At 34.1% G+C, this 144,179-nt stretch overlaps 17 protein-coding genes across 17 annotated transcripts; 4 read left to right on the top strand and 13 right to left on the bottom strand.

Moving 5' to 3' along the window:
• Positions 1-10,922: 10,922 nt before the first annotated feature.
• On the bottom strand, positions 10,923-12,929 carry TRIADDRAFT_61435 (uncharacterized protein; the record flags this gene model as incomplete). The annotated part of the gene is made up of 1 exon (XM_002117367.1): positions 10,923-12,929. One exon carries the CDS (start codon positions 12,927-12,929, stop codon positions 10,923-10,925), a length of 2,007 nt encoding a protein of 668 aa, XP_002117403.1.
• Positions 12,930-16,089: 3,160 nt separating this feature from the next.
• TRIADDRAFT_61434 (uncharacterized protein) lies at positions 16,090-18,678 on the bottom strand (the record flags this gene model as incomplete). Its single annotated transcript, XM_002117366.1, has 1 exon — positions 16,090-18,678. One exon carries the CDS (start codon positions 18,676-18,678, stop codon positions 16,090-16,092), a length of 2,589 nt encoding a protein of 862 aa, XP_002117402.1.
• Positions 18,679-20,210: 1,532 nt separating this feature from the next.
• On the bottom strand, positions 20,211-29,375 carry TRIADDRAFT_61433 (uncharacterized protein; the record flags this gene model as incomplete). Its single annotated transcript, XM_002117365.1, has 16 exons — positions 20,211-20,273; positions 20,368-20,488; positions 20,581-20,687; positions 20,787-20,879; positions 20,982-21,105; positions 21,450-21,580; positions 21,853-21,918; positions 22,062-22,323; positions 22,427-22,460; positions 22,578-22,650; positions 22,756-22,805; positions 22,959-23,573; positions 24,676-24,911; positions 25,414-25,457; positions 26,349-26,450; positions 29,307-29,375. The coding sequence occupies 16 exons, from the start codon at positions 29,373-29,375 to the stop codon at positions 20,211-20,213; spliced, it is 2,190 nt and encodes a 729-aa protein (XP_002117401.1).
• A 3,924-nt stretch (positions 29,376-33,299) lies between these two features.
• On the top strand, positions 33,300-35,047 carry TRIADDRAFT_51055 (uncharacterized protein; the record flags this gene model as incomplete). Its single annotated transcript, XM_002117420.1, has 6 exons — positions 33,300-33,542; positions 33,822-33,932; positions 34,209-34,286; positions 34,371-34,497; positions 34,581-34,772; positions 34,941-35,047. 6 exons carry the CDS (start codon positions 33,300-33,302, stop codon positions 35,045-35,047), a joined length of 858 nt encoding a protein of 285 aa, XP_002117456.1.
• Positions 35,048-37,955: 2,908 nt separating this feature from the next.
• TRIADDRAFT_61431 (uncharacterized protein) lies at positions 37,956-38,987 on the bottom strand (the record flags this gene model as incomplete). The annotated part of the gene is made up of 3 exons (XM_002117364.1): positions 37,956-38,004; positions 38,229-38,352; positions 38,783-38,987. 3 exons carry the CDS (start codon positions 38,985-38,987, stop codon positions 37,956-37,958), a joined length of 378 nt encoding a protein of 125 aa, XP_002117400.1.
• A 1,563-nt stretch (positions 38,988-40,550) lies between these two features.
• Positions 40,551-43,831, top strand: TRIADDRAFT_61430 (uncharacterized protein; the record flags this gene model as incomplete). Its single annotated transcript, XM_002117419.1, has 8 exons — positions 40,551-40,647; positions 41,403-41,483; positions 41,704-41,834; positions 42,172-42,299; positions 42,514-42,613; positions 43,456-43,501; positions 43,609-43,694; positions 43,778-43,831. The coding sequence occupies 8 exons, from the start codon at positions 40,551-40,553 to the stop codon at positions 43,829-43,831; spliced, it is 723 nt and encodes a 240-aa protein (XP_002117455.1).
• A 451-nt stretch (positions 43,832-44,282) lies between these two features.
• On the bottom strand, positions 44,283-47,235 carry TRIADDRAFT_32552 (uncharacterized protein; the record flags this gene model as incomplete). Its single annotated transcript, XM_002117363.1, has 13 exons — positions 44,283-44,442; positions 44,553-44,638; positions 44,709-44,824; positions 44,976-45,066; positions 45,266-45,331; positions 45,423-45,479; positions 45,570-45,623; positions 45,753-45,778; positions 45,912-45,966; positions 46,135-46,161; positions 46,303-46,380; positions 46,662-46,730; positions 47,182-47,235. The coding sequence occupies 13 exons, from the start codon at positions 47,233-47,235 to the stop codon at positions 44,283-44,285; spliced, it is 939 nt and encodes a 312-aa protein (XP_002117399.1).
• A 2,216-nt stretch (positions 47,236-49,451) lies between these two features.
• Positions 49,452-53,851, bottom strand: TRIADDRAFT_61428 (uncharacterized protein; the record flags this gene model as incomplete). The annotated part of the gene is made up of 5 exons (XM_002117362.1): positions 49,452-50,719; positions 51,029-51,094; positions 51,180-53,186; positions 53,297-53,433; positions 53,826-53,851. 5 exons carry the CDS (start codon positions 53,849-53,851, stop codon positions 49,452-49,454), a joined length of 3,504 nt encoding a protein of 1,167 aa, XP_002117398.1.
• A 15,434-nt stretch (positions 53,852-69,285) lies between these two features.
• TRIADDRAFT_49524 (not homeobox transcription factor) lies at positions 69,286-74,450 on the bottom strand. Its single transcript, XM_002117361.1, has 2 exons — positions 73,690-74,450; positions 69,286-70,254 (listed from the first exon to the last, which is right to left on the bottom strand). Exons 1-2 carry the CDS (start codon positions 74,039-74,041, stop codon positions 69,821-69,823), a joined length of 786 nt encoding a protein of 261 aa, XP_002117397.1. The 5' UTR covers positions 74,042-74,450; the 3' UTR covers positions 69,286-69,820.
• A 6,993-nt stretch (positions 74,451-81,443) lies between these two features.
• On the bottom strand, positions 81,444-83,469 carry TRIADDRAFT_61425 (uncharacterized protein; the record flags this gene model as incomplete). Its single annotated transcript, XM_002117360.1, has 4 exons — positions 81,444-81,701; positions 81,866-81,977; positions 82,233-82,265; positions 83,444-83,469. The coding sequence occupies 4 exons, from the start codon at positions 83,467-83,469 to the stop codon at positions 81,444-81,446; spliced, it is 429 nt and encodes a 142-aa protein (XP_002117396.1).
• A 12,868-nt stretch (positions 83,470-96,337) lies between these two features.
• Positions 96,338-98,087, bottom strand: TRIADDRAFT_61424 (uncharacterized protein; the record flags this gene model as incomplete). Its single annotated transcript, XM_002117359.1, has 3 exons — positions 96,338-96,464; positions 96,712-97,450; positions 97,892-98,087. The coding sequence occupies 3 exons, from the start codon at positions 98,085-98,087 to the stop codon at positions 96,338-96,340; spliced, it is 1,062 nt and encodes a 353-aa protein (XP_002117395.1).
• Positions 98,088-99,965: 1,878 nt separating this feature from the next.
• On the top strand, positions 99,966-103,801 carry TRIADDRAFT_32492 (uncharacterized protein; the record flags this gene model as incomplete). The annotated part of the gene is made up of 15 exons (XM_002117418.1): positions 99,966-100,038; positions 100,252-100,307; positions 101,048-101,146; positions 101,491-101,584; positions 101,686-101,845; positions 101,919-101,976; positions 102,062-102,163; positions 102,322-102,419; positions 102,519-102,642; positions 102,715-102,795; positions 102,866-102,935; positions 103,046-103,128; positions 103,208-103,312; positions 103,431-103,569; positions 103,653-103,801. The coding sequence occupies 15 exons, from the start codon at positions 99,966-99,968 to the stop codon at positions 103,799-103,801; spliced, it is 1,491 nt and encodes a 496-aa protein (XP_002117454.1).
• A 1,764-nt stretch (positions 103,802-105,565) lies between these two features.
• TRIADDRAFT_61422 (uncharacterized protein) lies at positions 105,566-113,448 on the bottom strand (the record flags this gene model as incomplete). The annotated part of the gene is made up of 14 exons (XM_002117358.1): positions 105,566-105,945; positions 106,029-106,105; positions 106,627-106,744; positions 106,854-106,959; positions 107,074-107,146; positions 107,244-107,353; positions 107,557-107,619; positions 107,733-107,858; positions 107,944-108,048; positions 108,291-108,371; positions 109,258-109,311; positions 110,204-110,320; positions 111,979-112,033; positions 113,303-113,448. The coding sequence occupies 14 exons, from the start codon at positions 113,446-113,448 to the stop codon at positions 105,566-105,568; spliced, it is 1,611 nt and encodes a 536-aa protein (XP_002117394.1).
• Positions 113,449-118,891: 5,443 nt separating this feature from the next.
• On the bottom strand, positions 118,892-120,491 carry TRIADDRAFT_61421 (uncharacterized protein; the record flags this gene model as incomplete). Its single annotated transcript, XM_002117357.1, has 3 exons — positions 118,892-119,314; positions 119,522-119,617; positions 119,757-120,491. The coding sequence occupies 3 exons, from the start codon at positions 120,489-120,491 to the stop codon at positions 118,892-118,894; spliced, it is 1,254 nt and encodes a 417-aa protein (XP_002117393.1).
• Positions 120,492-121,937: 1,446 nt separating this feature from the next.
• Positions 121,938-124,082, top strand: TRIADDRAFT_61420 (uncharacterized protein; the record flags this gene model as incomplete). The annotated part of the gene is made up of 3 exons (XM_002117417.1): positions 121,938-122,633; positions 122,769-122,864; positions 123,639-124,082. The coding sequence occupies 3 exons, from the start codon at positions 121,938-121,940 to the stop codon at positions 124,080-124,082; spliced, it is 1,236 nt and encodes a 411-aa protein (XP_002117453.1).
• A 3,875-nt stretch (positions 124,083-127,957) lies between these two features.
• On the bottom strand, positions 127,958-128,650 carry TRIADDRAFT_61419 (uncharacterized protein; the record flags this gene model as incomplete). The annotated part of the gene is made up of 1 exon (XM_002117356.1): positions 127,958-128,650. The coding sequence occupies one exon, from the start codon at positions 128,648-128,650 to the stop codon at positions 127,958-127,960; it is 693 nt and encodes a 230-aa protein (XP_002117392.1).
• Positions 128,651-137,322: 8,672 nt separating this feature from the next.
• Positions 137,323-140,853, bottom strand: TRIADDRAFT_61417 (uncharacterized protein; the record flags this gene model as incomplete). Its single annotated transcript, XM_002117355.1, has 6 exons — positions 137,323-137,573; positions 137,669-137,728; positions 138,497-138,529; positions 139,037-139,146; positions 139,304-139,490; positions 140,481-140,853. 6 exons carry the CDS (start codon positions 140,851-140,853, stop codon positions 137,323-137,325), a joined length of 1,014 nt encoding a protein of 337 aa, XP_002117391.1.
• Positions 140,854-144,179: the final 3,326 nt, after the last annotated feature.

Here is a 144,179-nt window from a genome sequence, read left to right as displayed (position 1 = left end):
AAAATTTTCTCCAGGAAATCATTATTATCATTAAAGATTAAACACATCAATTTTTCAGTTTTTTGTTCAGTTGGATTCGATACTACCCTATCTGTGGTAGCAAGTGCTTGAGTAATAATATGCTGCTAATATAGAATCTGGATATTATTTACTGTTTACTGTGCGATTGATTGTAAACTTAACGATCACGAAGAACATGGGGAAAGTATTACCAATCATGATCTACTCTTCCTAAAATAAATATAGCGATAGGAGCATGAGAATGTTAAAAAGTTACATGCTGTAGCTTATCAACCGAATTGTTCGCCAACTGAATATGCAGTAAGACAAATTTGATGCTATACTTGCCTACGACATTACTCAAAGAAAAACTCAAAAGTTTGCCGTTGCAAGGCAATGCTAACTTACCAGTTTGGTTTCCTTTCATAGTAGTAGCGATCGTAGATGAGTTACTGATTGACATGGCTAAATGATCATAAAAAGGCAAAAAAATGAAATGTTATGATCGGACTAGACGCCATAAGAATTTATAATTTTGTCTACATATAATACAAATCAATTAGTAATAGTCAATCAGTGTAAACAAATGTGTGGCTATCCAATTATAATTGATCAAAGGTGATCAACGCTTGGAATGTATTATAAATTTTAACATTAAGATAACAATTATTGCGTTTCCAGAGTTACGCCAATTTTGTTCCATTAAATTAATTATTTAAATTTGTACGCATGAATGATTAGGACCGAAATCGAAGAATTTAAAAGCCAGCACCAAAAGTAACAAAATTTTAGCTATCGTACTTTAACGGCTTTTATAATTTATAACCTAAAATAGAGCTATCCATCAGACTAGAGAAAAGATAAAAGAAATAATATCGAAAATAAACTTAACAGATTGATAATGATAAAAATAAACATTAAGGATATCATTGACTAGACAAAGGTTGTCGACAAGATGAAAGAGATTTTACTTAAGGTTTATCAGACTTTGATTAAATACGAATGATACGTAAATCATATTCTCGACGGTTACAGAATAAATTGCTGTAATTTAATCGGTTGGATTAATTCAGTCGCATTGCGAGTCGATAATTGCTCCGACACTGTCCTTCAATAATCATTAGCAGGGAATCAATTAATGGCTTCACAGTATTAGTCATTAATTGCTAGACATTTCTATGCTGTTTTTGTTTCATGAATCAATGCTGCAAATAAATGGTTATTGCCAATTGCATTAATTAGTGGTGCTCAATCGCATTATTTGTGGCGTAATATTATTAATAAATCGTAAATAATGAGTACGATGTAGTCTCGTTAATCTCGTGAAGTAGCAATTCTTAAATCATACGTTGATAAGGTATTGGATCATTGAATAGTAATTTTCGTCAAAAATATTTTATTGTAAAGGCTATTACATCGAAGAGACGTAGTTTTCTTCAATCAAATTTTGAATATATTTACATTAGCCATCGCCAGACAAATCATAATACAAAATTTAAAAAATCGATTTATTAATAATAATGGATGAATATACAATAGCGATCCATAAAACAAATACTAACCTATAGGCAATCTATACGGATATCAAGGCTATTACATAATAAGAAATATCTAACCAATGCTGCTAGGACGATTTAAATTTACATCTGCTTCTCAAAATGAATTAGATCAGATAAATCATGAATATGTCCAGTAATCCTTTTAGCCTGGACTTTCGCAATTATCTCATCATGAATAGGCCAAAATATGACCTTGCCCTGATAATTTATAGCACTACGAGATGAAAGATAATATTATGTCGGCAATTTAATAAAGAATTAATCTAGCGGAAAGTATTTTGTTATTAAACAGGCTATTAGCCATCGTCAATTCTTTCAAGTTTAGCGGCAGGAATCATTTACCTTTTATCACCCATCAACATTACCCGTCAAAAGCTTCTAATTATGTTAGAGTGGAAGATATACCCTTCCCTAGTTTTATTAATAAAATGATCTGTTACTGTCTACAGCCATTTTCGATAGACATCTTTTCTTAACTACAGGCTACAGTTTAGTTGAAAATGCGTCTAAAATCATATATTAATTCACAGCCTGAAAATAGTTCAGAATTATAATTTCTAAATATAAAATGAATGCTTAGCAAAATTATGATAAAATTTAACCTTTGGGGCGAGAAAAAATAAAGTTAAGAATCTCCTTTACTGAGTCTAAAGACTGAATTAAATCTAATATCGGGTTGTTAACACCTAGGGAGCAGAATTAAGAGAAAGGTGTTCTTGATTGATTTACCATCATTAAAGTGAACGTAACCCACCATAATTTACCAATGTTGTTCAGTGACCAATTTTATTTCTACATAATAACCATGTCTACTTTTCTATAGCCAATTAAGGCTTCTAGAATAAATAGTTAATAGTAATTCATGATAGTTATTTAAATTTATTTTAATTCATCGATCAGGCACCCCTCCGATCTTACACACTTACTTACTATTGTCTAAATTTGACTTTCTCGGAAGAAAATCGACGTGGAAAGCTACAGCTATACATGTTTTTCCATTAATTGAAAAGAATACTTTCTTTAGGAATAAATAAGTCGATATATTCATTTCAATCACGCAAATTAACAAAATATAAATCATAGAACATGAACTCATTACGTCAAATGCCATAGTGAAAGAGGAAAATAACTGATTAACAAAGTGATCATGCACAATATTACAATTTTTATGTTTTCTTATCCTTCTTAAACTGGTGACAGGTGTCACAAATAATGCTAGTTAGGATATTATCATGCCTAGATTTCGAGGTCGATAAATAAATGATGGCCTAATAATTTACACATTAGAAGTAGTTTCGATTGTTACTATGAAAGTGAAGATTATTTATACATCAAAGTGAATAATTCGACAGTAAGTGGACAGGTAGCTATTCGTAGATGATTTTTCAGTAAGGGAAATCTAGCAATGCTTTGGTAAGGGATAAAGTCAAATACAAGAATATCATGAGCATAAATGCACCGGCCGATCGGAAAAGAGATGCAATTATGGTATAAAGTGAGTCTAGCAGTCCTATTAGGCTACGGTAATGCAGCTATGGTTAGTCCTTTTTAGCTACCGTAATAAGAACATTGACCAGTTTTAATATGATTAGGGGAATAAAAATACTATACTAACGTTATTTTCAAGAATCTTAACCAAATTATTGCAAGAACTTCTCGTGCTTAACCATTGTTACATAATCATTCAATGTTATTCAAAATAGAGAAAAGATTAGCCATTACTAATCTGATAAAGTACTTCTTATTCACAAATGCTTCTAGATCAATATCGAGTTAAAATTTAAGATTTTAGTAATCTCCTAAATTCTAAACCAGGTTGTCTGTTCTCAAGATTTGTTGGCTACAAGGTACAGAGGTTTTTAGAAGTAGCTTCAACTTTGGTATAAAAGACCATTTCTGATCTTCTATTCCTTTAAAGCTATTTCATTATAGCTACTTTTCATTATCTATAGCAGAATCAGGCGTAATATTAACAGCTTTTCCATTCTATCCTCTGGCAGAGTATTGCTTATGGAGCTGTAAATTACAATTAAGAAGTAGGAAGCATTTACGATCATAATAAGCGGCGAAATACTAATTAAACCATGGCTATGTTGGCACAAATCTTTTACATGGTTAAAGCACAGAAAAGAAATATTGACAGTAAGCAGAAGTTTTCTTTGTTTGCCGATGGATTTTACTATTATAAACGGTCTGTAATGCTTTGTTATATTAATGTTTCAAATTCTATTCTCTATCGACATATTGCAGCAAAGTTCCGTTTAGAAATGCCATCAAAATCTAAAGATAGCATAAACTAACTTCATAAAAGTGAGATATCTGACATTCAGTTAATGTCCTAATGGACATGAATCTGTCTTATTCTTCATGTCATGAAATCTAGTCTATTCTTGATAGTGCAGTAGATATTACTGTCGATGCATACCGATAGATGATGTAGAGTTTTTGGGCAGTAGCTTCCCAAGATATAACTTTGCTTAATTTTCTGATCCCTTGCGTTGGTTAATAATAATGTTGAATAAGGAATCAATAGATAATTTGACCGTCTAATTTACTAATAAAAGATACATAAAAAAGAACAACAAGGTCAGTCATCAGTTCAGGTTATCTACCACATACATTATAGATTATAGTGATGAAACGGTAAAATTTAAAGTTGATTTCAGGCAAGTCTAAATCAATTCATCTTTGTAACTCTATCACAAATAGGTTAAGATCGATAATTTAAATCGTTCCTGTAGCATGCTTAGCCATTATGGATATGACGCAAAGAATTATAGCAAAGAAACGATCAATGTTGAGACAAAAATGATTACTGATGATACTGGATAATAAAACTATTCCTCCAATGTATTCCTTTAACTGTTATAGGCATAGGGATATAACAGTGAGCACTTGTCTTATATTACTATTAAGGAGAAAGAAGTTATTCAGAATCAATCGTCTAAGAGATCTTATAGATTCAAGAAGCTTTATAGGATTTAACGGAATTCAATTCCAGGGGAATAAGGTTACGACCTTATTGATATTGTAATTTTGTACCCATGAAAATCGAGAAAACGTCTTTACTTTAACATTTGCCAAATTTTAGTGTTGACGAATATACTATCAATTCATCAAATATTATCAGATTATTAACATGAATATGACTTATGTAGAAGTAGTTAGTATTACATTGGATATTTTTCCGATGCATTTTAAAATTGCTTGAATAAAGTATTATTTTAAATTGGTGAAAATTTCTGTTGATCCTGAATAAAAGATTGTCTACATGAGCAAAGAAGATTATTCTACTTCATTGCGAACGATAAGTTGCTATAATTTTCATTCACAGTTTGAATGATTAAATGTAAATTAATCGTTTCTAGATGCAGTTATTGAAATTCTGTTACGTCAGGTACTATTAAAGATTAATTTTTTATGGAATGCATAAGCTATTTTCTGCACATGGTAGCAGCAAAATAGTTTAAAAAATAAATGTTATCTCCAAAAGAAAGTTTGACAAGTATACTATTAGCAATACTGAAATTTAGTACATTATTGCACCTAGAACAGCTTTTTTTATTTGCTAGTTGGTAATTGAATTCAAGATTTACAAGCAATGGGGGGGGAGAGGAATTCATAAAAGGATGGCGCTAGTCCTACATATTAAATCATGCCTTTTCTACTCCAAATTGGTGGTGATCACTACACTGCATTACATTATCATCTGATACATTATATCAACTAATCATTTTTAAACGACTAAGCTTTTACTACAGTTAAGATGATTAGTACTTTTATCTTTCGATCAATCCATTTATAAGGCTAATTTCACGTTTAATAATATTCATAGATATATTACTATTTGCAGCATAAGATGATAGCCAGACTAAAAAATAGGACAATTTAGGTTGGCAATTTATACGAATCGTTTAAGAATTATTAATGTTGACCAAGCTCAAGAGTTGTAGAATGTAACAGTAGAACATACTCACATATTGTTCACACTAATAAAAGTATTTTAAACGTATATTTACTTCTTATCATGACATTTATTATAAATTTCTAGTTCTTATTCGTTTGTTTCTTATCAGATTAAATAAAATCTTGCGATTTTCTACTCATCTAAAACATCGTTTAGCCAATAGAATAGCAAAAGCTTTAGAAAAATTTATATCTGATCAGAATTAGGATATAAATTCAACGGTTACAAGAGGCTTATCCACCGTAAAAAATTTTCTGAGAGAAATATCGCATACAATACATCTCGTGTAAAAGAACCGGTGTCAAACTGTAACATTTCTCAATTTGGCTATAGGCGAAAAATCATATGGCTGGACATCATATATTTTCACATTAGAAGAAATTTCAAGGTTATAAGACAAGAATTCCTTGATTTTCTTACCGGCGAAGGTGTGTTCAATGTAGTAAGAAATGATTCAGAGACCTCTCTCGTAGAAAAAATTCAAGGCCTTTCCTAGCAAGATTGTTCTACACACGAGTTTTGAGGCTATATGATAAATAGGTTTATACTAATACGTGTACATAAAATATACAAGGAGTAACTGAAATTTGAAGTTAATTAGCAAACATGATAATGAACTTTTTATTATCCAAACTTGCTGATAATAGCAAACTGATATTTGTTATCTTGCTTATGTGGAATATTTAATGATGATCAATCTGACAATATCAATCCATTAAACTATTTAATGAATTCTATTCATTTAATAAACAGCCTATTCTCATTACAATTAGGAGTACAATTGACGAAATAAACTAGAATCTGTCAATAGATTGAACACCTTACAGGCTTCGATAAAGACTGGGAGTGACAAATTGAATTAAATCTTATTGTATGTTATGTTAATGCCCTCATTATCTATTTAAATTGGTTAAAAATAGAATTCTAAAATTGCAATAATATCATAATATACAATTTATTGTAAAAATATGACAATCTTGAACGTAATCAGATTGTCTCAATTACTACTTGTATGCTATGATCGTCATTGATAATGACGTATATGCAGACATTATGATTGACGCAAAGGGCAATATAAACAAATTGAATAATTTTATCTGTCAAAATTGATATTCTAGAGTTTGATCAATTACATATATTGTATTACTACATTACGTTAGCTTTACTGCTGGCTCAGGTCATCTACAACTAGTCAAAGAAGGTTTCCTTTCTTGTACTAGATTGTCTACGTTCTCGTAAATTGATAATTAGCCTCTGTTATAATAATGTTAATTTCACATTGGATAGATAGTATTCCACTAGAGAAAATAAAATTAATTTAGAACATATGAGATCCAGACTACCGTCTAATTAAAGTTAAATATTGCGAACTGCAAGTGATCTTATTAACATTGCTATAGGCAACAGTAGAAATCGCGACCTATTAATAGTTAATTATGAATATCATTATTTTAAGCTTGTGAGGATAAATTAGTCTAAACACACGGCACTAATCTGAGCAAATAGGATAAAACAGACGTGAAACTAATCAAGAATTAGAACTAAAGCAAATCATCTCCTGTAATGTAATCGGGTAAATAAATATACATAATTAGCTATCAGTTATAACTATCATTACGTTAAGGATACAGAGCAAAATTAACCTGGGCCTAATCGCATGAAATAGATGTCATTTCATCAATATTGCTCTGAGCAAGAAAAAGATATTAGTTATTATAGGATATAAATATATAAGTTTTCCCGTAAAAAACTGTCAGTCATATCCATCACATTAAAGTAGTGCAGATAGTAAATTATCCTGAAATTAAGGTGCAAATAATCAATATCGCTTAGATTTTTACCGATACAGTCAGGTTACGGTGATCAATTAACCTAAGCATATGATATTCATCTCTTCTTAATCTCGCTAAGTCGACTTAACTGAAGTCATATTGGTTACAACTGGACATGAATCATACCTGTTAATTGCGGGCTAATTCAGACCCAATAGCATAAAAATAGATGCTATTTAATCAATATTGCTTACTTTGGGTGCTGAAGATGCATATTCAGTCCTTAAGTTTCTTTTAAAAGTCCCAGACTTGAAATTAGAGTATATCCTCGTATATAGACATTATGTACGATCAGTAAAGAAGTAGATACCAGTACTACAATCAGTATACTATTTATTAATCAAAATCAATCACACTAGTTTCAGGTCTAATTGCTTAAAATAGCTGTTATTTAATGAATATTTACTAATAATTAGAAAAATTCTCATGTATTATTATTTTAATAGGTGTGATTTAATTTAGTTGACTTAGAACTTTAGGAACATTATTATCTTAATTTATAAGGAATATCTATTTAGCACCAGTAGCTATCAGCAGCATGCTAAGGTATAAAAGACACATTAAATAGCAATAGGAGCACCTCACATAGAATTAATTTATAGAGGTATGGACCCAAAGCCTGTCAAATAGATATATGATTTAGCTAAATTAGTTTGATTTGATTGAAATCAATACCTGAAATTATTAAAAAATTATTTATCTAATATGGGTAACTATTGCTATGATATGCTAATAGTACATAATTAATTTAATATGGACGTATGATACATAATCCATAACATCTGCAGATAATTTTGCCAAATAGGCCTGATTTGCTTTACTTTACCTAGATCTGGTGTAGAATCATTACAAAACCATGGCAGAACTATCTAGCAGTTGCGACCATCACGATGCTTAGCTTACAAAAATAAAACTAATCCCAACGCATAATAAGCAAACTATACTAAGCTAGACTTTATCGGACAAAGTAGATGGACTTTAAGCAGCATTATTGAGAACTAGACCCGTAATATTACTCTTAACTAGAGAGTTATTTATTTCCAAATCATTCTTAGGATCAAAATGGACCGTTTATTTAAAGCTTTCTCATCCTATCTGGAGTAATAATTGTCAAACACACGAGCAATTATATCGTGCCAAAAGATGGCTTAGAAAATAAGCCTACCAGTAATCATTATCTTTTTATCACCATTAGCGGCCTATGTTCATTTTTAGTGCGCAAAATTGACTATACACGCCTGAATTTTCATCTGTATGTTTAAATAATTGCAAAAACAGGTCATGCAAAAGTTAGAATAGTGCTTAACAACCTTACAGGTATTTATAAATCGAATTGTGGCTTGAATATTGGCATCTATTAGTCTATTTTTGATAATGCACACCTATTCTAGAGAAATCAGCTTCATTGCTAAACTTGAACAAGATGTAAAAGCATACAAATAATAATAAACAACGCTATATTATTTGCATCCAAATATAGCCTTAAAGGCTATTCAATTACGGATATAATTTTTGTGTTCAGCTTTCATTTATAGCAAGGTTTATCTCAAATTGCTAACAATCAGATTCGCTTAATAAGTCAGAAAATGGAAGGAGATAAAAGGAATGATAGATAGATTGAAGGTGTGCTACATGGGGAGCAAGAATAAAATAATTTTCACCATCGATATCATAGGATCGATTCTTTAACGTGCTATAGTTCGCCGATGCTAATCACCGATATAATCTCTATATTTAGGTTTCATTTACAGCAAGGATTTTATCGTATTGGTAACCATTCGTTTTGGATTCACAATAAATATCATAGGATCAATTTTTTAAGATGCTATAGTTCACCGATAATAATTATCGTGTGATTTCTATGTTTAAGTTTCATTTATAACAAGGATTTTATCCTATTGGTAACCATACGCTTTAGATTCACTATAAATATATTAGAATTGATTCTGTAACAAGCTGTAGTTCACGTTAATTACAGATATAATTTCTATGTTTAGGTTTCATTTATAGCAAGGACACTATCGTACTAGTAACCATTCGTTTTTGATTCACTATAAACACTATAAAATCGATTTTTACATGCTTTAGTTTATCGATGATAATCATGAATATAATTTCTAATGTTTAGCTTTCATTTATAGCAAAGATTTAATCATATTGGTAGCCATTAGTTTTGGATTCAGCATAAATATCTTTGGATCAATTTTTTTATGTACTATAGTTCATTAATGATTGTGACAATTTATTAATTCTTAATTTCCGCCTTTATTTACCTGTAGTACAAAACTAATGCATGTCTAGATTGAGAAATTGGAGACACATTGACCAAATCAAGATAATCTCATCGTTTATACCACGTTCATTTGTAAGCTGAACGAGGATGGAAGAGTTTCTAAGTAATCATGTTTTATCTTGTGTTTCTAGCATGCGAATATAGTCTACAGAGCCCTAATATTGATATTATTGTAGGGATATCAGTTAATGACAGTAGAAATATGAAGCTCTATAGGATGTGGAATAGTCTGTTATGCTTATTAAAGTAACTATGAAAGATGGCGATCTGATGAAACGATATACTTGTACTATTCGTACTATGGACATGAAAGGCCTCAGCCGACAGCCAAATTAAATTCTGTTTTTGATTAATAGGCTAATGAGGTTCTTAACTCCCAAGTAGAATATTGTCAAGAAGTCTTTGATTCGGTTTTGAATGAGTGGTATAGAATTGTTGTAGAGTTAAAGTCGATGACTGGGTTCCTCTTAGACGTTTCAACTGTTGTTATGAGGGAGGAAAAAGCGGATTCATCTTCTACCAACCCTATCATCATGAACAACACCATTTTTAAGGTTGAAAGCGGTATTGACCTATTTGTGCTACGTGAGAGCTTTGCTCTGTTATATTTCCAATTTTGAGATGGTGAATGCTGAATCCAATGGGGCTAAAAACCGATTCGTTCTTACACGGTAACGAATATGATTCCCTAATTCATTTAGATTTCATTTATATTTGGTAACGATTGAATTTATGAAATCAAGGAAGAAAATGACTGGAAAGAATAAAATGTAAGAAAGTAAAGTCCTCACGATTGAAATTCTAGGTTGATTTTGAGAGCTCTTGATCTTCGTATCGTTATAATGATCATTAGTCCACTGTCTAACAATTTCTATGTTATACTTTACCTAGATTAGGCAAACTATCGCCAATTTTAAATGAGCAAGTTGAATTTATTCACAGAATCAAAAATCATCCCACTCAAAGCTATAATAGAATGCAATGGACAAATCCGAAATTATGATAATTCTATCACCAATTTACTATATTTATTCTAAATTGCCTCATTTTATCATTACGAGCGTTAGAGACTGGTCTACTGCCGATAGCATACGCGTGCATATCAGATAAACTATGAACATCTTTTTTTATCCTTTTAATCTACCTTGTAGAACGCTACTTTAAGACATAAATTAAACAGAATGAAATAGGAAATTGTCGAATTCACGGTATTTCTAACTTGGACGATAACCCGAATACTATATCCCATCGTATTGTTGGTCATCGATATTTTAAAGCAAAATGTTGGATAGGACAACGGCTATCATCGTCGTCAGTAAATGGGTTATGGTAAAGATTCCAGCTGTACCACTACCTGGTGGCTTAAATTGAGAACATTGACTGGCATCAATACATATTTTTTGACTAGTGATAGCAGGTATTGAAGGATGGGCTGCAATATCCAATGTATTATTATTATAAGCTCCACCAACGCCAAAGAAAAAATAATGGCAACCATGCAAACTGATATCATTTTGCGTATCGGTAGTATTAATTTGACGAATAAAATTCAAGATTGTTACGCCGTTAATAAGGGAACCATTGACAACTTGAACATTGCTAATGGCGTCGATAGCGGGTAAAGAATACGTCTTGAGAAAGCGATCTATTAATACAACAGCTCCATTGGATACCCAACCCACAATAGCATCGGAATTGGGCATTTTAGCGTCGTTGGAAATACCCAATGCAAGCCATTTATCGGTCTTTGCAGACATCGTGAAATGCACTGTTCCATCATTATACACATTCCACGCTAAAGTTTGGCTACACGTATTGCCTGCACAATTGGAAGTCCAACTACCGCCACAGGTAGCGGCATTCAATCGATTATCTGAGAAAAAATTGAGCGAACGACGACCTCGATGTTCAAAACCATGATATTTTAATTCATCATCGCCATAAAATGTCGTTTCGCGAGTGGTATTAATAATACCCGAAGGCTTCTCGTGGGTAAATGGCACTTTTTGACCATAAGCATAAATAATATCCAAGGGTGCATCGATGATAGTGTGATCGGTAGGTCCATCGGCCGCTAACTTTTTCCGCCATCTTAACGTTGTAACACCGTTGACTTCTGAACCTACTGCTGATGTAATGCTATCTATTCCGCCATAATAAGAATCTTTTCTAGGTGTACCGCGATCACGAGAGTAGTAATCGAAAATTCGAACAGTATTTCCGCGAACACTACCAATCACCATGTCTGTACAAGCCATAGAATGCTTTACTGGCGTTTTCTTAGCATCTGATTCTGCTTGATTGCTCTCTCCAGGAGAACCTGGTGGACCAAAAGCTAAACCTGGTGCTGCTCCGGCCGGATAAAACTGACAAGACTCCATCAAACCTTGTGGTCGCCAGCCTAATCCTACCCAAGTAATCGATCGCGTTTTATGGATTACTTCAATTTCATTGCTAGCAGATAACATTTTATACCACATTTCACTATTTTTATCCAGTCGAAAATAGAAATATGACGTTAAATCGCTAGGCATAGCGACAGTAAGACTCGAAGTTTGGGAACATCGATAGCCATAATAGCCAGGAGAACAGTAACATTGCTTTAAAGGGTAATAATAATCTTGGTTAATAGTCAGACATTGGCCATTGCCATTACAGTCTGAAGTTGTTTCACACTCGTTGACAAATTCGCATCGATTGCCCGAGACAAGACCAGTAGCACAACTACATGTTGGCGATGCTGAATTACAATTAGATGCTATCGTTCCGCCATTGTAACAATTTAATTGTGTACAAGGAAAATTGCCAATTTCAACATCAGCACAACTCCAATATTGGAACGGTTTAGTAGGGGTTGATCTTTCGGCGACATCGCGTATAAGGCGTATAATGCAATGATCGCAAGTAAAGCCTTGAGGAAGGGTAACAAGATAATTTTGAATAGTAGCATTATCCGAGGAGAACCATGGCACCGAGTCATTGGTCGGTGTTAATTCATGGCTTACAACTCCATTACGTTGTAAAATTTGAATTCGAAATCCACCTTGATGAGCAAATGCTAAATGCCATGTCATATCAAAGGTTGAACCAGCAACTAATTTCGTTTTAAAGATACCTTGGCCGGTTGCATTTTCCGGCATTCCACAAGGACTTCGTGATCTAAAATTGACGATAAAATCGAAATCATACATTCTAGATATTGGGAAGAGGATGCGAATGTGTCCATTGACCATCGTTATGGCCAACACCCCAATTAAAATAAAGCACAACTTATTCATCTTGAATACATGGATTGATCACCACTATTCGTTCTCTCAACGCCTTTCTTGTTGATATAGATTAAAATTGGATCTAAAGTTCAAATCAGCACAAAGAAAGTATGTAAATGGATGATTAAATAGTCATTTTTTGGCCTTTGTTCGCTTCCTGCTATTTTTGTATAGGTCTGCTCAGGGATTATAATTATACTGGCGAGAGTTTCTTCCGTAAAGTCATGACCTTATTCTCTATTTTTCACCTATAGCATTATTACGATAATCTCCTTACGAACCAATCATCTGGTTTAATCCTTGACAATAACATAGCATGGTAGAGGATCAATAATTAATTATATAATTAGAATTGTTACAATTTCCTATTTAATGCAGGAGCTCCAATTGGTTATCGGAGTGAATTTATTGACATAATAGACTGCTGTCAATAAACGATGGCAACAATATACAATAAGCTTCCAATGATCAGTTGGATTAAGACATTATACAAATGGCTTCTTTAAGAGCAAGTACAAAAATATCGATGATAGCTAGAAATTTAATCCCGATTAAAGTCGAAGGTATAATGTGTTGAGGGATTAAATTATCATTTATATCGATAGAGTTGAAGGTTGCAGTTACTTCGTATCGACGATGTAATATATCATCAAGTTTCATTTAACTGCTCGTTACTGTATTATCCTCGGCCATTTCTGCCTTGAAATGCCTCTATCGAATTTAATTGTCTGCGTTAGGAAACAAGTGTGAAAAGATGGTGTTTACTTACACTTTAATACCACTTTGATCATTCATAGCAAGTGAGTCTGTATGACTTTCCAATTAGACGGCCAGGATACATTTCTAATGATTTAAAGCTATAAACTACAGGAAAGAATCCATTTAGTTCAGTGCGTGCATAATTTCGCCGCTTTTTTTTGCTTGCTTCCTTTATGTTTTGAAGCAATAAGCTGCAGGAAGGAATCCATTTGGGTGCTTTCCTAATAATCTAAGCATGATATCGCAGGAGGGAATCACTTTGATTAGGTATTTTCATAATTTCAAGCTATAAGCTACAGGAGAGAATTAATTAGGCTGAATGTTTTTATAATTCGGCTACGTTTTTATGACGTAACTAGGGTACTTACCAAGTGGTTTAAAGCAAATAAACTGCGGGAAGGAAATTATTTAGTTATTGAATTAAGCTGCTAGGATACTTTTCTGAGGACTTCAAGCAATACGCTACAGGAGTCCATTTCTTGTGATGATTTCCATAATTGGGGAAAAGGGAGGGCATCAAGAAGCATCGGCAGCTGTTATTGATGTATCATGCTGTACTATGAATTAACTAGTTTAAGTCACAATTCAGCGATATCCCTTTACCCTTTCTCGGATAGGTTAATAGAACGAAGCAGAGAAAATTAATATGTAAAGTAGTATACAGGGAGAGATTATACTCTGAAAGTCAGTAGAAAACGCTTAATTAAAACTATAGTGATTACTCTGTTTATTGTAAAAATTTTACTGGAATAGAAAATTGATTTGATAATCTTTCGAAACATATCTAGCTAATTTCCAACATATTTCTATTTTAATATGTATTCTAGTATTCTATCCTTAATTAATAATGTCTAGAAGCGACAGACATGCTCAATAATCTGTGCAGAATGGGATAATAAAATTTGACTAATGCTAAAATTCTCAAGCATATATAATTTTGAATTTATTTGTTAAAAAAGTGATGAGCTCACGATCTGTCTGTAATAAGACCATAAAATACTTGACGGTTAATCTATATCATATGGTTCATCTACATATCTATATGGATGTAATCCAAAGATCGAATCGAGCTATAGCAATTATTATTATTGTAGATGATATACAACAGCCTAATATTCGTGTCAATTAAGTTTTATTCCACTATGAAAGTACTTGACGGATAAATCTATATTGCATGGTATGTCTGCATGTTTATATAGGTATAACCAAAAGATCGAATCGAGCTATAGCAATTAGAAATCTTGTACATGATATACAACCGCCAAACCCTTGTATCAATTAGGTTTTACTTTACTTTATGAAAATACTTAACGGATAAATCTACATTACAAGTTATATCTATATAGCTATAATCAAAGGATAGAATCGAGTTATAGTAAATGATCAAAGCAGATGATATACAACAGCTTAATTCGTACATCTGTTAGGTTCTACTATATCATGCGAATACCTTACATTTAAATCTATACAGTATTGCATGGTATGTCTACATGTCTATATAGGTTTATATAGGTATTACCATAAGATAGAATTGAGCTATAGCAATTATCATTGTAGGTGATATAAAACAGACCCATAGACTCAATCGATTCTACTCTATGAAATTACTTGACGGACAATTCTGTACACTTACTTACTATTGGATTGAATAGAAAATTTTAGACTACTACTTAATCTTGTTCTTCAGGCGTACATTTATTGAAATATTGTCATTTACGCATATTTACGAAATGCGTTCATAATGCTATGTCGAAAGAAAACTTTACTAAACATTTCCAAATGGACTTTCTTAATGCCTCAATGGTTGAAATTTTATCCTTGAAGCAAATTCATGTATGCGTCAAAAAAGTCCTATTCAGAGATAAATTTTATTAAACTTTAACATTTCTAAATTTTAATGCTTACTTTATTTGATACAACGGGTTAGATAGGTTGTTCAGAAATACACTTTACTGAACAACTCGACTTTTCAATTTAATTAAAATTAAGCATAATATTTTATCTTCTGAAAGTACAGTGTTGTTGAGAAATAAACATTGCTATAAGATACCTTTTCTTTTTGAATTTTATTTTCACCATAATCTACTCTACTTTAAGAAATTAATACATATAAATTCTTAATTCCTTTGAATCGGTATCATTCATTATATGATATATTTGTTAACGAAAAAAAAGAAGCAGAATTGAGATTAATATGATCACTTACTGAATTTTTTAACAACAGCTTGTGGCTTGCATATAATCTAAAATTAATGGCCCATCTAGCAGTGGCAATTGATTACAAATCAATCCTTACTCTACTAAATTGCAATGAATCAGCTATACGATATTCTATTTCAAATAGACCCGAATAATGAATCAATATTAGCATGAGCAGTAATCCCATTAATCATGCTGCACGTAGAACCAGTTAGAAAATACTACTAATCAAGACGCTTAAGACAGCAATGACCAAATGAATTAGAGTAAAAATAGTGCCAGCTGCGCCAGTTCCTGGTGGACTAAATTGTGTACATCGACTAGCATAAAGACACATTGGAATTTTAGCGACAGCTGGTGTTTGAGGATGGACACCAATATCAAGGTTATTATCATCATAACTACCACCAGTGCCCAAGAAAAAGTAGTGGCAACCATGCAAACTAACATCATTTTGTGAATCCGAGGTGTTCATAGCACGCTTAAAGTTTAGCGTCGTTATACCATTGATGAGAGAACCATTAATTAAATCGACATTAGTAATTGCATCGACTGCAGGTATAAAATAACCTTTAAGAAAGCGATCTCTTAACTTTGCAGTACCCTGGGATATCCAGCCTACGATAGCATCTGAAGATGGCATTTTCTTATCCACAGAAATACCCATTGCAAGCCATTTATCAGTATCAGCCGACATCTGGAAATGCACCGTTCCGTCGTTATAGACATTCCAGCGTAGATTGCTAGCGCATTGGCCATTCAGGCATCGTGTACCCCAGCTTCCACTACAAGGAGTAGAAGTCATGATGTCAATACCTAACGGTGAATAAGACTTTGAACACTGATTAACATCGATACAAATTTTTCGACTTGTAATAAATGGAGTCGAGGCATGCTTGGAAATGGCAAAATTAGAATCAGTATATTGACCACCAATCGCAAATATAAAGTAATGGCAGCCATGTAAACTGATATCTTGTGAGTCACTCGTATTAATTGGACGATAGAATTTTAATGTAGTGGTACCATTCAATTTCGATCCTTCAAGTAAGTTAACATTGGATACAGCATCAACTGGTGGAGGAGCATAGCTAGATATGTAGCGATCGGTAATGACAGGGGCAACTTTCCCTACCCAACCAACGATGGCGTCGGTCTTGGCCATCTTATGATCATTTGAAATACCTAAACCAATCCATTTATCCGTTACTGCTGACATTGTAAAATGGACTGTTCCATCATTGTAAATATTCCATTGTAAGTTATTAGAACAAGAATTGCCGGTACATCCAGTTTTCCAGCTACCACTACAAGTATTAGTAACTAACTTGGAATCACCAAAAAAATTGAGACTTTTACGTCCACGATTTTGATAACCGTGATATTTGAGCTCATCATCATTATAGTAATTGGTTAAGCGATGCGAATTATGCAGACCGGATGGAAATTGATGAGAGTAAGGATACTTTTGACCATAAGCATAAATAACATCCAATACTTCATCCTGAATAGTATGATCGGTGGTTCCTTCTGCAGTTAACTGCTTACGCCATCTTAATGTGGTATAGCCGTTGCTTTCGGAGCCCACCGCTGCAGTAATACTGTCTTCTCCACCAAAATAGGAATCCATTCGAGGTGTACTACGATCACGCGAATAGTAATCAAATAATCGAAACATATTCCCTCGAGCACTACCAATCACCATATCGGTACAATCCATGGCATGGGTTACAAGATTGCCAGCAGCGCCGCCACTTTCTGAACTTCCACCTTCCCCTTCGGGTTTAGCAGTGCTTTCAGCGTTGCCTTCGGGTTGAGCGGTACTTCCAGCGTTGCCTTCAGGTTGAGCAGTACTTTCTGCACCCCCTTCTGGTTTACTTGTACTTTCAGAATTGCCCTCTGGTTGATTTCCTCCTTCACCTACAGCGCTTTCAGGTCCACTAATAAGACATGGTGCCGCTCCAGGAGGGAAAAATTGGCAAGATGCTTTTAATCCTTGTGGCCTCCAGCCTAAACCTACCCAACTAGTAGATAATGTTTTATGAATAACCTCCACTTCATTAGTAGCAGATAGAATTTTATACCAGATTTCACTGCTATTGTCTAATTTCGTGTAGGAATAAGAGGAAACATCATTAGGCATAACCACCGTTAAATTGGAAGTTTTAGAGCACTTATAGCCATAGAAACCAGCCGAGCAGAAGCACTGCTTTAACGGATAATAATAATCTTGATTAATGGTTACACATAGACCATTATTATTACAGTCTGCGTAAGTTTCACATTCATTCATATATTGGCAGCGATCGCCCGAGAATTGATTATTGGGGCATGAACAAACTGCTGAAGCAGAATTACAATTCGATGCTATGCTCCCTCCATGATAGCAATTTAACTGATTGCATTGGAAATTATTGACTTCTACATCAGCACAACTCCAAAATATATAGGGTCCACTAGGAGTGGACCATTCCTTGGCATTACGTGTTAGTCGAATAATGCAATGATCACAAGTAAAACCACTAGGTAAAGTAGCCAAATAGCTCTGAATAGTGGAATTACTGATAGAATACCATGGATTGGTATTATTTGTCGGGGTTAATTCATGTAAAATTGTTCCGTTACCATGTAAAATTTGGATACGAAAACCACCACCATGAGGAAATGCCATGTGCCAAGTAATACTAATCTTAGAGCCTGTGATCAATTTAGTTTTAAAGATACCTGTGCCAGTAGCATTTTCTGGCATACCACAAGGGCTGCGAGTTCGAACATTATCCAAAAAGTCAAAATCATACATTCTTGCCTTCGGATAGTTTAAACGGATATGGCCATCAACAACCGTCAAGGCTAAAACAGCCAGTAAAATAGTTATACAGATATTCATCATTAAATTAAAGGATCGCCACGATATGCTGATCGATAGAATACACTATAATGGTAAGTTTCCCGCTGACTAGAAAAGTCCAATCCCAGGAACCTTTCCGATAGGACTAGAAAAACCTTCCTCTCTAAACGGTAGATAGAAAAATGTGATACTATACCTTTACGGAAAAAGTTTTCGATAGGAACTATTTTTTATTCTATTTTGCTATGACTACCATAGGCTCACCAAGGTACATATTGATATAAATAATAATTTGATGCCGTACAACCAGCCAATAAGAATGAGGCAACAATAGAAAATATTTTGAATAATTTAATTCTCAATTGCAAATTTGTTTAAATCCTTTTTATAAAATTTAATTAAAGCATTCAAAAGCATCAAGCGAACATTCAATCAGTACTAGGAAGAAAGGTACCGATGGAATTATCCTTTAATTAATTATACGATTTCATAAATCAATACCTTCTACCACAGTCTTGTTCCTCATAAATTAGCAACATTTTGATCTTGATGAGTAAGTACGTATCTCAGCAAGGGATGCTTTTTAAACATTCCTTTATCAAGGGTATGAACAGCCGAATAGGTGGAAGTGTAAACTACAATTATGTAATTATCATTGATCAGCTAACTCGAGTTTTATTAACTTTGGCTTAAAAATATGAATAGCTAATTTAATGGATCTGCAAGTTTTAAATACTACTTTGAGCAATAATGACCTGATTTTTAGCTCTATAATACTGCCAACATTAAGTGTATAGCATATTCCCAAGTAAATGATGTTTCTTGCCCGATGCAAGTGCGTTCAAATACTGGACGTTTGAGCACAAAAATGCACTCTGTACGATTATCAGGTAGTCATTAAATCCATTACAGCTATCGCAGCAATAATTGTAAGGTGCATAATATAATGACGTAAAAGTTTTGAAAAATTTTTTGAACAGCATGCTTCGTACTGTACGGCTTGCATAACAGGTGAAATAAAATACAAATAGCGACTTTATCAAACAATCATAACTTTTAAATGCCATTTATTTCATCTCAATGTCGTTTAATTTAATTATTAAAGCGAAGCAATTATTGTAATCTCCAAATTCAGCTTCTTTATGAAGAATTAGCTTCAACAACAATTTATTATGAAAAGATCAATAAAGTATGGTGATAAATTTGAAATAGAAACATTCCAACTTCATAGAATTCATACATTACAAATTATGCCTTAAAAAGAACGCAAGTTCAGTAGGAAGTTCTACAACAGAGCGTTGGCCATATGACTAAATAAATGTTTTCTTAATGATCATTGTAAAATGAATTATATTGATTATTAACTGTACAGTGACTAGCAGGTCATAAAATTTAACTTTGCTTCCACTGGATTCCTTGGAACGAATGAATAACCAAAATTTGTTCTCGCCTCCGACTTTATATATATATACAAGTTATTTCGATTACTTTCCTATCTTTCCAATTAGCTCATCACATATCGATGTTAATTCTGCGTTCTCTTGTGCCTGCAAAATGCAACCAACATGTTACTAAAGCGCTAACAGAATGACGGCAAATAGTACAATTCTCGATATCCTAGCAAGAATGAGCTTAAAGTACCTTCTGTTTTAAGCTACTTTCCAATCCAGCATTTTTCGCCTGCTCCCTACGTAAAGCGGCTTGCAAAGCTGCCAATTCAGCCTGCTGTCCTTTTCGGACGTTTATTATTTCTTTGTTAGCGCTATATTGATAAAACAGAAATGTTTATGCTTACTTTTCTAGAAAAAAAGGGTAATTTTATGATTACTGCCAACACTGCTGCTAATAGAAAACCTATCAATTTTCTCTTCAGCATGATTCTTTAAAGTTTGATAACGTTTTTCGCTTTTTTTCAATTTTTGTTGATATTCTACGATGCAAGCCTTTAAAGTTTCCTCGTTCTTGATAATAGCATTTATTTTGGTTAGTGAAAACAATATAAATAGTTTTACATAACTGTTTACGAATTTTAAACATCAAGTCGTTGTCTTTCAGAATACCTTTCTGTAGCCTTCAACGAAACCCTTAAGTTTTTCATATCTCTTGTGAAGATCGGAAAATGCTGTTTCTACAGAATTAATATCAGCTTGTGCCTGTTATGTATATTTGTTATAGACATGAGTCATATCAAACGGTACAAGACGACTTTGTAAACCTATTCAATTTCGGAAATATGACATCATATGGGTATTTACCTGGTCTCTTTCACGACAGATTTCTTCAATTTCTCGGTTATGCTCAGCCTTTTGGGTTTCTGTTGTTTCTATATAATAACATCCATCAATTTCACATTTGAGTATGGCTTTGATAGATAAGAAGCTAAAATACCAGTAAGACTAGTAATTGTGTCAGAAACAGCCTCGAATTGTCAACATTTAATTCCCGAATAACGAGAACTAATATTTGAACGAATAGATTTATTTACATCACACACGTCTAGTACACCAAGGATTAGTATATCATAACTGTTCTTTACATTGTAAGAACATTTTTCATTGAGTGAATACTAAAACATTAGTTAATAGTAAAATTCCATACCAATCATTTCGCTCATGGTCCTTTCATATTCGTTCATAACATATCTAGATTTATTTGGATGCGATATTAGTACTAATAGTTAGTTTTCATTATTCAGTTATAATTTAATGGTCATCTAAACGCACTTTAACTCTTCATTTTCCTTCCGATCCATTTCACGTCCCTTCCTTAGGGCATTGATTTCCTTTCGTAAACTTTGATTTTCCTTTTGTAACTGTTGACTTACAATTTCAGTCTCCATTAGAGTAGGGCCAGTCTAAGATTGCAATATCAAATATCAAGGTTGCAATTGTTAAGAGACAGAGTAATAAACAAATCCACATCTTTAACAGGCAATTTTTTATTCAATGACAAGTAATTACCACTGAGTTTTCAATTTCTTCTGAAGTATTTGCCGTTGCATTTGACTTATTTTCAATCTAAGTGGTTTAGGTACAAAATAATAAGAAATTCTTCCATTGATTAATTCTATATTATCATCCAAATGCATCGATAAAAAGCAATTTTAAGGAATCAATCTGTAAAAACCTGTGGCTTCTGGTCAGATACTGTTTTTTCAGTATTTTGACTTTTACTTTTTGGAGTCTCTTGTAGCTGCAAGTTTAAAATAATTTGAATTGCTTTTTAGTATCTTACAAGGCTGGAAATGTTAATGTATAACATGTGCAAAATTTATAGTATATAGTATTACGTATTGCGTAACAAGTGCTACCGGTATATTATTAAATTTACATTACTTGTATTGACACTGGCTGATTGATGGCCACAGAGGGTTGGGTATCAATGAAAATTTCTTGTTCGCCTGGTTCAGTAGGTACCGTAGCAGTTGTTGTAGTATTACTTTGCTCTGCTTGAGGACTGAAAGATAAAAGTTTGTCTACATCGGATCGCTGAACAGCGGTATCCTGCGGTAAGGAGACATCCTGCTCAGTTGGACTTGGTTGCGTTTCATCATTGGTCATGTAAGAGTTTGGACTTTCTAATAGTAATAGATTTTCACTGCAAGATTCGATACAAAAAATAACCATTAGTCATATCTCGAAATCGTACAGTGACATTCCATGTACTAAACATTGACAAACAATCTATGCAAATAACATACTTGGAAGGTGGCATAGGCTTAAACTTATTTCGATCTGGAAATAGGAACAAGATAAAAATATTATATATAACATTATCACGATATCATGACGTCAACAATGATCATCGTTAGTAGATAACAACATCAGCTCTATCTGGAACTTGAAACATACTTTTCATGGAAGGTTTTACATATGGATCGAACTTAACATATAAAGACTGCCGAGCAAGCGCAGATTCTTGCACCTATAATAGTATATAGTTAACATAAAAGTTGTTTACACGATCGATATCACCGTTATTCAACGTAATAAACTTGTACAGCTGCATAAAACCTTATCAATAACATACCGTTGCACCAGTACCAATTTTCTCTAGATAATCTAATTCTTGAGTAAATGCTGCAAGCAACATATATAGCACATATTAGAAGTGACTCTTTTCGACCAATGTAGTCAGGCACAGTATCAGAAGCAACAGCCTAGTTCACCCGGTATAGTTACAGCATGATATTACTAGTGTAACCTATAGTAGAAGAAATTTATACTGCTAACCTTGACTTGATTTAAAGCCTTCTTCAATTGCCATAACAAATTCATCTTCATCGATTTGTTGTTGTGATGCTGGGGTATGATTAACTGGTTCTTTTGGTTTCTTTATCATTGTTGCACTACTATAATTTCTTCCTTGACCTGAATCCATCATGGGAGCAGCTACTAAATTATCTTCTGCATTATCAGTTGTGGGAGCGATAGGCAAAGCAAAATTCGCACCATCGTTATTCGGTACGAATAAACTATTGCCGGCAACCGTAGGTGAAGCAATAGGACTTTCAATGTTGGGAATAATTGTAGGGCGATTGTCGGTCTTTTTCTTACGAAACGTTCCAACCCGTACAAAATTACCTTGTTGGTTGACGGTTGCTTCGCTAAAATCAAACGCTTGTGCTATTTTTTCTGGATTAAAGCTAACATTGCTATAATCTATATCTCCATCAGCGTCTTGGTCACTAACTGTTACAGCAACTGCTGGTCCTTTGAAATCATTGCTTGTTTTGGTACTATCCATTGACTGGTCCGATATATCAGAGGATAGATTGGCAGGGGCATCTATTGGTAAAATTGAATTGACGTCATAAACATGGTGTTTCGTAGCGGCATAATCATTTACTATGAGAAAATTGAATCATTCTAGTAAGAGGTACTGATTTAGGTAAATCATGTAAATTATATCACCCGATATTAGTTACGAAGCGGTCGACCATATTTTGATGATACAGAAGTCATGTAAAACATATGACGGGGTTATTTTAGAATTCTACTATTTAATTTCATTAGCCGTTTGAAATCCCTTGATGAATACATTAATTACTATTTATAGATTAATTTAATATTTCCTGTACCTGTGTTTTAGTGTTCAACAGAATATTGCCTGATTTGAACTAAATTTAATCAATATTATAGCATCAGTTGTAGCTGCATCGTTTGTGAATACTGAAAATGTGCAACACCAGCAACTACTATAGCAACACTACCGTTGATTGTTAGACAAGAATATTATACTTGTAATATCGACTCTCTTTTGCGTCCATTGCAATACATTTTACAGCCACTATGAATTAAATTAACAAGGTGTTGCTGGTTGCATGCATGACTGTACGAAACAACTTTTATAGCACCTTTAATCAGTTGTAGACCCCAGTGCAACCGATTGATCAACATGCTGATTGGTATGCACAGATTGCATTTGGGTTGGCATCCGATGTTTTAATGTGTATAACGGAGCCGCTTCATAAAGAGTCTTCAATGGCATAGCAACGAAAATCAATTTAGATTCATGTAAATTTATAATTTTATACTACTATTGTACGCGTACATATCAAAATTTGACTGTTGAAATTTGGTAGGTATTCAATGTTAATGTTGATCAATTTTGACTGACTGTGTGCATTTACTGATTGCAAGCAACATCCAAGTAATATTATACTGTATGTAATTGGCGTGATATGACGTGCGGGGCAATCGAATAGTATAGTCATATTTACTTGGTGTTAGGCTATCGAAAGGATAGCTCCATGGAGTACATGAGCATAAAATGATATCATTGAATTTTATGCATTAACTTCAGTTGAACTTTGGCACCCGATCTCTAACAAGTGCACAGTATCATAGAAATGATGTACGTGAACGATGCCTATGGCATGTTATTATGAGGAAAAAGCAATCAATGTACTATGTATTCCGTTCAATCAAACTATTCTAATCACCATACCTTCAGGCGTTGTTGGAGTGTAAGCTTTAATTGGGCTTTTATTCCGGTTACGCAATCGTTGTCTGGCCTTTATAGCACTATTTTTTGATTCACTGGGTGTACCAGTTGGGCTTGATATACTCTGGCCCAAAATCTTTTCTATATCAGAAGTTAAGTTAGCAATCCTTTCCGAGAAATCATCTACGGAGGATTTTTTCGGTGACGATACATTGCCAGTGGACATGTCACCTTCCTCACTATAATAAAATAGAAGAAGATCTTTGTCTAAATGATATACTCAATTATTATTGATACGACAATTTATTAAAATACTGCTCTATTGCTGACATGTGTGTAAAGATAGATTCCTAGGCAGGAAATGGTTTCAATGTAAGACTAAACTATGTTTTGGTATAGCAAGTTATATCAAGGCAATGAATGATCGATCGATCATCCTTTACAGTAGGTTAAAATGAAGTGGATGTCAAAGCAAGTTGGTAGAGTGAGCTAGTCGTCTATAGAGTATTTGTTGTAATTTCAATACAAAGTCTAACTATGAGGTTATCATGTAGAAAGCTATCGTTACCAGTTTTGACCAAGGTAAAAGATTGGTTGATAAATAAATTATTTGTATAAATCATTAAATAGGTGGATGATTTGAGATTAGTCTCAACTCAATCTTCAATCCATTGATCAATCGATTGTAAATCTATTAGAATATGCGTTTATAAATTACTCTACATTCAGCGAATAATTTACCTTGAGGGACGTAAATCAAGGCAATTGACGTTTTGAAGTGATTCCTATTGAATAAAATACAATCAAGATTATCCAACTTTGATCAACGTATTTGACAATTGACACAATCGTGTTGAAAAATGGCAGCACGACGTAAACAAGTAGTAGTTCATTTTCAATGTCAATGTTGAACAAAACTGCTTTGTATTGAAAAGCATTTCAAGGGCCAGCCAATTTTTATTTTAAAGTCATCACGGCTTGCCATAGTGTGCTATATAAAATGATATGATCCAATATCATTGGACTGAACGATGAAAAATAGTTGAGCCATCCCCCAATTAATGGCATTGTGCTGGAAAATGTTATTATTATCAAGACTACTACAGTACTACTCTGTCTACCTTGAGTCTGACTCAAAACTACTTGACAAGAAAGACTTGCGACGTTATTCAACATGAAACCGAAGCATCAACTAGTCTAATTTCATCACCGCCCTCTTCCTCGTAGTGGAATGTGTTGACGATGAAGTTGAGCATGTTGCCAATGACCAATTTCTCCACTTTGATCCTTTCATTTTTTTTTATCCTCGGTCAGTCATGTTTGACCGCTCTCCATGGCGTTATGAGAATCATGAGTTATCTCTACAAGTATTAAGTCCATGATTGGCTAAAGACTACTACCACTATCTCGTGCTCTCCGATATTATTTTTCCCATGCTCTAACATGCTAGCAAATAGTAGACGATTTGAAAGGTATGGATAGAGAATTGTGTTGCAATTTTGTTGAAACAGCCAGCCATCATGGACAGGCCATTTTGCTTGATGAAGAAAGAATCCTCTTTCCAACATGGTCCCCCAATTGGGAACTATTGTGCTATCCTTATTTCTACTGCATAACGACGACAATCTATCCTCTCTATTGGTAGTAAAGTCGATTGACTACGTTGGCTAACTTACCTGCGATTGATTCTCAATTTGCGATTGTGCAGGAATTGCCACTGGCTGGCTACAATTGGAAAGCGAGATGTTACCAACCTCCACTTCTTCTTTAAAGTAGACCTAAATCATTGAATACATCACGTTTAAATCAAGATAGTCAACGTCTTTTGTAATCCTGGATGGATTTGCAGTTAATAAATGGCCAATAAACACAATTTCATCAATATGCAAGAGGAATCGATAGAAGAGAAGAGCAAAAGAGGCAATGGAGTCCAGTCGCAATTCCGTTAAATCATTTCAAATGTACGCCGAGGCTGATCAACACGCCGAAGAGTGTTGTCTTGGCGTTGGCGTACGTCTCTACTGACTTCTCTTCTCTCTGCTGTTGTATCGAACAGACGATAGCCGCATTGACTCGACTCAGGGTGCATATGCGACAACGGCGACAGTGTGCGTCACTCGTTGCAAGGCAGAGTGGATTACAGTACATTCTATCCTCATGTACAGTACAATACTGTACATACGCTACTGTACACTGTGGACCAGACACGCTGTCCCGCGTACAGTACGATATACTGTACAGTGGACAGGTTTCACTGTACACTGTACAAGATTACATCTACTGTACTGTACCTCTCCAGTATAGCACATGTAATATACGAGCGATAGTATGCCTCTGTATGGATTAATTCCTGTGAATGGGTGACTAACTTGTACAGTACTGAGTGTGATGCCGAATCGAATGGAATCTTGCGCCTGCAACATTGGATACAGGTACAGACCGGAATGGACCGGGCCGGGCATACTGTACAGTACCGCGACGGTACAGCATGCTTCTGTATGGATTCATTGTTGTGAATGGGTGACTGACTTGTAGTACAGTACTGTACTAGAAACATACAGTACTGAGTACTCCATGGTTGTACTGTACATTGTACTGGACAGTGACTGTTGTGCTACAGTACTACCACTCCACTTTACAGTGTACAGTACTTCAACGTACTGTACAGTATACTCAATCGAATAAAGTCTTGTGGCTGCCACACTGGATACAGGTAAAGACCGGAAAGGACCGAGCCGGGTATACAGTACTGTACTGTACCTCGACAGTACAGCATGCTTCTGTATGGATTAATTGTTGTGAATGGGTGACTGACTAGTACTGTACAGTACTGTACTAGAAACATACAGTACTGAGTACTCCATGGTTGTACAGTACTGTACAATGTACTGTACATTGTACTGGACAGTGATTGACTAATTGTTGTACTGTACTGTACAGTACAGTACTTCCACTCCACTTTACAGTGTACAGTACTACAACGTACTGTATGATACCCAATCGAATAAAGTCTTGTGGCTGCCACACTGGAATACTGGATACAGGTAAAGACCGGAATGGACCGGGCCCGGCGTACCGTGTCAAAGTGGTGCAGGTATTATAGACCTTTTAGGCTAGGAGCAAAAACGAGCTTGGCTTGCAATCAGACTGCTCGAAATAATATCCAAATGGGAGGCAGAAAATTGCCAAGATGAGTTGAGCAGTCGACGATTGTACTGATGAAGGCCAGAGTCACAGTATGCTGCTCACGAAAACAAAATAAAGCACTACTCTATACGTACAGTCATTATAAAATGGTAAATAATATCATACACGCCATTCAGTACTTACAAAGATACTGTTGTAGACAATTTGTTGTACTGTAAATACGCGTACTAAGGAGTTACCCCCTCCCGTTCCTTAATGAGGGAAAACTTGGACGATAGAATTGGAGATATATACAGTAGATTGGCCAAGTACAGTGCTATAGTTGGAGATTGAGTCATGGTTTTAGTATCGAAGGTCATAAAGAGTCGAGCAATCGTACTTGATAACTGTGGATGGTATATGTAGAATGAATTGTTGGCTGACGATTGCACTAACGCCATATCCGCCGCCCTGTTGGAGTACCCACGCGTGATTTGGACCCCATGCAATGCAGATGTTTGGACTTTTTTACCTGGACCATGGACAGTGCAAAGTATCTTTACTGGTCATAATGACTCACCTATATGCAGTCATTACAATGCAATGGTCGACTGCGAAGATGGAGCGACCATCCAACTAAAACTCTGCCTGCTACGGTATTCGATAGTCAACAACCAAACAGCTTATATCAGTAGAATGGACTCGCCTACAAGGTGACGCAAAGAAGCAACGAGTAGACTGTAAAAAAATGCTGCAATTCGACTTTCACGGCAGTAACTGCACCATTTGATTCTTACTCATAAAATTACAATGACGGTATTATTATTGGCTCCATCTGTACATCGATGTATTCTTTCAGGAGGAAATGCACGTCATTGAGCAGACTTTAATTCACATGCCGCCATATAGTACAGTACTGTATATTACTCGATCGGCTATCAGCCACTGATAAAGTCTGGAAAACCATGTTAGTAGTCATTGAATGGACCACTAATATATATGCAGTATATAACCGATCGTACAGTATCCATTGCATGGTAGAGAAGGGACGGAATTGCCTTGGAATACCGTAGACTTAAACTCAGTATTGTCATGCAGAATAGGCCCAGCAGACGTATTATCGAGTAAAGGAAAACTTTGACGACAATCGTCCCATGGACAACCAAGGGATAGTAATGTACTTATTTCAGGAAAGAGAAGGAAATCATAGGTACAAGTGTACAATAGAGACTCTCAATATCCCTACTATGCACTATGTAGTATCTGAGTAATGTGACCCAAGTGATGGAGGTAAAATAACCCAGAGGATTTATTATACTGTACAATTCGTATACGCATATACTCGACAGATAGAGTAGAGGAAAATTGACAAGTAGATGATGTAATCCGATCATTCAATCATGAATCGAAAGTACGGTCGGTATTTATTCACCATGGTGAAAAGAACCAGCATGACAGATGTGTTGTACTCTAGTGTACAGTACTGCATGAAAGGATGCTGTCTATACCTGCAGACGGAGTAGAGGAATACTTCGATGACAATCAGCAAGTTGACATCGAATCGATAGCATTGACATACTGTACAGTGTACAGTAATGGTAGAGACAGGAATCAGCATGACAAATGATACAGCTACAGTATGCACGCATAGGTTCGGCCAAGGATTGGATTTCACCACCGATCATTTATATACTGTACTGCTTATCCATCATATATGGATTTTATCCCTTTAATCTAACCACTGAATTAAATAATAATATTCTTAAAAATCGAAAAACTGCCAGGAATAAGTAGCAGCGATAAATACTGCTACGGTAATCTCACTTGGTAAATTACCTCCAAGAATTTATTATTTTACAATCTCATGACTATTAATGTCCACTACTGACTGTACTGTAAATACTTGTATACTATTCATTCGCGGTAGACGATTAGATCAATAGGACTAAAAATGAACTTTCAATCTTACTTTTTTTTTTTACGTGTTTAGCATTCTAGTAGCTGCCTACTGGTAGCCTTGAAAATAAAAAATAGAATATCGATATGTCCTACAGTAATGCATTACACTAAGGCAGAGAACTGTTTCACTTTCACACATTGCTTCCATCAAGTACATAACTGTATTGTATTCTCCTACTTCTGCTGCAAATTACCAAGATAATCAAAATTATTGCAATCATTGTATCATACCAGTATAATGACTAGTTCATAAGCCTATTATACTTTCTACCGGTCTTGTTAAGTAAAATATACATTTCCTACTAATGGCTTATTAAATAAATTGCAACTTGAAATTAGATAATTTTTTTAATATAATTTACACATGGAAAGCTCTTGTAAATTATCAACTATCATTCTCATGAATAAAAATAAATTCAAGGCGTGTAATCAAATGATAGTGGCATAGCATAGACCACTGAAATTTACTTCCAGTCAATAAAATACAGTAACCCTGTTTGCCAAGTTGAAATGTTTTATCTGCTCATGTGGTTATATCAATAAACAAAATACATGTACTATGTGAAAGATACTGAATATTGGGTTGTATACTAAAAATTGCTTACAATTTCATGTCATGGCGATCCATTTGTATACATATGTGCATATAAAATGTGACAATCAGAATATTGATTACAACTTTTTTCATTATCATAGAGTCTTTATCAATAGTGTATAGCCAACTCGTATTATAAATATAGATGAGAAAAGACAACACTCATAGCAAGTACATTTTACCTTCCAATGGGTGAATGCTGATCGTTTAAAATTGAATTCAATCAAAGAGAACATTTTGCTAACTGTTAATAATTACATAAGTAAAGAATGCGCACCCGTTTTATGTAGTAAATAATTAATTTATAATAATTCTACTGTGTACAAGTATAGTACTCGTCCCGATGGGCATACTTTAATTTGTACATTGAAAAGGAAAATTTTAGACTCTATTCGAGCGTTTAGTCTACTGTATAAGTTGGTATGGTCTAGGTATGAACTATCCAATGATATTGGTATCTCGTGCCCACTGCCACATGGAGTTTTCAAGGGTTTCTTCTGAATCTTTTCAATTCTATTTGCATATAGTACCGTAGACATTTTTGCGCTTAGAAAAGGTTGATCATAATTATAACGTACATCATGGCACTTTAAATGTGCCGTCCTTGATAGACTCCTTTTGAAATCAACTGTAGAGTATTATTGCCAAAAGCGTTACTATTGCTGTATGATACTGACCAACGGTGATCTGGTATCATCTTTCGCTTTTAACAGGATAGTAGCAGTAGTGCGTTTTAAACTGGTTAATGCACCCATGTGATTGGGGTACTTTTAAAATTGAAATAATAATAATAATTATAACAAATATTGACTATCTAATGGTATTACCTGCTACTAGTACAGTACGTTGATGTGTTGTACTTGTAAAAAGTAGGGCACAATGTCAATCTGAAGATTACACTATTTTCTTACAGTAACTAGAAGTGAAATGTTAAATACACTGCAATTTCAACTACTATCTATATTACGCTAAATAAGATACTTTTAAGATTAATGGAATACCTTTTTACTTGGTTGTAGATTGATGTTGTTACTTGGCTTCAAGATAGATTTGTTAGCCGAAGAGTCGTTATGAAAGCCATTCATGCTGTTACCATTGGGCGAATAGACCGTGTCGGTGACGGACTTGATGGGCATGAAAGTATTTTCATTTTCACCACTCTGTTGAAAAGCTTGATTCATATTTACTTCCTTGCGTTACGTCTGTACTGTAGAAGGGAAAAAACAAGATACCAATGTTAACGATTAAAAAGAACGACAGCAGATATCCTTCGTCAAGTCGAAATACTCACTGATCCAATTTACATACCACTAATTTAATTGGTTACGTATTATTGCACTAGTAAAAATCGATAATTCTATTACTGTATTGCATAACATCGTACAACAAGCATGAACAACATGCCCAATTCATCATTGAAGCACACTTACAACGACGTTTGGCTTGGTTCGATGAAAAAGGATAAGAATCGCAGTACAAGCAAAAAAAACAAGAAACACACCAACTATCTATCGATCGTCTTGAATAAGGCGTAGTGCTACTGATTGAATTTCTAGCTGGATATCTCCCGATCAAAATAACAAGTTTCGACTCTGTAGCAGTCACTGTCTTGAAGATCTAGTCAATAAGAATACGCTATACCACTTTCAAATGCGATAATGGACAGTTACTGTCGATTTCATGTTCACATTGCAGTTTTTAATGCACGAGCGCATGCATTCAAATTCGATTGTATATATACATTTGGTTAATTAATCAATGAAAAATTTTTGAAATTTAAATCGGAACAATAGAATGTAACGGCTATATTGGAATACAATAGGAGGTGGGTGGAGCAATGCTGCGCAGGTGTAGTCATCTATTGGATACTGTACTGGCTGTACTGACCATACGGACGGTAGAACTGATATAACTTCTATAGAAGAAAAAATAGTGTCTTACAAAGTGATGCTATCGGCTCAAAGAATACATTACTGCCTATTAAGGAAGAATCGATCAAGGTGACGTGAATAATGCTCATAGCTAAAGCACTGGTTAATCATGATGGTCATAGACTACTCAATGCACCAAATTCACTCCGATGTAAATTTAGTAGTCTTATGCACTGGTGCATGGCTGTACAGTATAAGTAAGAATCGTAAATGGCCTCATCCTTCTTCTGGTCATTCTAGTAAAAGACGCTACCCCGGAAACCGTCTATCTTACTAAAGAAAATCAAAGCAAGCAGTTCATGATGATTGCAGAGAGTAGTCTCTTGAAACGACCGTCCTCTGTCCGTCTCTTTCTTGTTTCGGATATCAGCAACCTGCATGGTGGTCTATATGATGTTCGGTTTCCGCTCTGCGCCATAGTAGAATGACCAGAACAAGAAGAGGCCTCCCGATACAAATGAAGCAGTAAAAGAGCCATGCCTTTACTCTTCACTTACTCGTTGCTAGAAATGGAAAACACTCCCTCTCATGAGTGATACGAGTATATCCAAAAATAAACGAATAACACCTAGGAATAGCTGTGTAGAGGCAGATAAACAGCAACAGCGCTGATTCATTCCCTCTATCACGAGTAAGCAAACAAGAAGTCCCACCACGGTAGCGGCTAGGACTAGCGAGGACTGCTGATTCTCGCTAAAGTTATGCCTGTCCAGTGTCCAAATGTCCATGCTTGCTTTCCAACACCCTATCAATACACTCATACAGTAGTCAATGTGACGCTCTATGAAGAGCGTATCGCCTAGTCAGCGTTGACCTGACAACCGAGCAATGAGTGCAGTGTTTGAAAATTAAATCATCAGCAACGCGGACATCTCTCCATACTGAGGTGTACTTCACGATCAGAAATCTGCGATCTTATTCAATCTAGGATCCATTTAGATAGACGTCTTGCGATCATTGCAGCAGTACAAGTCTCCAATTGATTGAGTCGTTACACAAGGAAATTGTTGTTGAAAATGGTAGCGTTTACATGCAATGCATGTGGGGAAAGCGTCAAGAAGAACAAGGTAGAAAAGCATCTAATGCAATGTTCAGGATGCTCTTCCCTTTCCTGCATGGACTGTGGTCAGAGTTTTTACGGTGATAGCTATACTAATCATACCAAATGTATATCTGAAGCTGAAAAATATCAAGGGAAACTCTTTCAAGCCAAGGATAAAGTGAATAAAGGTGAAAAGAAACAGCTGGATTGGACTAAGGTAAGAGTATTTTGCAATGTGGGATACGAACTACGTCAGCTCTAGAATGAATGAATGCATGCATGGGCTTACAATATATATCGAGGATGAGAACTGGATACACGGATGGCATACTAAATCATGCCTAGATGTAATGATACTACACCAAAATGACTTGTTTGCAACATACTTACTGTGTGTATCATGGCGATGCTCTTGCTATCACTGACTTGGATTCCTAACTGTATGTGCAAAGATGCATCTCATTCTAACATGGGACAACTATGTTGTTTTATGTAGAACCTTCAATCGATGACTGCCTCTAAGAATTCTACCAATCCTCGTATCAATTCAATCATACAAAAAATTGCCAACTTTGATAATGTACCGAGAAAGAAGAAGAAATTTATTGTAAGTGCAAATTGCTAAAAGGATGTGTTTTGAGCTATTTGAACTATACTCTAGTCTATTGCATCCATTCATAAAAAAGACGCTATTGCCTAGCGAATAAAGAAAGTAATAAATGGTAGCTCCATTCTGGCAATTGCATTTATACTGCATCATAGAAAGCAACAGCATACCACACTTGTCTACATGGCTCTTAATAATTATTCGACAACGATACGATTCTCTCAGATCACGCTAAAATTAACCTACGCCCAATTTTGATATTCTCTGTTAAAGTAGAATTTCATGAAGAATAGTGTCAAAGTTTATAATGAAGCTTTACTGAACCAAGTCTGGGAATTATTTGCTGCATCGATGGTATGCAAGAATTCATGTCTATTGCCAAGCTTGTCATCCTGTAATGATTCAATATCTTTTGCTAATTTAACGTTTATCTATTAGAATGGTACTCCAGATTCTGCAGAACCACAAGAAAAAGGTCAAGTGACCACTCCAGCAAGACAAGAAGCTGTAGACTTACCCAAAGAACTACCTGTTAATGCTATAAGTGAAGAAAAAAAGACTAAAAGTATGTCGTTATCATTCGTGGGGATTACTGTATCTCTAACTGTAAATACTGTGCCTAATGCTGTCATTATTGATACTTGATAGAGGTCAAAAAGGAAAAATCTTCAAGCAATGTTGAGACCTCATCCCACGTTCCCAACACATCTGCCGAGCCTGATAAAGAAAATAGAAAGGCGAAAAAAAGAAAACTAAAAGAGAACGGTGAAGATAGCTCTAAGCATGGGAAGAAAAAGAAAGTTTCGCCTGTCTCCGATGATACCTATTCAGCTGAGAAACGTAAGAAATTAAAGACTGAAAGTAAAAATATTTCATCTAGCAGTATTGATACACTGACGACAAACAAAAATGGAGATTCTTCAAATGGTAAGAATCTCATCCTTTATACCTTCACCTAGGCTGATTTCACCTCATTACTTCACTCTAACTATTTATTAATAATAATAGCTCACACAGAGAAATTTAACTGGAAAAAGACTATATCGCGAATTGTAAAAAGTACCGAAAAGGGCTCTATTTCCATGAAACATTTAAAGAAAAAGGTTACAAGTTAATTTAAATTGTAAACTTCTTTTAAGAAAATGTGTATTGCAATTTCCCTATTTGGTTATTTTTACAATCGATAAGTAAATAAAACAAATATTATATTGTGGTACAGGTATTTGCCATTTTAGATGAAAGTGGTGATCATTCCCGAACTAGTGGTGCCCTAGATCGTGATGAATTGTTTAAAAAGTGGATTAAAAAATGTAAAAAAATTAAGATAGAGGGTAATCGCGTTTCTGTATTCAAACATACTGCATAGAATGTCATTAATCAATTCTATCGATTGCAAACTCTGAAAAATTACAAGCAAATGCAACTTTCTGTTTTATAGAAAACTTACATAAAAATTCGATTTTGTTATCAATGCATACTTTCCGTACATGTGATAACAATTAAAAAGTAATAAAATGTTCGTTACCAAGGTTTAATATTTGTACAATATGCTAACTGGTAAGTACTATGTTGATACACGTATACGAGAAGATCGTAATGCAGGAATATTAAAAGACATTCCGCAACCTGAAATATGCCTGATGAAATAGTAGCTATATCGCTTATATTATATTTTTTAATCAAGTGACATCTCCTACTATGATATTAATCTAAATCCGGAAATATAAAGGTTCCCTCATTCAAAGTTAAGTTACTCGTAGTTTCCAAAACAATTTTAACTGCAGAGTCTGTTTTTGCATTTGCTACTCTACAATCAATACATAGCTGCATTAAGTGTATTCAAACAAAATTAAAGCTTATGGGCAATCAAGTATCTCGAGTGTGAAGTTACAGATTGCACAATCATCGCAACTGTACACATGTCAATGTATGATTGCAACGATTACCATGGCTCATACCCTTTGTATTTACTCATTCCTATGAACAGCGCCACGTAGGCCATTCAAAGTTAAAAAAATTCCGTATTGGTAAGTTTTCAAGTAAAATGGCGTCTGGTACAGATTCAGAATAAATAATATTTCGAAATCCGTTAACCTTATAAATAAAGCTTGTCTATCGGCAAACAGACATGCAGCTTTATTCATAAGATTTCATCATTGTATCATACGTATTCAGATACCCATAAGCTTGAACGGATTTCATCAGTAGGTATGTCGGTTTCTATTGGGCGATCCTATAAAATTCTGGTATTTCCTCGATTTTATGCTCATAATCCAAAAATTTTCATTACTTTCTACAGATTTGACTAGATCTTGATCAATATCGGCGATAATGGCCACGTATCAACACAAATTTTAAGTACTTTCGGCCACGATTACAAGTTATCATAGAATTGGAAACTAAATCAGCTTATCTTCAAATGAAAAGACATTACCAAACAACTTGGTCAGCTTATGGATTTGCTCATATTAGCATGAAGAGTAATGTCATGAGTCCGCGCACAATTTTCAACCAGAACTGAGTGATGGTACTATCAATGACTTTTGACTTCGTATTGGCAATTTACCGAACGCGATATTGTTATATTGTTCAAAATAGAAGTCTTGCATAAAAGTAGAATCAAGCTTTTATTAAAATTCACCATATTTAATTTATAGTATGACTAATATCATTAACCATAGATTGACTTAGATTTGATACGGTACGCACTAGCAGAGAATAGAGAATAATTATTCTCATTTATCACCCTTGATAGTTATTAAGCTACCACTGTCAATGGGCATAATCTGGTAATCCCTTAATATGGTAAAAGAGCTGTTATTATACGCTGAGATGTATAGTAAACTAACTTAAAGCCTTCATAGTACTGGATTAGTACTTTAAACGCTTCAGAATTGTATACAGTAATAATAGAGTTTAGTTACAGCTTTCGTTTAAGTGATAATTACACTATTTAACCACGATTTATTACGATGACGAAATTTTAATACCTGTAAAGTGATCTATAAAGAATGATATTACATTGTAATAATTTACGAGCATGTGAAAGATGATATCTGATAGTATCTAACTAACATTTAATGCCATACAATGGCATGTGTGCGTATCGGTATTATATGGATTTAAAATTATTTATGTGACAAATTTATAGAGTAATTATTGAAAGAAGTTATCATTGCATTACCGCATTATTATTATTACTTTACTACGAATGATGTCAGTTAGTTATCTTGGATTGCGTTTTATCATAGACCATAACTTAAAAACAAACACTTTCTAAATCAGTTGCAGTAGTTTAAAGTAATTTGTTGCGGTTAATAGCGGAATGAACTAGTTAGCAGGCCTTGACATCGTTACCTTCGTGAATATAATAGTGAAGGAGGAAAGATAAGAAGATTAATATTAATAGAGCTCAATTTGCAAAATTGCTGTATTTTAATAACACAAAGTAATGCATTACGCTTTATTATATCATTTTTAAGTCTATTTCAAGTGATACTATTTAGACTTAATTTATTCTCGGAAAGAATTGTGGAACAGAACAATCAGTAAATTTCGCATTTACTCAAATCAACAATATCGATATATCCACATAGTATACAATTAATTGAAATATTATTCTCATTAGAGTATGCATTTATGATGGTAAAACTTATCCATTATAAAAGGTGATCCAATGTGACACAATCACATGATCGTATTAAGTTAAATGTATCTAATTTACCCATTGCACAAGCCTAATAATTTTACTCTTCATAGAAGGACTACAACATTGTACGATGCAAAAGTACGCTATCTATCACTAATTAATAGTGTCGACAAATGACATTCGCTATTACAGACTACAAATTAAAACTTGCTGAATAATTCATGATTCGATCAAAATTTTTTACATTATCATTACTGATAAATACATCGCCATTGCGATTCTCTCCCAGTTATTACAGGAGAAAATAGTATGTGGCATGTGGATTATCCAATAGTTTAAAACATTACTGAATTTGATAGATATTGCTAGTCATTTTAGTATAAGGAAAAGTCTCTGTTTGTTAGAGCCATTGATTTTACAAACCTAAAATGAGAATCAACATTGTGTATATTAAGAAAATGTCCAATTAATGACTCTTAATTTGGTTTTGTAAAAGATAATAGTAAAGTGCATAAGCATAAATCTAAACTTAATGAGAAAGTATAACTGACAGCATCAAAAAAATATTTTAACTCAACAAAGAGTTCAATGTACGTCTTGCTAATGTATTTGGGAAAGTTTGAAATCTGATGATATAAATTGCTTACTTTGTCATTTCACTGTTTACGTGAACGTGGCGCTTCGATTGCATCCAAGGTTCCTTTTCATTATTATCATGCCATCCATATTCCTGCGATGTCGTCATTGGGGTTTGATAAACTTCTTTCGGTCCTATGTATAATGAATTTACGAATAGACTTGTAATTACTTGTTTGTACTCTAACATGGGAATCGCTAAGAGTTGTGAACCTATTTGATTAGCGCAATAAAGCAGTGCTTGACCGCTCAAGTTTGTATTTGTGACTGTATTGCCAACTGAGAGGGTTTACTAGCAAGTGGACATAGCAGTATCGACAGTATTGACGCAATATTTTACAATTATTTAAAAAATAGAACGCAACATTATTTATTTAATGGAAATAAGTAATCCATAATGTTTAATTGTATTTCCATTTTAATAATGTTTTACTTCAATTCTGTTATTATTTTATTCGTTTCTCGTGACCGATGACCGATAGACTAGAGTACTAAAGAAGCTACATTTATTACAGCGCTGTTACTATTCAATCTATGAGTAGGATTACACAAATTTCTTTATTACCGAGAAGAGATCTTTCATGACGCCTTCTTTTATCTTTATAAATTTCGGAGGAATCCAATTTTATGGCCGTTTTTCTTTCTGTACTAACATCGACCTTGAGGGTTTTCTTTTTAGTATCATAGATATCTTGGGTTTCCTTCTCGTCTCTTAACGAAGCTTTAACTGGATCCTGAACACCGAGTCGTGTTACGTTAAAAAATGCCATCGTTGTATTTCTTGGAATCTCGTGGAATATATCGGAAAATCTTCTTCGCCTCTTTACTCCTTAAAGATCGTATATTAATAGGTAAGATCAGCACTGTTCCTGGCAAGGCCAATTTTTTGCTTTTGAAATTGAAATAACAGTCTAGAACGCTGGTATGGTATCCTTGTTTATGCTTCCATCAGTCTGTGTGTGTAGTTCTAAACACAGGCTCCATTTCGAGTATTGATCCACGATTTGACTTAGCAATTAGACGATTTAGTACACGAAAATAGCGTCGTTGCTAAAGCCGGCCTTGCTGTTGCTGTTGCCTGGCAACTCGACTAGCACTCTTCATCAGACAGTCAGATGGATGCCCAGTTTCATCGTACGGCACTGCACAGTGCACAGTGTACAGTGTGCAGTACAGTACAGTGTACAGTACTGTACTGTACTAGTGTGTGTGTGCTGGCCCTAAATAAACTCAATAACAAGAATATCATTGAGGCCATATGGGACTACTAAAATCACGATTTAAGATTAGGGGTGTTGAAGACCTCTACAGTTTCAGTTCTATACTATGGACTACTAGAAGAAGAACTTCTCTCCAGAATTCCATGTTTGTATGAAACATTGTTTGTTTTACCTCCACAGTTTCAGTGAGAGACCGTAGTGAAAGAGGCTGTTTTCCCCCGTAGCTAGGTATGCAGTGACTACCGTTCTGGACTGGACTACTAGATGAAGACCTGGACAGACAGATCACTCCCTCGGACAGACGGACTTTTCTTTACCAAATTAGGCTGTCACAAATAACTTTATGGGCTGTCAATATTGAAAAAGGGTTAAGTGTTTGTTTTCTCAATTTCTAGTGCTCATTTCAATAACATCTACCATGTTATATAACTGTTTCTTAGCAGAACTTCAGCAGAACTTAGTAACAACGAATAAGATGCAATGTAATATTACGATCGTCACCATACTAAAGTAGTGTCATAACCAGGCGTTTGGCACATTATTTTGACGAGATGAAGCAAACAATGTCTGTCCGTCCAAGAGTGCTCCACAGTCCACAGTATTGTATGGTACTGTAAACCACTGTACATTGTACTATATTCTACAGTACCTTATACTGTAAGTGGCGAAATTTGCTGTCCCTAACATCGGTACGGGACTAGGCCATAGACTGGAGAAGCTACAAGGTAGTCAGTCGACTGCTGGACCTGAGACTTTTTCCCTCTTTTCCTGCATGCTGATTATACCCAGCAAATCCAATATTATTGCTGAGAACCGAAAGAGTATCTCCAATTTTGCTTTTACTACAGCTTAGGAAACGGAAAGAGTATCTCCAATTTTGCTTTTACTGCAGCTAAGGGTGACTGTCCACAATCCAAAGGTAGTTGTTTAGTCTTTGATGCTGAAGAGTTGCAGTGAGTTGCAAGAGTGAAAGGTAGAGAGAGTTGCTGAGTGGTACGCAGGCAAAAGTAAACCACCCGCTAATACGAAGGGAGGTGTGAGAAATAGCAAAGGTGCATCGTGAACATTCCCATCGACTGGTAGTGGCGTCTTAAAGGCCTCATTGCAAGGACCATGAGTGAATCGAGTGTAAAGCAAAACGATTCCATCGAAGATGAACAATATCGACGGTTAAGACAGGAATATCGTAGTATGATCGAACATGTTGAACGTAAGTAGAATATGATTGGACTGCACTTTTGCCAATGTTGTTGCCAGGGATAGGATGAGCTCGTCGAGGCAATCCATGGCAAGAGTTAAGAGTGTTTGCCTTTTCTTCATGAATTGATCAAGGATCAATCACTTACTGAACCACTTGCAAAAGCAGTCATGATATTGCATCCTTGTAGCTGCAGTGACTAAAGCTTAGTCCAATATTACTTGCTATTTGGCAGTTTAGTAAGCACTACTTGCTGTCAATTGAACTGTTCGAACTTTATTAATTTAAATTAAATAGTGTAGCCGCCCTCGGTGAAAGAGATTCTACAAAGTCCTGTGTTCCTTTCACCTGTAAACTGCGATAGTATTTAATTTCGTGATATCGTCAAAGGTCTATAGTAATTCTGTTGACAATATAATATGAAAAACGACTTGCTGATACATCCGGTATAGGACTGTAGACCAGCGACTACCGAATAGGTCGCCCTTGGACTCTAATCCATCCGTTCTCGTTGTCTCGATAATGATCAACGTCAGAAAACACTCTCTACTTTAGATTGTACAGTTTGATAGTTAAAATCTTGGATAGTGTACTCCCTCTCGTACTCTATTTTGTAAATTAATTAAGTGCAGCATGAATGGAAGCTGCATAAAATGACATTTGCGACAGTGACCTACTGTAAATGGCCCATTTTCTGTAATATGCGAAATGATATTAATGCAGAAATGGACTCATAATATTGTATTATACGCGTATATTCTACATAGAAAATATGGAACAGTATGCCCAGCCAGGTTCGTCTGGTATTAAGGAGACATTAGAAAAAGCTGCCAATTTAATCCGTGGAGGTAAGCTTACCCTATAGCTATTCTAGTCAAGCTATTAATGCCTAAACAACCATTTGTTACCTCTGAATGTAAAAGCAGATGCAATTTTGTTGATACTGATGTTGATGAAAAGTACAGTACCTTCAATATAAAAATATACAAATTTTAAATTTACAAAGTAGTATCAATATCTGTGACCATAGTAGTTTAAATTAAATTCTGATTGTTATTTCAATATTAGTGAATCGGACGCGAGAGGCAGTGCTGGATTCTCAGCTATTAGTTGCCGCTAGCAAAATAGCCAGGAAACAAGCCCAGAATGTCAGTAATGAAGGCAACGTATTCGATACTGATGCCTTCATTAACACCCTGGTAAGGTCTAGATCGATCAGGAATGCTTGAATCATTGTACTCTCGCCTTTGTTTCTGTTCCAATAAAAATAGTCAAATTTGTAATTTAATGATGGGCGATGTATCGGAGGATACTCGTAATTGCAGATAGTGTATGAATTACATGCAGCTTATCACTGTGTTACTATTAAATGAATTTGAGCGAATCTAAATTTATATTATCGTTATTAAATGCCGTTTCGCTTTCAAACGAAGCAAGTTTACTCTAGATGATTTTCTGTTACTATGGCACTAAAACAGAGGGTTTCAGTTCTATGATCCTCCATATTAAAACTGGCTCATGATCTGTTTCATTTAGAAAACCTACTTGTCCCCTCATAACTTTAACCATAGTGTCAGTGACAGTCAGGAAATGCCCTTAGATTGGGCGAAACTTGGTAGAAGATGTCTTCGATGTTTTCGAAGTGTACCCGCTGTCAATACGATGTAGGTCGAAATGCTAGTTACTGTATGTACAGTAGTTGAAGAAATGTAGGTGTAATAACAAGTCATTTTATGCATTTGTTACTGTGGCAGGCCATAAGTCAACGTACAGAATTAAATATATTGCAATTTACTTTTGTGCTATGCTAAAAGATTACCGTATTTCACGTGGTAATATGTAAATTTACAGTACTCGATATCTTCTTTATAATAAAAGGTATGGTCCTGCCAAAATACAGCCTCGGGTTAAAAAGCAAAGCAATCGTTCATCACGTAAAGAAGCCGTTATTCCGAATGCAGTAGTGCGACCGAAGGAGGTATTGCAATTTTAAATCATACCAAACATGCTAGATTACTGCATTGACCTGGCTCAATCTATTAATGATACTGTAAAAATATGGATAATCTGCAAATGTTAGCACTATTTCGCAAAATATATCCTAATCTGTATTTGTTTATTTAGAATGCATTATTTACTACGTGCAGTTTCCGATACTTTTTAAAATATTATTACAGTATTACACACAATAATTGATGTAATGGCTGTAAACTTAAATATATAGCTCACAACTTGACAATTTTTTCAGCGTCAATACAATTTTTTGGCTTGAAATTTATCGACATTATTATTTGTGGTTCACTTAAATTGATTAGGTTGATCCAAATGCAACTGAGAAAGAATCTACTACTCTAGAAGTTCATAGAATATACAACATACTATCTCATCTTTATCGCCAGGGTGAAAATACTTCATTAATGTATCATTATAACAACTTTCTAGTATAATTTTGCTACCTTGATGCCGTAGATATGATATGCTATAGTTCATGTTCCTGTGAATATCAAATAGTACTTTAGAATCAATCCTTATTCATTACACTTTGATTTCAACCATCAGGCAATAAACCGCAACCGATCAATTTCTTCAACTTTGCTATTGATCCGACATCCTTCGGACGGACTGTTGAAAATTTATTTCACATTTCATTTTTAATCAGAGTAAGCTGGCAATTTTCTTCTTCAACTACATTGTTACATTAAATCTGATTTAGCCAGTAACTTGAATAGTTATTACGGATCATCATTAAGTAAATAAAAAACGATAAAAGAGTTTTTACTAGCATGATTAATACGTTAAATCTATTACATTAAACCCTAGGATGGAAAGGTCAAGATAACTGTAGAAAACAATATTCCTAAGATTGGTATTTCGGCAACTTACAAATTTTGCCTTCTTTTAAGGCTTATTAAACACAATCTATTATTCAATGGTCATCACTAATAATTAACGTTAAATTGTTGTTAATCTTAGTTCCGTTGCAAACAGTAGATAGGAGCGAAAGTGAAAATTGTAACAAGAAACAAACTGTAATTTCGCTTGATCACAACACTTGGCAGGTTAGTCATTGCACCAGTTTTAATTTTGCTCTCAACAGACTCTACGTTCCTGACTTTAATCGATTTTCTGTATTTACTTATAGGAGTTGATTTCATCGTTCAAGATCGATCGTTGTTTAATCACACCTAGAGAATAACGCTACTGTTTTCTTGCATTGTAAAATAATGATTTTTTTTGTTTCTGTACGTTACCACCTACTTATTCTGATCAATTAGCCCAAATATTTCATGATTAAAGTGGCCGTAATCTATTCAGTTTTATTCTTAATACGATTAGTAAGTCAATGTAACTATATTTTTACCAATTAAAACGATTAATAAAAAGAGTTATTTTATTCCTTTGCTGTGTTCCTGCATATTGATGTAAAGCTGAATTAAAGTGCTTCACATGCGATATGTATCGGGCGCAATATCGTTTTTTCTTGCCTATCATCTGCTCAAAAATTTACAATCCTTTGTTGTAATATAAAAACTTTTCTCCTTTTACCTGATTTCGAACGTTCTCTTCAAGTTTTTCAGTTTCAATCTATTCATAGTACAATGTATCACACCACTTAAAATGCATTCTAGTGATTATCTACTAAATATTTAAGGACCTATTGAAATACATGTCGGAAATGCTATCCTTACCGAAGACATTTGAGGAAATAGGCTAATGGCTAGCGGTAAAGCTAGTCCAAACGATATGGTGCAAAAGATTGCATTCAGGGGCAAATGAAAACGTGGATTGGCCTTTAAAAATCTGGTTCTGTTATGATAAACCGTTGCAAACTTATTAATATCAACAGTCTTGAAAATCAACGTATACTAGGATCAAACTAATGCAACGAAAATACGAGGACTAGAATGCGTTATTACTTCTCCATAAGTTGCATTGCAATTGTAGGTAGTAATAAAATAGGAGCAGGCAAGAACGCACGTGTGCAGGCCATTTCAACTAAAGCCTAATTAGGATTTTTAAAGGATCATTCTATTAATGGTTCGTTTGATAAGCGCAACAAATTCACAAGAAACCTTTTTAGCAGCAATTTTGGAAGTTCCAACTGTATTGCCATCTTTATCTACTACTTCAATTCCACGAGATAATTCATTTCTTCTCATGAATAGAACATTGCAAACGCTAGCAGATGCTATAGTCAAATTAAGAGATAGTCGATCAGAAACGATATACGCACCCTGCATTACTGTAGTTGAAGGGTTTAAAGGTTTTTTCGAATTAATCTCCACTGGTAGATCATATCACTTCAAGTCTGTTTATAAGTGTATAAATATCAACATTACCCACAGCTGGGAATGGCACAAAACGCTGGATAGCATTGCGAGTAGCAGGACTAAAACGATCAGCTCTTTTAATTACTGCCGTTAAACCGAGCTGTAATTGTAAAGATGATAATGAAAGGAAGATATAAGCGCATTTTTTTGAGTGTAAAAGTTAGATAGCAATAAAATGTATTAGACGTATAGCATCTATCTTACGATCCAATAGCAAAATAAGATACTTGCAGTCACAAAACAGTGACGATAAGCTAGCCGATTAATAAATCCTTTAAATAATCACTAACTCCACTTACCGCTATGGTTATCGCACTCGTAATTGCTGCAAAATAACCGGCAACAAATTCACTTGTTGGAGTTGGCTAGCAATCAACATACGAATTAGAACATTTGTTAGCAGCTAGACTGATACAGCGTTGATTCCACTACGCAAAAATATGTGATATCACTTACTTTACTAGCGTTACGATTTGCATAATTAACGCAAGCATTATGACTTTGATTTAACCACTACAGAATGAAACAAAGCAAATCATAAATTGTCAATTTTTATATACACTGAGTGTTCAAATGAAAGCAAAAGCAATTATTTATACCAACCTGCCAAAAAATGATTGATTTCATACTGGGATTTGGAAGTAATAATCCGACTACCTAATGCAGCAGCAGTATCAATTAGGAGTAATGTTTTATATTTAAAGAAAGATTACATCAAGAGTAATAAATGTATACAGACACTTTATCAACAAGATTAAAAGCAGTAGAATTAATTTGAAGTCTTACAATCGGAGTACCAAATGGGACAAATCCTGCGCAGAAGAGCAAATCAAGAAAGCAGTTTTGTTCATTATCGTCGATGATATGACCATAATATTAATTATCTATTTTTTCCTATATAGCATAAATAGTCTATTATTTCAATAAGTAATAATAATAATTTACCCGACATTCTAAATGGCATGAATATTTTTTCATTGGTATCTGGGTGAATTATAGCCTGTAAAGCAAGGAATTATAAATAGTAAAGGTCAAGGCTGCGATGTAAAGATGTTAGATGCCATCTATCATCCTACTACATCTTATAACTTTTAGCAACATCATAATCATAGAATACACTAGATATTTACTTCCATAAATTTGATAATTATCTAAAAACCTTGAGTACCTGTTTAATTTTTTGAGCCTTCCATAGCTAATAATTCATTAAAAATGATATTGATTAATGTCAAACCAAATATCGTTGGCAATTAAGTAGATTTATCGACAAAGTCAACGATAAATGTGAAGAATCTCTCTAGATTATTATTATGTTAATAATAAGTTGTTATCCTACTTGCTCATTTGTAACCCCATCAGGAAGCTTGCCTATCTTGTATTCATTTAATAGTTTAATAGAGTCCTGAAGTTGCTTCTGCATCATGAGGTTGAGTGTGTGAAGGCATAAAAGTAAAATTATTAGCATTCTATATACATCAGCTAAATACTTTGCTTCGTTTAAATTATCGTACTCATATCCAGTACGTTGATAATTATATCTTAAATTATAGAAGCATAAATCGAAGCAAAAATCGAATCCAAATAATGTAGTAGATGCAGTCGTTTACACTATGAATCTATTATAACACATTGATTTTTATTAATTATATATATACCTAAAAGACTGATTTTAGTTCATTTTCAATCTTATCTTACCTCACTCACGAATAATGTTCTTGGATCGGTTACATCTAAGAAATGGCGCAGTCTACCTAAAAATGTCGACTAATAGAGCCAATGAAGTCAGTCATTTTATACATTGCTTTAAAAGCTAAGTGTGGAATAAGTTCAAATTTTAATCGTCCTCTGTAAATGCTCTAATATCAGTTGGAAAAATAAGGCATCTATAGTTTACAAATTTAACGACGTAATCTGTCCTTGATTAAGCCGTAAATTAAGAGTGAACTCGATCGAAAAGTAGTAGAAATCAAAGTAGAAACGGTCTCACATGCCCAAAATGTTCTACTAGTGCTAAATAAAGGCACAATATGACTCTAGCGTTCAACTTTTTAATAGAAATCCGTTTATTAGACATCCACTGATACTGCAAGTACTGTAGATGATGTTGCAGTAGAAATGTACAGTATATGGCGTGTACTCTACTATGATGAATCGTTTGGGAGTCGTAATTTATTAGCAATAGCGATAAGTTTATTCTATCATTTCCAGTTCTTACCTGATCAAATCTACTTTTACCGAGAGTAAATGGAGGATAAGCAGTTTTGTCCATTATAATTATGTATTTCAGGACGATAGTTGATTGATTTAATCACTTGCTCCTTCTTGTGCGATAATAATAACGTGCAAATCTTTCCTTGTCTCAAGTTCCAATCAAATGCAGACGATAGAGATCAATTGGAAAGTATATACTGTAGTATTGTCTATCCTCAACTAATATTTGAGTAAATAAACAGGATCGGAGATGGCTATTCAGTAATACTGCTCGATCTTGCTGACTTCTACTTTAAGAGATTGCAGCCACAGCCACACCAGTCAACACCCACTTCAAACCTAGTGTAAGCAAGTAGTACCTCGTACTCTTGATTCTTGACTTTACCACTACGGTTAAACTTGGTAGAACAACACTATTCTGGCTTAATCAGATCAACTGGTCCTGCTATGGGTGTCTGATTTCTTCCGATGCAATCGATTTTACTCGTGAATGATGGCCACAGTGAGCGCCAGTTGATGGGATTTTAACTGGAAATTGAAGAGATCTACCCACCCGACGATGGTAGCAACGAGAGATTCCCATAAATTCTTAGTAGAGTTGTACTACTCAAACATGATTCTCTGTCAGTGGTTTTAACCAACTAGGCCAGGATTAAGCGGGTGCAAATTGCTAGCAGAAATAATGTCACCCTAGTAGCGATCGTAACACCAGCTTACACTAGCTAGCCCATCGTTATTGGTAACATTATTTTTGCAGGCAAGCTACAACAGTGGACGACTACTTCCTTCTTACTGTTTATGTTAGCCATTTTGGAGATTCTACTGCATAAAGCTTAGCAGGGGCTGCAAGTTGCAAAAATAATATCACCAATAAGGATGGACTAGTTAGGCTAAGCTTATATTACGAAACATTGCGTTGAAACTGCTCCTCCAGTAGCTGGTGAACACTAATTTCTAAGTTCATAGCAAACGTTGACCATGATCGAATTTCTTCGTCGATCTGAGTACATATCAATATTATTAAAAGCGATAGACTAGCAATGATAAGTAAGGTCCTGCTTACGATATTTGACATGAGTTGTTATCTTCCGATTGGACTGCTAGTTCTAACCTCTTTTACTGTTGTGTAACTTTAAACGAATACAAAAGTTCTGTTGGTTCATGTAGTGATTTCAGCTAATGACAGCAATTTTGCGTAGTGCAATAACAAAGTGTTGACTAACATGTCCACAAAAGTGGTAGAAATTTATTGAGACCCTCGCGTTAATTTAACTTTCACGTTACAAATTTCGATTTGGAACACTTGAAAATCGCATACAGAAGTAGTAGCAATGATGTCCTCCGTGTCAATAGGATTACTATAAATATATAAGTGAAACTGATAAATAATCCATGTTTTATGCATCTACCAACGTAGAATCGATGAATTTTCAACTGGCAATTTGCTAGTCGAGGAGTAGTTGGATGTCCTATTTTAAGCTAAACTGGATATCAGGTAGGAACACATCTCTATCTTATGGATCAGTCAGTTTACTATATCGATTCATGACTAATGGATATGTGTATAAACATCAGTGTCAATCTTTCCGAGCATCATCATGTTATTCTGCGGTTATATCTACCTACTAGTCATGAATACTCGCGTATCATGAATCCATTCAAGTTAATCACAATCTAACAGATCAAAGGTAATATCATAGCTCATTTTATTATCCTTATTCCATGTCAATTTGAGTTGAATAGAAATGTTCTTTCCATTCATAAGATTAAATTGTTATCAGTTATTACCTGAAAATAGAACTATTCGTCCAATAATTATGGGTGATATATGATACAGGGAGAATAGATAATAATCTTAGGCTTAACATGATAGCTTTATCAATATTAATATAAACTACGGCTGCAGAAAAGGAAATAATATTAAATTGATTTTTTCATCAAAAAATTTTAGAATTCTTTCGTCAAGTTGTCATTGTACTATACAGTTGTTTAAACAATCTTTGTATTAACATAAAATAATGTGTCAAAATTATTCCAATAGACATAGTCATATTCATTTGCAAGCATCATCTTAAATAGGTAAAATGCTGATCATAGATAAGATTACAATTATCCACAGGACATACTACACTTATAGTATGTTTTTTAACGCTCATAATTGCATAATTTTCGTACAATAAATCCAGCTTGGATTAAGGTTGGATACGCGTGTATATATACTCTATTCAAAAAATATTAAAGTTAATTAATTGCGGCTATTTTTGCCGTCATGGTCTACCCTTCGACCGCTGCTGTCGATCGTAATTCAGCTAGTTTCTGTTGTAAGAGATCTTGTGATTGCGAATTATATAATCCCTGGTTAGAACTGGCGTTATCCCTTAAGGAATCTAATTGATTCTGAATATCTCCACCATTATCGAACAAACTAGCTCGCCTACTGCCGATGTTACTGCCAGTGTAGGGACGCGAAGACGATTGAAATAATCCTTTATCATCATTTAAACTACTACGTAGATCATTCAATCTCTTAGCAACATCCTCCTCTTCATCGAACAAACTAGTGCGTCTACTACCAATACGACTGCCACTACTAGGTTTGTAATTATTATATCCAGGAGTATCGTTTAGATTATTCTTGAGTATTTCTAACTTTTTCTGTACTCCGCCATCCGTATCAAATAAACTGCTGCGTCTGCTGCCTGCACTATGATTGTCAGCGTTCGATTTTAATTTTTGTAATAAATCAAACGAGCTAATTGGCGAATTTGACGTATCACCATGGTCATCATCATTATTATTGGAATTTGCTATACCAGATTGAACTTGATCTACTTGGGATTCAGCTCTAAAACTCGTTGGTGTTGCAGTCGAATCTTGCTGGGCACTGCTATTAGCCAGAGCCAACTGTTTTAAGCTGCTATTACGACTAAGAGGCTTGTATGGCCTTCCAGCTCTGTTCTTATCCAGATTGGATCGAAGTCGAGCTAATCTAGATTGTAAACTGCTTTTAACTGCTCCACTTACATTATTTATTTTGTCACTATCATTACCCAGAGTTGGTAAAACACGGATTGGATCAGTAGCTGTGGACGGCAAATGTGAAATTCCTTCGCTAGCGTAACCACTACTAGCAGAGCCTAATGCACCTGGCCTTTGGTTTGTCCTTAGTGATCCTAAACTATATACACTGCTATTGCGCCTACTATCGCCTTGATCGATATCCGATGAATTATCTCCAGGATTATCCAATCGATTCTTTAATTTAAGCTCCTTTAACTTTTGCTGTATGATATCTGGTACTTCGGTTAAGCTGCCCTTGCTGCTATCGGCATCTGCATCGTCATCTATCAATTTATTATCCTTTAGCCTCTGCTCAAGACCATTTTGCGAGCTCAATAAATCATGGCTACTTTCACCACTTCCGATTTTGGATCCTTTCCTCAATGCTGCTAATCGCTTAGCTATCGCATCATCACCGTTGCTCGATAGTTTCCGACCTTCATCAGATGGCGCTGAGCTTCTTGGTCCATGTGGACTATTATCTGTAATTAAGATAATCCACCAATTAAAACAAAAAAGACGAAATAACGAAACAGTAGTAACTTATTTTTCATCTATATGAAGATAAAATAATTTATTTTCATCTATTTTAGACTAGCAATCAAGATCTAGTAATTTATTCTTCACCTCTATTTTAAACTAGCAATAAATATCTACTAATTTATTGTCATCTATATCTATCACTGGTCAGCATATGTATGAATATTTCAATAATTTTTAAAGGGATTATAAATGGAGCACATCTGCAAAACTTCCAATGAATACTAGTAGGAATCGTAGTCTAGACATACCTCGTGATGAGATTTTAGGCAACACAACAGAATTATTAGGTATCGGGCTATTGCCTCTCGAACTTCCTGTTGAATAAGTTATCAAAACATTATAAGCACTGTAAGCTACGAGGCCCATAATCATCATTTCGGCCATACTACACTATTTTACCTGAAAGGATAGGAGACTGCGGGTTCGAGTAGCCTGCTGTCGTTCCTACGACAGGATTATCGTCCATGTCACTAAATTTGACATGTTTGTCATTGTCACTCTTAGCAATTTGGTCGTCATCATCGTCATCGAGATGTAATGTTTGTCTATCGAGAAAATCAGGCGTTTTAGGCAATTCAATCTCTCTTTGCAGGGTATCAAGCGATTTTGAAAAATCTGGAGGAGTTTTTAGTCGTGGTAAGATCGACTCATCATCCTCTGCTCTTAGATTAAACATAGACTTGGGGCTATTTCGATTGCTGAGATTATAGCTCAACGGTTGCTGCGTTTCATGCTTCACATCCAAGGCTGGTAAAAATTTATGTCCCTCCTCCGCAGGAAGAGCGATCGAATTTCTGGAACTTGCAACAGAACTAGCCTTATCTTGATCACTTTTAGGCTTTTTAATCGATGTGGTTGTGTACAATGGTTGCGATTTTTTAGAATCATCCACTCGCGGCATCCATCCTTGCTTTAGTTTCATACCGGCAATAACAGCAATAGATAATGCTTTCATCGACATATGTGTATTGGCATAGCGCTTTTGTAAATCCTTATTATGTTTTTCTTTAATGTTACGGATATCTTCCTCCCTTTCCTTCTTTTTTATATTCGATAAGCGCCTTTCATTCTTGGATTGTATTTTTTCACGGAGTTTCTGTTCTTCTTGTGCATGGCGCACCTTTTCAGCTATTTTTCCACGCAATAAGTTCTGTTTTACTGATTTACCATAGATTCGATTGAGCCCTTTAATTAGTTCCTGATTGGCTGGGCTAATGGCTAGATTTTGATTTTCAGATGATAATTTACGGCGTTCATCGCGTGGAGAAGGAATTTTGCCACCATTCGATGTAGATTCAGGGTTGACTTTAAGATTTAACTTGTAGGGAGATTTACGAATCTTTTCATCAGAAGCCCATTTCTTCATACCCAATGATTTTGGTTCAGTAACACCATAATCTTTGTAATAAGACAGATTGATTGGTAAGAAGTTCAAATGTAAATCGGATTTATATTTGGGCTTGGATGGTTTAGTCGGCTTTTTGTTGGTTTTACTAAGGTCGGAATCACTTGCAGCACCACATGCACGACGATTTTTTGCAAAGGAGGGTAGAGGCTTTGAAGATTTCTTTGCATTTTGGGAGAATTTATTGTCCTTTTTCGGTTGTGATTCAAGTTTATTGGCATCATTATCATCAGGATTAGATTGACCGAATTTGTTACTACCAACGACCATGGATGAAAATACGGATTTAGGTAAGCGAGACTTTAATGTTGGAATAGGTTGTTTCGGCTTATCTTCTTTTTTAACCGATTTATTGGCATCATAACGATCATTATCAGGCCTAGAATGACGTTCTGATAAATGACCATTATTGGATTTCATTGCTGTTGGCCCATTAAATGGCGTGCTTAATGAATAAACACGAGTAATTTCACTTGTTGTACGTCGACTATGTGGCTTTTGCTTAATAGTTTCAGCAATAGGCTGCAATCTTGGCCTACGACTATCGTGAACTCTAGACTGTAACTTTGAATACATTGGAATTCCTGTGGCATCGTTTGACTTTTTCGATGGTCTGACTTGGCTATATCTTGATGATTGATTACTTTTCATTCCATCAGTGCCACGACTAACAGCAGTTGTATTTCTATTGCTATCTTTGCCAGTACTGTAACGATCTTGACGAGAAGCGTTCGATTTTGATGAAGCATGACCACTTTTAATGGCAGACTTAGTGGTTTTTGTAGAATGAGCACTTGAAACGGCTGTCATAAATCGTCTCAAAGGAGGAACTAGAGCAACCGATGACTTGGTAGTGGATGGTTTATTTTTGGTTGTGGGTCGTTGGCTGCCATAGCTTTGAACAAAGTTGCCCTTGCTCTGGCTGCCAAAGTTAGCTATAATATTGGAAAATCCCTGCATTGAATTCTTTCCTTTCTTTACTGGACGATTTTTACCAAAGCCTAAAGTAAACCGTGAAAAATAGATCGTTAATATCTAGAGAGCGAATCTGGAATTGACAAAGGATGAAATGGTAGCATATTTATATTTACATAATTAATTATTCGCTTACCTGATATTGTAGACAGAGCGCTCCTTCTATTAATCTCGGACGATAAAGTAAAAGGAGCTGGCACTTGCCTACTGAAGACGACGCGTTGATTTTTCGAGTGACTATATATGACTTTATTCTTGGGAAATTGGCTACTCCTATAAATATTGAGAATATGGCTGTTAGGCAAGATTGAGAGATACTGATAAGAAGCCTACAAAGGCTAGTAAACTCCTATTATATTACACCTTCATATCGAAAGTCTACAACTACGATAAGAATATATTCGGATATTGAAAAGTATAAGTTAATCCTGTAAGATTTGTTTGATTCAAAATTTTATCATTATTTAGTATGAGATGAACAAAAGTAATGGCAATCAGAGAAAACTTTTTTGGCTCTACTAAGGTATGATTTAGAACCAAGACCTAATGGCAATAACTGTGTTGGTTAAACGACCATTTTTTATTAATAAAATCATTAATATGTCATGTCAATAGTTCCAACGGCTGTAGGTGTAGCAATAAAGAGCACATATTAATTAACTTACATATGAACCCGCTGTTTCGTCGCCATTTTCAGGTTTATACTGTACTGTACTTTAGTAACTACGGTATAGTCAATTTTTTAATTCTAACTTGTTTTCTAGTAAAAGATTCCATTACAGACGCACGCTAATATTATCCTACTATTTTTCTATTTTTATCTTCTTCATTTACCAACTACTATTTCTACACTACTGCCTATCCATTTACGGCAATACTAAAATTTTCTTAAATCTTTTGATGGATCTACTTAATTAATGCTACGCTTTCCGACGTAATGCACGAATTATCGATAGTCAATAGTGTCTTACTTCTGTTTTAATGAGAAAAAAATGCATAAATAAAGCAAACTATTGTAATCTAAGCTGTCTCTACATGGGATCTTCCCAAGCAATGTCTACAAGTGGTTGCATTCCGCGGAAACAACCAAAACGCAAAATGGTCTCCATGGTTACGTAACCTCAAATTCCAAGTTTGGTAAAATTTGGAATGTCCACAACTAGGGATCACGTGATATTTGCATCATCATGTCGCTGTAAACAAATAGCGCTGGCTATGGCCACTAGACAATTTATTAATGTTGCTAATCGATCGTCATTAACGGTAGTAAATAAATGTGATGGCTGCATTGTTAAGCTGCAGATTCAATATATTTGAGATACTGGCAAAGTAAGAAGTTAATAGTGTATGATCATTACGTGAAGATAACCTTATTTTATCTATAACAGATAATGAACTATTTCCGCCAATTTTTTATGTGGGTAATATACTGTATTCAAGCGATGATTATATGAATAATAATTATATATTAATGATATCTGATATACGCATACTGATAGCAGAGGAAACAATGGATGTACCTTCATGTAGGAGAAGATAATCTTGTTTAATCTACATCAAATAGTGAATCATTTCCGCTAATTTTTATGCAGCAATATATGTATTCAAGCGATGACCGCATTAAATTACAATTACGTATTAACGATATCTGATATGTTGACAAAATAGGAAACTAATAATATTCAGTAATGAGAAGATAAAAATTGTTTTATGGATATCGGATAATACACTGTTGCTACTAATTTTTATGCGGCGATATATTCAAGCGATGATTGTATTAAATTGCAAATTAATAATGTCTGATATATTGGCAAAATGAACCTGTTAATACACGTACGTTTACGTTCACTTATGCGATGATAGCCATGTTTATCGACGTAATATAAGACAGAGTACCATTCTCGCTAAGTTTTTTAACCGGCAATTATATTCAAGTGATCATCGTATTCAATTAAAGATTATTGAGTTTTGATGTATGGGCAAAATAAGTATTATTACTGCATCTTTATTTATGATATGATAGCCTTGCTTTATCTGTGTAAGAATAGGTAGTCGACAACACATCAGTTATCGTAAATTAAAACTATTCAGCAATGTTCATGGCAGTCTATTCTATGTATAACATGGATTATTCCTATTTATTTTTCGGCGACGATAGAGTAAATTAATAATCACATTAACTGCATGTTAGCAATCTACAACATACTGATAAAATGAAATAAATTATTAATCTATGATGATTTATTAGATTACAACCATACTTATCAACGTCAACGTATATAGGATATGTTGGATATTAACGTGATAATTTGTCGGTGAAGAATTAGTATAAAATTTTCGGTTCATTCATGACATCAACAACATTATTCATTAACGAGATCTTAACCTTCACGAAAAGGTATTGACTGTTTCTGGTCAAATAACTAATAATTGTTTCTGTCATTTTCCATAGAGAATGAAAGATAGCTTCAAATTTGAATAATAAATGCTTACTACTTCAGTTTCTGACGAGGATAACTAAACAGAGTTCAATAATGGCAATTTAGATTTAAAAATTGATTATTCCCTCTAGAATGCCAACAATCAACTATGGTACTCAGTCTTAGTCGTAATAGGTTAATACAATTTCTTATTTAAATGGAATATCCTATATTCGTTAATTTTACGTCTCAACTTGATCATTATTGCTAGTGACTCTGTATAGCAATTGCTATGGATTCAGCGCCATAGCTGGATTAAGAAATATTTTCAAAATGAATAAACTGAAATTCTTTAGAAAAAATAGCAAATATCATCATCAACGACCGTTGCATTCTCAAAGAGAATGACTTATGTTTTATATAGCGATACTGAAGGAGAAATTGCTAGATACAATCACGTTGATTAAGACATTCTTTACGATTCTTAGTTATTCAGGCAAAATTTGCATATCTATATTGAAAAGCGCTAAGATAATAGATTAGTAGAGAAATAACTGACTGATTTGTCTATTTGTCGATCTATGATATTATTATAAACTATTATTCCAATGGGAAAGGGTTAGGGGGTCATCTTTAGTTTAGATTAACTTTTTTTAATTTCTTCCAATATTAAGGCCTGACGAAAGTTTAAAAATTTTTCCTACCACTTATAGGAAAGAATTTTAATAGTTATGGAAAGAATACAACGTTAGAATAAGGTCAAATGCTTGAAAGAGGGCATAATTAGCTCGTCAGTAAAACCCTTAAACATGACATAAATTCTAAAGGTGATTATTCTTCTATTACCGCATTCTACCTTTCATTATCTGTACATAGGCCATCGCCAGGTGCTACATTGTTTTGTATTCAATTACATTTTATGATTATTGTTATTAATGAGCATTAGAGAAATAGCTGCAAAATGGCTTCAGAGCTACATGAAATTATTTCTATACCAATGTCATATTACAGTTAATAAAGAAGAAAAAATCTACTAATTCATGCTACCGGTAAGACAATATACAACCCTTATATGTTAAAGTCATTTTTTCCGTGTGAAGTAATGATTACTAAATTATTTTAACGCTGTCATATATTATTTATCCAACTTGAATTTATCGAGAGAATGATACTAAGGAAGTTAAAACTACCTATTTATAGGGCTCCACAGGTTAAATTGGCGACGTTTTTCAGTAACTTCAATTAAATATGTGTAACGAAATCGTGTTAATAACGGATTTCATTTGAGCTTTCATTCCCTTTTCGCAAGTCTAATCGTTTGGCATTTTCGCACGTTGCTTAGCATTTCTACGCCTATAAAGCTATTTTAAGTAAATCTAATTCGACTAGTATTAACTATTTACATGCCATCGTGTTATTTCATGTATCCAATTAAGAAATTCGGTCGTAATTAGTCGTGAACAAAATATTCCGTTAACGTAGTAGGTCTCCCCATTAAGAGATAGAGATATGGCTTTACATGAAATTTCTCTAGAGAAATTTAATATAGTTATTGACTGCAGAGGTTGGTAAAATGTTATAAGATAATTTAGAATCAGTAACAGAGGCCCTAGCGATAAAATTTAAATGTACTATATTCCCAATCACGTTAAATAATATTAGATGGTACTTATATTGATCATTCCCAATTCGAATTTATTCTCTACATGTATAAATAGTCTTGTCAATTTAAAACAAGGAACAAATCAAATTAAACTATTATAATTTAGGTGCAGAAAGATTTAAAAATTAATAAATGTAGTACAATTTAGATTCAGTAACATAAGATTGACTATAAAATTAATCATAATAAATCTCCATTCCAATAGAAATGATATCCTATACGGCTATTATGACAATGTATCATTGGTGGCTCCGATGTATTCTAACTTTCTAAAAGCAGTCTCGTCTGCTTTATTAATTAAAGCAAGGTGATGATGATTCCATGAGTCAATATAATGAGCCTCAGAGCGATCAAATGCTAAATTGAAATTATAACTGATGTATGAAATAAGATCGCTCTTATATTACTAGCAATAAATGACGATAGCAAAGTAAAAGGCAAACGATTATACACAGCATGACGGCTATTAAAGAAAAATTAAGGATTTTATTCATAAAAGAAAATTAATTACTGTTATGATTTCAGTATATTATCCCAAAGCGGTTGTAAACACTGTAATTAACATCGTCTTTAATATCATCTGTAAATGATAGTGCGACAAGAGATCTCGTCAAGAAATGCCACAGCGCAAGAGAGGTAAGTTCATAAGATGCATTTCACAGCATACAACAGGCTATGTAGTATTGATTTTTTTGTCGTCTTAAATACGAAAATATCATTCTGTCTTACTCTAAATACTCTCAGTGACCAAAAGCTAAATGCAACAGGTTATCCTGTCATCTTGATGGTCCATTATTCTAAGTATACTCGATTAGTTTAGCGAAAACTTACCTTGTGAGAAAGTAGCAATAATCACAATGGCTGTTTGTGGATAAAAATTGTTAATTCTTCTTAATCAATCTTGGTTTAGATCAAATTTTGCACTAGTCCTTTTATAAGAGAAAACAAAATCAGGTTTATAAGATTACGCTATTTAAGTGTAAAGCAAACGAAATGGGAAATTTTCAAAGCTTTTAACTTACTAAGTTAAAAATGATCTTTCCTTCACCAAAAACTTGTAACCTTCTCTGTCAGTAATTTTAATAGTACAAATTACCGGTACTGCACAATTTAGAATTAATATTTAAGCATAAAAATAAGCTTTTCTCGTAACATGGCTATATTATATATACAGGGAGAGTCAAATAAAGACAAACCATGTTGGCAATGTCATGGTGCACAATTGAGCAATTGTTAAACTAGGTGTTGTGATTTTGGTTGCTAAGTGTTATAGTATCATCCACTCCTTAATTAACTATCTTCATCTCGTAGCTTTACGTGCTAAAATTAATGAATTCAGATCTTATCCAATGACGAAAGGGCTACTGGATATCGATTCTTATGCAAATAAAATGGATTATTGAAACTGTCATTGAACCGACATGATGTTAATAGCAACAACCATATCAACATATAGCTTTCTGTCAACCACTAAGGTAAGCAATTCTTGGCTATTATCACCGTTTAAATAGTATGATTACTATACAATGTTAATTCTATGCTTTTACATGTATCCATGTTTAACTTCTTTTGTTATCATGATGGTCGTAAATTAATTTAACGTTCGAACGCTGTAATAATATTGACAGCAAGTTTTACGTTATTTAAAAATTCGACGTCAATGGTCAAAATTTGAATATTGATGAATGGTCATATTTGAAATTGATTCTATGGGTTGTCAGAGCAACTTCATTCACGACGAGATAATTTTTCTACTTGTTTCTAGCCTTAGTATGGAATAATATTGACTGGCTATTGCCGATTATAGTGATACAATAGTTGCCCAGCAAAATTCGTAAAATATTCTAATATTTGAAATGTATAGTATAACGTATAATAGTCTATCAAGACCATCATTGTATTTTCTTTCAACGCCAATCGATAATATTGCGAACTTGCTTTGGAGACAATATTTAAAAATAACTTTAGATCTGTTCTGATCACTTAATTACTCTAATATGTAAAATTAATGTGTGATATATAAAGTTTATCCTTTTACTAAGTCTTTATCCGACAATAAATTCAAAGCTCTTTATAGCTTTAGCTTGTGAAGATAACACCTTAGTTACCATCAATGATTTAAAAGTAGTTTTGATATGTCCACAGAGATAAAAAATAATTAATCTCTTATGTCCATACAATACAGTTAATAAAATTTTTTTCCTTTCCTACAACTGAATTGCTCTAATAGGAGAATTGGCTAATTAAATATTCAAAACATAAAGCTCATCCTTTCATCTAGTCTGTATCTGTCAACAAATTCAGAACTATTTGTAGCTTTATCCTATAAAGATATCACCCTAGTTACCATCAATGATTTGAAATAGCTCCAAGATGTCCATGTGGATGGGAAAATAATAAACAGTCTCTTATCTCTAAGCGATATATTTGAAAAAAATATTTTTGCTTCCCTCCCAGTGAATGGCTCTGTATTGCTTAATTACTCTAGTGCATAAATTAAACATACAAAATATAAAGGTTCTCTGTCTATTTGGTCTATATCACTCAACCAACCACAAGCTTGTTCTAGCTTTAACAGTAAAATTAGTTCCCTAGTTACTATCAATGATTTGAAATCGCTGCAATATGTCCGTGGAGATGAAAAGTAAACAACCTCTTATCTCAATGCAATATGTTTAACAAAAATCTTTGCTTTCCTACAAGCAAATTGCTCTGACAGGTAAATTAAACAAGTAAAATATAAAGTTTATGCTTCCATTTGGTTTGTGCCACTCAATAAATTTCCAGCTCGTTACAGCTTTCGCTCTTGAAGATAGCACCCAAGTTACTATGAATGATTTGAAATACTCCAATATGTTCATAGAGATAGAAAAATAAGCAGTCCCCTATCTCTATGTAAAATATTTAACGTAAATATCTTTGCTTTTTCACAACTTAATTGCTCTAATGTATATTTGCATGTGCAAAATATCAAGTTCATCCTTTTATAAGACGTTGATAGAATCAAAAATTTTTTCTTTATTTGATATATTAAGATGACATTTAGTTGCTTTCAAAGCTGTGAATTTGTTCGGATATACGTGATGGATGAGTACCTTATCAATTTTAAATATCATGAATCGATCTACAAAAAATTAAAGGATATTACTTAGAAAATCTATTTTAGAGCATTGGGTATGCTAATAATCGAATGCATTATTCGCCGTCTATAGTCCGATATCAAAGAATTTTACTAGCAGCAAATTTTCTGTTTCCTTTCCAGAAAACAAGGTCCTTTGGTTACGATCGAGAGCATCTTGAGAAAATTTGTTTATAGCACATACATTTTTCAATAAATGGTCCTCATATCTACTATTAATTAGCTGGCAAGGTACTAGAGCTAAAGATAATCATGCGTATTAACAAACTTAAGACGATCAGTTAAGATAAAAAAGATAGGAATAAACCAATCAGATTTCATCAACTATGGAGTTTAAATAAGAATACTATCGATCAATCTCAAAGCACTAAATTTCTATTCGTGCATTACTAGATTTAACCAGTAGGGCTAAGATTGCATGAAATTTTTATCTACCATCGTAAATAATCGTGATTTAAAAAAGTTTGATGTTATGTCGCATCAAGTTTGTGAATCATTAAAAGGGATATCAAATGATCCTCTTTACTATTACGAGATTAAGGTGAATATCATAATTAGGTTACTGCATACCGATAGTTTGATTAGCGGGTTGAAGCAATTAAGACTGAAATTGTCGGTAAATTACACTATTAGTCTTGGAACTTAAAACCAAAAGAAATTGAGAAATTTCTGCTACAATTCTATAAACTAATTCTTTTACTTCTTTATCATTAATAACCTTTTGTCTAATAGACATGGATCCCTTCGAAGATAGGTATCATCATTGTTGTAATACCTCACTTGATTGATTAGCGAATTAAAGCAATTGCGACTAAATCTGCAAACAGCTTATACTTATCAATCTCTGACTTAATACCGGAAGGAATTGAAAAACCCTGCGTCAAGTCTAATTATTAATCCTCTTATTTCTTCATAATTAATGATATCTTTGTCTAAAAGATATCGATCTTTTCAGTGACAGTTATTGTCATTTACACAATCTATTTTTATAATTAAAGAATTTTCTATTTATGTACTCATACGATTACATATCTACAATAAATTTCAAACTGTAATTATTCAGTTAGTAAAAGAATTTAATAAATTTCTTGCAGAAAACAAAGAACTTTATTCATGTAAAATGTTGTTTTTGCAATCTAAACTTAGACATAAATATTTACGCTAATGGAATTTCTGAAAAGAAAATAGTTTCTGTAATAAATATTTCGGCGTAGTGAAACCTTTTCGATCGGATAACTTATAGAAGCAATATTTTATATCATCTAGGATTACAGTGAGGATTCTCATCACATTTAGATTTAATTATGGTTTATTCTTAGAACAAATATTTGATTTGCTTGCCTTATTATTATAAAAAATAATTACATTAATGGAATGAAGCATAACCCGGAGCAAATCGCAAATGTTTATAATTGATAAAGGCGATATGATACCAATAATTAGCTAGAACAATTTTCAATATATTGCTCTATTTTTTATCCTAGCTGTTACATTCATGTTATAGTATTTATTACTAATACAATAACTAACGGTAGTATTAATTATCAAGATTTGGAATCGATTCTTTATGGAATGTAATCGTCTTAAAATTAGTAATTAGTAATTTGAACTTTAATAGCACTGTTTAAATTAGATAGTACTTAAGGATATGCATGGTAAGCTAGATGGGTAAGAACTACAAAGATCCGATAGTTTTGATCTTAGGTTTGACGTTAGATTTGATCTTCTTACTCATTGATAACTATCGGTTTTGGTTTAGTGTTGTGTTCAGCTACTTATTAGTAATTTCTAATTTTAACTAAATAAATTGGATGTATTGATGGATATACAAGTCTGGTGATTATCATTTATAATTACTATATCTCAACATCAGCCAACTCGGTTATTATGGAAATAAATATGCTATAAATAATATTATGGTCAACTTAATCGAATGGAATAGGGATAATATCCATAAAGTTATAACCATAAAATTTATACTTGAGGAAATCATAGAAGGAAATAAGGCTATAAATGATATTATAATCACCTAAATCGTACGAGAGGGAAATAACAACTCTATAGTTATAAAGTAATGCATAAGTTACGGTCTTGCATTCTCTTCTTGTTTATGTTCTAATACCCTAACTACTGTACTTCGTATGCCATAATATCCTACCAATCCAATATAATTAAATCCAGTTAAGGTTCTGAATGCCGATGCAAGGCAAAACTAACACTTAGCGCTTCATCCTGTACTCTATAATAGTTTAAGTCGTTTATTAGATAAGACTGGATATCACAAATGATCGTCAGTTTTATCACCACAGTCTTAAAATGGATTGGTCAGTTTAAGAGAAAACTTGAGTCTATGATGTTGTATTTAATTAAGCATATTAAACAACCATATTGATGGTTACAATATGTCTTAACAAAGTTAATCAAAATCACGCCTCAAAGCTATGGAAATACAAAATATTTGTTACATCGTAGATTAATTATTAGGAATGGGATATCGACAGCAATTCATTATACAATACATTCTATAATATCGCAATTTTGGTGCAATATATCATCTTACTCTTTAAATGAATGCAATGTTACAAATCACTTATCCAAGTCGTGCGATTACTTCCATAAATGGTGACTAAATTTACGCATAATCATGCCATACAATGCATTAGCGGATGTACATTAATTCGATGTAAGAGCATTAGTATTCTACCGGATTGAATCTGCCTATTAAGTATTTATATTAAGCTTTCTCAGCTAATAATAGTTTGATTCATTCACTTTCAGATGTAAATCGATAAAGTTCATAACAATACCTATTACTATTTCATACAGAAGCGAAATTTTAGATTCCTTTTAAAGATGATCTGTAGCTATGCAAAATGAAATCGATATTAGCTGAGAAACATCATTACTAGTTAATTATAGATGAAGTGGACAGATAGATGAATATTCCATATTTAAAAAGCAGTTATTAGCTTGCTCTTAGAGCTCAATTTACCCGTATAGAAAACAAATATCGAATTGAAATGTTTGACTAACCTATCATGTTATAAGTTCTACGGATACCTATACCGTAGCTGTAACTTACTGCTCAAACGAAAGGCACTCCTTTTCAATGTCTATTAAACCTATTAATTTTATGATTACTTAAACTGTTCATCATGCTATTTTCAGTTCCCTGACACAAGGCTGAGTAAGGTATCCAAAGTAACGTCTCTTCTGTTAGTATCTCTGCATGGAAATTACGGTTAAATATATATGCTCTTAATGACTAATTAGCCTTGATTGGATATTTATGAGATCAAATCTTTATTTGATCTCACTATTAACATGTTGTTAATTGTCTGCTGATTGAGGGTTATCGATTTATCCGTCATACCATTACCAAGCTGATTATATTTAAAGTCAGTAGCAGTACAGTAGGCAGGTATTGCCAAGATTGACCTGGCAACCTGGCTTAAAATTGGATAACGAGTACGATGATTTTGCCACCACTTTAGGATGTCAAGATTTTTACCTTGACCGCGAGTTTCTTTCGTTAAACGCGTTTCCATATATAATTGTATTTCGGTAATGGAGATTTTGCCTTCATCGGATGCATCTTCCGATTCACTGGAAAATATAAAGAAATTATCAACTTCTTTATCACTGAAATGATTGCGGCTGGGTTGGGACTCAGCTTTGCAAGCAGAATTTCTTGTTTGTGCTAGGTAGAGATCTTGCAACATCTTATTAGCAAGTGAAATTTGTGATGTAGGCACATCTAACCTAGCTAAATTTTTTTGACGAGGATCAAGCATTGTCGCCACAAGTTGATAACCATCTACCAGCCAGTGATCCAAGATGAGATCTTGAACGATATTTTTTAGTGATTTAATAAGTAATGAATCTTTGGCAACGGAAACAGTACTGCCACTTTCCTGTTCTACGTTGTAGTCCTCCAAGACATGACGACAGTGTTTTAATAAACGGTATCGCCATATGGTGACAAGATGTAATGTAGGCTGCCAACAAGTCTTTAATTCGATCGTAGCTTGGCTAAATAATTGTACAAAAGTGGCTATTTCTTTTAATAAATGACGATTAATTTTTTGAATCATATGGGATGCTTCTAACGAATTCAAGACTTCTACTAAAGCATCGTAATTTTGTTCAAGAGTAAGAAAATAGTCGTAGACTGAGATCCAATCACTATTTTCATCAGGTATTTTGAATGCTAGTCCTAACTGATCAGTGATACCGAATTTGATGCAATAATCTGCTAATTTATGGCATAATTCGATTGTATCAAACACCATGGGACAATCATCGTAATATTTATAGGCTAATTGCTCGATTCCTGCGCCTTCTACTTTAACGATTTGGTGTTCAAATAAGTGGGTCATCACTGCAGTAATTCTGTGGCAGGCACATGGAAGACTTTGAAAGAGGCCATTAAGGCCATTTTCACCTATCAGTAAAGTATTATTGTTATTCATTACGATTAAATGAGAAATTCCACCTTGGGTTAAATTAAAGGATTGAATGATGGCAGTAAATTCGTTTTTAATTCCTTTAGCATTCCAGTTATCTTCGGTAACGCTTCTACCAGCTAATACACGATTATGCAGTCTGAAATTTTTATCCGTATAATGCAAAGTTACACAAATCATGCAATCATTAACTTCGTTGGCCTGCCACAAGTCTATGGTGAAGGATACCAAAGTATGTTCGTTTAGGCTCTTGGACAAGAAAGTGGCTAAATAATTTCGAATTTCTTCGGCTTGATTATTGACAACCTGTTCTAATGTTGCTGAATCAGGTAAAAAATCTTTGGCTATTAAGCCATGCTTTGCCCAGCTATGGCAATCGAGTAAGATTTGACAGAATTTTCGGAAGCCATCACCATTAACGATGGTAAATGGATGAAGATCTTGGCAGCACATTTCGACGAGAGCAGTCATGACATATTTCTTCACTTCATAAGGCAGCCCTTGCTTGCTTGAACGTGAAGAGCTAGCATAGGTAGCTGTAGCTGTACTGCCACTTCCAGAATCGGAATGCTTAGCTTGTTCTTGGCAATTATGTTTTATTAAGGCGGATGTTCCATTGGCAGTTCGATAGCAATAAACCTAAAAAAGCGTCAGTTGTAAGTGTAATTCGTTCCTTTCCAGTATATCATTCAAAACAATTAAAATTATAGTTTAAACCTAGTAAGTATAAGATAATTGTCATCATGGGAATGGTGCCTAATTTGTTAAACGCTATCAAGAGTAAAGATTAATGATAGAAATACACAAGCTAGCAGTGTATTTCTATTATTAGTCGTTTACTTATTTGCTTAGGCCTCGTAATCCTCAGTATGTTATTATAAGTCAAATTTTCTATCAGCTAACTCACTAGAAATATCTGTAGTATAGAATAATGCTTTTGCATTCAATGTAGCTTTGATGTTAATGTAGAAAAGCCCAAAATTGCTCTATTTCATGGATCAGTTAACAATAAATCATTTTGATCGTATCTGAAGATTTGAGCTTTAGGATAATCAACTTGGAAAATGCATAATGCTTAACAGGTTTTAACGCAAGGCCTAGAATATGTTTTTAAAGCATCTTGTCATCATTAAAGAATTTGAAAAGAAATCCGATAAATACCAAGATTTTAACGTAATGTATAAACTACCGATTTAAAGTATGTTATAAGTAAACGTTGATGAGCTTTGAAATGAGATTAAGTTGATATCATGTTATCGCGGCTTTGATGATATTTGGGCCGCATTTATGCATATTTTAATACAATATCTAAAACGTAGATTTAAGGTATGTTATAATCATGAATGAACTTGAAACGAGATCAAGTTCATACCATGTTATAACACTTATAATGAAATTAAGGCGGCATTGATACAGATTTTAATGCTATATCTAAAATATGGGTTTAAAGTACGTCGTAATCATTAATGAATTTGAAACGAGATTAGGTAAATACCAGGCCAATACATTAATGATAAAATTAGGGCTGCATCGATACTCTTAACAATTGCTGCCCTTTCCTAGTATAACCTATCTAAATGAATTAAACGTGGATTTTCAGTCATAACTGTATTTGAATAAAAGTTCATGTTTATACCATACTTACGATAGATGATCAGTGAATAATGCGCAAAATAAATCAATATATCCAACAAGAGTGAGAATTTGATAACTTGTCAATTCATCACCAAAGTCGTTGTTATCGTAAGCTATCATAATATATTGCTAATTAAGTAGTGTCTGATATTGTGTCATTGCCATGATTAGCAAAGATTAGTGGAAATAGTTAGTGTAGTTTTGATTATATTAATGCAAGGAGCGCAATTATCAGAGTTTTCTGATGCTTGCAGTTCTTGTGCTAAGTTGATAACTGAAGTATTTTTACTTCAAGTAAGATATTGCCATTTCTTGAGCCTTGAAATAATACGAACTATGCAGACATCCCTATTACAAATTTTTAAATATAGGACATTAACTTTTGCTTATACTCTGTAAAATATACCTGATAGCAGAACCTACAGGCCGCATAATCCAATGCTCCATGTTCGTCATAAATAATAGCAAAACGCTTCCATACTTCTGAAGGACGACCTTTACTGCGGGGAACTGAATCTCGAAGCCAGTATATTCCACTTCTTTTTCTCAGCTCTTTTTCTAACTTACTTTTCATCCCTTCCGGATCCAGATTCATAGCTGCTCTGCAGAAATGTTTCAGCAAGCTGAACGATTTAATGAAACGAATGGACGATTGTTAAAATTATCGAACGAAAGCTATGGTAGAAGATTTCTCTACTATGGCTGACTTATCCGGAAAGCCTTCCGATGTTATTTATAGCACAAATAAATCTATACTACTAAGTAAATGAAATTGGAGCTATTCAGTAAAGTCGCATTACTGAGGAAATTCAATGGTATATCTTTTTCAAATGCTTTGCAGTAGAGGCATATTACATATCCTTTCGCAAGGTTTCAGTTTATTCTAGGTCTGGTCGACGAAAAGACGGCTCGGTGGAGTTGCTCCGTAATTTCTTAATCTCAAATAATGCTCCGTAATTAAATTGAAGAGGTATTATTATCATCAAGGATCGACCAGGAACATTAACTGATATTCAAGAATTGAACCGGGTTAGGGTTTAAATACTAACCCGTAAGTCTTTTGGGGCAACACCAGTTGAGTTAATGTATCCATTAACAGTGGTCTCTTCAATGCAAATTATGCAAGTATCAATACTAATAATTAATGCCACGAATTTTCGAATAAAGTTAATTAGAAATTATCTTTATCTGATCATAACTAAATAACTGGGCCGTTTCTCAATCTAATATTATCTACGTAAAAACGAATTAGTAAACATCCAATACCATTAAGATATATACGAAATTACCTTTGGATGTAAAACGATTTCCACTTCAACGTTTTTATACCATCGCAATCAACTCTTTTCAAATTGGCGCATTACTAATTCAGGGTTTGATCTTGAAACTATTTTGGTGCAATCATTATACCCGTCTCCACCAGCAATAAAGATTTGAAACTAAATTACCCATATTAAAGTAATTTTTAATATTATCTGGCTGGTTAGCACCAAAGGATATTCTCTATCGTCATCCTCAGGTAAAGATGAGTAAACAGTAGTTGTAAGCAATCAATCAATTTTTTGTTACTCTTCGGCAGTAGCAAGTGTATTAATCTATCAATAAGGAAAAATAAACTACCTTCTTTTCAGACCACTTACCATATTCTCACATGAAGCTCTTTCATCTTAGAAATTCATGCATATTGTATCATATTATGAGTGAGCATTGAGCTAACTGTTGTAGATGTCTGAAATTATTTTACATGAATACATTTTCGATTGTATTAGGAGCTAATCCATACAGAAACATAGAAATGATCTCTTGACCATATTGATATGAAGACTATCGCGGTATTTCTATCGATTTCATATACTAATATGATATTAAATAAGGTGTTTTATTTTGTTCAAACTACAACCCGCACGAAAATCGATAGCATGATTCTTTAGCTGTTGTCAAGATTTATAGAATCAATTTAGGCCATTAAATCTAGTAAATTATGATTAGGATTTGCAATTATGCGTAAAAGTTTATATAAAGCACCAGAAGCAATCACTTCGATTGACTTACGGTATGAGATTTCGGTTAGATTACACAAAAAATCAAAGCAGAAAACGATATAGAAATTCAGATTTATTCGTTGAATTATGTTTCAGAACGAGATTGAACAATATTTTGTTGTCCTAAATAGCTTTCCAATATTTTTCGGATTAGGGGTAATAATGAAGGATGAGTTCAAATTAAAATTGAAGTACGCCTAGATCGAGCTTTTCGGTGATTTTAACAAGTTTTAATTCTAGAATTCTACAGCGCGTGCCGTGCATGAAATTGGCCGCCATTTATATATCCCCAGTAAGATATAGCGATCTTACAATTTAATTAATAGTGCAACAGAGACCAGTGACAATCATACATATTTAATTCATATTTCTTGCAATAATGAATATTGTAATATTAAAGTTGAATTTCCAATATAAATTAGGAGGAGAAAAGTCGACAGAACAAATGTTTATGACTACAGTAACTTTTTCATTAAATTAAAAGAATAACCCTGAATCGAACAAGGATTAACAAACATCATATTTCATTATGACAATATAATGCACGAAATATATCTCGGTTTTAATTAGCCGGTATAAATTGGTCAACAATCGTAGGTTATAATATTAAAATTGGTCTCTTATGGCAAATCCTTTTTTAGATTTTTAACAATTTCTTCTACTGTAGAAGCTAATATTTGCAGTCCTCAATTTTGCATGAAAGGAAATCTGTTATAGCTGAAAATCAAACAATGTTTTGAGGTGCGTAGGATATGTGCGATGAAGCGTTTATTTGCCTCGTTTTGTAAGCATAAAGCCGCTCTACACATAAAATAGTTATATTGCGTTTTTATGATTATACATCATTAAATCGGAGTATCAAATAATAAAACGCACGAATTAAGTTTCGCTTAGTAATACCATGCAACTGATCCAAATTAAAAATGATCATTTCCTACGATTTATTAGGAACCGACATGACTCAATGTTGTAATCAAAATTTATATTCTTACTTTAATGGACAATATTTTAATTAAAGTCAGTGAGTTCAAGAATATCAATATATTATATAATGAATTAGCTGCAACAAAATGCTAATATTCATGTTCGATTTATGTAAAATATCGCACAACATGAATCAACTGTAGATTTGAATCGCTCTAAGTTATGCAATTTAAGGACGAAAGTATGAGTCGATGATATTATTTTTCAAGCACAGGATATCATCCATGATAGCTTTTTCAAGGCTTCTACTCTATGGTAATGAATGATAGATTGACGATGTCCATCATCAACCGTGATAGAATATTTTACATTTATGAATTACTACTGGTACTACTACGACTGCTGCTTTGAGGATTACTACTGCCATTGCTACTTGTAGATTGAGCATCAACAGAAGCAGATACAGAGGTTAAAGAAGTATTCTGATGATTAGCATTACTTGCTGTTGTATGTCTACGCTTAATTTGATCTTTTCGCCATTTAATTCGACGATTTTGAAACCATACCTTAACTTGTGCCTCACTCAGTTTCAATGTATTCGCTAAGTATAAACGTTGAGCACCCACCATATACTGTTGCTGATCAAATTCTTTCTCTAACTTGGTCAGTTGATCGGGCGTAAAGATAGTTCGAACACGTTTATTCTTGCCTGATTTCCAATGTTGTTGATTAGATGCTGATGATCTTAACTTTTCAACATGCTGGTGATGGCCACTGCTAATTGCTGTAGAGTTACTTTTGCTTTCTAAAATGAAATAAAGAAGATCGTAATATTAATTATGATCCTAGCAATTCTTGCATTATTAGTAAATTAAATAACACTAGCAAATTTTTATAATATTTTTTAAATTCAATGCTATTGGAATCTGGCTCTTATAATATTCATCAGGTCTGTATTTGACGTCCTTGATGTATTACAAAAGACCTCTGATATTCGTACACGTAGGAATATCATTAACATTATTTACATCCTTCAATTCTAAAAATTATTTTATATTTGTACTACTGAAGAATTTAGAAGGTTAGCTCCAGTACTATTTCATAATCTGAATCTGTTATTGAAAAAAGTTTGCATTTATAATGCTCATACGAGCCTCCACCAGTATGCTTTGATATACATAGAGGCGCAAAACCTGTAGTTTTTGCGCGTATGCTATATGAACTTATATTGTTATTTAATATCCATTGATGTGCATTAATACTTAAGAACATGGCCTAATCAATTAAGCTTCCTATTTACTGCAATACAACTACCATTAATATCCTCTAAACACTAAATTTTCAATCACATACTGTACATTACCCCATGTTACTTTTAGTTCGTTTTATGCTTTTAAATACGCATTGTTTGTACACTATTAATTTAATAAATGATTCTATGTTAAGAATTGAATGCTGTACTGTATTCAACACCGTATTGGAGCATTTTTAATTATACAAGAATCAACAAGATGTTCACCATATGATGATGTCTATTGAATATATACTGTAGATAGCACATAGAATATGAAAAAAATATACTAGCATCCTAAGTAATTTAAGCAATATTTCGCCAGGGTTAGTTATTTCTTTTAATGTTTTAAAAAATTATTCAATTGGTATAAGTATCTGCTAAATAGATATTTATGTAGTATATGTTTAATCATAATTACTAAAAAATGTTAATTACGGTGCGGTAATGGGTAAGCATTTTACGCATTGGCAATGAGTGTAAAGGTTATTATAAAATGCCGAAATTTTCAATAGTAATGACTCTTATCATGTCTCAATTTACATCAGCAAAGTCTATAAAAAAGCTTAAGTCGAACCCATATCTAGACTACTTTAATCGCTGCCGGTGTTAATTTCACTATTGATCCAATCCTGGGGATTTGTTAATTATTTTCATAGCCTGTTACTTTTGTAGAGAATTAAGAGTACTCCTTAATTAATTTTACAGTAAGCATGGGATTTTGAAGATTTATTTAGTGTAAAGAGTAAAATGGGTTGATCAGATTGTTTGTTGACTTAATGCTGTCAATGAAAGATATCTACCATTCCCGTAATGCTAAGGTAGTAAATAATATGTCAAAGTATAGGCTGCATTTCTGTCGCTTCTAAATTTGCGACCGAAATTATAAAAATTATTTGGTAAAAGAAATAGGATGGCTTTATTAGCTTGTATCCAATTGAAGCAGAAGCGATTATTAAAAATTTTTAATTTAAAATATCTAAACTACAACATTCCTTTATTTAGACTCTTATTTTTTATTTCAATGCAATTTGAATGGTCAAAATGCTTGCAGCTTTACGCAGCCATTTTTTCTCTCTTAGTTTATCACTATAGAAAAATTAATATTTGGCTACACAATAAAAATATTTGGACTGAAACTATGCAACCAAATTGTGTTTGATCCCTTGCCTACTCATAACGAACAGTAGATTATTGGGCAAGATTGAACATCTTCATTTTTAATGCAGACTAGAATTTTACAAAATTGTATCCAATCCCAAAGCTACTTATTACTACCAGTACACCATTTGACACGGTTGAATATCATCATTTTTGAGTACAGAATAGAAATTTATAAATTATATCCTATTCTGTAGCTACCCATTACGAACGGTAGATCATTTGGCATGATTGAATCTATTCACTTTTAATACAGACTAGAAATTGACTCTAATTATGACATTAGACTGTATACCCACTCTGAGCTAGTCCTCACCAATGGAACAATATGGCGATGATCGTTGACCGGATTAAATAGGAATTCCAATTGATTAAGTAATGAATAACTTGACGACTGCACAAAAGGATGAATCATTATAATATTAATGTAATAGCGGCTACTCAGGTAATAGACTAGGTGAAGGATTTATTAATTGACCATATGTTATGCTGCTGATTAGAAGTTAAAATGATTTGTTATTGGATAAGGGGTTTTGTTAATTGTCCAATATCCAATTTTAAGTCAACTAAAAAATTCTTTATTGAATAGATCAATATTGAGTCTAATCCGTACTACCATATTTTTATTGAATAGCAAGCATGAGTTGCTGACTAGATCAGTGAATAAAATACCAAAATAGTTTGTACCCTTCATAATTCATGCTAGTGTAGATAAGATTGGTAATGCCGCCTGTTGATCGTTGAGTTGTTTATTTGCCTAACGATAATATTTAGTACACACTCGCTATTTCTCATCATGCATGCTTATAGCATCAGCTAAAGAGACTGAAATAGAACTATACTGTCAATATCGAATATCGATACATGATTTACTAATGGTCAGCCCAATCCAATACAAATTAGAATTGATAATTAAGATTACTCTGAGCTAAAATGATACGTCAAAAGATATGTGATGGAGCAAGTTTAGCAACAGAAAAAATATTTTCAATTTATTTTAGTGTGTCGACTACGCTGTAACGATAAACGGTAGCCATGAATATAGTGAGTAAGCAATAATGAATATAAAGTTACTAATACAAGATGGTAACCTCATTTTCTCTTCATTTGGGCCCGTGCAATATGAATGGAGACATAGAAAACAAGTGGTTGTGGTTAAGTCAATGATACCGTCATTTTAAGACTAAATCGGCGTTAGACCAGATTAATTCTTCTATACCTGTATCATTCTTCCACTTCCAAATAACGACAAAGAACAAATTACAATTTAAAATAGGCCTATCTCTCAGTGTAATATATTAATACTGTGGATGATTAAACGCTGTGAAGAAAAGTGATTGGAACGGTAACGCGGGAAGAGCAAAAGAATTAGAAAAAACGAGCCTTTCATTGCAAATTTTAATATAGCACTGGGCCAATAAGTTTTGATACTTGGATGACTTATTTTAAGACGATTAAGATACATCAGGAAATACGATCGCAAAATAACTCTAGCATTGGACATTACTCTTCTGAAGACAATTGCTTTGCTTAGCCTTGTTATGTTAATATTCACAATGTAAAATAGTGGTATCTTAAATGACCAATTATGATCAGCTAAAATTGATTTTGTTTCAACCGTGTCCTATATAAGTAAGTATATAAACGTATATTCTCTACTGTTTCTCAAGGCGAAATTATTCTCAAGAAAACTATTTAATAAAAGTTTGTCAAATGTTGTTCACTAACGACTATTACGGTTCTCCTTCCTTTCCAATCACACTAATCATCATTATTGATCATCTTTACCTTTCTCGCTAGAACGTGATTTATTCATTGGATTGGCTTGAGCGGCTAATGGATTAATATTAGGATCGTAAAATCGGATAGGCACTGGATTGGCAGGCCTATAGCCACCTTGAACAGCAGCAGCCATAGGATTTTGAACATTGTGCATCGGTGGATTGCTGTTGTCATCACTTTTCGTTGTTGGAATTAAGGTATTAAAATTGAAAGGTGGTGTTGCCCCTGGTGGTAACGTAGGATTCATATAGGCAGCTTGCCATGGCCGAGCAGTCAAATAAATTGGAACAGGAGCTGCAACAGTACTAGGTGGTCCTGTTGGTAGATTTCCACCATAAACATAAACTGGATTTTGCATGCTGTTGTTTGACGACTACCAAAAACAAGATGAAGGAAAAATAGCTCTGATAATTCAATCAATTTCTGAGTAAGGCGAATCCACAGTCAAATAAGATCAGTAGACTATCTTCTTCAATGGAGCAAAATGGTGAGCTCGAAATAGGCTGGAAACAGTCTTCTAGAAAGCAACAAAAGAGGGCCAATAGACTATCTTCTCCAATGAAGCAAAAATGGCTGGCTCGAAATGGGCTGGAAATAATCTAGACAGGATCAAAACAGGATCAAATGGCTATTTTCTTCTATGAAGTAAAATGGATGAATCGAAATAGGCTGAAAATAGTCTAGATAGGATAGAAATGGGGTATAAACAGCCTAGTTGCAAAATGAAGAGTAAGGGTAAGCGATTAGGCTGACAAAAACAGGACTGCAATTTTCCAACTTGATTGATTACTTGTATTAATAATCCTTTCAAGTCTAACAAACTGATGATTTACTATAAAATGAAGAACACATCACTATACCAGTGATCAAGTAGAACATGATAATAATGACCTTACCTTATAATAGTGTTGAAAATTGGAATTGGAATGGATGATGTAGTAGGATCAATATGGATCTAATCAAATATGGCAAATTTACCCATTATTGACCTTTTGTCATTGGAATTACCGTTTGATTGATTAAGGATGATGGAGACAGAAATTGACAGACGTCCAAGGTAGATAATAATGCTATGCATAATTACAATTTATCAATGAAGTTAGCATTGAAATAATATCTCGTCCATATGGTGTAACGTAAGGCTTGAATTGAACTTGTTGGATCATTACCAACCTCTTCAAATAGTCTTCAAACTTGATCACAACATGACCTCATTAGAATCGTTGATTAGGTTCCTATCACATAATCTGTTGATCATTTTGATTACTTTAAATTTCTTCACTCCATCATTGACTATAATGACTTTATTTATAGCTGGAAGTAATCCTCATCCAGTTCCATCTTCCAATAGATAGTTTAATAACGATAGGGAGAAATGGAATTCAAGAGCGAAAAAGAGTTGTTAAAAATTTCTTTTCAAACTGCTATCCATGATGTCACCATTTGTAGTCGTGCCGTGATGGATAGTCATTTAATATACATTGGGTCATTTGAATGAGAATATGAACAGCTGATAGGTGTTATAACCTAGACTGTCGAGAATGGATAGAGTGGAAATTAAACCTGAAAATAGACTTGTATTAAGCAAGAAAAGACTCGATCATTAGGTTCACTGTCATCCTATCGTATCCAATATTACACCATAAGACAATATGGCAAGCAATAACAAGTCAACCAATTTCCATCTATCCATCGCCTTGAAAGAGATGAATAATAATATGATTGAATTAATTATAGATAATTACATCTGTTCCAATTTCTCTCTGTCGTGATTAATTTACCCACCTACTGTTGTCTCACCTGTTTGATTGTTCTAGATTCAATTTTGCTGCATTATGCATGTTTATCATTCCTCTATCAGCCGTTTATTATGATTTCATCATAAATCAGATGGTATCCAATGGATTCTTACTGAATATTGTATTTCAAGCTAGCTGTCATGGATCAACCCTTCAATAGGATTATCCAATTTGACAATAATGACATTCGCGTATTCATATCCTTTCTGATTATTGGTCTATTTCGTGATGAAGTTATTGATTATTAGTTGATGCAGATATAATTATAAAGTTCAAATGGAGCCTATACTGGACAATCCATGCTGTAGGGATGAAATGATTGCAGGATTGAAATGGATGCCCCAATTCCAATTCTGCTATCCAATCTTTTCTTAACGATATTAGACTCGTGAGCTGATCATGAAAGTAAATCTCGATAGATTACTAAGACTATCCTCCACATCCTAAATGGGCAAATAGGGGTTTGATTGTATAGCAGTGGTTATATTCGTGCTGAAAAGGTCTTTCTAAAATATGGGATCTGCTTTAAATTTAAATTTAAATTAGATCAAATAGTAATAGCTAATTGTACTATGGACCCCATGAGATAATCATTCCGTATTAAACCTACTAGTGGGCGAGTTTGTAGAAAGCAAATACAAGCGGTAAATCATAAACAACGCGAATAAAAGATCATTCTACGCCATAATTTTAGCCTAGGCCATGACATACTTCCTGTTCATATGTATGGTAACAATTTGCTATAGTTAAATACGATTAGTCATCACTATTGCTGTGCTTTGGTAAACAACCGTTGTAGGCTAAATGTTCTCGAAATATTTGAATATGTCTATAAATATGTCTGTGGGCTGAATAACTAAAACAGTTTTATCCTACATGTTATAGTCATGACATGCATAACGTGGCTAATGAGCAAATTAGACTACCAATTTATTTTGAATCAACGACCAATAAAGCATACAATTAAACTTTTGCACAAATTGTTACTACAGCAACTGACTGCTTTTTTATTCTATTTAATTGAATAATGTACTGCTTCCTAATATTGAGTAATTTTATATCATGCCCCATCACTGTACAACATAAACCTAATTTAAAATCCAGACTCTTTGCATGAGTGAGTAGCAAGGTTATTATTGATATGATGTAGAGTGAGATAGGTGTAATATTAGAATTTTATAGCAAGACAGGAATAACGGTTAATACCGCAATGATGATGAATTATAATTGATTCGGTTTTAATCGGTTTGTGATCGTAGTGTATGGATAAGCTAGAAGCATATCCTAAAAGCAATTAATGTCACTCTGAATTTCTCAAATCAGTATATCGATAGCAATTATTCTAAGTGTTGTTGAATCTTGAGGTTTAGATCATCATATATGAGTAAGGTTTAACTATCAGCATTTCATCAACGCAGAGATTAAATGAAATGGAAAAATGTTCTTTAGTATAATATCATGTATAGTAGCTGAAATTGAGTAAGATGAACGAGCTGGCGGTATATCGCAAGAATAAGTTTAATAATATAGCTTGAATTTGAAAATGTAGCAGTAGATATCAACAATCTATAAATAATAAACATTTATTTCGAAAATTCTTACGCCAATTAATCAAATATTTCAGGGCGGCCGTAATATTACTAGTGATGAAAAAAAATGTCAATCGTTAATTTTGCCTATAACTTAACGGATGGCTAAACATACGCAAGATACCAATAATATTGCCTCTATTACATTTTACTACAGCGTACTACAGTGCATAATAAAACTAGTTCTACTTCTGCTTTCAAATGGAATATCTTAATGACCAAGGCGTTTTAATGTTACGCAACTACAATGTTTCTATATTCAGAAAGGTGATTGTCATGGAGGTGGGTAATCGCTAATGAAGCAATAACTAAGCGTGAAAACAACCAATACTATAAATTAATATTGGTTTGTCAACATTATATAACTTATCAAGATGATGAAATTGACGGATAAACCCAGTTGGTCGCCATAATAAAAAAATAAACGAATCACAGGTCATGATAGAATTAGTAACTGTCGAATAGAAAATAACCCTGAAGACGATTTTAAAAGTACAAACGAGCACAAGCAATAGCTATTCAATTTCAAGCCAATCGCTATACAGCATAAATTTTTTAATCATTTTAAAGTGCTTTTAATAGTTGAGTTATGAACGATTTTCTAACTTTTGGTCCGAGAAATAATTGAATAAGAATGCAATTTGTAAGGTAGTTTTAGAACATTTTGCTAGAGTAGTAACTCACTCTAGCGATAGTTATATAATCCATCATAGCTGATGAAAAATAATTGTGCTATTCGATTAAAATCACGCTTGTAAATTGACTAAAATGATTATCTACAGGGGTAAATTGATAAGGGAAATTTGTATACGAACTAGTGATTACAATATGGTTCTATTAGAGTTTCGTGTATCTAGCTAATACAAATGATCATGCAAGCGTAGGATATTATTTTTATTTTATGCACCCACGTATGTTGGTCAAATTGCCTGAATAATGTTGTTGTGAAGGTCATGAATTCAATCATTTTAAGGCAACCATATTGTCCGATATTTGTTATTTGTTATTTTTAATAGTTGACACCCTTCTTCTTCTCCACCAAGGCAAATAAACAATTTAATTACGTAATTAGTGACTCTTATTAATTTGCTTATTTTATGAAAATTAGTTATAAATTATCCATCGCTGGCAATCTATTCTATTATTCTACTTTCTGACTGCCGATACCACGTGTATAGAATATTGCGTACTGCCATAGGTAAAATTTGCCGCAACAATGTATTTTCTGGCTAAATCTGCAATCGATTTGAATATTAAATTACCTTTCCATAGTCTTATAGTAACATTAAATTATAGCAAAATGTGATATTAGAAAGGCAATGTTGATAATATTAAGATAGAATTATTTATCCTTAATAAATGAGTAGTTATTAACTTGCTGGGTATGCCTGATTTGATTTAGACAAGGTAGAGTTGTTATCCGATATTAAAACTCGGTATATCGAAATCAATAATTTTTATTTTATAATTTGGAGTATGAAAAGACAATAATGATTATCAATTTACAGCCAGACCAACCGTAAAAAGACTTTATATCGAGTCCATTTTTAGTCGATAAGTACAATTTGTAGATACAAAATACCCATTACGAATCGAGTCAATAGCACAACGGAATCATCTGGCTACAGTTGTGGGCTTGAGCTATCGTTATCTTTGTGCTAATACTTGCAATCTCCTGTAGTTTCTGAAAATAGTACTGACTCGTGTTGAGAATTTATCTTGCCATAGCATAGTATATTACCAAGCAATCAAATACTTATAGTTGTTGATATCAAATTGGTTCCAATAGGGAGTCTAGTTAACTCAAGTAAAAACTACGACGGCAATATTAATACTCCGTTCTACCTAGCTTACTAGTCTCTCGTAGACAATAAATGCTTACGATAGTACTGTCAGTCTTTACAAGTGATCAATATTTGCGTTAAAGCTATAGAAAAATCTAGAAATGATACATACAGTATTAAAAACGTGGCTAAAGAGGCAGAGTCTCATTGAATACTTAATCTGATAAACATTTTCGTAGTGGCTAGTTCTGATCTCAGCCATGACGAGGTAAACACAGCTGCAAGTTTTATGATGTATACAGAATAAGTTTACCAAACATCTCTAAAATTATATTAATTTAACCAAAGAAGCATCGACGAAAAAAGTAGGGCCTGAAATACCTAAGTCGAGTCCAGAAATATTACTTATACAATGTAGAGATGGCCCCCACTTTTCTACCATTAGAGGAAGAGTGCATGCAGTAAAGCCAGCCTTGAATATGACGAATGTTATTTAATTAATTTACCTTCATCACTATTTGTGCTACTTTTCCTATTTAGTTATTTATTAAAATTAAACCCGTGGGGTTAATAATAATGATTTGATACCACAGTCCTAGTCACAAGGAAATGGTAATTATGCCGAGCCAGTACTATGTTTTATAATGTACTATATATTTGGATAAGCCGCTGTAGATTTCTAGTAATGCGGTGATTTGTGGCATTGCAGAACTAATCATTGCATCATACAATTTAAGGCAATGCAGACCTTTATTCAGTTACTAGAGTCTTTAATTTTCTATAGATTAGGAACACTTGTAGGCCAAAAAACATAATATACTTAAACTATCTAAATTACAGTGCGAATTTTAGAAGTTAACTTAAAACTATTTGCACTAGATTTTGAACAAGTTCCAATATTTCACTAGCCTACCACTCGAAAGAAGTTTGAAGTTGATGGAACTGTCTATCCCCAGTAATATTGTCCTTGGCTATAGTCTACATGAATTTATCAATATGGTACATGGACTTTAACTATATTAACCATTCTTATTTTTATCTTGATATCTTTGATATTACTTATTATCAAATCAGAATTAGAAGCGATAAAAAAAATATAAATAAAATCACCGATACTGATTTTGATAATAGATTAAGAGACCTTTTAAATTGACCTTTACCTGCTAGTAAAAGTGGAACCTTTTGTAAACAGTCGGCGGTTGCTGGCATTTCCTAGTAAGAGATCAAAAAGATGGAATGCATGTATTCGATTCACGGAGAACTAATATAAAATCTGGGAAAAATTTTTTATTTTTCGGTTGCAAATACAATACTATATTCATTCACAGAATTCGTTACGCATATTTAGTTACATTTTTGGGGGTTTATGCTCACAAACACACACTTACTTACAAATACACAAATATATTCTACATCAAGCGTTATTTTTACTCAATAACATCTAGCCAAGGGGTAATCTGCTTCATTCATACTATAATAATCCAACGTATGTGTGCATGGTGACATTTTCGATAGTATACGTATACATATATAGTCGTATATGTATATATATATATATATATATATATATTTATATATTCTTAAGTAACGTATCTTATTAGAGAAAAAAAACTTATTCGTTATATTCACATTTTTTTTGTTTTTTTTTCACTATAACGTACCGTATCCAGTACAAGTACAAAGATATCGTTTTGGTTAGCATATAGTCATGATGTAGAAAATCAAAAGCGATGCACAATTATCAACATTGTTTTTCTTATTTAAATTATACATGCTTTTTCGATTTTTTAATCAACAATCCATCACATGACTCGATTACTAACGCTATGATCAAAAGATCAAGGGACAATATAAAACAAAGTTTGAGATAATTACTAAGTTAGTTAGCAACAAGTATGTTGCCATTTAACCAAACTTAGAAAAGTAGACTTGATATTAATCACGCCCTCTAAGCTAAGTTAACATCAGAATAGCACACGATCAAATTGTTAATGCTATTGCTATATTGACAGATATTCAATTTTCATAATGTTATTTAAGATTGATGCTACTGTAGCATTATTTATAACTAAACAAACAGCTATTAAAAGCAATTTGTGATATTTAAAAATTGATGAAAAATTTCAGGTTTGCGCAACGAAAGTGTGCGAGAAATCCTTACAAGATAAACGCTATTAATAGATAATTTAAGTTTAGTGTAGGAGCCATCAAGTTAGACAAGGTAGCATAGGGTTAACAATATCAATAGAGGAATGTCATCAATCGATTACAACTAACACAAAAATTACGTATCCTTATTATCGAAATAATACAGATAGTCTATATGTCCAAGTTGCAATAGTCCAATAACGAGCACATTGCAAGCACCACAATTAGTATGACGTAATAGTGCGATCGATGCAAACGATACGGTTAAAACTAAATCTAACAATGTAGCTTGTTTTTACGCTTTAGTATGGACGTCTTTTTCGTTACCAAAATGAAATCTGGTGACAGCGGCTTTGGTGTATTTAATTGACAATCACATCGGAAATGATATTATGCAATTTCTGCATATAGCAGGTCAGGAGTTGCACAGTTTTTTAACTTTATATTCGATTATCAGCTGCACAGCCATCACTGCCACCACTAAATGAGCTTAGACAATCATCCTCACTGCTAACAACATCGACTTCAATATTTTCCTCTTCGTTATCTTTGGAAGCCCATTTTTGAGGCACATAACCTTGTCCGCCTAAAGCATTAACTTGCAATTCCAAATCAGAAATACGTTTTCGTAAAAGTTCTCTTTGTTTTCTTAATTTTTCTTGCGTTTGTACGGTTTTAGAAGCAGTTGATTTTAATGCCTTTATTTAATGACATAAAAAAGATATCATTAAAGACTTTATATCGATACTTTGCATGACATTTCGTCTAGTAGTATACTATAATAACAAGGTAAAAGCAACTATGATAATAACGACAATCTTCTCTGTCAAATTAAACATAAAGTATTCCATATTAACCATACCTCGATGTAATCTCTGGCACCTTCCAGCAGTGACAGCGTTGTAGCTTTATTTCCATTCAATGCTGGTACTGATGAACGAAGTGATTCCATGCATGTACGCAAATGCGCTCTCCTGTGTTTAACAAGAATAAATGCTGTTATTAAATCAATCGCTTATTGTTTGATCAAAGACTGAATTAGTGCGTAGTACTGTAAAAGTAATGATATCATATACAAATTTGTTAAGAATGTACTGTAGATAGTCTGCAATGAATATCGTAGTATACACATTGATCAATTGAACTTCTTCTGTATAATCTAAGTAGAATAGTTTAACAAGAGTAGGCCAGGCCAATCTTATAGGCTTGGATATTCATCTTAAACTAACCTTTTTTTTTCCAACTGATTATGGGTAGACCGACTATAATAGGAAAAAGTAAAGAAATAACGTTGCCAATTAAATTATTATATATCGGAAAAAGGAGAATCTTTTCAGCTTCTATATCAATTATTCGCATATAGCTATTGCCACTGTAATATCTATACTAGTTTACAGTTGTATAGAGTCATTATTAGTGGTACTAGCTTCATAATTCTCTATTTGCCGTACGTAGAACTTACAGATAACACGAACATTGTATATCATTATATTATATTATTATGTGAGACTGCAGATGTATAAAGTCAATTGCTAAACCGAAACAATGTCTAAGTTGTCGAATATACCTTCAAGGAAGTTCATTGTATGCTATAATTGGGACACTCAAGATGTACTAGGTCAAGCATTCAATTTTTATTCTACCCATTGACAAGAGAAATTTTTCGTTAAAGATGAAAGCATACTGTACTGATCAATGATGATGTAGATTGTAGAATGCTATCTTATTGTGAATGCCAGTTGATTTATTAGCGTGGGCATAGACGATAGTTGTATTCCCTTTACGATGAAATGTAAAAATTTCTCAAATAGAACGTTGATTTGGATATTGCGACTATTTTAACTAATTGAACTCTCGCTGGTGATATTTGCGTACTGTCAAGCTGTACCAGTACTTTTTACTTTACAATTTGTCACACATTGCCGTTATAATCGAGTATTACTTACACAGAAATACCTCAATTACAGCGATAAAAATATGGATTTCGATGATAAGTTTGTAAATGGACGCAATGTCATGGCCTCGTCAATCATGCAAATAAAATGTACTAAAGGTGTGTCGAAAAGCTGTAATTTATTATTCAGTTTGAATTCTAGTACGATACGGCATCGTTAAAACATGATGACATCATGACAGTGATAGTACAAAATCAATGAATATTAATAATAATAATACAAGAGAATGGTCCATGCGATACAAGGCAATCATCTAGGTCTTGACATGATGGCATTAATGACAGTGATAGCATTACAATCAATGAATATTAAGGGTTAATATACGAGAATGGTCTATGCGATACAACGCAATCATCAAAGTCTTGGAGAAGTTTTTTCTCTTTACCCTATGACAACGAACTATTATAGTTTAGGCTAATGGAATACTCTTCATTGATTGTAGATGAAGAGACCACACTTATTGATGATCGCTTTCAGCTACTTACTTTGCTAACTGTATATTCAGCGTCATTATGTCAGCTGTTTGGACAGCCCTAAGACCTATGGCATAATGTACGAAAATAGTACGTTGTGTAGCGATTTTTTTATTCTACTGTACATTACTGGCGATACTTTATTAAGCATGTATATTGCGCCATTTGAACGAACGTTTAACTTTCTATCCTTCAAACAATTGATCCATTGAAGTGAGTAAGTCCCCAGGGAAGATGATCATGTGGTTACTTAGCGCATCTGCAGTAATACTTTAATTTACATATTAATTAATTAATCACGTTCAGAGGTCAGGAGTAGCCGACAAGACAAATAATAATCATCATTTAGTATACAGGACGAAGAATAATGATAGAATAATTACATTCAATATTGTCCTGCTTGTAGTAGAAAGAAATTTTTAATTTCATTTATTACCCTAATCTATGGAATTGATGATCAAGTAGAAAGATTAATTGATATGGAAAAGAAATGTTTCAACAAGAGTTAGACAAAGAACAACTTAATTGATGATAGTGTACCAAAAAAAATCAATTTCAAGTGTAATGAATGGGTCTAGTAGTTTTATTTCAATCGTTACTATGATTAGGCAAAGTCGATGATTCCTTTGTACATTAATTAATTCATACGTCAAGCCATGATCGATGGTGGACTGATGTATAATTTACTGTATACTTACTAAAGTATCACTACAGGCGCCAGTTATTCAATGGCTATGGACAATGGATCGACGTCATTACTGTACATCTGATTGATGACTAGTAAAATATTCGTATGATTGCCAATTTTAATTTCAATAGGAATAAATAAAATAATGCCTAATGCATCAGCATTCATGTCTGGCATGGTACCATTTGGGCCATGGTGTCCAGCAATAGCATTCTATTCTATCTTTTAAAGTTTGTTTCTATGGCATACAAGTATGGTAGTGATCCTATCCATTGGATCATCACCATCATCATAGTGTTAGTATGATGATCATCATTATTGCACTTAGGTAGATGAATTAAAAATAATTAGCATCAAACTACTATTCGCCTCGGCCTTCTATATCTTTGTCACTTGTCAATGCTTTGATGCTTTTGTAGCGATTGACGTAGTAGTATACGGAAGCTCGACATTAACATCAAGGCAAAGGTATAAAACCTACTGTACTGTACAATGATCATTCTATATTCCTTCCATAGCCATATCCTAGCATATTGTTCGCTAGTTTACCCAATCAACGTATTGGAAGAAAAATTCATAAAATCAATAGTATGCAATACATGTGCTAGTAGTATCGACATTGAAGGTCAACAATTTCACAGTCTACTCTGTACTGTAGAGTACGTCAAGGAAGTTCATGGAAATGATAATTAATTGTGTATCCTATTCTTCATAACATTTATTCATCGCCATGTTATTGTTGTGAAAGGCAGACATTTTTGGACTATTGCTGTATCACAAGACCCTCCTAGTTATCATTTTCTAATACGACCATACGAATCGACATTTTCATATTTGTATCGGATGACTACTATTATTTACCTTGATTTTATTCAACGTGGCTGACTGATGATCGTCGCCTTGATTTTTTTTTCTTAACTTTACCGATAGAATAACTACTGTACATCAATCATCATCCGCGAACTCAGACAAAAGTGGGGCGATTTAAAATGATGATTAATTAGAATGATTATTGTCGTTAAGATACAAAGGAAACAAATGGATAAAAAGTAGGGACAATCTCACATGCTATCTAGCGTTCAATTTGCTCTCATGCCTCTACATAGACAGTCGTACCGAACGTACAAGATGATATCATCATAAATTAGAAATTCTAGGGCATTGATGTCCATTCCTCATTAATGAATATTCTGTTGTCTGTTGTCTCGAGAACGAGCATTGATATTTTGAATGATTCTTTGCATCGTGCTAAATCCTATATTGACTCACTCGCTACCTTCAAAAGTAAAATTTTCTCAGATAATAAACTATTTTGTATTAATTAAAGAATCAATGACAGACGCAGTGTAGTCTGTATAGAAATGGACAATGTGGCATATTTGTTCGTTGTTTAGCATTACTATCATAATTACTGAATTATTTCGTATATTTTATTTCAAGCCGTTAACAAGACGTCAAAATATTGAAAATGCTTCATGCTATGTAGGCGATGTTCAACACATCCATAGGCATGACTTGAATTTTTACGGCACCATCATAAATGTAAAATGCTTGATTCTATGCAAAATATCCCCAATGGATCGTATTTTTAACTTCTAATGGTCTCAACTGATATTATTACGATAACTGACCTATTGTAAATGTAGCATTTTTATCAATACATTATAGTACATTAGTACTGTACTGTAGTGCTACGTTGAATTTTGCAAGGATATGAATGTTGAAGAAAGAAGAGTTGTTTTTGATGGTATAACTTACTTTTTTTCAAGTTGGGAACTCATTGAATAGCATGTTTTAGTGATGGCCACAATCGTTCCCACACACAAAATGATACTACACTATATAATTGTAATTTAATAGAAATTATAAGGGTACACATGTTGTATACAGCCAGTTCACACCATTTCTGGTGATATCGAAGTTAGTTCAATTATTATGATTAATTAATTAATTAACTATGCGATGCAGTCGATGATTTTCATAGCATTAAGACGGTTGAAATTGTTCAAATACTGCTGATGATAATGGAAAAAATTCATATAAAATAGCAAAATAGAGTTTGTTTGAGACTTGAAAATAGTGATGGCAATCAAGGTGGAGTAAATTATTGCTGACGTAAAAGCTTTATTATTCACTAATGCTTCTACTCAATGCAATATTAATACAGCGCTTTTGTGCCTGGAATAAGACAGACCCATTCAAGCAGAGTACTAGTCTAAAAGCTCTGCAGATTTCAGTACAAATCGTCATTTCACCTATCAACAACTTATCCATTTTGACTCTCCATGCTGTACAGGATTATACTGCAAACTGTGTATTTTGGGAGGGCTTCTCCATCGTATCGATTGTAATTGCATTTTACGTGTCGGATGCTAACGATCATACAGTTATTTCTGGAAATAAATGATCTTCAGTCACGTCATAACTCTTTGTAAGGTAGCGGGAGAAAAAAATATATAAATCGATTATTCTAATTCTGATTAGATCAATCAGGGGTAAAGCATTGTAAGTAATTTTTAAAATTTTACGTCATACGATAGACTAGGCAATCTACATGGTAGGAATTATGAGGAAAGAAAGTGACTCTCGTCAGTCCGAGTTACAATCAACTGCACATTAAATAATCAACCAAAACAAGTTATTACAACATTATACATTGAAAATTGTGCAACGACATTTGTTTATTGATCGACTATAGCTATTATCATAACAATTATAACAACTTGAATTCTTTTTGGATAAAAATTTCTTTTATTTGTCATTTTACTGTTAGTTAACGATGCAAGATTGTCTGGATGTTTACTGAAACATACTATCCAATTGAATATTACTATTGACGTCTTGACACTAGGCTACATTGGGCACAGTGTCTATTCAGATGTTTTACACTGTATAGGGCAGTAATTAAGATAATTAATTGTAATATGCATCAACTGTACAACAGAGGTTTATTGTCTGATGCATTGTTTTAGTATGCATTCATCATTTGGGAAAAACGTTGATGAACAACTTGTATTTTACGTTAGTCGAGCTGGTGATGAGCTTGAATGATATAGTAATCCTATGGATGATAGAGTATTTCAACAACAGTGTTGGCTTTCTCGCTATCACACTCTATCCATTCGATTAATCAAAACGCTTACTATTAACTCGAACCCCAACACCTAGGATTAATGAACAATACGCACATTAATATAAAACGTACAGAGTGTAAACTAAGCAAGATGAGCGATGTTGAACGAGTTGGTGTTAAATAAATAACACCAGTTCCAATGGAAATGGAATGGCTGTAGTGATTTCCAAAATGATTCTATTTCGCTTTGTACTATTGCATAGTATGATTGAGGAATGGAAAAAAAAATTCATTTGCACTACATCAAGTCATTATCGTCGACTCGTCTTGCCATCAATTAGTATAATCAATCCATTGTGATCCCGCTGTCATCCACTAGTCACACGCCCAGTCACCTCGAGGCAATGGCTTTTCTTGATGCAATATTAGTAATATAACATAGCTAGATAATGCCGTAATCATCCACGTTTTATTAGCATAGTATTTTTTTTCAATTTTATTTTCTATTCAAAATACCCTATGAATGATTGTAGTGTAACATCCTTCTAACGATCGGCTATCCGATTGGAATAGTCCACTCTGACCCAGCGTGTTTTCCTCATGGATCAATCAATCAATTTCTTGATAATCGACTGCTAGTCCATACAGTAGGGTTATCCTTTGCCATACAGCATGCTTTCAGAGACATGATTGACTTTGTGATAGGAAAGGCCTGTATCATCCATTCCCTAAACGCATGAATGCATGTTTTGACGTAGTATTTTTTCCCTCTTTCACGCATAATACAACTCTTGTTGAGTATTTGAGAATGATTATCCTCCCTGCAGCCGACTCTTTTGATGATGTTGTACAGAGGCGAATACGATGATATCCTGTCCTACTTTACTGACTAGGGTGATGAACAGAGTTCCATCAAAAGGAATTGATTTTGCCTACAGTCCAACAACGTGAATCATCCTGCCGACTCTTTTGATGATATCCTGTCCTACTTTACTGACGAGGGTGATGAATAGAGTTCTATCAAAAGGAATTGATTTCGCATTGGGTTCAACAACGTAGATGATGGTGATACTGAAACGTTTTATCATCCATTCTTGGTCGCAAATTCAATCGCTACCGTCCACTGAAGGAAGTTCGATCGTATGACACAGTTAGCTCACTATCAATAAACACTTTTTTTTTTTGCTCCCCCTTTCTAGTGCAGCTTTTGACGTCATGTATTTGCATTGAAATTCAGTCGAGCTGCTCGAAATAAGCCAACAGACCTGTGAAAAGTGGACAACACGAGGATATTGTCTATAGAGTCTTTAACGCCAACACTTTCGGAGTCATTTTAGGTGATGGCAGTAGGCAACTCAGCGTGAAGTTTTAGCACCGTCGTTCAAGTAAACGTATGCCAAGTATCCGCACCAGTGGAGACTACATAAACAAATTTGGCTGTTGACTTTGGAGGGACAATCGATCACAAGACAATCTATGCATGAAATGGAGCGTTCCTACTGACAATAACGTGGAGCAAGCAGTCTCCAATATCAGTCACGCTATATTCCCCTTTTGACACGAGCACATGATCATTGGCAATACTGACGTAATTAAATTGTACATCAAGGCAGTAAAATATTGCCAAGACAAAGAATCAACTTGGAAATATATTACTACATGGATTGATGAACAAAGGTCATCATAATACCGTATTGACTATTCATTAATAGAGTAACTTTATTTGCTTGACAAAGCAACCATGGACAATAACTAATTCTGTGATACTAGGGGGGGGAGATGACGATGAGTGATTAGCAGTATAAAATAATATTGTACTTGACTGTGATACAAGTCGTCGTTGTTGGTCTCCGATAACATGAATGACGACTTTGTATCCAAATTGGAACATACTGTAGTAATGGAAAGATGGAATTTGCCATTTCAATGAAAGTATTGGAAACTTGTCATCATTCTATTCGTACTCGTGTTTTAGGACAAGAGGGTAAAATTATGTTTATTAAATGATAAGTCTGAATGCTTGCTGTGGATGGAAATGGACTTATCACGTCCTGACTTATATCAATGATCATACCAACATACGTATAGGATAGTAGGTGCTGACGAGTTTGTATTGTCATTATACAGTCCATAAGTAAATGATTGAAAAAAAAACCCTCTCAGTAAACAAAATTGAATCAGCACACAGACTGATAAAGTGCTGCTACTTGGTACAAGGATGCAACTACAATCTATCTCTATGGAGTCAGCAGTCAGGCATAGACGAGTGTGAATTGTTTTCACCATGCTTACAAAAGAAGGTTTTCTTCTCTCAACGATGCTGAGTCTATTAAATCATAGTACTCAGATGATGCTTTCTAACACAGTGCTACCCTTCAGCTATACAAAGAGATACGTTGAGTCTATGCAGTCGTAGGCACGTTTCCCAATAGGATGCAATGGTCGGTTCATTAAACCATCTACTACAGTAGTAAACTAGAATAGTTTCTGACCTTTTCGTTATCCTGGAATTTTCGTGTTTTTCACGCCGTTGTTCACGTGTGTCTAAAAATATACCACAAAGGATACAAGGCAAAAATAATATTTCATTAATCAAACCCATGAAATATAAACGTTATCATCATGACTTTATACGATGGCATCTTTGTGTCTCCTACAATATACCATTTCAACTATTTACAGTGCCACATCATCGATCACAACATATAACACGTGCGAGAAAGAATAGAAAGCCAACTATAAAATTCATAAAATTTCATTGAAGCAATGAAATAACAAAAATATTTTGTTTATTATCATTCAGCGCAAGGGGAAATTTATGCCCTAGTATAAATTCTCGCGCTTGGCCCAATTTAGTAAACTATACTCTAAGATCTACATCGAACTTGGTCATTTCGCAATTGGCGTTGACTTGAATAGGGCTTTTACGAATAAGAAAAGTATTGCAAGCTTAAAAGCATCGAAGAACATTTGGTCTTCATTGAATGATTAAAACGTTGTGCTTCATTCAGCAGAATTAGTTCATGTGATCGTACTGTTCGACCCTCCTCCTCTGAATAATTGCAGGATCGAACAATAATAACATACTGTACCCGATCAGGTCTATTACAGTACAGCACTAGATAGGCAGGTTGCACTTTGAATATTCCATGGTACAGTATTCTCAATTGAAAACAGACTAGACTATTTGGTCCTATCCATCGGCTATTGCTATACCAGTATTTCTTTCTTTATACACGTATACAGTGGATCTATTTGCCAATGATGATCGCTCGAGTTACAGTGATGTTGCTGCAGTGGTTCGCACAAAAAACCGCTATACAATAATTTTGAAGAAAGTATTGTGTACGCCTTGATTGATGTTATTTATTTTTCCCAACTGATATCGACATAACCGATCGATACGTACATCCATCTATCTAGTACTATTTCTATCAGGTCTACACGATGGGTATTTAGAGACTGCTTCCATCAAGTTGGTTACCTATATTAAATTTGGTGTTTCCCCTTCTCCCCAAATTATAATAACGAACGTCTAATTCAACGAAAACATAACGACCGCCTAAAAAAAATGTTTTTTACGTTATTGAATACACTACAGTACATCCAGTACGATGAAAGTGTACATTCACTGTCTCACATGACTTTAGCACAGTATGCTTATATAAAGTTTGGTGCACTAGATGTAGTCGGATGGAAGCGTTGATTGACATCGACAATCTCTTCTAAGGTACATCTGGACTGTCATTCCACAATCGTAGCGCAAACACTGATCTTGGCGGCTGTGTTGTTGCCAACCCACAGATGTGCCAGAGCATACAATCATGGACTACTCCATCTATCAATGTATTTACCGATGACACAATACATTCCCCATGCAATGTACCGAGTGGACACACTATCGTCTATCGAGTGGATAATAACGTAAAATAAAAAATGAGGGCTACTATTGTAATGGTCATCCTAACATTAGTATACAAGAAACTTTTCAACAAAATGTTATCTAGCGCAAGTTAACTTGATGATGCGATATCAAGTGCCAATTCGTATCTCCTGTTGTAGTACAGCAGTATTGGCTCCTATTGACTTGGTTATTTCAAAATAAGCAAAGCTAGTACGACATTGGCCTACAACGATGATTGTCTACAATTGATTTTGTCGTCGTTCAAGACTAGGAGAAGGCAATTTGTCGACAAGTCTATGTAGTCCATAGCAGAGGTTAATACAATCAAGCCCAACAATTAATGTACAAATTCTTTCTACGAACAAAACGGTACAGATTTTTTATCAATTGAAGTTTATATGATGGATAGATTGTAGTTTACTTACCGGGAATAGGGTGATATCCTTGCTGCTCAAGGTATTTAGCAGCTTTGAGCAAAGATTCCAAGCCAGTCATTGGCTCAACGATAAGGTTGATGGAGTAAAAATAGAGTCAAAAGGATGCAATCGATTTCAACTAAAAAAAATAATAAATTATTATTCCACTTCCACTGATCCTCTCTTGTCATTGAACTTGACTGAAATGACACAATACAATACAGCGCACTAATGTATACGATGTCTAATGTAATACCCTGCAGAAAATTTTTCTATTATTACCCAATGTTCAACCAAAACATGATAAGGCATGTTGTTTTCCATGTATTTTGAATACGGTCCACGTGATGAGCAAGCTCTATTATGCGATTGGTACTTATCAAGATACCTCTGTTCTTTCCACCAATCACTTCACACCTTGTTGATGTCACACAACCGGGAAAAGGTACACGTGGTCAAATGACGTACAGACACCAAGTCGACGTCCAGGACACTGTTGTATTTGTTGTATGGCGCTGAATGGACTGCAAAATAGACGTTCAGTGGGCAGTATACAGTTCTGTCCAGTCTACACCCACACTCGGTCTTTTTTTTTGGGCATGAGCAAGCTTGTTGTTGTTTACGATTGATTCATGTGCTCATTAACAAGACGTCCGGGTCGCGGTTAAGGCGACACGTCAGTGAGATGATTCAATGGGATGTACTGACCAGGCAGTCTGTCGTCGTTCGACCGTGACTTTGAAAAGCATCCAATGGCATGATGAAATACCTACAGTACAGTACTGTATCGTACAGTACAGTGTACTGTATTCTCGTGCTGCGACTCACACTCACTCAGCATCATTTGCTTTTACTAGTTTGAAGTGTGCAGAGTGTGTCACACCCACAAGATGGACAACATCCATGACGTTCCGAAATGGCGCAACTTCAATATTGCCTTACCACTCTGCTACTTTACTGTACTCTAGGAGAAACTGTTGGCAGAATGGATGCCTTCCCGATGATGATGCTTACGTATTTTTTTTTCTGTGTTTGATCGCTGGCTAGGATTGTTATATGAAATGATCCAAGACGATAGATGATATTGTCAAAGGAGTACAACACCGTACAGTACTAATTGTTGATTGATAAAATAATAAATAGAGCCAATAGAAAAGAGGCAGACTCTGATGATAGGGACTCGGGTGTCTTCGAAACGTCTGTTGACTATACTACGGATTTCACAAAATCGGTCAAGAGCCAGGTTTTATTCGTATCTTAAGGTTACATGCAGCCATTATCCAAATACGGTGATGAGTAATGGACCAACAGTAGCAACGTGCCTACTACAGTACAGCAAGATCATCATCATAATAATAAATAGACACTGTACTGTATAGAATGATTATCATAAGGATCACTACCACCTACTCTAAATACACCGATAACCAGGAAGAAAACTGTTCCTGCAATCAGCTCACGTTTTAGTTCAAAGACATTCAGCTTAACGTCTTAACATCGTATGAGTAAAGAATTCTAGTCTGCTATCATCCCTGATAATCGATTCATTCTCGCGTAGGATCTACTCTGAAATATTGCCCGCAAACCTTGAAACTGATATCAATTACTGTTTAGTGTCATTGCTAATCAATCTCAGTACAATGAAACGATCAACTCTTGATACAGTCTTATACACGCCTATCAACGATGATCAACGTAAATCACTGTACTTCTTTATTAAATTACTATCTGCAAATGATAATGATTAGTATTATTTATGCTAAGCTCCGAAATTCCAAAGTATAGTGTACCTTCTTAATTAATTAATCGATGAAGTCATTTGCCCAATGATAATACCAATATTAAAATAGGATAATACGCCATTTGCTTGTACCAAATAAAATAAAATTGAAATTGATTTCAAAAAGAAAATGTACAAGTAAATTTTGTAGAAATAGTTGTTATGTAAAGCTAGCATGTATGCGGCAATAGGATCGTTTTTTGAGGTATAATTGCTAGCTACGCACGGTTGTAGCATGGAACTCACTCTCTGATTTAGTCGGTATACCAGAAACTAAAAATCGTCACTTGTATACGTTGTAGATAGTGATTTCCCCCTCCCCCTCCATCCGATTACGCGTAGAGCCAGAAAACTTTAATGTACAGTGGATAATCAACACATAAACAATTACCGTGGTGTAAATGTAAGTGTCATCAATTTTACTCTACTGTGCATAATGATTCTATACAGTCATGGATTACTGAAAGCAGCGAGTAGCCCATGGTACAGCCTGTGTTTTGTAAATTTTAGATCTGATCACTAAATGTGAAACATCTCGTAGAGACAAATCATTTATTTTTTTATTTATGCATATCGAGTAGTGTAGGACTGTACTGTACATCATATAGTAAACGTTACATTCTCACATAAGGACTTGTTTACAGGAACTATATTTACTGTTAGTAATTTCCAAATCAGTATTTCTATGGCTTCAACCATTCTTGATTTACAGTTAGTACGGAGAAGATAGAAAAACCAATGAAATCGATTAGGTTGAAATATTCTATTTTTGTATCTTTCACATACTATATGCATTTATATAATCATGGACAAATAAATTGTGTAATCATACAGGATACTTTACTGTTTCTATAGACAGGTCGATGGAGTCTTGTTTGTGCAGTGTGGACTAGTGTGGAACTGTTTAAAGGGATAGGCGGCATCAACGTTTTCAATGTTTACATTTCCATTTTACAATGATTGACCAACTTCAACGACCTGATCAGACCGGGTGTTGCCCGCAAACCGTGCGCTGGCATGCTGATCATCGCTCCGAAGCAAATACGGAACTAAAGTATATCATCACGTTGAATAATAATATGGGATAATATTAATATACATACTGTCGCTAAAAATAACGCCATTTTCTATTTGTACAGTATGAGAGTCATATCATGATACCAAATGACGGTACTAAGCAATAAATTAAGTCTATACAACAGTGTTATGATGACTCATAAATCCGCATTGTAGTCGACAGACAGTATGCGTGAGCGTTATCCATGGCAATCTACCGTGTCCGATGGCATAAGTACTTCAAAGCCCATTCTGGGTCTAATAGTTTCACTTTCAAGGGTAACATTTGTAAAAGCTTGGAATAGAACGCGTTGCACCATCAATAGAAACGATTACCGCATAAAAACGTACACTTTATCGCCAATGGATAGCATGTGCTTATTATGTATTTGGCCAATTCTATCATTAATTCTGTTATTTTACTGCATGTTTCCAGGAACAGTCCAGCACTATTAACATAATAGCACAGCCGACCGAAGCTGATGACTCATGGCCCATTTAATTTAGTATTTGATGTTTGTCACCTGTCCACTCCTGTGCAATGCACGTGTTTACTATGCCATGTATTTACTTTATCTCAGTCTTGCTAAGTAAAACCTTATGATCATTCTCCTCTTTGCAGGTATTGATTTAATAATACGAGCTGTAAAACATTGAACTTTCAAAACTGTTTATGTTTTTTTGTTGACAGCAAATCTACAAATCATCAACTTAGGAATTTCATTCTCTCATCATATAGGGGTTGGACTGCTTGATGGAAGTAGTTTACTACAGTATTTTTAATAGTAACAACAAAAATCACCCCCAGTAGAGCTTTTTGGATTGCACTAAAGTCGCTGTAAAATGAATGATTCAATCTCCAATGCAAGAGAATTCAAGGGAATGATGGAATTATTACACAGAATATGTTACAGTATATCGAAGTCAACAAGGGTATCGAATGGATAAACAGTTTAGGATACCGATCAGTAGTTTCGAAGACGTTATAAAACTGAAAATATTTACAATCTTACCATATCGTTTCATTCATTGCTTTTTTTTTTACACATGAACGATGTATCTCACAAAGGACTTGCGAGACCAACAAGCTGTACACTCTCATGCACGTAAAACTACTCCATTTCTAGCGTTCATCGCTGTAATTTAGAGGCTAATTGGATAAACACAGCAAAATATGTACTACAAGATTGTAATAATCAGCAGTGTCTATCTGCTACAGGATCAACTTGAACACAATAATAAATCAGCCGCTTGGATGATACAAATTGATATGGAACCTATCTGTTTATATACGTACTTTTCTTTCGCAGTTTACGTAATTTTACAGATACACGAACACGAGTAGTGTTCAATATTCAATCCCATTCGGTCATTCACAGCGGTGAGGACCGAAAGACTTGCATTGGAGATGACTGAGGCTGACATCCTCGCCATCAAATTAGTTATTATAGCAATTAAATTTCAAATCGAATAGTAGTAATGCCTATTTCGGCCAAAATCTGATGCAATGTTAGTTCAATGAGAAATCATAAAGCTGCTCGATTATAATCATTAATAATCAGTTATATTATGAGTGGTAACGTACCAAAGAAAGAAGGTTTTATCTATAGGCATTATTTAGTAATTCTGTATGGAATCAATTTTTACGTTATGTAAAGTTTATGTAGTCAAAAGTGTAATTCGCGAGAATTGCTATAGATAAATAAGTAAAAAACGGATACTGTTAGTCTGCTAATAGTTTTTAGCGTTGTACTCTCGGAATTGATGATGTACGGCACATCTACATTTTCGCTAGCGGTGACTTTGATTAGCTGGAAAACTTATGAAACAAGGATAGAATTTAGAATTTTAATCATTGGAAATCGATTATAAAGGCTTAGATCGAAGGTCAGCACAGATACAAAATAAGCTATTCGATATCTATTGCAACATTCCCCAGCATAGAATAGAACGATGCAAAGATAGGCTTCCACAAGTAAAGTTTCGACGTCACATGATTGAACGACCAACAGATTGATATTCATTAGCATTTTTGCCATCACTAGGTGTACGCATGAATTTTTGGCTACATCGTGGAAGCGCATTTCCTAACTGTGCATCTGTAGTCTTTCGCTTCCTCGTAAATTATATTAAAATACTTTGTAGACCAACAGTAGACTAGTAGAGACTCTTTTAAGAGTTTTCTTTCTGGTATATCGAAAGCGATTAATATTACGAAAATATACTGCACGTAACAGTGTATCTTATCGATTGATAACATCTCCAAAAGTAAACCTGCATTGGACGGGCGTTACAAGAATCTATGCAATAATCACCATTTCCACGCACAGATTAATACACTAATTGCCATTTACAAAATTTACTTCGCTTCATCTTTAGTAGGAACTGGCCAGATCATTTTTGGACCATTCTGCCATTGCCGCAATCCCCAAAGTAATCCATCCTGCCTTTCTTTATGATAACCAAGGCAATGAGATACATATCGTACATTGTCTATGACTCGATCGCGATTTCGGTGCTGGTGGCCGAAAACATGTAGTACAGATTTGCATTGACGCAATTGCTTATCAATATATTTACTGCCAGCATAAATGCTGAAATTAAAACCTGCTAGAGCACCTTGCCTCTTTGCGTAATCTAGCTTAGGAAGTCCAAGAAATTCTCTCTCAGTACTAACGGCAACATCGTCATCGTGAGACGACGCGATCAACTCTTGCCTTGGCAAAAAATGACTGAAAGTGATTACAGGTGCGTCGTAATCATCGGTGATGAAGTCATCATTTAAGTCCGCAAAGTGCTCGGAAATGGTAGTTAGCATACCATCAGGCCATTTGCAGTTATAATTATCCGACCAAATTTCTCGTGACATTCGTCGACTTTCAATTGAGGAGGGAAAATATAAAGAATCTATTTCATCTTCTTCTGGTTGAGTATACCAAGAGTAGATCGGCACTAGCCAGACTTTGGAGTTGTCAATACACGAGACACAAGTTGGCTTTGTCTTAATGCCAATTCTTTGACATAAATTCAAGATCTGCCCGAACTTTGCTATAGAGTTGGTATCGCCATCTCGGTGCTTTCTGACCCACACGTCATGATTGCCTAGAAGAGTTGAGCAATTGGATGAAAGTGATTTGTTAGGTAGAGTTCATTCATGATAACGATCCAACATTTTAAATCCATTTTGTTGCCTACATGGAGAGACGTATATCACTGTGGAACTGCAGTAGCTATGGCTAAATTAGAGTAGTGTGAGATAAGGTTGCATTTCAAAGCATTCACTTATGTGTACACCACTAAGTAAGGAAGAGTAGATTCAGCAGTAGGATCAGGTCTACTTGATTGACTCGTCTATCCTCGTTCTTTCAGTATGAGAGTAATTTTAATGTTATGACTTGTAACTACAGTGCATTTAATTTATAAGATGATGTTTGGATTGATAACATGAAGAGTCCATGGTTTGTTAATATGTGGATGGTTGCATCATAGCACTGGCAAGCAGCGAATTGGGCAACGTGAGCTATCCTAGTAAGTGTACATTACCGGGAACAAAGCAAACTTGGGCAAACTTTTGACGAAGAAGGATGAGAGTGGATTTTAATAGTTCCAAAGAATCAGTGACATCTCCAGCAAGTATTAACACATCGTTGTTGTAGTCCGTATCTGACCAGTCATTGACAACAGCCCAATTTTGGCCGTAATCGACATGGAGATCAGAAATGGCAAATATTCTGCTCATCGTTGCAACGACAGGTTTAGTACAATAGCTTAAATGCTTGCAACTAAGGCTACCTGCTCGACATAGATTATACAACATAAGCAGCAATTGCAATCAACTGTGTATGGTAGGTATCGATAACTCGGCAACGATAGATGTATCCTGTGTTGTTGAAAGTGGAGCCATATACCCTTTCAAATCCAAGTCGAAGTTCGCCAGTTGACCTAGCAGAAATGAAATGAATTGACAGGCCACACCACGGTTTGAATCGATATGCAAGTGTCCTTGAATACAGTCAGTAGACTGCTAATGTTAGGCTTGAGTAGAGTAGAGTAGAGTACAGTACACATCAGTGCTCCATGCAATCCTATGGTACACACTGCGCAGCGGCCATGATACCCCCGGTACCGGGCAGTGGGCTCCGGCCAGCCGGCTACAAATTGCAGTCACAGTAGTGTACTGCTGAAGCAAAAGCGTCCACACGCCCACAAACCATTTTGATATGCAACATTGGAAGAGGCCATAGTGGCACGGTACGTTTGGTACCGTATGGTCCTTCTTCAATCTCAGTCACGGTATCGTGTTGCGTACCGTACGTTCCGCCTGATTTCACCATGATTTTTCGTGATTTATAGTCTAGTCTACAGTACACTGTACACAGTATATAGTACTGTACATTGTACAGTAATATACTGTAGTCAGTCTGTACGAGAATGTACAGTACAGTACAATTTGGGGACTACTGTACTGTACACATTACACTGTACAGCATCAAGGCAAGTTCTCAGCAGTGAGAGTAGTGAGTCAGCTATACAGTACAGTCGGTATACTGTACAGTGTACCCTGTACAGTAGTGTTCCCTAGCGTTCCGCCTGATTTTATTTATTTATTATACTGTACTGTACTGTACTGTACACTGTATAGCATCAAGTTCTCAGCAGTGAGGACTCACTGAGACAGTATGGTACTGTACTGTACACTGTACAGTCTGTACTAGAATGTACAGTACTGTACAGTATACTGTAGTACAGTATAGCACAGTGTACAGTACAATCCAGTACAGTACCATCTTTAGACTACTGTACTGTACAGTACTGTACAGTATACTGTAGTACAGTATAGCACAGTGTACAGTACAATCCAGTACAGTACCATCTTTAGACTACTGTACAGTACTGTACAGCATCAAGACAAATTCTCTGCAGTGAGGAGTGACTGCAGCGAATGGCAATCTCTGCCAATAGTATGAATGGATGATGACAGTATTGGTACTGTATACTGTACACTGTACAGTACTGTACAGTGTACAGTACAGTCTGTACTAGAATGTACAGTACCATCTTTGGACTACTGTACTGTACACTGTACAGCATCAAGACAAGTTCCCTGCAGTGAGGAGTGACTACAGTACAATCAATCCAGTACAGTACCATTTGGGACTACTGTACTGTACAGTGTACACTGTACAGCATCAAGACAAGTTTTCTGCAGTGAGAAGTGACTACAGCGGATGGCAATCTCTGCTAATAGTACCATCAGATGATGACAGTATGGTACACTGTACTGTCTGTACTGAAACTTGCTCACGCCTTGAATGACTATCACATGACCATGCGTATACTGTACTGAGTACAGTATGACTCTTTTTACAGTACTTGCGTCATGTCTGAATCAGGGCGACTTTTGACTGGTCTGTGTAGTGCCATCCAGACTGAGTCGTATTGTACCGTACAGTACGCTACAGGACTGTAGAGTGCACAGTACCGTAGACATTGCACTGTACTTAGGTACTTGTTAAGCTGACGAGACTGCGATTCTCTTTACGCTTCCCGTTGTCGGTGGCTTTAGCAAAGTAGAAGACGTCCTGCTAATCTTGCCAGAAAAATCTCAAGCTGCAAAATGGATAAAGTTTCTGCAGCCAAAGAGCACGTTGCTGCCGTCACCAGAAATTATATTACTCAACCACGATTAAGTAAGTCAAAATAGGAGAAAAGACGATTGAAATGAGTGATAGTGGACAAATGATCCATGTTGAGCTTGCTCCATATGTCAATGATAAAATGAAGACAGTATTGGCGTTGCCTGCAGTGTACTCCAACCAAAATGGGTTGCATTAGCGCAAAAGGGAATCGTCCTGGATCCAAGCTTTCTTGCTGAATTGCTTTTCTTTCTTTGTTATTTATAGCTTATAAGACTGTGTCTGGTGTCAACGGTCCCTTGGTTATCCTGGATCATGTCAAAGTAAGTTACTGCGATCATCATTCCATCCATATCTGCCAACAACCAAACAATCTGCCATACTGCAATCATGCCCCATCAACATAGTCTTATCGTCACATGCACTCGATAGCGAACATACCGATATGGAAAAGCCATATGTCGACACCACATTCAAAGTCAAAAGTGAAATAACAGCCTTGCAACGATAATCTTTTTACGCCATCAAGGCTGTGCTTTACATTACCCTATCCATCTGCTAAAATACCGACATGGTCAATCAGTAGTTCTATATCATACGCTAATGGATTCATTGTTACCATAACTTAAAAAGTAATTTGTACGATAAAGGGTTAGAATGATCACTTCTCTTTCAATTGGAAATTGATATCGACAAATGGACTCCATTTAAATTGCTTGAACTCTTTTCTAATGCATTTTCGATTGACATCCAAAGTGCTAGAGGAAGATAGTGATAAAGACACTTTAGTACTATAATATGCGTATGATTAAAGTCTTGTGCCACTGAAAGAACTACACTTGCTTACAGCTATATCGACCGGTAGTAGTAGGAGTAGTAGTATGCTACAGCCAACATGACATTTTGTAATACATATAGAATGCTGTCCAAACCTATTAGAAGTAAAGTATTTCAAAATTGGACAAATCATGCTAATGATGTGATGAAATCACCATGAAAGCAGTTGAAATAGTTGCTCCCCACTTTTGTCCTGAACTAAAATCTCATTATCCATATTGTCTAGTTTCCTAAATTCGCTGAGATTGTCAATCTAACCCTACCCGATGGGACTAAAAGAAGCGGACAAGTTCTTGAAGTAAACGGTTCTAAAGCTGTCGTACAGGTAAGAAAATAACTGTTCAATAAGTGCATTATTTTCATCGTTTCTATCTGATAAACGCCTATTTCAATATTGTATGCAGTAGAATACATTTTTATCTATATTTCGGCCATATACGCATATAGACATTCCCATCAATGCATATCAACCGCTTCTTAAGTATAGACTGCATATCAGTAAATTCGTCAGGTGCTACTACCTTGACATGCACGGTATCGATGCAAATGTAAACGAAAATAGATCATGCTCTTGGCACGGACATCGTATTACAAATGATATCAACTAGGCGTCTATACTATCCATGACATTATTTTCTATACTTTTCCTTGGTTATGCCTTTGCGCTAGGTATTTGAAGGGACATCTGGTATCGATGCCAAAAAGACAACTTGCGAATTTACTGGCGACATCTTGCGTACACCAGTATCAGAAGATATGTTAGGTAGGATTCGCATTTGTTTCGACAATCCAATTACCATTCTACTTCTGCAGCCTTCAAGTTGGTAAAGCAAAGATTCGTTCTAATCTTATGTTATCGTTTAGGACGTGTTTTCAACGGCTCGGGTAAGGCCATTGACAAAGGGCCTCCAGTACTTGCTGAAGATTTCTTAGATATCTCAGGCCAACCTATTAATCCTTGGTCGCGTATCTACCCAGAAGAAATGATCCAAACGGGTATCTCCGCTATCGATACCATGAACAGGTAAGTCAATATTATTGCCGCCTTCCCTTTCCTCGAGCCTGCAATACAATTTATGAAACGTTTTATGCTGTAGTATTGCTCGTGGACAGAAAATTCCAATCTTTTCAGCTGCTGGTTTACCTCATAACGATGTAAGTTAATATAATTGAATTACTACGAATATTGCTTTCGTTTCTCAAACATCCAAGCCAATTTAACTTGTACATGATGTTATAGATCGCTGCTCAAATTTGTCGACAAGCCGGTTTGGTCAAAGTGAATAAAGGAATTCATGATGATCATAGTGATAACTTTGCTATTGTCTTTGCCGCTATGGGTGTAAGTATTCTTTTTTACTTATATAAACTAAATTGGATTGTCTAGTTAAAAACTATATTTTGGGCGAAATACAAAATAAAAATCATCATTACATCATGTTTAGTCTATCCTTTAGTGTAGCAGTACTAATTAACATTATCATCACATTTCCCTTCAAGGTTAACATGGAAACTGCACGTTTCTTTAAACAAGACTTCGAAGAGAACGGTTCTATGGACAACGTTTGCTTGTTTTTAAATTTAGCTAACGATCCAACGTAAGTACCTATCTGTTACTTTGCGTGAAGTAGAAATGGAAAGGATATGTGGACATTTTATTAACAAGGATATGTAATATTGTATTTCCTGCTATGCAGTATTGAGCGTATCGTTACTCCTCGTTTTGCTTTGACGACAGCCGAATTTTTCGCTTACCAATGTGAAAAACACGTTTTGGTTATCTTGACTGATATGAGTTCTTATGCCGAAGCCTTGCGTGAGGTAAATTTGGTGTTTCTATAGTTAAGGTTTATTCTTTCTTTACGTTTTATGAATGAGTTACCACTTCTGTAGGTATCTGCCGCTCGTGAAGAAGTACCAGGTCGTCGTGGTTTCCCTGGTTATATGTACACCGATTTGGCCACTATCTATGAAGTAAGAATTTCCATTCATGTTGGGAAAATATTGACAGTAACAGTAGTTGACTAGTTTTATAATGTTGTAGCGTGCTGGCCGTGTAGAAGGTAGAAATGGTTCAATCACACAAATTCCAATCTTAACTATGCCTAACGACGGTATGCGAAACTTAAAGACACTATAAAGATACCCTTTACTTAAATTAATCTGTAAGATAGCTGTCTTGTCATCAGATAAGTATAATGGGATTTGATCATCTTTTTCGCAGATATTACTCACCCTATTCCTGATTTAACTGGCTACATTACGGAAGGCCAAATTTATGTAGATAGACAGTTGCACAATCGTCAGGTAAGTCATTAATTTAGTCAATTGAATGATACTAGTTTAGTAAATACCGCTGGTACTGAGCCTATTCTCTTATATTTAGGTATATCCACCAATTAATGTATTGCCTTCACTATCGCGTTTAATGAAATCTGCTATTGGTGAGGGTATGACAAGGCCTGATCACTCTGAAGTTTCTAATCAATTAGTAAGTCCATGCATAAGGCTTTCAATATTATGTAATATCCGAATGTTGCATTGCTGTTAATGCTAGATTGAAGTATGAAAGTATTTTATCTAAATTCTGTTTATGTTATGTATTATAGTATGCCAACTACGCCATCGGCAAAGATGTACAAGCCATGAAAGCTGTTGTAGGAGAAGAAGCTTTAACGCCAGAAGATTTGTTGTATTTGGAATTTTTGGGAAAGTTTGAAAAGAACTTTATTTCTCAAGGTTCGTACTGTAAACACGCAGCGTGTTATTGTAGAGGTATACCGGTATATCTTGACACTGACTAATATTGAATACCCTTTCTTAACTTTTAGGTGTGTATGAAAACAGAACCGTCTTTGAATCACTTGATATTGGTTGGCAGTTAATGCGAATCTTCCCAAGGGAAATGTTGAAGCGTATAACGAAGGGTACACTCGATGAATACTATTCACGAGATTCTCGTGGTGCCCAAGCTAAATAAAAACGAGGAAAGTGATAGGGTTTTACAGGAATTTCCTTCCTGCTAACAGTTATGTTACATTTCGAAACAATCAGCTGTATTTTAACATGAATGATTAACATTTGCCTATGAAGCGCGCAGTATCAGAGGTTTATTAAATTATCTTTGGTATACTACTATTCGTCAAATATGTCTTGAGTTATACCACTATAAGTAGTAAGTGCTTTTACTAGAAGATGGCACATGATTACCATAACTACTATTACTTTACGTAGAGAGATAAAACTTGTTATCCAAGTTTCTATGAAGGCTTTTCATTTCTTAACCAAGTAAGACATAAGAAAATGCTTGTATTCAGTAGTTTAAAATTTACAAAAACAACTAATATATGAAAGTTTTGATCGCGGAATTGGTGATTAGCCCTAAATCACCGGAGAATATAATGTGTTAATGTGCTTTTATAGTTGTTGTATAAGGTAATAATTTTTACCGATAATAAATTTGAATAGAATTTCTTTCGCTTACCTACTTCGATGTGATTGTTATTGCTATATTTTCGTTTTTAATCGTATCGAATTATTAAGTTTTCGACTTTCAATCTACTTTATATTCAGTTATGCGTATGATTCCATTGCCTACAGTAATTACTATTACTAGTATTGACGCTATAGTGTGGCTAGAAGTAACGATTAAAATATTACGTTAAACCACTGCTTCATACACATAGCCTACTGTTGTTCTCGTGGTTAGATGATTTCGATTTCTGTTGTCTAGCATGAAGTAAAACCCAGTGTTGTAATTCTTGTGTGAAAACAATTATGCAAGTATAACACCAAACTCGCACCTACACTAGTTGAGAAGAACAGCGTATACATTAAACATTGCGTATGCCTCTATGTATTTTCCAACTATAGCTCCTGTCAACTGGGTCATTAAGCTGAAATAACAGAGTACGCGTATACTATAATAATAGTTATAACCAGTTCCATGGATCATGGAAATTTTCAGATTTAAACTCTTCCTTTTTCGAATTATGCGGTAGATTCGATCAGGTAGTGTACTCTTTCAGCTGATGTATAAGAACAGCGAATTTAAACGGTTTAAATAGAATAAAAATGATGCCAATTTTATTATAAACTACGCAATACTAAACTAGTTACTAAGTTATTCTCGGCTATATCACGAAAGAACTAATTAGTTCAAATACAAAATAAGCTAAGTAAGTAAGGTTAGGCCTATACTTTTTATGGTCTAATTATCATGATCCATGTACATCTTTTTAATACTGCTGTATCACAAAAGGGAACTCTTTATAGTAATTGAACAACCCGAATGAAATTCCGGATAGCACAATAATTTACCGAATTACACTGCTAAAGCAACATCGCTCGTCACGGATAAGATAACAGAAATGTGATCAAATTTTTTAGCAATCGAGGTGGCTAATTTTATTATTGATATTGGGATTTCTTACTTCATTTTATCTTGTTCTAGTATAGGCAGATCCACTGCTATACACAATTATAATGATGTAATTACAGTTAAATTATTAACGTGATGAAGTTATTTCCTGGATTGATTTAAGATTATTATATAATCAACAACGAAGCAATCGTAAGCATGATAAGATAAACGAGAGATTACGATGTGATTCTGGTATTTTAGTTAGATTTTAATTATTGTAAAATTGATAATTTTATTCCTCTGAGATTCTAGATATTTTTGGATTACTCTAATATATACAATCTAAGCTGATATGATACAGTATTACCATAATAGCATTTGTTAGGAATTGGATTCCACAACTGAAGAATGATCGCCATTAGATTGACAGTCTTGGTCAGGATGATTATGGCTATTTGTAGATTGATCGTTAGAGTTTTCATGATTACAATTGTGACCGTCTTGAGATTCAAATAAACTTGGATTAAAGCGGAAATTATCTTTTTCAGCCCAAATTTCATTAGTACTGGGTTTTAGAGTAACTGGAGAACAAACTTCTGAATCGATAACTGTATAATCAAAACTTCGATTGATACTGTTACTTTCCATTTCACTGTATTTCCGTTGCTTGCGTCGTTGTTCTAATATCGAAATTACATTTGCTAGACGCTGATGTAGCATTTTTTGTTGTTTTTCTAGTTCTTCGATACTAGATGAACAATCTGTTGAAATTGTGGATTAAAGCTTCTTCAGTAAAGATCATTTTCAATCTCATATTTATCTAACCTTTTTATCATCACCTAACCTGCTAAACCAATTGACCCTGCAATTTCAAAATTTTTAAGTTTCTTTTCTAATTCAGCCACACGTGCACCTAGGATCCTTTTAGATAAAAATCCATGAAATAGGAAGCAATTAGGTACTATATGTCAAAATTTCATGGACCTATTTGAGGTTTCAAATTTCTATAATCTTATAACTCCTTGTGCCAAACTGTGAACAGCAATATTTTGATTAATTGCATTCAAAATTACGAAATCTTTGAACTAAACATTGTACAATAGTAGCAGCTTTTGCAAGCGTTTAGGTCTTTATTTAAAGCAAGTAGAAATTAATCTCCTTTAGCAAATGGAGAATTAGCTATTAATTACAATTATGGCTACTAAGTAATCCGAAATAGCAATACAAATTTAGGTTACGCTTTTATATGAAGGATGTGATCGTAACCGTTCTTATTCGATTATAAAGTGTTGATGGATGAATTTTTTCCATTTAAATACTGTAGATATGTTATGGTCATTGAATTAGTCGACCGTACAATTACATAGCTAGTCCAAAACTTTAGTTTTTGGTGAGTGTTCAGTAACAACATATCGATTGTGGGATTAATCGTGATCATGTACCTATTGGTTCGCCTTTGATGGAGCAATGCGGTGTTTTTATCAGTTACAGTTTCTTGTAGGGATGTTGCTAGGGCTTGCAAATCGGAGAATGTTGTAGACGCATTCCCAACTTTTAAATCTAAGAATAAATTGAATTCAATTAGATGGAATAAACAAGACTAGCATTGTTTCCATTCTACTCAAATATCATTCAATTCAAGCTGGAATCAGTTTAGATGGATTCGTACTTGCACCAGCTTTGGATTTTCTTGGAGAGCTGGACATAATTGATCCTCCCGTTAAATCGGATAAGTTAAATCTTACACTTTTTAACTTGCACTTATCAAGAGCGGACTGTAAAACGTAGATTGTAAGTGTCAAATGGTATAAAATCTTAAAAGCAATTATTCCTAATATTTGTCACTCGCAATCTTTTATAGTAATTGTCATCATAACTCGATGTAGTACCTTTAGTTTAGAAACAGTTTGTAAGGCAATTTTCTTTTCTTCTACACACTGCTTCAACCTCTCCTTTAAATATCTGTACGAAAAAGGTTAAGATTTAGATATTTGGTATACCCATGCATAGGAAGTATCGATTCTAGTCTATACATCGAAATATTGCTAATGATACTAACCTGTTTTCTACTATGAGTTCATCGATATCATAAATTCGTTTATCATCGCCAGTAATCATATAATTTAATTCTTGATTCAATCTACTAGCTTTATCGCGATGGGAATCCCGCTATTTAATTCAGAGTATGTTTAAGATTTATAGTCCAAAGAAACACCTCTAGAAACTGATCTGAACTAGCTGTTTTACCTCCTTCTATAGATCTTCTACTGTATAACTGATTTGCAATATAATTTTAATTAATTCAGAAATCTAGCGGGTGCTTAAATAGTCTATTCTAGGATAAAATGAACCATAATTGTACTCAACATTACTTCAATTTCTAATTCACTTTTTTCATCGGTTACATCTTTAATAAATCGTTCATATTGGATAATCTGTGAGACCATAGCATCAAATAATTAATAAACTATATTATTCTATTAATCAATTGCAATGGTACATTCACAACAGCTATATTCAAACTACACAAATTTTCATGGCTATATACCTTTTCATTAGCAGATTCCAGCTCCAAAACTAATTTCTTACGCTCGTCTTCTTGTATATGAGAGTGTTCTTGAGTTAAACTGCGTACCATTTGTTGCTGGCGCCGCTTAGCTTTTTCTCTCAAAAGCTAGAAATGAAATTAGATTGAGAGAAGTAGTAAGAAAATAATTCGTGTTCGATTTCAGAGTCAATAGGGACAAATAATAATTTACTTTAATATCTCCTTGGGCTTCGCAAAATCTTTGTCTGATATGATCCAGATCTAGTTGCAAGCGTTTAATTTGCATCCGTGCATCGCATAAAATTTGAATCATACCCTATTTGAAAGATTTGATTTGCATTTCAAATGTATCAGCTCATGAATTTGAATATTATATGGATTTGTTACTCTATTAATCATAATCATAATGACTTGTCTTACGTCTTACTTTACTTTTATGCTTAAATAAGGCGATAGAATACGGTACATCATTTATTAAATGGTATGATTGATAAAGTTTGCAATTATCTAGAACAGTATACTGTTGCAGGGTATAATTGTACACTTTAGTAAAATTACCTTATTACGACTTGATTCATGAATATAACGCGCATCTCTGTCCAAGGATTTCGTGTAAAAATTGTCATCTTTCTCATCATCCTTTTATAGAAGGAAATATACGTAGAGTAAGTCCATGTATTCACTTACAGTTACATCTGATTCATTAAAAGCAGTATAATTTCCATTAAATAGCAGGCAATAAAAGTCAGTTTATTTGGCATGCAGATGGCTACTTCCTCAAGCCTCAGTATTTCATCATATGCAAAGTGCCAAAAAGTTAGGACAAATTTATAACAATACTATTCGATTTACATTCTATGTATGCGTACTTTGACCATAACATAAACGGATACGTATTAACGATTAATTAGCTTTGAGAATGACAGACAAATTTATTTTGTGATAAGGGCTAATCGAAGTCTATCATTTCTACAGAGTAACAGTGTCGTAGCATGGGTGACATTTGTTTGCAATAAAGGTTATTAAAGCTTTCGTTTCTGCTGGGTAATAGTGCCGTTATAGGAGTGGAATTTATTTTGCAACAAGAGCTAATCTAAAGTCTTTCATTCATGCAAGGCAATAGTATAGTAAAATTTGTTTTGCGGCAACGGCTTGATCGAAGTCTGTCATTCCTGTAGAGCAATAGTATCATTATAGGAGTGGAATTTGTTTTACGACAACAGCTAATCGAAGTCTTTCCTTTAGCAGCGGAACAGCATCATTATACGAGTGAAATTTGTATTGTAATGAGGGTTATAGAAGTTTTTCATTTCTATAAGGCAATAGTTTGGTTATAGGAGTAAATTTTAATTTTACGACAAGGACTAATCGAAGTTTTTCATTCCTGCAGGACAATAGCATCGTTATAGGAGTGAAATCTACTTTGTAACAAGGGCTAATTGGAGTCTTACACTTCTATACTGCAATAATAGAGTTACATGACCGAAATTAATTTCTATAGTGCTCATTAATCCAAGTTAGATACCCAAGAATATTTAGTTGTCGATGAGGTTACGGTTTCCCCATTTCTTTCTTGTACCTGTAAGAAGTAAATTGAGAGGCTTAACAAATATTAAACTGTGCATTCATCAGAATCTTGCTTCGATCTAGACTAGGAAGCATTTTTAGCATTTTGGCTCATGATCACGTTTTCTAAAATATTCTTTTGTAAAATATTTAAAAATTATTAACTTGAGGTGATGTATGATAATATTGTACAATTTGAACATAATAATGCTTTGCTATTAATATCTGTCTAAGCAAATTAATCTATTATATCTGACTTTCAGATTTTTAGACTATCTGCATCTATTTCTGCATAAGATTGACTGTGTTGCTGCCATAGAAGAGTACGAACTAAATCATGGTCATTTGCTATTTAATTAGGCTAATTCGAGGGTTTAGCAAAAGATTTAACCTAAAAATACAGTTTAAAGGGAGTTTATGTCTTTATCTTACCTATTTTACTCACAGTTTTATTTTATGTTATCTATGTAGCCTGATATAAACCAATGTGAATCGCTAATTTTAATAAAACTATCACAAATGTTTTAGTATCGAAGTTGAATTATAGGAAGAGTTGGCTCGTACAAATTATCAAGAGATCATTTTTAGCTTAAAGAACGTTGGGAACGAAGAAAGTAGTCCATAAAAGTATTGATTACCGTCAATTAACGATATGTATGCGCAGCATTTAATAATCATTGTGTGAAACCATAGTAAAAATACTTATTGTACCAGATATAATGTCCTAACTTTATACCGTAATTTAACAACATAAAGTAAATACAGAGCCTGATGCTTTAAGTGTTCGGTAGGATCATCAGACTACTGAAAGCTACGATTCATTGTTGTAGATTGAGAATGGAAATAACTGAAAAGTTCTGTAACCGATTTATCGAACATAAATATAAAAGTTTTTAGCAACTTACCAATTGATTGTACTTTGTTTTATACAGATCCCTTTCTAATTGACAGGATGCTAGTTCTCGATGAAGAATCTGCAGAGCGGCTACCTTGCTGTCCAATCTCTGCTTGCAAATGTTGTACTAAACGCCATAAAAAAAAAGAAATCGAATATACAATAAATACTCGTGTTGCAGTTCAGTTCCATCCAGAGTCTTAATAGCAATCTAATACTGGCATTAATCTGTTCAGGAATTGTTTATTCATAAATGAGCTTATGTCAAATAGATTGGATTACTAGTCGTCAATTACAGATTGGATATTTATAAACTTTTGCTATTATTTGCTGGTGGTATTTTGTTCATGTAGTGTTTATAATAATATAGGTTTGCTTTGATTTAATTTTGTTATGGGAAAGCGATTTATTGTATGTAGTCGCATTATACATAATATCTTCAGGCAGGCAAGATACCTAGTAAACATCTTATGATGCTATTTGGAAGTAATTTATAATTTATGACGTTGCTTGCGAAAAAAAATTTCAAGTCAGCCTACGGGATTATCGCTTCTTCTAACATTTGATGAATACGTTGATCATCATTGCTTTATTTTCTACAAGGTGTTGTCAAAGTATAATTATCTCACAATCACCACCGTATGGTAGATTTTGTGTTAAGATATGTATAACATAGAAAGGAGAGTAGGGGATTTTAAAAGTTTTTTTTACATTTTTAAGAGATAAATATCAAATATAGCCATTTTTTCAACTATTTTATCATTGATGATATTATTTGTAAACTAGATTTAAAGATAATATTAAAGCTATACATGTATATAGAATTTTCACTCGTTTACCGTTAATGATTACAGATTTATGTACCAATTATTTGATCATATACTTTATATCCGGTGATCATTGCGGTCAATTTACTTTTAAAAGGATGCTACAGTATCACGTTTGATAGAAGATTTAAAAGGTAAAAAAAGAAAAAAGGAATTTAAAATATCTTTTCCCTATTTCCAGCAATTCTAAGGTGTCCATTTGACCTATTGTACTAGCGATTTGACGGCTATGATATAACGCTGCTTTGGTAATATTGATTAAAGACACCGTAGAAGATATAGAGTTGTCACTCTTGTCTTCCAATGTTGATAAATAAATTGATTTATTATAACAGATGTAACTTATACACAGTTTCGTGTTATCATCAATATCCAATAATAGCTGTTGCTGATTTAATCTTGCTTACAAGCCTTCAACACCAATCAGCTTTGATTAAGGCATGGAAAGGCGGAAAGAAAACAGAAAGTTGCTATTTTTTTAACATTTCTAAAGAGGAATGATCTCCGTCGACTACTGGTACGGAATACTATTGTCGATGCAATGGTGAAATTGATATGAAGATGGCCTGTAAATCATCTTCATCTATTTTTGCAAGATTAATGATTAAATTAATTCATGATAACAGATTCACCTTTTGCACAATTATGTGTAAGAATATTTAATGATCACTACAATTTGTAGGTATTTCATGTTGACGAGACTTAAAGAATGTTCGATTTGATTCGTCAACATTGAAATTAGACCAGAAATTACAGATTTCATCTTTTTTTTTGATGCTTCCGAGAAAACAGATCATCTAGAGTAATGGTACAAGCTGCTTTCAGAAATTATTTATGAAATAGATTTTTGGATAGCTTATAAACGAGCGGGAGAGTTATCATTTTGTCAGTATTGATTCATGGATTAATTTATTGCGACTGCTTTGCTTTACATATAGTTTTATGTCAGAATAAATACCCGGACGATAACAATGATAGCATCTCTTTGATCTGGGTAGCACTTTTCAACATCGCTGAAGGCGAAGAATGTAGTAAAGAATAGCAATGTAAGTGGAGATTTAAAAGATTTTTTACTATTACCAATAGAAACTGTTGGTTTTGGCTAATAGTACCAGTAGTTTTTCGGATATTATTTGCGAAATGAATATGAAGATAGCCTGAAAATTACCTACAAAGTTCATAGACTATTAGCTTTGATCCATATTTCAATTGATCATAACAGATTTGCTTATAGATGGCGTTACGTAAGCGTCAAGATTAGACTATAATTGTCGCTTAGTTGATCTTCCATGCAACCACAATGTCGTGTTTGATTAACCTTAAGATGAAGAAAGGGTGTCAAGAAAGTGGAGATTTAAATACGTTTCCGTTTTACTTTAGCTACGATAAGATGGATTTCAGATATTATTTGTGAAATAGAAATCTATATCGCCAGGAAACGACTATATTATTTTAGCGCCCACAAATAATTAGTATTAACAGAACAGATTCACTTAAAATACAGCTTCGTCTACAGAAGGTGTAAACATCTGATGATAACTACAGCATATTTGACCTTGCGCACTAATTTACAATATCTTATTGGGTGAAGAGAAGAATAGAAGGGAGAAATTATACTGAGATTTAAAACTGTTTCCAACTATTTTTCTTGCAAAAAACATTACATCCATTTGACTACTCATACTAGTATAATAAATAACTGGCTTTAATATAACACATTCGTTTTAAGTACGAATTTATCTACAGTAAATGCGAACATGCGACAATGACTTCTGAATATTAAAATCTTGCCTAAAGCTTGACATAGTCCTGATTGATAAAAGAGTAGATAAAAGGGAAAATGAAGCCTGGATTCAAAATTATTTTCACCTAGTTCGTTGAGAAACTATCGTATCTATACTAAGACAGGATATCATAAAGTGGATGTAAATAATTATTTCCATATTCTCACGTTCTGTTTCATTAGAGCGCTGTATTGATGTGCTTAGCCCGGATCGCCTAAATGTGTAGTAAAGTCGGTATTCACTCAGAAATATCTGTAAAAAGGCAAAGATAATATTTTCGTCTGTCTATTAATTGAACAAATTGGGAGCCAGTCCAACGTTTCAATTTGTGTAATATGGTAATCATCTGACACGGGTATCCTATCTACTATTCAAGTAATCTTTCATGTAAATGATCATTTTTATATTCTCCCGTTCGATTTTATTGTAATGTTGTATTAATATGCTTCGCCATGATCGCTTAAATGTACAGTAAAGCTGACAATCATACAGAAATACCTATAAGGCATGCATAAGACTTCTTCTATCCTTACAACAATTTCGAAGCCAGTCCAGCGTTTCAAATGGTGTAGTATGGTAATGATTTGCAGCACTACAGGGATCCTGTCCGTTAATAGAGCAATCTTTGATATATAATGATCCATCTCTTTCTTTGCTAATTCTACATCGTAAATGCTAGATCTTGTCCTTGTATATATACAGTAATATTAGTTTCAAACTCACATTATCTTGATATTGTTTGCAGTTTCAATTGACTCTTTAATATGATACCAAAGTTATTTCCTCTATTGGAAGTGCAAAAATTTAAAGATCTAATTTTATGTATTTATAGATCCATACTGAAATTCGATCTACTATTAACAGATATTCTAAAGGATTTTAGCTACTATTCTATTTTCATGTGACTATCAACTTGTAGAAAATGATAGACTATGATTGATAGGGTAATATAGGATGATTGATTTTTTTTACATCGATTTTTATTTTACTTTTCGTGAAATAGACTATGAAAAAATGGCAGTTGTTGTTTCCTTAAGGCTATTGATCAATTGCCGGCTAATGCAAGTTACGACTACAAGACGCTATTTCTTGTAGTAACCGCCGAGTCGTTTTTATGGCAACCCTATGCGCTGGTTTTCTCTTCGAACTGCAATGCTGTAGTTGTGATTGTTACCCAAGGACTAGCATCCCGCGAAAGAAAAATATTTTTATTTTACCATGGCTAATTTCTCTAATAGAGTGGATTGTCTGTCAAAATTTAGTGAAAAAATAGTGCTATAGTCAAATTTAATTTGAATACGAGGCGTAGTGAAGGTATTCCGTGTGAATAATTTTTTGCTATTTATTAAGGATAGAAAGATCGCCGAGAGAAAAATAATATTTTCAATCGATTTGATCGCTATTTCTTTAGCGAAAGTAAGAAATTTGTGTCGTTACTGGAAAGAATTTTGAATCGAAGTTTATCCCTGACTATCATTCATTGTACGGACACTAAAGTGTTTTATTTTGACGCTATAAACCATCATCGTCGATGGTGCATGAATTCAAGTTTAGCTAAAGCGTTGTAAAGGTATTTGAAATCAATTTTTTTAGTTAGAACATAACAAATTAACTCGTTCAACTGTTACCACAATATTATCGTGCGATTTGGGATGTTAAGTAATCAATTTTGACTAGTTAAGTTGAAGGATTCAAGGCAGACAATGAATTGCCCCCCTCCCCAGTAGATTACACTCTTTCCTCGTACTCGTATATTTTGAGAAGACAGAGTGCTTAACTAGGCTTCTTATTGACAATGAATAATGGATGCTATCAACGTTAGGCGTAAAAATAATACAGTAGTATTTTAGGATAGCATTCTTGTAGACGCGGATGATCGTGCAATTATCGTAACGATGTGGCAATTGACACAATCTCGTTGGACTATAAATGATGAAAGCGGAACGATGGCCATTGCCGTTACCATTCCTGTTATGTTAATATTGGCCATCGTTATAATTTGCCTATTTTAATGAACTCCGTCTAGGGTTAGCCAATACGTTGTTGGCACGAAGTGAAACTTCTTGTCTCGTTTAGTTCGAAATGGAAATGGGATGTGCCTGACTACGCCAGCTATCATTACAACGTATAAATTACCCTGGAATAGGCTGTTAAATTAATATTAACGTTCAAAATAATAATGTCACTATTCGCCAATCGTTTCAACACATAATACGTTATAATTTTTCTTACTAATTGGTCGAGTTCAATAGAAAACTGAAAATGAAAATGATAAGGGTAAAAGAAAACATTGTTCCATATCATCACTGGACCACAAAAAATGCCCCCCTCCCAAACAGAAATTGGTAACAAAACGAATGTCATGGTCATCCTTTTACAGCAAAGGAAATTATTTTCCATTCGTGACAAGTGATTTAGTGAAAATAAAAAGCGATTGATCAGACATAGGACTTGACAACGGTCAAGATGGTAAGATAAAAAGCGAGATTATGAGCAAGTACATCGTCAATAGTAGTCATTCGTGACTACCCATGACGTCAAAAAGAGATTGGAATAGCCTCCATTACCTCTCCGATAATACCATCTTGATGATTGACCATTCGTCTCATTCAAAGAATGACTACAAATTTGGAGAAAGAAATGGCTGGCGATGGATGGTTTTGGCTCGATGTTGAAATTTTTCGACCAAATAGGAAAGTTGGTGTTGGCGCAACGATCCGATACAAGCTATCCTCTACGGTCTTCCACTTGGAGGCCTGTCTACGTCAATACCCTTACAGTCGTTTGATGATACAAGAATAAAAAAAAACACCAGACAAAATAGAAGTAGTAGCCAATACAAAACTTTGTAAGTTATCCGATCCTCATTGACCAACTCGACGATATAATTAATTAATCGATCGATTTTTTTCCACTTCAAAGGCGTATTGTACGCTCAGTACAATACTGCAGTTAGATAGCGGACATCAAACAATACCCTTACAAGCAATACCCTTGTTTTACTTAGATAACGATATTCTTTTGTTTGATGTTTGCAAGTCTGCTTGCTAATAGATAGGAATTGATATAGTTCTAGTATAGATTTCTTGTGCATTTTAAGCTATGGATTAATGGATTCGATAGTCGATCATGATGCACTCGAGTGTCGTTAATAGGGGAATACCCTTATTTGACTTACGGTAGTTTATTATCGATGAGAATTTATACTATACCATAGATTACTGGATCGGATAGTCTATCATGAATGATAATATACTCTAGAAACATAAACAGAGGGATACTACTGTATACGCGTATATTCATGATTAATCACCGGCTAGTTCTTGAACGTTTAGTGAATTATACATTGGATAGAATACTGTCTGTAGTGTTGTACTTTCTTTCTATCTTTTACACCATCAGAGAATTGACTTGCGTACTGTAGTACGTTCACATACTGCATTATCGCTATGCTGCACCGGAGTCAGAGGATAATCAATTTTACGGTGTTTGTCTTTCTAATTTTACTGGTCTGCTGGAATCTAAACTAATTAGTAGACAGTCTTTGAAATAATCCAATAATTTTCATCCAGTACAGAAGAATGTCGCTCTTATGCGATACGATGTACAGCTAGTGTAATTCATCCTACTATTATGCTGATACTATGCCGTAGTAATTGATTGGCTTAGCCTGTTGGCATCTAAACTGATTTGTAGACTGTCGTTTAAATTATTCAATAATCTCCGTTAAGTACAGAAGAATGTTGCTACTATACGATAGGATGCACATTTAGTTCATCTAATTATATTATTCTACTTTTACTGTACCTTAGTAATTGACTTGCTTGGTCTGTTGGCAGATAAACTGATTTGTAGACTGTCTTTTAAATTAATTATTTTACGTTAAGTACAGAAGAATGATGCTATCACACGATAGGATACATCCATATTTAATAGTAATACTGTGCCGGGGTAATTGACTGGCTTGATCTCTTTATGGCAGATAAATTGATTTGTAGACCATCTTTTAAAGCATCAAATCATTCTTGTCAAGTACAAGAGAATAATGCTATAATACGGTACGATGCACATATACTTCATCTAACCATTATCATTATACGTACTGTGCTATAGATCTGTGGTAAGATGATAATCCATTGATGGTGTTTGTCTCCATGGGCTATTTTCTGACTTTACTGGCTTGGGACTGCCCCATCTAAACTGATTTATAGGCTCTCAACTACAAATAATTACATTACTTGTATCAAAGAGTGATAAAGAGTACCACGTCTTCAGCGGGCGGGGGGGGGGGGGATTTATAATTAATCAAATAATATTAATGTGATTGTACGTGTGTCACACTGCTATTCTCTAATATAATTATTACCTAAAAATCGCACTATGTTGTCATGGAATCTCTTTGGGTTTCGCTAGTTAATTATTACTACGACATTAATAAATATTAACCATCGAATCGAAGAGAAGCTTTACCCGTACGTCGACTTAATTCAATCAAGTTAAAAATCAGCATACAAGAAATGAGGATACTGTAAGTTAGCCGGCTATAACAATCCAAACTTTCCTGCGTTATCTTCATTAAGCATTAGTTAGAGCTTGGAACTACCATTCAGAAACCATATAGTATATTGATTGCAAAGTTATTCAGATGATGAAATTATATCTTTCTTTGAAATACAGTACTATAAAACAAGGCTCTATCCCTCTTCATTGGCTGTCATTCTGCACCAAAAGTAAAATCTAATCTATCCTCCATCTACAGTACAGTACACCTATATAGACATAAGGTAATGTTGGTAATAGCTTAGAAACCTCGCTACTGGAAACAAAATATTTGAGACGAAATAATGGTGTAACTCATTCAAAATACTTTTAAATTTGCTATTGCACCGTCAGCTCCGTAGGTCATAAAGTACAGCATAATAAAGTAATTCGCCTCATTCTCTATCATTGCGCCAAAGCAAAATCTATCTTCAACCTCTCCTCCATCCACACGTATATATCACAAAGATTAAATTAGGAGCGTCTTAAAATTTGTAGTAGTCCATGGGTAATGGTTTTTAACTTATCATAAATATTCTTCATATCTAATTTCGCCACTAGATTATTAGCTAAAATTCCAATCTCTTGGAAACGAATAACAACGACAAACATTATTAGGGATGCTGGCTGTGGATATGAGATGAAAAAGTTAGCATAAAATAGACTGAATTAAGCATGATCAAAATTAATGGAATGTTGGCAGCTTGATCTCTCAGTTAGCCTGAGAATCATTTTAAGATCCAGTGGAAAGCTTTGAAATTTAACTATATCTGTAAAAATTTTACCGTTATTTTGGTAAAGGCTAGAATAGTGCAAATATAGAACGGTCAATCAGAATGAAAGCATATACGAGTATGCATGGTAGGAATTATATTATCCATCAATTAAAACGTAGAAAAAATTGCACATATGATTATGTAATATAACATCATTTAATAAGAAAGTTGGCTTCCATTTTATTTTATTTTTAAATTTATAATAAAGACTTTTTATTTTAACATTTAGCAAAAGTATCAATTTGTAAGAATGTCTCTAATACTGTTAACTAAATATGAGATTGTATTTTAAATTATAATCGTTTATCATAAAATACCGTACCTATCGAATAATAAAACTATATCAATAAGGGATTTCAGTTCTGTACAAGGTTCTTCAATTACAAATTTTTAAAACATGACAATCAATACTTTGACAGTTGTAATTTGCTAAGTGTCTGTTACAGTATAACAGGGTAAAACCCCAGTATCGATAAATAAATGTATTCTAACAGGAACTTAACATGTTTAGAAAAGAATATTGTTACACCTAGAGTGTATCGAATACATTTGAGATGAATAACGACCTAGATTCTTTTAATGACGCCGTTTTATGATAAGCATTTATGAAAATACAAACTACAGGTAATATCTGCGCACCAACAATTAGTGTAAAAGTCAGAGGTTTTTGTTGTATAGCAAATATGGTTAAAATATATTACATGCAGTGAATTTCTGAAATTAAGGCTCCATATTACTTTCAGTTTGAACAATTTTAGCATCTACTCAGCTATTATATTTCCTTGCTCTCTTTCTTATGCGAATGAGAATTTTCTAGTTGTCTTTGTGCTTCTTGTTGTTCCTTCATCCCAAAATAATTATAAAGTATCACGCATGGCAATATTACCGCTACTCCTCCCACAATAAACCCAGTAGAAACAGAAAAATTGGGATGCCAATGGAAGCCGTTATCAAGAGTAAAAAGTGTCCAAAAGAAGGCAGCCAATGGGGTAACAAGTGCTTGAACAACCACAAGATAGATTGCCCCATCAGCATACCGGATTAGTAGTAGGGAAGACATATTTGCTATACAGTAAAAAATAATGAAAACCCAAGCCGAACCAGCTGCCCATGGAAAGTGAACAAATTTATTTCCAGTAAATTGAGACATGAAACCGCAGTTCATCTGATTTTGAAATTGCTTAAATGTTTTTGCCTAGCCGTTAAAGATTATAATAATTAGTTTATCGATATGGCATAATGCCTTTACTGTAGCTAATTTAAGTAGACAACGCGCTATTGGCTATTGTCGTGAGTGGAGCCTACATAATTATAGTGTTATATGGTAGGATGGTATTTAAGTATCAAAATTTTCTTAGCTGATAATATCATCATAATTATCAATAGAGTAATTATAACTTACTTCTCCAAAGCCAGGAATGAAATCGGTCCAAAACAACATGGATAAACCAGCAAAATTATAAACTTGCATCCATGCTTCAAATACCAATGATTCTTCCTACAATGAGTATGAAATTTAAGGGAAAATGGTGCATTTTTAAGCTATCTATCTTAGCATAATTACTAATACTTGGTAGATTGTCTGTAACACTATCGATAAAATGACTCTTTGGTATAATATCAAGTTTGCAGCTAACCCTATTATCTTTCATGATCTCTCGTTCTTGTAGTACATTTGCAACACCAACTGGCAAAAATCCTAGTGCGAACACGAAAGGCCATATAGCTGAGGCCGATCCACTACTTTGTTTATGATTAATATTAAAGATGTTTGGCTCTAAGGAGATAAACAGCCCAATTAGGGTACCAACGGTGCATATCAATCGGCCGTAGCTAACACCTTTTCTTAAAATGATATAACGCAAGACAACTGTGTAAGGGATTATAGTTGTGCTTAGAATAGCTTGTAAACTGGGCGATGTTCTACTGGGTGGACTAGCATATACCACCAATAATCCGTTGACAGCGTTTAATGCTCCCAAAAGAATTAAATATTTGTGAGAAGTGTAAGTCCTGACGTTAAAAGTTGGACGGCATAGTTTGACGACCACAACAGCGGCCCAAAAAAGAATGGGGAACCACAAACCAGAATAAAATAGGACAAAAAACTGATTACTATGACAGTGACCAGATTCGATCGTTTTGGAAAGAGTAGGTAAACTAATATTCATTCCAACTTGGCTAAGAACATTAATGACAGCTATGAATATACTTGCAGTGGATCGAGTGATGACAACATTACATATGGGTATAGTAACTGTATCTAAACTAGGTACATCCTCTTTACTATTGTTAACGATATCAATCCCATCTCTATGGTTATGATTGGTTGAGCCATTTATTAAAGGAGTTGATTCATTCGATTCCATCATGATGTCTTAGTAGTATAATGTAATTCTCTTCCAAAATCAGCTATGTCTTTTCCTTCACTAGCCTTTTAATACCAATAATTGTAGCGTTGAAAGATTGGTCACCATCCAACAAATTGACTGATGGCTTATATAAACTATGACTTTCGTAACAGCCAAGAAAAGATGCTTCAATGAGGCAGTAATCGTAATTTTCCACCAGAATCAATCTACTGTACGTCGACGGCTAAACTTTCAGGTGGTTTTTGCTTTATTACGTTGACGAATGGCGAGAATTTCTTCTAATCTTTGCCCTTTCCTCTAGATCGTATTCACTAGTAAAGAATCGATTTCATCGGGATAGAAGATAACGTCATTAGATAACAATCCGGTAGGCATGAGCACTGACATCCGCACGTTATTCAGGACACTCGTTGGACCGCTGTGTCATGCGCTAGAACTCGTGATGGTCACTCGACGTCACCTTCTCACACGATTCGTCCTTTACTGTACTGACGTGTACTGTAGTACTGTACAGTGTACACTGTACAGTACATACAGTAAAGTACCGTATTCGAGTTCTGTACTGTAGTGCTCGGTCGTCCACTCTTGACCTGAGAAAGGGTCTATCAGATCCATCGATCCATCAGTTCAAACCGTTATGATCTACTGTACTGTACGTACTGTATACGACTCGTCGAGACCAGGACCAAGGCTGTCTTTCGCGTTTTCTACAGTACTATAGACTCTAGAACAGACTGTACTGTACACTGTACACTGTACTGCGGCCCAGAACGACAGGCTAGGGACGGACGTGACGACGACAGCGACACTATTTTAGTCAGCTCACTACTATCTTGGGGCTTGGTCAGGTTGCTGTCGTCAGCTTCTCGCCTACTTGCCGTCAGCTGTCTGTTCGCTCTCGATTCGATAACGTCACCTACGTCACGGTGACATGTTGGTCGGGTCACCTGGCCTAGCCCCGTTCTGAGCCACCGTAGATAGCGTATCGTAGTAACGATGGGGCATACCACTCTCCATATCAACAAGTGCCTACATGGTTTGCTCGATGAAAGCCGAGCACGGTAGGTTAACTTACCTTACCAATCAATCTTACCTCACGTTATGATGGAGGAAATAGCAATCGTCTCGGAATAGGATTAGTCAATTTCTTTGACCACTTACTGTATGATATGGTATGGTTATGTACCATGCTAGCGAAAGTAAATTAGAAGACATCATTTCAATCCCTTTATCCTAAATAGTTATACGGCGAAAGAACGAATCCCGGTGATTATACAGAATAACCGGCTAAAGTAAATCCTTTATGGAAGCCTTGCTATAGGCATCATTTCATACCGTTATAGGCAAAGTACTACTCTATAAAAATCCTGATTGATACCAAACTACCCTATCTACAAACATTAAGTTCTTTTATTGAACTGTAACACATAATTCGCATGCACCACAATGGAAGAAAACGAAGATTTAATCGATGTTGTTGTAATCACTGGCAATAATCATTCTCCGAACAACAACGGCATAGCATTACCAGTAGGCAATATTTATTGCTCACTACGAGCGACCAGAATTATAATTGCTATCATTTGTATTATATGCCTATGTGGTGCGAATGTTGCCTTACCCGTACTTTCACAAATTCTTTTATCAAATAATTGCCCTAGCAATCAATATTTTACGCTTGTTTCTTGCGACTTTTGGTTTCCAGTTATATTATGGTTATGCGCTATTATAGCTAAATTAGCCAATCCATTGTTTACCATCAAATCTTATACATCACATAAGATCTTTGTGCTGTTAGGTCTCTTAGATACACTCAATGCTTTTATGGTGGTTTATGCTAGCCCTCCGAGCAGAACTTTACCAAGCTTGCAGGCTATACTAAGGACATTACGAATTCCTTACACGGTTCTATTGAGTTACATGATATTACACAAACGTCCCAGTCTTGGCCGCCTAATATGTACATGTGGCACATTGATCGGATTGTTTATTTCTTTCGAACCGATTATTTTCGATATAAATGGTCAATATCGAAAAAAGGGTATTGCCTCAGTAATTTGGCCGCTCGTTTTTGGATTGGCCTATCTACCAAGTAGTTTATCAAATGTCTTGCAGGAAAGATATATTAAGAAAGATGCAAAGGTTATTTGATGTTTTAATAATAATAGTGCTAAAGCAGTTACACGCATATAACAACTTTGTTATTCCACTAGTTATCGTTTCTTGTAAGTAAATGATACCTCCGTATATCCTGTTAATGACACTTTATGTCAATAGGAGGAAGCTCTTGTTTTTATGGCATGGATTCAAACATACAAACTTATTTTCGTTGGACTATTTTTCTGGGCTGAGTTTATACCCGGTTTTGGAACGGTAAATTAGGAAAGACAATGTGAATTGTATTGATAAATACATCTTCAATCTCAGTCTCATCACCATTAATCCATTATTTATAACGTTTTACTTGCAAAATTTACAAGCAATTTAAAATATTCTACAGCACTTTATCATTTAACTCCTATGCAATATTGGAGTACTACATGAATGAATGAAACTGTACGAAATTCCTTTTTTCTAGCAGTTACGACTATACTTTTGGAAGCAACTAGCTTTAGACATGATTCTACTTTTTCAATAGAATTAACTGATTAGCTTCTATATAGTATTAGTTACCAAAGGTATCGAGACATTACCAGTAAAAACAACATCATAGCATCATGTAGCAAGTAATAGTAAGTAGTAGTACCTGTAATGTACAGATGCTATTGTATTCAGCATGATTCTGCAATTTTATAGCAACCATCAGCAGAGGTTAGCTAATGACATAATTACAAGTGGAAATTTTCAGACATTTTGAAGTTTACATTATCTTTTAATAGAAAATTTCACTCCAAATCATTATAAATTGTCTATTCTGATCGCTATTGATTTTGAATTTGACGTAAGAGTTATCTTTTACTAAAAAATTTCGGCCCGAATCATTATAAATTGTCTATTATGATCATTATAGATTTTGAATTTGACTTAAGGATTATCTTTTACTAGAAAATTTCAGCCCGAATCATTATAAATTGTCTGTTTCGATCACTACTGATTTTGAATTTGACTTAAGAATGTAATTGCTATATATATCTATATTTTTTCTAGGCTAAATCTTTCAAACAATTTCAAGACGGCATGTACTGCGGATTCATGGCTCAATATACGGGTAATTCTAACATTCATTATCCTTGGGCTGCTGGCGCATCGTCTGCATTTATATTACTTTTTACTGGAGCTCAGCTTTTTTCGTTACTACTGATTCGTTACACAGATGGAGCTAATTACTTAGTAATCATTCAGGCACTAGTAACTCCTTTGGTTGCCTTCTTTTGGACTTTATTTTCTTCTAAGAATGGTATTCATTGGTATCCTCATTTCACGTTATCTACGGGATTTATTATTGCTAGCGTTTTGGTTATCGTTCCATGCGTATTACTTTATAATTACTTCAGTATTTTAGATGACAAAAAGCGAGCTGCAAGAAAGGCAGCGTTAAAGGAGTATAATGATGATATGTGTGCTTTGACTGATCCAAGTGCATCATCTTAATATTATACGTGTTGATGGGAACTACTGGTATACCTGCATTTCTAACTAAAATAAATAAAAATGTTAAACACTTCAGGAAATATGCATTAACTCTAATTTACGTCAAACTAGCCATACCATCCTATGTAAATAGCATATCTAGCCTCTTTCCTGGTTATTATTAGTGGCTCCTAAGTCAAATTCTATTCAATTCGAAATAGTACCTTATTCACTGAGCATTAGATCCAGGTTCGCAACCGGCAACCTAAAGAAATTCTTACTGGAAAATAGAAGCGAAATATTAGATATTGGCTAATCGCTGATGTTGCTAATCTTAAGAGATATATTAGCATAGCAAGTATATACATGCCATTAGTCATCTTCAATAAGTAACAATTTTAATATTTTACTTTTTGTGAAGTTATGATAAATTTCTATAAATATTTACAGCTTCTACAATACTATGAGCTTCATTGTCTCAATAAATATTGAATACTACATTTGCATTCATTCAATATTTATGTAAATAGAAAATTATATGTCCACATTCACGCAATAAAAAAGGAAATGCTGCAATTGTAGTATTTCTTATTTCTAATATTTTAGTATATAGCCGAGATTTGAAATAAAAGATTCTGCTTCTATTGAATGTTGTAACCAAGTTCAAAGTCTTACGATACCAAACAGAAAATTCTGGCTTAGTTACAGCATGGAATCGATATCATTATTATTTACTAAGAATTTGTCGAAATTAAGAGAAAGTAAAAATGTAAGGTTTCATCAAAAAAGATGAAATAAGTAAATAAAGCGGAGGTAAGCTAATTATCATCAATTTTACCGTACGTGGATTCTATGCAGATAGATAATGAGATAACTCTGTATATCAATACTAAGTCTAAGTTAAACAAGAAAATTGATCAAAATTTTCCTCTTTGTGCATGCTGTTTCGTTCAATTGAATCATTGTTTAAGTTTCAGTTATAAGTGTAAAAATAAAAGTTATCTAGTGTCATGCTGTTTATTACAGTATACTATATTAAAAGTATAATTATAAGCTACTTGTAAAGGATATTAACATCTCATGGTAGTCATATGATAATGTTATGACTTACTCGGACACGTTTATGTACGTAAATAAGAGAAGAGTGTTTATAAGTGCGAAGGGCAGTAGAATCTATAAATTATGTATGACAAGACATTACGTAATATGTATGATAAACAATATTCTAGTAGAATTTCTGGGAATCTATGTACCTTTAGCCCAGCATGTACACATAAAAATCAGAAATAAGAAATTTTATAGTTCGTAGTGAATTTCTGCATGATCATATATATGTCAGTAACCGCCTATTACAGATATGCTAGATTTAGATTTTGATGATCCCCAAAAGGTTTATAAGTATCCTAATGGAAAAAAATGAATCTAAATTCGGTTTTGTTGGGAAATGCTAAAGCAAAATGAGTTCTTTTAAACTGCTCAAGATCGATGTAAGCTCAGTTTAAATAAACCAAAAATTTTAAAGTAAAAAACTTGATCAAGTTTACTTATATCACAGTCTTTCAATATCAACAGTAACAGGTCGCAATAGTAAATAGTAAACAACTGTAGCCAGTCCAATCATAAAAAGGCATACAAATAAAATTTCCAAGAACTCGCAATCATTGCAAATAGAGATACGATATTAAAATGCATTTAAAAGCATTTACTCCCATCATGTACTGGTTGTTGTTAATGTTTATTTATGTAGCTTCGGTATTGCTAATTTTGTTCGATTTTGATATTTTAAGTCATTCAATCACAGCATCCTATTTTTTAATAGAACCACTTTAATATCTCCTATCGCTTAATATTATTACCTATAGACTGAGTCATACAATGATGTGGTGATCTATGATTGATTAAAAATCGCATTAAAATATGTACTATAGTTCTGTCATAACTGCTTAAGCAATAATACCAGGAAAAGAGGTAGTTTATCAAATATATTTTAATTTATTTATTTCACTAAGCTTGCAATTAGCCATATTAGTAAAAAGTTTCAACTGACCTCTAAAGTAGGTTTGTATACTCAATTTTCGGATGCGATATAGGCTATCGTCATCGCTATCTTGCTGTAAATCAACAGCTTCTTGCAGATGACTTTGGAATTCTATCTTAATACGCATATTCATGTATAGATCAGGCATTTAGCTTGATGTTACTTATTGTCACTTTTTTTTCTTGAGAAAAGTATCATTTTGTTACGTGAAAAGATCTTCAATTATAGTATTAATAATAATTATCAGTGCAAGTGTTCAATTACCATGTATTATGGATGCAAATGAAATGACCGTATTAATTCCTAGTCATTCTCAACAAATTGCTGAGGATATAACCAATTGTGTAGGGGAAAAAAAGGAGTTATTAACGGTAGATTTAAACTGTCCATGTGTAATATGCATATCTGCCTGACTTTTATCCAAGCAATTTATAAGATTTTATACCTTGTGAGCTTATTTGGTAGTAGTATTACTTTACCTATTCTGTCAATATACGGTTATATTGAGCTATAACATTTTCACCTCATCATTCCTTACTAAGCAATTGAGAAAATTGAAATGTCTGTATAGTATGAAGCTGCTATGATATAAAAGAATCATTTAATTACTCTGCTGCATCACTGCGTTGCTCTACTATGTTTCTATTGCTTTGCCTGTTCTCCTGATCTCTGCTGAAGTATGTACAGTAAAATTTTCAATCCATGTTGAGCAACGTGCGAGCTGCATTTTATGCAAAGTATCACGGGCCAACCTCAAGATGCACCATACCAGCAGTGGATCCATTTCCCAATACAGTACAAGATGATAGCTCGTCGGATTTTAGAAAATTGTATTTTGTGGATTCGGAATGGATTGGATGTTAAAAACTGGTGTTTTGGAATTCGGATTGGGCAAGACGAACTGTTGTCGGATTCGGAGTGAATAAGAAGGAAGCTGTAAAAGAGTGATAGTCATTGCACCACTGTCCAAGTTCGGTCATCAAAAATAGACGGCTTGCTACTGTCGATAATCCGCATGCAAAATTGAATTAGCCATTCTACCTGTAGTGCATGACCATTAGAGAACATGCTAATCATTGAAATAGAACGTACTGTAAAGCACAAAAAATATTTATTTGTCAATGATTCCAATTAGCCATCTCATATTAACTTAAAGGAATGCAAGCAACACATACACTGTACTGTAGGCTGATGCAGTGCAGTGGATCAATATTGCAGTAATGTGCAATCAATCATCCTTGATCTTTAATAATTCATCATACTTAGAGTTTACAAAATAACAAGAATAGTTTTCAATTATCTATAAAGTAGCAAGAAAACACTTAGCGATTATGACAGCCTTTGGGCTGAAATGAATACTGCAGAAATATACAAATGATCCCTTTGAACGTAAACTCGAGTAAGGTGGAGCACAATCGGTTACTCTATTTTTACATCAAAGTTTTATTGATTCTCTAGAATTCAATACTTCCCTACAACTTATTCATACTAATGTGCCGAACAAATTGCAATTCCGATCCCATTTCTATCATTCTAGCAGTGAAGTCAATCAAGGTGGAGACTGATACCCTAAAAATGGAGTCCACCTGTTCAAAGAGTTACGTTCACGAATCGAAACGATAAGCAATTGCATCATTGCATTGGTAAGAGTATTGCTTCCAGTAAATCACATTTTCTAATTTAGACATACAACAGAACAAAATTGAATTAACAGCTTGGATTAGTGTTGCACTCGTTCTTATTATTAGAATTTATGACCTTTGCTTTGATCGACGTGATCCATTCCAAAGGTAGAAAATGACCATCATGATTCTGCGAGCGATAAGCTTGCTTGATCAAATTCGCTACCATTTATGGACTAAGCTTGTGGGCTTTCCTGCGACGTTCGATGGTCATTGCCATGTCGATTATTCCTTTGCAGCGTGTCGGGGCCATCATTGAATGGTACTGACGAAGAATGGCTACTCATCGTCTCGCTCAAGTCCTGTACTTGATCATAACTCGTACGACCTTGCCATCTTTTCTTTTGAGCATGGAATGGAGGAGATAACTGCGAACCGCTATTCGTCCTATGGTGCTGGTCTGAACACGATGAATTGTCCATGTCGTGAGAGTCATCATCTTGATGGGCATAGTAATCTTGATAGATTGGCGAGGTCATGGACGACAAGGAGAAAATAAATTCGTCTTTCATCGCTCCTTCTTGTCCAGGACTATTACGACTCAAGTTCATGCAATCGTCGCCAGCATCAAGGCTACTGTGACTGCGTTCAGCGCGTTGACGACCATATTTGCAGCAATCTGTACTACACATTGAACTCTTGTCGCTTTCATGTTGACTGCTGTCGTTGAAAATGGCTTGGACTTTCAATCCGGTGGCTACATTGCCAAATTTTCGACTGGTTTGGAATAATTTTCGTTCCCGACAATAAATTTGATATTCTATATCCTGTAGATTGCGTGTAAGTTCTTCTTTATTGGCTTGAATTTCTTTTAGTTTTTGAATGAGTTGGCAATACTCGGCTTGACTGACTCCGTCATCGTAGCTCATTTCGATCATCCAGCACAGCAATAGCGTGTAGGGATGGATAGGGTAAGAATGGAGTTAAACTTTCCTTTTAATTATCGACTACGACAGTCAAGCTTTCTAATTCCTATCGAGGCTGTAGTCAAGTAGATGAATCATTCAAAACGCCACCAAAAGATGAAATGGATGTAGCAGTTTGGATATGGTCGCCCTTGTCCTCAGATCGAAAATGAGTCCAACGACAACTTCGCTAATAACTCCAGCCTTTTTATACGATGGCCTTAACCTTATCTAATGAGGACCACTATTTATCATTAAGCTATCTTGCTTATGATATTATTGTGACCACTTTGGCCACAGTACGGTGCAAATGATTAGCTTATGGTCCAGCAGAAGTCAAACCCCATCTGCAAGAATTTACAAGCTGCTCATTTCCAAAATCAACCAGCGTCGTCAAATTGTTCTATAAGCGCCAATGGTTTTGCTTCGCTAGATTGTACGCTGTATGATATCTAATTGCGCTACTACGCTCTCCATATATAGTACTTGGTCATGGATCCTTCTATTGCTCAAGGTTCTTAAAGTAGCATAGAATCGTTTAATCCCTTATTTTAGAATCTTTCAGTACTGGCTGTTGTCAGAGTTTGTTCTGGACTGTAATTTTCCGACACTGGCCATTGCTTGCCACAACTTTATAGTATAGTGTTAAGGTGGCATGAGCAAACTGGCAAAATATGGAATGCTTCCAGGGTCAATGCTGTAGACTTGAGTGGACAGTTTACCTCTCCATCCAGTCGAAACTGGCCTATGCCCTTTTCTTGTTGACGCTCATTCATGGAAATCGACTACCATCTCTTCCACTAGAATTCATGAGAATAATTTACCAAGAGATGCTCATGAACTTCCCCAAGAAGGGAACTGATTTCGTCGTCAATCAATCGCCAACTGGATATCCAAGCCGATGATGATTTCTCCTCCAATGTCAGCCATTTCTACGTACAAGGACTAGCACATTGGCTGGCGACTTTGCTTTCTTTATCAATAATGCTACTGTCGCTCGATATTCTCTCTATTCTACCTGCTGAACTAATTTGTTAATGGATCAACGCTTGGGATATTATTCTTTGCTCTGTTGTGAATTTATTCATCGATGCTACTCGTATACTGTACGACGTAGACAGTCATAATGGATGAAGAAAGGAAGCCGCCAGCCATTGACTGGCCATGATACGTAGAATATCGACCTGCATCGTCAGTGCCAAACTGCAACGATGCCAATTTCTCCAGTTTAAAAACCACTAAGAGCAAAGCTATTCATATCGGTTGCAATTCTTCAGATCATGCTATTAATAATTCAAACAGCTAGGTCACAGTTGTTCTATCCCCTTGCTCAGCCATTTTGATACATCAGCAGTATCCGCTCTACCTGAAATATCGGATTTTGTATGGTTATAATGGCCCCAAATGAGCAGTATTAGAAGGTTTTATGGTCAAAACGATTCAATTTGGAGTTGCAGACTTTGACTTGACGATTATCACCCAACAGATGGATGAAACCGAAAGTCAAAGTCTGCAAATGGAAGCGTTTTGATTCTGGAAGAAGTTGCAAATCAGAGCACTGATTCCGTCATGGAAAAAATGCATTGCTATGCCGTTGGGTTAATGAAATCAGCTTAGTACTGCACTGACTGGTTTGAATTGCAATGAATCAAGCTGATCAGATGAATAAAATGCCTCCATTGACAAGTTCTTTAATAATTAATCCAAACAGCTAGGTCACAGTTGTTCTATCCCTTTGCTCAGCCATTTTGATACATCAGTAGTTTCAGCTCTGCCTGAAATATCGGATTTTGTATGGCTATAATGGTCCAAAATGAGCGCTATTGGAACGTTTTACGGTCAAAACGATTCCAGTTGGAGTTGCAGACTTTGACTTGACGAATATCACCCAACAGATGGATGAAACCGAAAGTCAAAGTCTGCAAAGGGAAGAGTTTTGATTCTGGAAGAAGTTGCAAATCAAGCACTGATTCCGTCATGGAAAAAATGCATTGCTATGCTGTTGGGCTAATGAAATCAGCTTAGTACTGCACTGACTGGTTTGAATTGCAATGAATCAAGCTGATCAGATGAATAAAATGCCTCCATTGACAAGTTCTTTAATAATTAATCCAAACAGCTAGGTCGCAGTTGTTCTATCCCTTTGCTCAGCCATTTTGATACATCAGTAGTTTCAGCTCTGCCTGAAATATCGGATTTTGTATGGCTATAATGGTCCAAAATGAGCGCTATTGGAACGTTTTACGGTCAAAATGATTCGAGTTGGAGTTGCAGACTTTGACTTTACGATTATCACCCAACAGATGGATGAAAACGAAAGTCAAAGTCTGTAAATGGAAAAGTATTGATTCTGGAAGAAGTTGCAAAGCCAAGCACTGATTCCGTCATGGATAAAATGCATTGCTATGCTGTAGGGTTAATGAAATCAGCTTAGTACTGCACTGACAGGTTTGAAATTGTAATGGATTTTATGAGGAAGAATGCTATAGAATCAAGCTAATCAGATGAATAAAATGCCTTCATAGACAAGCTCGTTAATTTAAAATAGTCGATTAAAACTGATGATGAAGAAGTCGAGACAGCCATGACAGTATACGGAAAGTAAGAGAACGCCTTCAATAAAGTGCTCTTGCCGTATTCAACCGCTATATTGTGCTCAATATAGTACTTAGCGGCATACTGTTTCTACTAACAATCACTCGTGAGCAGTCATTAATAACAGCCTTAGCGCTGCCGTTCTAGACTACATACAGCCCATACGAGAGAGTTGGAAGCCTTCGTCGAATTGGCCATCATTAATTAAAGTCTTCCATTCCAAGTGCTCATAAACCTTTGCTAGCCAGTTGTTTTCCTCCTTACCCATTGAATATTTCAAAAGACTGTTTGTGCCACTAGTTGTGGATTGCAAAATCTCACTTTTAAATCTTGATCGCCTTGGATCGGCTTACTGAAAAGCAACATGGCCGAGATTGCTTCCAAAGCACACAATCATCGCAATTTTACCTATCTGATGGACCAATCGAGCTATAAAGGCCTTGCTTTACGTCAAAATTTAGCCAGTTTAAGGAGTAGTTTAACTCAAGAACGCCTTTCTGTTATGCTAACTCACCTTTTAGCTGATAAAGTGGTCACTAGTTTAGAAAAGGAAGGCCTCTTGCGTTGTAGTCAACAACAGCCTATGCCAGAAGTGGTCACCAAATTTGTCACCTTGTTTTTATTGAGAAAATTTGAATCGGATTTTCACAAGATTGTCAACGCAATTAGGCGAGCAGGACTAAGAGATTTAGCAACTCAGTTGGAAGTGGACGCCAGGATGCCATCAGGTAAATGAGCACCGTCAGACAGGACACTCGAGATGGATCAAGTACTAGAATAGCATAAAACGACTTTCCTAGTAGACTACAGTAGATCTTAGCATCCAGAGATAAATACAGTAGTGTTAATTCAGTACATGAAATGCATTTGATGGAATCAGCAGTCCGTTGATAGACAGTATATAAAAATGGTAAAAGCACAGGCTATGACTGTCTTTCACCTACATTCAATGCTTGTGTAAAGTAGGAGGCATAATCAGCCATAATAATATAGAAGCGTTGTACGTCTTTGATAGCAATTTATCATTTTTATTAGTAAAGTTGTGGTGGCAGAATAATACGTAAAAAAATTCAAATTCAAAATGGTATAGTTTACCCCAACAGTTGAAAAGAAGATGACTGCAGTGAATAATGGAATCACTTTGTTGTCTCCTTCAAACTTTGAACCAAAGCATTTATTATTCACACCATAATAGTTGTAATACGATGTCTTTGCTCTATTTCTAACTTACTCCTGTCTTCTATATGGCTGTTATAGAAGAGTCTGAAGAAAGTGGTGATGAAGATTTCGACTATCAAGAGAATACGGCTTCGCATCTTCGACAATCCGGTAAAGTTTACTGTACTCTATTTTTGAAGTAGTTCCATGCTGATCGTAGTCGCTAATAGGCTTACAATCATCGAGGACTAAACATAACTCTAACTACCTCTCTAATGAGTCTTGTGACTCTTGTCTTTACGCTACAGATAACAATCCGGTAAATGCTTCTGTAGTCTATTTTTTAAGTAATTACTTGGTGTTGATAGACTTACCACAATAAATCTCTACCTACAACTCTGTCTACCTCACTCTAAACTAGTCTTGTCTGTATACGATAGCAGACAACCCGGTAAATCTTGTTCTACTCTGTTTTTAAAAGTAGTTCCATGCTATAAGTAGTCGTTCATAGGCTTCAAGAATGAAGGATTGCACATAACTATCTACCACCCTTGACGAGTTTTGTCTGCAGGCTACAGATGGCAATCCAGTAAATCTTTCTGTGCTCTACTTTTAAGTAGTTACTTGGCGTTAGTAGGCTTACCACAATCAAGGACTACACATAAGTCTATATGCGATAGAAGACAATTCTTGTTATACTCTATTTTTGAGTAGTTACTTGGTGTTTGTAGGCTTACCACAATCAAGGACTACACATAACTCTTGGCTAGTCTTGTCTGCATGCGATAAAAGACAATTTTTGTTATACGAGTTCTCTATTTTTGAGTAGTAACTTGGTGTTTGTAGGCTTACCATAATCAAGGACTACATATAACTCTGGGCTAGTCTTGTCTGTATGCTATACAAGACAATTCTTGTTATACGAGTACTCTATTTTTGAATAGTGACTTGGTGTTTGCAGGCTTACCACAATTAAGGACTACACATAACTCTTAACTAGTCTCGTCTGTATGCGATAAAAGACAATTCTTGCTATACTCTATTTTAAAAGTAGAACGTGCTGTTAGTCGTTGTTAAGAGGCTTACCATGATGAAAGACTACACTTAAGTGTATCTACCTCACTATTTACTAATCTTGTCTGTATCCAATGAGATAAACATCTCTTCCATTACCTTTTATCTTAATCAAACATTCTCATATTACATGGATTATAACGTTATTAAGGGCATTATTTTAACTGCAAATTAATTGTACTTCAGTGAAATGCTTTTTTAGAGATATTTACGGAAGCATTGGAACTGATTGGAAGGATGTTGGAATTCAATTAAATCTAGAGTTTGAGGATTTGAAAAAAATAGAAGTGGATCAAACTACTACAGATCAACGTTGCTTTGCAATGCTTCATTATTGGAAAGAAACTCAACCACAAAATGCTTATGTTGGCTTCCTCATGAATGCTTTGATATCAGCAGGTTTGGGAGCCATTGCTGAGAGATTAGATCAATTAAGCAATGCAAGACTTGTCTCGCAGATTAATATGAGTAGTTAATTATTAGCAATAGCAACAACTTCAACCATGACACTACTCTATTCCAGTCAATGAGATGGAGCGATATGCTTACTGTACTGTATATCCATTTTGTAAAGTCAGTACCACAATTACCTCTCTTCCAAGAAGAATTAGGATAGCCCATTTCGAACGATTATATTAATAGCGATATATTGAAGGCTCAAGTGGTGTAGCTTAAAAGTCTTTCATAAATATCTTTGCTGATCAATCATTAGTACGATTGGCCATGGAATTGATGATGAAAGTACATTCCATCGGTATAACGTTTCAATTTTAGAAAACATTGGTAATCACAAATATTTCAGATGACTTTAATTGTCATGTTTTTCGTATATGTTAGCCTTCCCTGTGAACGTGTTTGATATAGTAAAGACAGGACACCGCAGTTGATCGGTATTTAAATTTTGTACAATTATCATAATCTAAGTGATGCTAGATGTTTTACTCTATTCGTTTCGGTGGTATTTCAACTTAATGTTGTGCTGCAATTTGTAGAATCGTTTCAAGATTACTTTAATTCTTACAAAGCTGTAAGTTCCTATGTTGTCTAGATGATGAAACTATAACGTATCATTAATGATCTTCGTCAAGCAGATTCTCCATTCGTTTTTGTGATATTTCAACTTAATATTGTGCTGTAATTTGCCAGATCATTGCAAGATGATTACTTTGTTTTTTACGGAGCTGTAAATTCTCATCTTGTACAGGTCAAGGACTATACTGTACCATTAATTATATTATCAATGTGATATACGTGGATTCGATGGACGAGGATAAGTCGATATGTTAGGATTTTATTTTCCATTTCATGTAATTATAGGCTAATACTCTCCATTCGCGGGACTCAGCACAGGCATTAGCTGGAGAATCGTGTAAATAAAATTGTTTACTCAATAATAGTATAAAAGTCTCAAATTATACTAACGGATAAATGATACGTTGGTAAAGACATTGGGTGAAATTTCTCACTCAACCTTAATGATGCACTATGCCAAAAATGAGTAATTTCTTGAATAAATGTAAATTATGGCGGTAAACTCAGTTCAATCGATAGGTAATTAGCAACTTGTATTGCATGTTATAAAATCAACCTCAGTACCTAAGTAGAATAGCTTAAGTATAATTATAGACGCATTCTCTACGGATACTATTTCGATTTGATGTGATTGTCGATAAAATATATTTGCATACGGACGATATCTGCCTAGACTATGTTTATATTTCAGATTAATCGAAATCAATTAATTGTACTATGTTTGATTATTTGCTTTCAAAAGCGCAAGGCTTTATTTTAACAAGCTATTGATAAATTGTTACATATTCAATAGAACCTATGGGAAGATAAAATTTCTACAATCGCTGTAATGATCGCCCTTTGTAGATAAAGTATATCTTGAAAATTTAAAGTGACTCGCTCTATCAATTAACTACTGTTATGCCATTTAGAAAATTTATGTGGTACGATAGCTGCAATCTGTCTATTTTCTAGAACTATTTTCCATTTAAATTATATTTTTATTTATAAGACACAGACTGCATAAATCTAGTAAGAATTTGGGTATGATATTACAGTCAATTTTAAATTTTAATTTATATTCGCGTGTGTAAAATATTTATGGCGACCGGATTTTTTGCGCTTGAAGTTCTCTCAAAATACATTCTATATTCTAGAGTTAGCATAACCGGTCTTAAATTAAAGAAAGATGTAATCCTTCCTAATGTAATTGAAAAAATTGCATTCTATCAATGCCGATATTTAGATTTGAATACCGTATAACAGAAGATTAAACTTTAAAATGACTAATTATTTAGAATCTACTGTGGAAAGTGAAGATTATTAGGCAAGTGTTGGCATGAGCTAAAGTACTTTCAGTGCTATTATGTAGGACGTTATTTAGCTTTTAGTTTTCTTCTTCTTGCTAAACTACAGGGATTTTTTTAATTGGTGATTTTGCTAGTTTGAGTTCTATCCATGAAAGTAGATAATAGATGTAGCAAATTAATCAGCCACAGTTACATTTATTAAAATTGCTAATCGTTACTAATTAAATACATAGAAGATTAAATAGACATAAAGAATCATGAACTTGTTGTTATATGACTGAATGATGATATTTGTTTTTTGTTTTACTATTATCAGTTTTCTCGGAATTCATAACATTTTTTCCTCTATAGTTGTTTATTTAGATCGAATTTGTAAAAATTTGATATAATTGAAAATTGAGCATAAATAATATTGTTCTTGTATTCATTTGTAAGACCATAAAATTCTTTGTTGCTATAGTACAGAAAGGCTGATATTTAATAGTATTTCGTAGAAGATAATGATCGGATAATTACAGGGAAGTTCTCAACAGTTGTTTTCGTTAGCAAGATTGTTTTCTGGTTGGTCTACGAGAGATCCACGAGATATAGATACAGTAACTGCTTCTACAGATAAATGTGTGGACTCCTTATTTATTAACAATTATATTCTGAAGTAAAAGAACAAGTTAGTAACTAAATTTTTCAGTACTATAGTTCATTACTTAGGTATAAGCTAAGATTTTAATTCTATGCTTACTTCAAAAAGCATACTATGTGAACTTGATTACTAGCAATTATAGTAGATAATTGGAAATAAATTCTATTATGTAATAGTATTATATATCTGGTTTCTAATATAACGATATAAGAAATTTAAATTATTAATTCTGCACAAAGCACTCTTTTTGAGAGAAAATGCTTCATGCAGCATGTTAATACAAGAAATAATGCGGTAAATTGTCCTAATTCTGTATTCGAAAATTTTTTAGTTTATTTGACGATTTAATGACTATGCGCGTAATAAAATAGCTTTAACTATGTTTCGATACTGCTCATCATACACAATTTCATCTCAAATTGATTTGTTTACAAAGTACATGGAGCTCTTGACCAATATATACTTTCGTCTGCAACAAATGTGATCTACTAAGTTTAAGGGTGATCATAACTACTGATATCTCTAATATCCTAGCTAGTTAACCAATATCGGATAAGTTATTCTTTATCCAAGAAGAACGATTACTGCTTTTCTTACGTAGAAATTCTACATGTTATTAACGATAATTGAGATTGTATTAGTCAATATTTAGGTGCAATCTAGTACTATCATCTTTATAAAGAGAATAGTTTCAGATACCGTAAGAGCTCTTGAAGCGTACTACGTACAATGAAATATATAATATCAAAATAAAATAGATAGAGATTATATAATGAGCTTCTGTGAGATTCTGTAAAAAACTTTATGCGAGACTGTTTCAATATTGTAAAGGACAACGAATCAAGAACTTATTTTATTTTATCTGCTATATCTTTTCTTTGTATGGCTTTCAATGCTCCGATTAATCGCTTTTTTGTTGCATTTTCGCCATAAATTATTAACCATTGCTCTAAAAATTCATAGGCCTGATCATAATTTTTCTTATATTTGTCTTGAATGTTCTTGATTTCAATTTTTCCAGCATTATCTAATTTTAATTTTAAGTTAATCCAGTCCTCTTCCAGATGTTCCGCCACATCAAAAAAGTATTGAGAAATATCTAGATATTGTAAATTGCATCACATAGGTTCCAAGTCAATGGCTAGTATCTACAAAATTCCTTTATTACATTCTTTACTAGTAGCTACTACATACCATCTTCATCCTGCTGGTTTGCATGTATTAATCCACTGTCAGATCCTTGCTGAGTAACATCTAAACTTAACAAATTTTATAATCTTCATATCATCATAAGTATAATAACTAGCATTCTCTTACTTCTATAATATTCTGCTTTTGTGAATAATTACTGAATACCTTGTTTCTGTCGGTTTGCCATTTCTGATCTAGTGCTGACTATGTACCGGGTAATATCTAAAAATGATAATTCTTTCATTATTATATTTGCATAAAATCAACCACTATCATCAACAAAAATTCATAACGATAAAGCATTATAGAAACAACATCTTCATACTATCAATTTTCACTTTTTGATTCAATGTCGACTATATTACAAGTAATTGTGGTCATAACAATCAAGGCATGTAATTCACTAGCTCAATTTTTAGACTCTACAATTGAAATCTTGTCTAAAATAGATAAGTAAATTCTATCAGCAAACAGTAATTCTTTGCACTGAATTTCAATCTATCCCTTTCTAATTCGTAAGGTATATATATTAGTATAGATAAAAATTTTTTTATTCACTTCTAATTCAATTTGATGAAGTAATGATGTGAATATCTTTCAATCGTAAGTGATTTAGAAAGGCATGGTCTTTTCATAAATTTAATGACTATTCTCTTGCTAAAGAAACAGATTTAGAATATTATATATTTCTATTTGGTTCCTCTATTTTGACTATAAGAGACCCTATTATAGCTGAATATTATCGAGCTTACCGTAAAATAAGCACTGTTATGTTTATAAAATTACAAAGAATTCCGGAAAATATCAAATTGTTTCTTTAAATAGAAGTACCTGTGTCTTTTCGAGTGTCTTCAAAATCAACCCCTTTTGATTTGAATAAGATTCACAATTGTTAAATTAATGATTATTAATGGCTGCTTACAAATAAAAGGTGAAGCAAAGAAATGGCTTCATATCGAATTCATCATATACTGCGAAGTAATGTAACTAAATTACGTTTTAAATGAATGTCGTAGTTGTGCAATGTAATATCGATATTAGCAAAGATAATTGTTTGCCTGATAAATTAATTGAAAAATAAATGATAGCAATTTCTATTCAGTAAGCGCATCGTACTCTATAGAGCTCAAGTTTCGAAAAAAGCTGTACTTACTAAATTACGAAAACTGTACGTAATAATCTGAAATTACCAACTATTGATTTAGTTGAGTATAATGAAACTATTAATTGAAAATCTAAATTCATTACGTAGTTATCGTACTATTTTCTACTCTGATCACTTTATTGTTATTTCTATCAGAAAATAGGATAATCATGTATCATATCGTTCAGTTTTAATCGTTAGGCCTATTCGTAAACTTTAATGCTTACCAGTATTGAAGTTTTCTACGGTTATTTTAAAATTTGTTAAAGCTTTGCAAAACTCATCAAAGGCTCTATCGCCACGTTCAGGCAGAATATCCAATAAAGTGCAAACTTTTCTGTTAAAAAAAATTTAACAATTACGATAACTGCTCTCTAACTACAAAATTCATTCTTGCAGTAAATAAGCAAACTAGTAATTTAGCTTGACATTGTATATTAGAATAGAATATTGATTAACAGTTATTGAACATGTACTGTATAAAAATTCCTTACTCAAAAGCCGTCGATTTAGATTCGATTGTTTGTTTATGGTATGATGTTATTACATTCGTTCCAAGTAAATATTCATATATCGGTAAGATTTGATCCTGACATTTTTGAGTAAGTAATATACGTTTGTCTATTAACATTTTACGATGCTCTTGAGTCATTGATCTTGAGCATTTTTTCGGTAGCTTATCTAAAATATTAATTAAGTGTTTGAGTTCGAGAAAAGTTACAAATTTGACAAAAGCTTTACCTGTTTCTCTTTTGCGTTAATTTTAATTACAAACGATCGTATTTAAGATAAGCGCTGTATGCTATAGGTGTGGGTAGTCGGGGATCCGTAATTATTTGGGATAATCTTATTCATTTATGATTAATTTCCTGTTACTCACGCAAATGCTAGAAATTTTCATACTTATTAAGAGGTAACGGTTAACAAAAATTGCGCAAAATCTATTTGATGTAAACTGGTGCTTCTGGTACATGTTTTAAAGTTTTAATATTGATAGTAGCCTTCGATTTCATTATTTTTCTAAGTCAATTAATAAAGCTATAGCTGAGTTTTAATCTAATTAGCGGAAATAGGTAGTATCTATAGCTCAATGTTAATGTATCCGTACAGTATATTAGGGATAGCTAGAGAGATCAGTCATATTTACTGCATGCACGGTGCCATTTACACGAGTAATTAACAAATTCTATTGAAACCGTAGCAGAATTACGAATCTTAAGTTCAACGAGATTCATTGGCCGATTTAGAGTGCTGATGATTTTAAATACAGCGAAAAGCGAAATTTGTTCCTTAAAACTGATTTAAAATATTACAGTTGTTTCATAATCGTCAGTTACAGGTTACAATGCCTACTACCACTATCTTTATCGATGAAATCAATCAATTTTATATCTAATGGATGCCGGTGAGTCAAACAAATAAAACAGTGTATATGCGTTCATATGCACAAATGGTAGTCCATGGTTACGGTATAACCCCAAAATTAAGTTCGAAGTAAAGAAATGTTCAATTTTAATAGCGCTGGTTCTAATGTACTTATCTATAGTAACTAGTCCTGCAATGAGACTAGGCTCGAATTTTTATAAGTTATACTTTCATATTAACACACTAATTGAGTAATTTAATCGCTTTACAATGAGAAAAACTGCCGTTACTACTTTATTTCCTTACCTAACTGATCTACTGTTTGTCGTTTATGAGCACTTGATAAATTCTTCGATTTACTAGCGTCGCTTCTATAATCAGCGGAAGCTTGTTTCTTAAAACGGCTTTCAATCATGTCTGCTAATCGGCTGTTCTTATTGGGAATCTGTCTCAAAGCATCAATAAAGATGGCATAGCAATCAGGCGATACTGAGGCTAAAATTTTAGTCAAAATGGTAGTATTCTTCTTGTTTTCAGTTTCTTTGGCATTAATTTCCTGTAAATCATTTGGCGAGAGTATTCCTTCTGTAATTAGACTATTTGTCATATCATTACTGGGCATCGATTCGGCTAGTGTATGCCAATGATCGAGGATAGCTTGACGTTGCTCTTGATCCATAATCGCAGTTTAATATCGATTACAACTATCTTGAAATTTTAGGACAGTTAACGGACAACAACAAGGATAATTTCTATCTTGATTAAAATACAAATTAAGCAAATCAGCCGCTGATTTCCTGTAATTCGGCCGTTTCGATACCGATATTAGGAGCCTAGACAGTGTGCAAACTCTCGAATCGGATCGAATAGTACTGAATGTCGAATTAGACGAATCGAGCCAAATGTTGAACCCTAGCCCAGACTAAAGATTATTAGAAGAAAGAGAAGGGACATTATTTTAATAGTTATTTTAAGTGTATCACATGTCTGTAACGGCACACTATACTGCCAGTGATTGGTATGCAAATTAGCTGCTATTAGCCTGCTAAGTTGGTTTTGTTCACTATATGCAGTGCTTGGGTTTTGCAACCCCTTAGGTTCGCAATCGTCGAACTCAAAAATCTGAGTTATTGAAATTTAACAAATCTCTAATAACGTGACACAAGATTATAGTATAGTAAACTATTCTACTTATTAATACTACCTTACTTCAATTACTACTGTAATTAGCTGAAACTACTACACTATGGTATACGGCTTCATCGGTAGCGTATAGTATAATGACGAAAATAATGATAAGCCTCCACATTATTTTACTACGTGGTTGTTTCCTGCCTCGTCTCTTTCTTTTTAGTAGTCCTTGTCCAGACCTAGGACTACTAAAGAAAAGGTTCTCTTAAAGTAGTCCTACCCTACGATTGGTAAACTATTCCATCAAGTATCTCAAATCATTAGAACCCTAACCTAGGTGATATAAATTCAATCATGTGATCGTAGCGTAGACTCTACGAGATACGGAAATATGTAGCTCCATAGCAACGCAATGGCCAACACCTTCCAGTAATGCTTGAGCTACGATACTTTTCAAATCACCAGCAAAATATTGCTTGCAGGAACATTTAAATAGCAGAAATAGTCTCGCTATAGTTATTGCAACAATCATATGGAAGGGTGAAAATACGATCATTGATTATATAATTATAAGCTTATCTTTAAGCTTTTATGATCAGCTTTCTGATGTATTTGAATAATTTCGGAATTTATTTATCGCCAATATCCGCAGTTTACTGCATCGAGTGCCTTCTTGGTGAAAGAGCTAGATTAAATTGCTCACAATTTATTACCTTTTAATTGCATCCATTTACAAGCATTTTTATAGTTCTATTTGAAACTATCAACAGGAAATAGCTAAAGCTACACTGGACCTTTATTTTTTAAAATTTTTCATCAATTTATGGAAAGGATACACGGCTTGCTTATAAGGCGATTCGATATTGTTACTTTCACAAACATCTGGCTTCAAATCAATTTTTTAAGTAGGCACATCACAAAGAGCAATTAAAGAATGGAAATACAAGCAGTAATTTGTTTCGTTAGGAACGACAAATCACGAATGGGCTTAAGCTAAAAAGAACATTTCATGTAACAATCTACACGGGGGTGGTCATGAATGATTAATAAATGCCAGAAGTATTTTATTGAAGGTCTCAAATCCGATTTTAAAATACTGTAGTCAATGTAAGATAATATACACCATTTAAAGCGCATCTTAGAGATTCAAAAATTTTAGCTGCGGATGCTTTATAGCCACTTGTCGCATGTCGATGCAATCTGTTAGATCATAGCTACAGTGCAATATATAATTTATTCTAGTATATTATAACTTCAGTGATTCCTACTGTAAGTAATAAATTGTGATCATTATGCACTCGTGTAACTGTTAAATTTATCAAGTTTAGTCATTTGATATACATATTCCATATTACTAGCCATGGCTTTGTTAATTATGCCTTATCTTGTAATATACATATAAAAAAAATGTTATAATTAGTATATAAAAAATAACTAAAATATAGACTATATATCGCACTATATAGTAAAATAACACTATCGAGACTGTCATATACCATAAACATCTCCAAGTTTCCCATTTGAACGCAAGATTTCACAAGCAGCACAAAATATAACATAGACATCTTAATATACAGCACAAAATATTATAAAGCCACGTTACGAAGAATGACATTTTACAATCTATAAAATTACAAAATAAAATTTGTTTATAAAATTACAAAGAATTCCGGAAAATATCAAATTGTTTCTTTAAATAGAAGTACCTGTGTCTTTTCGAGTGTCTTCAAAATCAACCCCTTTTGATTTGAATAAGATTCACAATTGTTAAATTAATGATTATTAATGGCTGCTTACAAATAAAAGGTGAAGCAAAGAAATGGCTTCATATCGAATTCATCATATACTGCGAAGTAATGTAACTAAATTACGTTTTAAATGAATGTCGTAGTTGTGCAATGTAATATCGATATTAGCAAAGAAAATTCTTTGCCTATAAATTAATTGAAAAATAAATGATAGCAATTTCTATTCAGTAAGCGCATCGTACTCTATAGACCTCAAGTTTCGAAAAAAGCTGTACTTAATAAAATACGAAAACTGTACGTAATAATCTGAAATTACCAACTATTGATATTATAAAATTCTTTTTATTCTTTGCAGTCTAAGTACAGCTAGTAGAACAGGTTTTATTACATTTGCATGTATGGAATGCGAATCCAAGACGATCTTTACATTACTCATTATCGAGCCTTACTGGAGGCAAAAATGAAAAATAGCATATAGATTACCAAGAAACCGAGCAATTATTCGATTGCTTTTCCTCATATACTTGTGTCGCAACGCAGTGACGCTCTTAGATTTAAATTTATGCCTTGCAACTTAATATGTTATTATGAGACTTGCTTTTAGAAGAATAATATAAATGTCTAGAAAACATTTGTAAGCAACACTAATTGTTAAAAACAACTAATTAATCGATTATGCTTAGTCAAAAGGCGCCAATTTAGCTTTGATTATTTGTAGGTGAAATGTTACTGTGTTTGACTTATATTAAAATTCACGTATCGGTAAGATTTGATCTTATATACTAAGTGAAAAGCTACATTAATAATACAATAATAGTCATCACCACGCAGTGAAGTTCAATTTTTGATAGTTTTATGTACATTATGACTTTATTAGCTAATCACTATAAGTGACAATCACCGGTTGGAATGTCTTTATCTCATGTTACAATATCTGTACAGCTAAATATCTTGTATAAACATAACTTTAAGTAAAGTTTGACAAATCCTTATAATAATTAAATTTTAACGACCATAGAAGGATAAATAATATCCTTAAAATTGTGATGAAACCATAATAGCATTAAAATGTGCCTATAGTTGTAATTACCTGTGTCTTTTTTAATATCTTCAGAGTTTTTCAATT

The sequence above is a fragment of the Trichoplax adhaerens genome, genomic scaffold, assembly GCF_000150275.1.
Source record: "Trichoplax adhaerens TRIADscaffold_24 genomic scaffold, whole genome shotgun sequence".
Lineage (NCBI taxonomy): Eukaryota > Metazoa > Placozoa > Uniplacotomia > Trichoplacea > Trichoplacidae > Trichoplax > Trichoplax adhaerens.
This window is presented reverse-complemented; position numbering and strand designations above follow the sequence as displayed.

Coding starts and splice junctions, on each gene's coding strand:
- TRIADDRAFT_49524 (XM_002117361.1), bottom strand. CDS start 74,041: ATGCAAAATCCAGTTTATGTTTATGGTGGAAATCTACCAACAGGACCA. Junction 70,255..73,689: donor ATCACGTTCTAGCGAGAAAG/GTAAAGATGATC, acceptor ATTTCATTTTAG/AAAGCAAAAGTAACTCTACA.